General features: G+C 47.7%; 4 protein-coding genes across 4 annotated transcripts; all 4 read right to left on the minus strand.

Moving 5' to 3' along the window:
* Positions 1–37935: 37935 nt before the first annotated feature.
* On the minus strand, positions 37936–52191 carry LOC128941463 (serine/threonine-protein kinase PAK 3-like). The gene is made up of 12 exons (XM_054283239.1): positions 52161–52191; positions 51416–51479; positions 50734–50782; positions 50312–50424; positions 49936–50053; positions 49065–49164; positions 48587–48783; positions 48352–48489; positions 48102–48110; positions 40853–40926; positions 39733–39868; positions 37936–38001 (listed from the first exon to the last, which is right to left on the minus strand). The coding sequence occupies exons 1-12, from the start codon at positions 52183–52185 to the stop codon at positions 37936–37938; spliced, it is 1089 nt and encodes a 362-aa protein (XP_054139214.1). The 5' UTR covers positions 52186–52191.
* A 952-nt stretch (positions 52192–53143) lies between these two features.
* Positions 53144–62328, minus strand: LOC128941464 (serine/threonine-protein kinase PAK 3-like). Its single transcript, XM_054283240.1, has 12 exons — positions 62298–62328; positions 61553–61616; positions 60871–60919; positions 60449–60561; positions 60073–60190; positions 59202–59301; positions 58724–58920; positions 58489–58626; positions 58239–58247; positions 56897–56979; positions 54805–54992; positions 53144–53223 (listed from the first exon to the last, which is right to left on the minus strand). The coding sequence occupies exons 1-12, from the start codon at positions 62320–62322 to the stop codon at positions 53144–53146; spliced, it is 1164 nt and encodes a 387-aa protein (XP_054139215.1). The 5' UTR covers positions 62323–62328.
* Positions 62329–63280: 952 nt separating this feature from the next.
* Positions 63281–72465, minus strand: LOC128941465 (serine/threonine-protein kinase PAK 3-like). The gene is made up of 12 exons (XM_054283242.1): positions 72435–72465; positions 71690–71753; positions 71008–71056; positions 70586–70698; positions 70210–70327; positions 69339–69438; positions 68861–69057; positions 68626–68763; positions 68376–68384; positions 67034–67116; positions 64942–65129; positions 63281–63360 (listed from the first exon to the last, which is right to left on the minus strand). The coding sequence occupies exons 1-12, from the start codon at positions 72457–72459 to the stop codon at positions 63281–63283; spliced, it is 1164 nt and encodes a 387-aa protein (XP_054139217.1). The 5' UTR covers positions 72460–72465.
* A 952-nt stretch (positions 72466–73417) lies between these two features.
* LOC128941466 (serine/threonine-protein kinase PAK 3-like) lies at positions 73418–91296 on the minus strand. The gene is made up of 11 exons (XM_054283243.1): positions 91241–91296; positions 90559–90607; positions 90137–90249; positions 89761–89878; positions 88890–88989; positions 88412–88608; positions 88177–88314; positions 87924–87932; positions 77070–77149; positions 75079–75266; positions 73418–73497 (listed from the first exon to the last, which is right to left on the minus strand). Exons 3-11 carry the CDS (start codon positions 90232–90234, stop codon positions 73418–73420), a joined length of 1008 nt encoding a protein of 335 aa, XP_054139218.1. The 5' UTR covers positions 90235–90249; positions 90559–90607; positions 91241–91296.
* Between the last annotated feature and the right edge of the window lie 19909 nt (positions 91297–111205).

Here is a 111205-nt window from a genome sequence, read left to right on the forward strand (position 1 = left end):
GGTTTTGATGCCTGTTGCAGTTGAAATTCATCTTTTTGCAGTTGAAGTTGTTCTCGGAGCTGACTCCAGGATGTGCTTCCTTAATGCCAAATAAATCCCAGTGTCAGGTGCTGCCCTGACTTTCAAATCTTTTGTGACCCTCTCTGGATTTTTAGCTTAGCACTGATCAGTTCAATTGTACTCAGGCACTTGATTTCAAGGGAAGCCTGTGCCTATAAATTCCAGCAATTGGGACAGGATGACTTGCTACTGGAGGGCTTGGCTGCATTAGAGGCTAATTGAGGGTTGCTCTCTCAGGGCACTTTTGTAGCCGGCTGCTTTCAGAGGGAGAACTGTGTCAAAGCAGATCTTTTTGGTGATGTGACAGCAAACCTTTGCAAATACAGCTCTTGTTTAAAATGGATGGCCTAGTTAATCAGCAGAAATGGAGATTAGGCTGAAGATTTTACAGAAAATTTCTTTCTCATTTTAGTCAAATACCAGCAAGGCGTCGCACAATGGAAGTGTGCAGGCTGTCAAATTGTATAACTCACTTGGAGGTATGGTTGCCTTTCATAGTTTGCTCAATGTCCGTAAGATTTTCAACTTGGTCATTCATTTTTGCAGCATATTCATTGGAAAGGGGATCTCTTGTGTTCAGAGATCTCAACCTGGAGGTGGTTTCCCCTCAGGTCAGCCTTGCAGTCTCTAGTCACTGCATTCAGCCACTGGCTTGTTTTCCCCTGAGAAAGCCTGCCAGTCCTTCCTTGTTCCCATACTGCTTGATGGGTTGGAATTTGGAGCATGGAGGTCAAGGTTTGGACCACCTTATGTGCTTAAATTCATAGTCTTGGTAGCTAAGATTTTGGTTTTGGAACAACTAGGCACTGTCATTATCCATTAAATTTAATAGGAAATTGAATGGAAATTACCTTGAGGAAGTCACATAGAGAATTTCATAAGGTCAAAATGGAAAACCATGCTTGATTTGTTTTTTGTCTTGGTCATTAATAAGTTTGACAAAATTCTGCATTAATTTCTTTTCAAGGATATTGAAAGGAAGATATTGATGTCATCTTGCCACCAATACCAGCATTTCCCACAAAGCTCAGTGTGCTTAGGAGGTGCCATTTGTATTAATCTGTTCTGAGTGCTGTTTCCCCAAGGAGCCTGGCTCCAGGCAGACGCCAGGTGCACATTCCCCTTCCAGGCACTCAGTGGTGCTGCCTGCAGCAGTGAGCTGAGCCAGGCCCAGCCAGCTGCCCTGAGCAAAACAGGCTCTGACCTGGCTGTGGCTGCAGTCACCTGCCTGCAGGGACATCCCTGCCCCTGCAAGTGCAGCTCTTGCTCTGCCTTAGCCTAGTGCAGAGCATTTTTGGGCAGCATCATGGTGGCTTTTTGGAGAGACAAAACTCAACTTCTGAGGTTCTCATTGGGGAGGTTCTGTTTCACATGTGAGTGATGATTTGTGCGATTCTTGATGGTGGTCTGCATAGATCCTAAGGGAATATTCAACTTTGAATACCAGGCATGTGAGGACTGGCATTAGAGAGTCAATTGTGGAACTTGGTGCCACATCTGCTTTGGGCTGGCACAGAGAAATTCAGGTGAGACAGGTCTTGTTGCTGGTAGGGTACAGGGTGCCTTTGCAATATGATCCATACAGGACCAGTTAGGGACTAGGTTTCTTCACAGAATCAGAGAATATGTGAGTTCAAAGGAATTCCACAAGGATACTCAAAATCAGCTCTGTCCCCAAGATATGCATCATCATTTTAAATCAACTCTTTTGCCTTCTGTCAACTTCCCATTTGACAATCTTTTTCTGCTTTCCTTTCCTTTGGGAAAACAAGCAGATGTGAGGACAGCCAAACCAAACACTTCATGTCCTGCCCCTGAAGACAAAAGAACAAAGCCCACGAAGCCTGCAGAGAATGAACAGAATCCTTGCAGTGCTGTTTATCGGCGACCCTACAGGGACAGGGTGATTCATTTACTTGCTCTGAGGACTTACAAGAAGCCAGAGTTACTTGCTCACTTGCAGAGAGATGGAGTCATGCAAAAGGACAAGGGCACCCTTGCAAAGATCCTTCAGCAGGTGAGATTGTGGAGTTTGTGCCAGCATTATTTCAACCACACTATTCTTTTGTTCCTAATTGTCACTTGTTCCTCCACTCATTAAATTAGATACTAGTGAACAAGGTAGGAGATGCTCCCTGTTAAAGTTTTTCCATCAGCTTCATCCTGTGGTCATGTACTGTAAGCCCATGTGACAAAAAGAGAAAAAAACTTCAAAACTATTGGGGCATTGCTGTTTGTCTAGAATGGCTGGCAGTGAGTAACACTTTGTAATGTTGTTGTTTCTCATGCCTTATTCCATTCTCTTTCTCTTCCATGCGCTGTTTAACTGCTTCCCTATGGGAGTAACTTCCCAGGGGTTCCTTGATTGTGTGAAATGGTTTGTTGTGGCACTTAAAATTTCCTGGGAGAAGTTCCAGAGCAGAGGAGTTCAGGAACTGCAGAGGCCAGTATTTCATTTGAACACAGTTAGTGGCCTCTCTATAGTACTTGGCTTCTCTGGGATCTGTGGGGATTTTCTTCCAGGGGTGTTCCAGGCACATCCTCCATGATAAAGATGGTAGCCAAATTTTGAGAAGAGGGTTTCTTTGTTGTCATGTGAATTAAATCTCCATCTTCCTTGGAACTATTTTATCCATTAAATTCTGAGTGCTCCTCTGAATTCCATGGTTATTTTGATATTACCGCCAACAATAGGATGCACAAGCATTGAAAGATACAGTGTTTTTTTCCTTACTTTTTCAATATGCGCTGCTTTCCTAGGCTCTTACTGAATTATGCCAGCATTATTATATCAAGTATGAACATTTTTTCTTCAGCTAGGGAACCAGTTTCTTGGAACCTAGTCAAGGGACGAAAATTCAATACAGTTTCAGTTGATCCCACAGTGACTTTTAAGAACTCATTCCCTGAACCTGTGAAGTGTGTTGCTGGGTTTGCCCAGGGCAGTGGAAGGGCTTTTTTACCTTGAAGACATTCACAATATAATAGAGCCATGTTCTACTGTCCCAACTCTATTAGCCCATTTAGATTTCAAGTTGATTATGAATTTTCAAAGCTCAGCTCCTTAGAAGGTAAAGGATGAACAGATTTTTTCCTGTTCCATTGCAATGTTTGAGGAGATTTCCCTGGAGTGTGTGTACTGTATGAGGTGTGAACTGCCACAGGGTCCAGGTTTGCATTCTGAAAGTTCTGCATGAGCAGCCCTGCAGCCTGAAATTCCTTGCTCAGGCTTTTGTAGATATAAGAGCAAGTTGGGGTTTATTTTGTGTAAATCTCAACTGGGCATTGTGAGCTTGCTGAGATGTGGTACACACACACTTGCTTCCCTTCCAACACAACCTGAGTTCTGCTTCTAAGGAGTCAATCCCTGATTCTGGGTGTCTTTGCTACTTCGAGTATTTTTTCAGGTGTGTAAAAATTGACATCAACACACATGTAAATTATCTACGTTTATGATGTTTTCCAGGACAAAACAAATGTCAAAGTTGTGACAGATGTTGGTGGTGTGTTAGATGAGTTATTCAGTGTGTTTCAGGGGTCAAATTGATGGAGACTTTCCCAATGGGCTTTTCTGTGGAACTCTGAGCAGGTGTCAGGTGATGAAGTCTAAACCTGAACTTTTGGTATCAGTTGTCCTGAAGTTTTACTACCTAGTTTTACCTTTTTGAGTATACATTGTGTTTGTTCTTGAGGAAGGTATGATCCTCAATTGGTTTCAAAGGAATACAGCAAAGCATGTGCACGGCCTTCTCATGGCAGAACTTTGCTGGAGTGAACCCTGTCTCTGCCACATGAAGAGGGACTCTGGGCCTGAACCCCTCTCCTTACACATTGTAGCTCTCAATGTTGTTTTCAAAGGAACACTTGCTAGATATGAATGGAGATATTGGGTTGTTTCCAATTGGTGAAACATTAATGTGGCTGTACACTCATGTGATAGAGGAATAATCAAGCTCTGAACAAAAAGATATAATTGGTTGAGACTGGGTTCTCACAATCCGCTGTTCAGGACCAATCATATTTCTCTAGTTTGCATGCAGCAAGCATAATAAAGATTTGTTTCCTACATGTCTGCCTGTAGGTAGCCAAGTGGAATGCAAAGGATAATTCCTTCAGTCTGAAGGAACATCTGTTTCAAACCCTTCAGACTGATTGGCCTGGCTACACTGAAGTAGACAGACAGAAGTTGAAGTTAATACTCTCTAGGTAAGTTCAGTCTCTCAGAGAAAGGAAAAACCAAAATATTCCTGGTTAATGAAGCTTAGATTGTTAGAACATGGTGAAGGTGGCAGGGACCTGCCAGGATCCTGGCCCTGCACAGGACACCATGAGAAGCACAGCAGGTGCCCAAGAGTGTTGTCCAAAGACTTCTTGAAGCTTCCTGCAGTGGCCACTGGCCTGGGGAGATTGTTGCAGGGCTCAAGCACCCTCTGGGCCATGAATGGTTTCCTGATATCCTGCCTGAAGCTCTCTCAACTCAGCTTCATGCTGTTTCCTTGAGTCATGACACTGAAGGACTCTGTTTTCCCTGCAAGGAAAGAACTACGGCAGTTGATATTTAGGCCTTATAACACGAAATATTGGACCATCCATACAGAAAATCAGCTCCATCTCTGAACCTCACCAGCAGCAGCCAAGTGACATCTCCAGGGCCTTCTGAGAGAGATGCTGCAGCAAGACCTGCTCAGGTATTTTGTGCATTTTTAACATTCTGGACTGTATGGTAAATTTTAGCAGACTTGCTAGTGGCATAAAATTGTCATGTGAATGTACAGGACCTTCCCATTTGGGGAAGCCTTTGATGGAGCTCCTGGAGGGAGTGTCTTTCTCCCCAAGTATTTTAGCTACAGACTTGAAGTAGGACTTGCTGAGTGCTAAGATGGGAAAGTGGGAATGAGATAGTGTCTGTATTTACCTGCAGTACTTCTGGTTTGAATTCTCTTTTTAGTGAAGAAAAATGAGTGTTCAAGCTAGCCCAGTTCAGAAAAACTACTTTTTCAGATTGGGAGCAAAATCTGATCCTGATCATAAGTTAATGGATGAATTTTTTTGTTATTGATGCAGAAACGGCCTCTGGCTTCTGACTGTACCAGTCCTGTGATGAGCAAGAAGAGGAGAATTGCCCACCAGCCCAGTCATGTCCGGCCAGCAGCTGGTGGCCACTTCTCTTCCTTCCTTCTGCCCTCCACATCTCTGTTCTCTTTGGACATGTCTCCAAGTGCCGGCTCTGTTTCCCCGTGCACCCATGTGGTGCAGCAAACAGAGAAATTTCAGAGTTCCAGCATCCCAGCACCTGCCACGGAGCAGGAGGAGATGCCCAGTTCAAGTGGGGGGAAAAATGAATTTGGGAGGCTGAAGAAGTGGCATCACTTGGATTTCGATGAAGGTATTGATGTGCTGGTTTTCCTGTCTTCTGTGTAGATAACTGTGGTGTAAAGATTTGGTAATTCAGAGAAGCTTCTGTCCAAATTAAGGTGCAAGCATGACTCTTTTTCACAGTCAATAGTAAAAATGTTATTGAACAGTAAATGCAAACTAGGGAGATAGAAAGAAATGAGAGAAGAGAGGCAGGGTTAGGGGAAGAGAGAGACATTAGGTGGGGAGATATCATCACCACATCGTGTCTCTGTTGTCCAGCCCGTCCTTCCTCACCCTTGGTGTTCTCTGTGGCGGGGGTCCCCAAATCTCTCTGGAGGTACCATCTTTATGCTATCCAAGATTCTAGTATCCACAGGGTGGTCACAGCTGTCCCCACATCTTGGGCTAGAATACATGTAAGCACTGATTTTCCTTACCCACAGTCTCTACAGTGGAGGTTTTGGTCTGGTGTCCTAATTCCAAACCTTCACCTCTGTTAGGCCAAGGCTTCATGCTTTTCTTCTTGCCAATTGTGCTTCTCTCAAATTCCTCTTGTGGTGGCTTATCTTACGGGAACATCCTTCTTTGACTGCATTCTGAAATAGTTAATTTTGTCCTTGCACCTTATGAAAAGAGAGCTCTGAAAGTGGGCACTGGATACATGGAGGCACTGCTCTACATGACTGCTCTGCCATTTTCCCCGCTGTCTGGTCATGAAAAATCAAAATATTTTTTTTCTGCCATCACATAAGATTTTGACTCTTGGTTTAAAAGACAATAACAGCAAAGCCCAGAACCTGTGCTGCTGGATCCTTGTGGAAAACTACAACAAAACTACAATTTCTAAACTCATTTTTTAAAATCTTTTTCTTTAAGTAGTGCAAAACCAATGAAGAACAATGAAATCTAAATTAGATTTTTGTTGTGAGAAGGTGGTTAAAAGGAAGAGCCAGGCACTAGAAAGCCAATGGGAATGGATTCTTTTCTTTCCATCTGATTTCTACTCAACTGAAAGTAAACTGAGAAAGCACTTTCTCCATTAGAAGATTTTCAAGACTGCATGCTGAAGGCAGAAACCTGTCAAACATGTAATGCAAACTGGTTGACTGAAACATGTCGATCAAATCTCAGTGATTCCATGGTTGTTCATTAAACTCAGCCTTTTCATGGAAACTGCAAAAGCTGCAAAACCTAGGCTGTGGTTTCCTGGAGTTCTACTTTTAACTGGGCTGGGAGTTTACTCTCCATCCCTGCTGCAGAATTTCATTTTTCAAAAGCTCTGGAAGTGGTACAGATTGAAAACAACATTGAAAAGTTGAACAGAAATGCATAAAGAACGCTTGATTTCTGATGACAGGGACACACCCAGCAGGGCAGAGTTCAGTTTCTTTGTTAAATCTGGGGGTTGTCCCTTTTGTTGTCCCTTTTGGAGGTTGACCTTGCAAATTCCAAGTTGGGTTCAGCCTGGAGGCAGGTTTGGAGTGTGTAGATGCCTCTTGCAAGTGGTGGTGTGCTTGTAGAGACAGGAGCTTTGAGATGGTCTTCCCACATTTCTTCTGGACATACACACGGTACCTGCAAACCCTGGGATACCTTTGGAAGGATTTTTGCTTGAATCTATAAACATGTGAGCAGCTTTCTTCAGGAGTCCGTTCCCTAATTCTGCCCAGCTGGTGGAGGAAATTCTGTTCTGTGTTTCAAGTTGGGGCGGAGGCTGAAGCTTTCACATGGACCGAGGCATGAGTGCAAATGCACTTTTGGAAATGAAATGCTCACAGCAAAGCTGTTCTTCCAAGTTGTATTGAACATACAGTGACTATTGGTATTTCTGTCCAGTTGTATTGGCACTTTTACACTTCTTTTTATACTTCTGCTATGCAACTAAAATCAACAAAAGCGAGTGGAACATCCTACAACAGCTCTTTCCTCAAGAATTGAAGCTCAGGGAGTTTAAACATTGTCAGGAGTGGCTGAGTTTTAACAAGACTACTTTGTGTAAACAATGACAAGGGAAACTCATAAGGAATGTAATGAATCGCATGGGATTTTTCTGCTTGGCACAAGACCTGAAATGGAAAGCAGAGAGAGCTTACCAAGGTCCTGAGTATTCCTTCCTGTTTCAGCAGACTTTTCCTTATGGCGATTCTTTTTAATATCATCATAATTACTGAATATTTCTTTGGAAAGAGGGCTTGAGGTTATATGTGCAATGCTTCCCAAATGCCTTTACCAATAGGCAAAGTGAAATTCACAAGTGCAGGTTTTTTTCCAACTCTGTCTTGGCGCGTTAATGAGGAGCACTGAGTTTTGGCTGCAGGGTGTTAGAGGCTTAGTGCCAGTAAGCCCTATAAAATGGAATTGGCTTTCCTGCTGACAAGAGTGCAGGCACTCATTGGAACTTTGCCCCTCTGGAATTGGCAGGGAAGTGGGGATAAAAGCATGGCACTAGAAGAACTTTACCTTTCTTCTTAATTTTTTGTTAGAACCTCCATGTTGATCTCTCTCTAGTTGTCTTTTGAAGCTGCATCTTTTGCTGCATGACTTGAATGGCTGTGCAGATGCCACCTCATGCCTTCAAATAAGAAAAGCTGAGCTGGGGCTAACACTGTGGGAATGCACAACCTGTAGAAAAAAGTGGCCATTCCATCTTTCTAATTTCCAGGAATGGGTTTTTTGGAGGTTGTGTCTGTTGTATTATTAAATGCTGTTGCTTCTTGTGAATAATTAGCTGTGAGACGAACACTCTGAAGGACTTTTTCAAGACTGTCCAATGGGGATCTTTTGACTTTTTGAAGATATCCTGAGGAAGGGTGTCAAAATTCTGCTTCTCTGCAGGAGCAAGAAAAGATACTTCCATTGCCACCACATGCTCTGCAACAGTCAACCAACCAGACTACCTGAAGTGAGTAAAGTAGCCATTAACTCTTGCCACTTTCAGTTGGGTGTAGTGTCCAGCTCTTTCCTGTGCTGCAAGGATGAGTTTGAGCAGGTTTACTTGTGCCTGGAAGGCTCAGAGCAGAGATGAACACGGAAGTGTGTTAGGCCCGGACGGGCCCTCCCTTCCTGCAGTGCAGTTGCACAGGCTCAGCTGCAGCAGTGGTGCTGCATCCCCTCATCAAATTTGCAGTGCAGGGGAGGAGGGAGAAGTGTGTGAGTGCATGTGTGTGTGTCTCTGTGTGTGTGTGTGTGTCTGTGTGTGTGTGTGGTATAAAGGACTGGACGTTGCTGCCAGCTTGTGTGAGAGCAGGGATGTTGTCAAGGGCAGTCAGGCCTCCTGCAGCTCTGGGGCTCTGGGGCAGCTGCGGCCTTTGGAGCAGGTGTGGCAGGGCCCTGGCTCACATTGCTCCGGTGCCTCCCAAAATGTTGCAAGGCATCTGTAGTTTTCTTTTCAAACTCATCCTGCACACTCATCAGGTGTGTCTGGCCTGGGATGCATCCTTGGCACAAACTGTTGTCTGTCTTGGGACTGAACTTCAACTTGTTGAGGATTTACTGCTTGTAAATATTAATCTCAGGATGGTTTGAATTGTTTATTCCCATGTGAATGGTGTTAATGTCATCCAAAAAGAACCAGGTCTTCAGGCCCAGAGGAGGAGAAGCATTGGTGTGAGAGTGTTGGAAAATGGCATCTATTGTTCTCATTACCACTTCATCCAGATTTTTCTCATGAGCTTGACAAATGTCATGGCTGTTGATTTGAGGGAGAAGGGAATAAAGAAGGTTTGCCCTCATCAGTGGCTTTAGGCATTAATGAATTTTTCCCTCCTTAGGAGCAGATGCTGTTTGGGTAGTAGTTTTAGTTTCAGGCTGATACAGAGACTGTTTTTGTGGATATATTACGAATGCCTCAGTTCCATGGTCAGTGATGTAACTGCTTTCCGCTTGAATAATCAGATATTATTATTAACTCTGCCATTAGACAGACAAGAATGTAGCTCAAAAGTCCAACTCTGTGCACTCAACTCCATAAATTTAGTCCCTGACAAATATGTTTTACAGATGTATTGTCACAGGTAAATATAACTAAACTAAGCTTCTCCTACATAAGAAGAGATTATAATTTAGTAATGTATCTCCTCTCCCTGAAGCTGCTGGGTTTGTTTGTACTTTGATATTTGAAATGCGGGCGTATGTTTTCTAAGTGAGCTCCACTTGCTAATGAAGAAAACCTCCACAATGTAAACTATTAGTAACTAAGTGTCATTGAAATGTGACAGATTCCTAGAGTTACCTGACTGCATTCTCTTGAAGCACATGAGCTTGAAAGTAGAAACTGTCAGCCCCAGAGCATCAGACTCAAAGCTTGGGTGTCTGTGTTTGGCATTACCCTGTGCTTGGTGTAATATTACACATGTGTTTTGTGGACTAGAAACATACTGGAATGTTCTCTTAGAGTTCACTCATAGAAAAATGGCCTCATTTTTGCCCATTAGAAAATACGTAGCCATTATCTCCTTGGAGCAACGCCAGCGCTACAAGGATGAATTCAATGCAGAGTATGAGGAATACCGGAATTTAGATTCTCTGATTGACAAGACCACAAAGAAGTTCAGACAGTTTCAGGAGCAATGGAAGTCTCTGACTCCAGGCTCTGAAGCCTATCAGGTAAAGAAGGACAAAACCATGAAGGCTGTGCTTCATCATCACAGCACAGCAGTGTTTTTGATTCCCTGCAACTGCTCAGAGAAACAATGGGAACCTGCAGAATTGGCATATATGCTCAGACACTGCTTGGGCTGGGTCTGATTTTTGCAAGACTTGCCCCAAAATGCCTATTTTGAGCTGTCTATGAAGAAACAGTAAGGGGAGAGGTGTCCCAAGCAGAGTCTTAGAGCATGGGCTCCTTCTGTTGGCTATTGAGAGGCTTAATTGCAGATCTTGGGTGATGCTGGTTGAGGGAGATTTGTTCTTGCAAATGTCCCAGAAGAGGAGTGACTGGCAGAGAAGAAAATGTCTAGAGTCAGACTGAATGAACTTTTAGTGTTTTACCAAAGTTTGCATTTCATGCTGGTGGTGAAACAATCTTCATCTTTTTCTCTTGTAGAGGCTGCATCATCAAATCCTAGCAGATTATCAGCAGTTACAACAGGTACGTGTGACACCAGAGCTGCAGGGCCATGGTAACTGCTGAGTCTGCCTCAAGGCTTTTTTAAAGCAAAGGACATCAGACTCTAGACTCTGCGGAAGTGTTTGCATGCCCTAATTTTGCTTTCTCCTTCACAGGGTAGCCCCAGCTACTCTGAAATGAAGAGCAGGTGCCTGTACCTCCACAAAAAGCTGGCCCATATTCAGAGCCGCATTTCTGAATTTGACCAGCTGTAAGTGGAGTACTGGCACCAGGCATCTGCTTCAGCCTGATGAAATCCGTGATCCCTGGATTTTTTATTTCAACTAGAAGATTAGGTTTTAGGATTATTTAAGTTAGTATTGAACAGTAGGTTCTGTTAGCACTGACCCGCAGAATATTTCTTAAAAGTGTAGGATTAGTTCAAAGAAGTTTAGTAAGTTTAAGAAGTCGAAAGATGAATGTATTGAAATTTGACAATAAAAAAATCTCACTATTTGTAATTCTTTCTCTCATTGTTGCTTCTATGATATTTGGAGTGGGTTTCTTCTGGTCAATTCTGTTCTTCAAGTCTTAAGTTTGTCCACTGAAATAAATTTATCAGTAGAGGGTGGGAGCCCCACTACCTGTACTATGAAGCTGTGCTCCGTGTAAGAATAGATTGTGGCCAATGGAAATTGTTTAGAATAAGTAGAGGGGTGTGTTTTGCCCTTTCCTGTAAGGCAAACACTTTGCCTGAGTGGTCAAAGGCTTAGAAGTTTGTATAACCCCCTCCCCAAATGACTTTGTTTAGGAGGGTTACAGACGAGCGCACATAGGCTGCTCTAAGGTGTCAGCTGGAGCAGCTCTCAGGACTGCTTGTAAATCATGGCCTTACCTTTTCAGGGAGCCAAGGACTATCCAGATCTTTGCAAGAGTTTTGTAAAACATGTGGAAGAAGTGTTGGAGGCAAGGTACTTCATTGGGTTTTAAAGAGAAGTTGGGTTCAAGTGTCCCGAAAGGAATATCTAGTTTTCTCGAAACTAGTCTGTCACAACCCATCTTTCTAGAGATACACAAATGTTAATTCCTGTACAGACCTATGGGGTCTTTGAAGTCTAGACCCTTTCCTAAGTTTCTTATCAGGAAAAATATTCAGCTTACAGGCTAGAGGTGTGGCCAGCATTGCCAGAACCTTCTTTTGGGAGAGATATGAAATTGACTGCGGGAGGATAATGTTTGGGAACACTCAGTAGAGCCTTCTTCCTTGGAGAGTATTCTACAAATTCCTGAATAATCTCTCTGCCAACGATGTTGAGTCCCCATTGCTGAGAATTCTTGGGCATTTTGAGATTGAACACCTGAGCCATTGTTGCCCTTCTGTTCTCCTTCAAGTGAAGTTCATTAAAATGTCACCTCTTACACCCTGAGACTTGGGTGCTTTTTTGCCAGGGTCAGGGGCTGCTGCTGCAGCTCTGCAGTGCAGCAGCCCCAGGAACGCTGCTGTGGGGGACATGGGGTGAATTGTGCTGGGGAGCCTCCCCTTGGCCTGGTGGCTGCTGCTGGTTGAAAGAGCTTGCAAGAGTGCTGCTGGCCAAAGTGTGGGCTGTGAGTGAGGATTTTTCATAGTTACCTCTCCATGACTTATCTTGTATTTTATAGAATTTCTTCTAACTAATTGAACACAGCAAGAAACAAGTATTATTTCCAAGCTTTACAAATCTAAGTTTCAAATTCTCGTCTATATTTTCCTCTCCAGATCCTTGTGAGTTGGGGCAGACTTTCCTTGGGGGAAGGTGTATCAATATACTGGTCCAATTCCCTTTTATTGAGGCAGGACTGCCTAGCAGTACTTCAAATGGTTCTTCCAACTTTTCTTTAGGTGCCTTGTTGCTGTGATTTCTGATATAGACAGTGTCCCCAGGTTGATGAGGATGTACCTGATTATCTCAAGACATCAGGGATGGTAATACCCGAAATTTCTGCAGAGATGAGAACACTTTGCCAAAAGATCATAAAAAGGGACTTAAATTATTATTTCCTATCATATGAACTTCTCTAGATTAGGATTGTGACTTGCTAAGGTCTTCCATAGAGCATTTCCTGTGGGGTCAGGTTTTCTTTAGAAGCCACTGGAATTCTGATTCTCACTAGTGCAAGGGGAACTTCTTGTGGCCTGCTGTGTGATTTCCTGGCAAATTTTAGTCATTTCTGTCTTTGTAGGCTCTGATTTGTTCTCTCAATCTCGCTGCTGCATGTAAGACTTCCATGTGCTAAGTAGGTCTCTCTTAACCGGGAGTGTTTCACATAAAGTTTGTACAGTTTCAACTATGAAATGCCACTCCAATTCTGATGACATACCAAAAGGGATCCCTAAACTTGGTAGCATTTCTTTTATTATTACTTGAGGTATGTCTCTAGTTTTGTTTGGTGTGACAAGGAAAAGTCTCTGGCCATGCAGATAATGAGCCTACCTATACCCTATACCCTTCTTGCTGAGGGAAGTCAGAAAATAGTCTTTGGCATTAATCTCCTGCACTACTTCCCTTTTATTGGATCCCTACGGGCAGTCTTTTGTAAAGCTGTGCATTGATCTGTAAGCAGATTTTTCATTTCACTTTTCACAGTCTCTGTCAGCCAAATACCAAGTAGCTGCCTTTCCAATATTGTCTACTGTACCTTCAATACCCCAATGGGTTTCTTTATGTTTGTCTTCTCAAGTTTAAGTCATTATTGCTTGAGGAACTCTAACATGTTGATTTGTTGCTGCCCACCATCCTTCAGGACCAAATTAGAAAATTAAGGCATTTGAAGAATGATTGTTTTCACCACGGTGTTCTGGGATGGATTTGGAAAGGTTCACAATTTGGAAAGAATTGCCAGCAAGACGCTTTGTTCTGCCACCTCTCTAGCAGTTTGCTTTGCTTATCAGTCTCCTGGGTTTGCCTGAACTGGTGAGCTTTGCAGTGCATTATTGCTACTTCAGCAGGAAACGGTATGGTCCCCAACTGTATGGTCCTCTGCTGTCTATATTTGATTGGAGATGCTGATTCCTTGCAGAAGGATTGAGGAACACAGCAGAGTTCAAGGCAGTAGCAGTCCTTAGCACCACGTCTTTTGTTCCAGGAGTACCCCCTGTTACTTTAGGAAAACCAGTGAGCTCCTTTTTGCTCTACACCAGACATAAACATGTGCAGGACATTAATTGCTTTTTTCCCCCCCATTTATTTTCCAGCTTATTCTATCAAAAGAATAGCCTCATCTCTGGTGGCTCCTGCTCTGAGGTGCACTGGCCATCCCTCAAGTACAATGTTTAGTTCTTTTTTATGAAATACACTCTTTTGAACTGGCTTCTTTCATAGATTCCCAGACCTTGATCTAACTGCGAGGAAAGGCACTCATGTATGAACAGCACAAAAGGATCAGTCAAATCTGGTAACTCCAGGGCAGCAGCTGTCATCAATGTCTTTTTAAAATATGGAAAGACTGTCTGACATTCCAGAGTCCAGAGTCCCCTTTGATTCCTTTCATGGTTCGTACAAAGGCTTTCCCAATAGTTCATAAATGGGGATGCCTAATAAACACAACTCATTCCCAAAAAGCGACACAGTTCTTTTATAGATGTTGGTTCTGGTGTTGTCAAATTTGCTTCCTTCCTTTCCATCCCCAGACTACACTGACCTTGTGAGTGTGGAAGCCAGGAAATCAGACTTGGGCAGATATGGACATGGTCTTGAAGACAAAGACTATATTTTATGACATGAGAAATGAGCTTTGGATGGTAATATTCAGGGCATTATCAAGGAAATGCTTTTATTCCCTCTCCCAGTAATGATTGGACAAGGGTTTTTTTGGTGCCAGTGGAGTGAAATCAGAAATTAGATTGGGTATGGGGAAAATGGAAGTCAAATGATCATAAACTGAGTATAAAATATTTCTCCAGATGTGTCAGTAATTTCAATGGCCACCTGCAGTCAGCACAACTGTCAGCCTGGAATTGTGCTCATGGTCCTCCCTGGCCTTTCCATGTCAGCTCCTCCTGCAGAGCACCTGGGGGCCTGGGCATGCTGCTGGTTTGTTTCCTTTGAGGAGACTGGAGTGAAGAAATGTCGGGGGGTTGTGTCAAAGAGATGATATTTGAGTGACCATGTACGTGCTGGAAGCCTCACAGACTGATGGGCCCATGACAGGATGGCCCAGAGCTGGCAGGGCAGGCCTTGCTGGCCTGGTTAGAGGTGTTGAGCTGCTCCTTTGCCTCAGAGAGAGCCAAGTGCAGCACTTCTGTGCAGAAACACTTCATTAGCCCTGCTTTGCACAGCTGCAGCTACTGGGGTTGGTGGGGTGCCGCTTTCTGCACTTGGAAATGAGCAGAGTCAGTGATGGGACAGGGCGGGGCATTCCCTACCTGTGCCCATTGGGAAATCTTCCTGTCCCCACTGTGTCACGTCCCGCTCCTCAGTGACATCCCGGCCAGCCTGGCACATGGAACTCCCCGTTTCCAAGGACACGTAGCCATTGTCACTGGCACAGGGCAGGACAGCTCAGAGCCTTTGGCGGCTGCAGCAAGAGCGGGGGTGTCAGAGCCACAGCGAGTGTTGTTCCAACTTGGCTGGTTCCTGCACCCGTTGTTCAAGAGCCCAATCCACCCACTGAGTGGAGGTAATTATTTACAGTTCTGTGCAGAAAGGGGGGCTCAGGGACAAATTTACAAAGGCAGCAGCAGGAGAACCCAGAATAACTTACTATTTATGCATTTGAGCAAAGAAAGGAATTAGTGTTCATTGACTGCAAGTTTCCTAGTTGTCTTCATAATGAGTATTCTGTCTGCTGTTGGGTAACGATCCTCTCACTTCTCATGCTCATTAGTCTGCATGCTCAGTCTCTCCCTTCTTCTTAGTGAGATGTTTCTTGAGTGGGTGGCCATGGTCTGCCCCTGCTGGAACGGCCTTTTTTCCCTGACGGAGCTGATTCAGCACAGTTGTTGCATTGCCTTTATCAGTTTGTTCCTTTTCTCGAGATTTCTACCAAATGTCCTTGTGTCCATAAATTCTGCATTCTTTGTGTCACGCATCGGTGGTGCATCCTTGTTCCCAAGCCTTGCTGACCTGCCCTGTGTCTGAGCTCACTGAAGCCCGTGAAGTCCTGCACCTCAACAAGGCAATTCAGGCAAGGAGTCACCTGCCTTTCCAAGGCCTGGCCATCGCTTCCAGCTTGTTGGCTACTTCTTGTTTCATGGCAATCATCTCCCTTCTTCTTGATGAGCCTTGGAAGCCACAAAGGCAAGCATCCAGGAGCAGATTTTCCTAAGAAATATTTTGCATTGTGCAGATTTTTAGCAGGATCAGTGTGTGTGTGGGAGCTGGAGCAGCGGAGGCAGAGCGGGATGGCAGAGCTGCGGGCCTGGGCAGGATCCAGTGAGTTCCGCAGGGCCCCAGTCCGCACTGCGTCCCACAGGGTCCCCACCAGCACTGCCATGCCCGTCAGGGTGAGCCAGAGGTGCCAGGAGCAAGAGGTGAGGGGCAGGTGTGGGGCTCTGCGGGTTGGCAGCGGGTGGGGGCTTGGCCATGGTGTTGGTGTCAGGTGCTGCTGTGCCCGCGGGACCTGTTGGGCAGGGCTGGGGCCCCACTGGTGCTCCAAGGGCCCCTTTGAGGCAGCTGCCCGGGGCGGAAACGACTCACAGCGATGACATGGGGGAGGTGTTTGTGGAAGTCAGATATTCTACATGCTGTGACACTCAGGAAATTCATGCTCTGGGCATGGTTTGCTTATGGCCAAAATGCATGGATTTCTCATGGTTGCATGTTTGTTCTGCACTCATGGAACAGGTTCGGATAAAGAATACTCTCTAATAGTATTTCCTACAATTGAGAGGACCTGTAACTCTAGTTCTTGCTGGGATGCATAGTAGAGAACTCCAGCCACATGAACACCACATTCAAATCTTTTCCACCTATTGATACATTTTCACCTAACAAAGGAATTAATTCTCATTGATTCTTAATTACAGTTCCCTTAAACAATATTCTATCTTCTATTGGGTGTTGATGTCTCCCTTCTCCTGGTAATTAGTCCACATTTATCTGTCCATTTATCATAGCCTTTTAGATTTTATCTCAGTCAGATTTGCCTCCAGAATTAAGCTGTTGGATGGCAATAGTTGTTCTGTTAAAAAATGTACTTAGGCTGATAAATATTTTAGTGATTTTTTGAGTTCCGATGGAATGTGACATGTTCTGTACTAAATGACGAGTTCAGTCAAGCAACCCAAATTGTGTTACATCTGACAAACTGTTTCCATTTCACATCTATGGAAATAATTGCTTCTAGAGCTGAGGAAAAGAGAAAGGGTTTTCATGTGTGTTGTGACTTGAAATTCAGATTGTGCAGATGAAATTCTTCTCTGAGCTGACCCTGTGATGTGCTTCCATATTGTCAAATGTACCCCAGTGCTGGGTCCTGCCCTGACTTCTTGATCATTTTGTGAACCACTCTCACCAGGATTGTTAGCTGAGGCAAGCCAGTCAGGTCCTTTGTACTTAGGCACTTCGTTTCACGGGAAGCCTGTGCCTATAAATTCCAGCAATTGGGACAGGATGACTTGCTACTTGAAGGTTTGGCTGCATTAGAGGCTAATTGAGGGTTGCTCTCTCAGGGCACTTTTGTAGCCGGCTGCTTTCAGAGGGAGAACTGTGTCAAAGCAGATCTTTTTGGTGATGTGACAGCAAACCTTTGCAAATACAGCTCTTGTTTAAAATGGATGGCCTAGTTAATCAGCAGAAATGGAGATTAGGCTGAAGATTTTACAGAAAATTTCTTTCTCATTTTGCTTTTTAGCCAAATGACAGTGAAGCATGGCAAAATGGAAGTGTAGAGGATGTCAAATTGTATAACCCACTTGGAGGTATGGTTGCCTTTCATAGTTTGCTCAATGTTTGTAAAATTTTCAACTTGGTAATTCATTTTTGCAGCATATTCATGGGATGGGGGATCTCTTGTATACAGAGCTGTCAGCTGGAGGTGGTTTGCCCTCAGGTCAGCCTTGCAGTCTCTAGTCACAGCATTTAGCCACTGGTTTGTTTGCCCCAGGGAAAGTCTGCCAGTCCTTCCTTGTTCCCATACTGCTTGATGGGTTGGAATTTGGAGCATGGAGGTCAAGGTTTGGACCACCCCATGAACGTAAATTCACATTCTTGGTAGCTAAGGTTTTGATTTTGGAGTACCTAGGCTCTGCCATTATCTTTTAAATTTAATGGAAATTGGAAGACAGTGACCTTGAGGAAGTCGCATAGAGAATTTCATAAGGTCAAAATGGAAAACCATGCTTGTTTTATTTTTTTTTTTTTTGTTTCAGTCATGAATAAGTTTGCCAAAATCCTGCATTAGGTTCTTTTCAAGGAAAGTGAAAGGAAGATATTGATGTCATCTTGCCCACCAATACCAGCATTTCCCACAAAGCTCAGTGTGCTTAGGAGGTGCCATTTGTATTAATCTGTTCTGAGTGCTGTTTCCCCAAGGAGCCTGGCTCCAGGCAGACGCCAGGTGCACATTCCCCTTCCAGGCACTCAGTGGTGCTGCCTGCAGCAGTGAGCTGAGCCAGGCCCAGCCAGCTGCCCTGAGCAAAACAGGCTCTGACCTGGCTGTGGCTGCAGTCACCTGCCTGCAGGGACATCCCTGCCCCTGCAAGTGCAGCTCTTGCTCTGCCTTAGCCTAGTGCAGAGCATTTTTGGGCAGCATCATGGTGGCTTTTTGGAGAGACAAAACTCAACTTCTGAGGTTCTCATTGGGGAGGTTCTGTTTCACATGTGAGTGATGATTTGTGTGATTCTTGATGGTGGTCTACATAGATGCTATGGGAATATTTTACACTGAATAACTGGGGTGTGAGGACAGGCAGTAGTGAGCTAGTTGTGGAACTTGGTGGCAATTTTGCATTGGGCTGACACAGAGAACTCAGGTAAGACAGGTCTGTTTGCTGGTACGGTACAGGATGCTGTTGCAATATGCTCCATAACGGACCAGTTAGGACTGGGCTTTGTCACAGAATCAGAGAATATGTGAGTTCAAAGGGATCCACAAGGATATGCAAGTGCTACTCTGTCCCCAGGAATCTTACCAGGTGCCTGTGGGCCTTGTCCAAATGCTTCCTGAGCTCTGCTGGACTTGGTGCCATGAGCCCACAAAGTTGTGCGGAGCCTTTCCCAATGCCTGACCACCCTCTGGCTGAAGAACTCTTATCTAATGTTCATCTTCATGTTTGGTTATGGTTTCGGGTAATTTTTTGTTGACGTCATTCAGGGGTATGATTTTAGGAGGTGTTTTTCTTGAATGCTGTGGGAAGTTTCTCTATCTACTTTGTATTGAACTTCTCAAAACATTAGTAGTGCCTTCACTCTAGAACTGGCACGTTTCTATTGTTCTATGTAATTAAAGTGTGTGATACTTGTGCAATTAGGTTTGCAGGCAAATATCAGAGAGGCATGGTCCAAGGAACAGCAAGGGGAGAAAGGCATTAAAAGTTGTACCTACATTGACAGATTGAATGAGTGTGTAAAGAAAGGTCAGTCTGTGTGTGTGGGATGGAAGAGACAAAGCTCCTGGATTTCTCCCCAGTACTCATGAAGTCTCCATCAGCCATCAAGCACGCATTCCTGGTTTCAGAACAGTGTCTGGTGTGTCATATCCCCTCCCTTGACCTGCTGGCCACGCTTCCCCTGATGCAGCCCAGGACACAGTTGCCTTTCTGGGCTGCCAGCACACGTTGCCAGCTCGTGCCCAGCCTCTCATCCAGCAGCACCTCCAAGTCCTCCCCACCTTCATCCCCAGGCATGCCTGGGTGCCAGATCATGTCCCAGCCCCAAAGATGCAGCACTTTGCTCTTGCCCTGGTTGAATCTGATGAGGTTCCCAGGGTTCGCCACGGTTCTCCCTCTGTCCCTCTGGATGGCATCCCAGGCCTCTGGTGCTGGGAAATTTGCTGAGGGTGCATTTAATCCCACTGTCCATATCATTCTTAACATAGCCAATGCTTGGGCTTACAAACTGGGGAAATCATATGAAAGCACCATGCATAAAAGTAATTTTTCATTAATACTACCCTTCCTTTACCAGGTACTTTTAATGACTGTTTCTTCCTAATGCTTTACTGTTTGGATCCTTACTGATCTATAAATGCTGAACAAATAGAGTTTCAACAGTCTCGTTACACCCTTTTGAATCAACTTCCTTGCCTTCTCCCAACCCCCATTTGACAATTATTTTTCTGTTTTTCCTTTACTGAAGTGAAAATACCTGATCTCAGGAGAGCCCCACAGAGCTCTCCGGATCTTGTGCCTGAGAGGAAGAGAACGATGCCCACCAACCCTGCCAAATTCTTCCAGAGACCTTTCAGGACTGTTTCTCAACGACCCATCAGAGACAGGGTGATTCATTTACTGGCTCTGAAGAATTACAAGAAGGAGAGCTGCTTTCCCACTTAGACAGAGAGGGAATTGTGGAAAAGGACAAGGAATCCCTTGGAAAGATCCTTCACGAGGTGAGATCCTGGAGTTGCTGCTGGCAATGCTAACTTTTAGACGTCTTACTTCAGGGTTTCAATTAGAAATAATGAGAATCTTGGGACGTGCTCCTTGTTTACAATTTTCCATCAGCTTTACCCAGTTTCCCCCAACGGCAAGTCCATGTGAAAAAAGAAGAAACCTTCCAAACTTTGGAGGCATTGTTGTTTTTCTAGAATGGCTGGCAATGATAAATTCTTTGTAATGTTGTTGCTTCTCATGACTTTTTTTAATCCTCACTCTTCTCCTTGCAATGTTTAACTGCTTCATGGAGTAACTTCACAGGGTGAAACTCTCAACTGGGTGAAGCACTTAGCTGAGGTCCTTGAAATATCCTGGGAAGGTTTCAGAGGAGAGAAGTTTGGTAGCGGCATAGGGCACCATTTCACTTGAACGGAGCTGGTGGCCTCTCAGTGGTACCTGGCTTCTTCTGGGATCTGTGGGGATTGCCTTCCAGGGAAGGGTATTCCAGGAAAATCCCCCATGAGAGAGGGGTGGCCAAACTTTGAGCACAGGGGTTCTTTGCTGTCGTGTGGATCGAGTCTTCAGCTTCCTTGGCCCCTATTATTATTCAGTGACTTTTCCAGCTGTCCTTTTACTTCCACTGGCATATCTTTATCACTTTATGTCTTTATTTCTTTATCATCCATACAATTCACATTGATTGCAGGATGCAGTGGCTGTTTCCTTCCTGTTTCAATAATTTCCATCCATGTAGGCTGTTGCTGAATTATGCAAGCATTAAGTAGCCTCTCAAATACTAATATTTCCTTTTTAGCTATGAAAGAAGGGATTCTAGGATTTCATGCTCAGCTCCTTAGAGGGAAAGAGGTAAAAAAACCGGTTACCTTTCCCTTTCCTGTTGTCAATGTTTAAGGAGATTTTGAAGGAGTAATTTCTTGTTTGCAGTGTGAACTGCCTCAAGGTACTGGTTTGCATTCTGAAAGGCCTGTGTGAACAGCACTTCATCCTGAAAACTGTTATTCACCTTTTCCTGAACTTCATAGGGAGGTGGTGTTGATTTTGGGTATAGATGAAAAACCAGTTGTGTGAACTTGCTGAGCTCTTATACTCACAGCCTTCCTTCTTCCAACACAGCCCCTTAGTTCTGCTTTTAAGAAGTGAATTCCTAAATCTGGCTATCTTGGTTATTTTTAAACCCTCGAAGAGTATCTCTAGGCAGATTATCTCATACAAGTGTTCCATAGGAAGCTGTAGTTTTCTCTGAGAGGCACTTGAGAAAGAAAAGCAGTTCTGTTTGCCGAGACAAATGCCAGCATCCTGTGGTGCGACATGGGATGGTGAAAACATGCCCTGCTAGAGGCCCAGGCTGTGCTCTGCCATGGCAGTGCAGCTGGGGGAAGGAAGAGGGCAGCTGGTGTCCTCCTGAGGGGGAAAAAATATGGAATTGCCCACAGAGATGATGTTCTTCAGGTCCTACTCAAAAGAAAATGAAATAGAAGGGAAATACCTGGCCTCTCCATGTATTTCAAATGCTGAAGAATAAGAGTTTTGGCATAGTGTACTTTGACTCTCAAAGCTGTGTTAAAGACCAAAAAACCTGGATCCCTGGTGCAGGGAGAGGTTTTTGTCATGTCCCATCCAAATTTCACAGCCCCAGTGGATAAAACCTGTTTAATCTTGTTGCCTCTTCCATGTCAGCTGCTTTGTTCTTCACATTGAACAAAAGTCCTGGAAAACTGCTGCTTGAATTTCTTTCCAGCTTTGCTTGAGGTTTTCAGTACCAGTTTTACATCTGTAGTTTGATTTCAGGTGTAATGAACATGTATGTTTGAAATGTCTGTCCTTAGGTAGCCAACCTGGATGCAAATGAGGATTCTTTCAGCCTGAAGGAACATTTCTTTAAAGACATTCAGGAAGAATGGCCTGGCTACAGTGAAAGGGATAGACAGACATTGGAGGTGACCCTTTCTCAGTAAGTTCAGGACAACAAGCATTTCAGAAAATTCTCTGGGAAATGAAGGTCTGTTTTCCCTGTGAGGAAAGAGCCATGACTGTTGATATTTTTGCCTTATAACCTGAAATGTTGGACCATGCTTACAGAAAAGCAGCTGCATCTCAGAATGCCACCAGTACCAGCCTGTCACCATCTCTGGGACCTTCTGAAAGAGATACTCCACCCAGAACTGCTCAGGTATTTTGTGATTTTTTTAAATATTCTCCACCATGTCTGATGTTTTATCCCACATGCTCTTGATGTCCAAGCTGTGATATGAACCCACCTTCAGGCCCAAGCCTGTCTTGATGCCAGGGCATGTTACAAAGACAAAGATGCAGCACTTTGCTCTTGACCTTGTTAAATCTGATGAGGTACCCAGGGCCATAGCTCTCAAGCTTGTCCTGGTCCCTGTGGATAGCATCCCAGGCCTCTGGTGTTTGCAAACTGCTGAGAGTGCACCTAATCCCACTGTCCATGTCATTCTTGACATAGCTCAGTGCTTGAGCTTACAAACTGGGGAAATCATTTCAAAGCACCACGCATAAACTGAATTTTTGACGAAAACTTCCCATCCAATATCACTTCTTTATCAGCTTTTAATGATGGTTTCTTTTTAATGCTTTACAATTTGGATTGTTATAGATCTGTGAATGCCGAACAAATAGAAGTTCAACAACCTTGGTTCATCCTTTTGCATCAACTTCCTTGGCTTCTCCATACCTCCAGTTTGAACTGTTTGTTTCTGGTTTTCCCTCACTTTAGGAGAAAAAGCAGAGGTCAGAGGAGCCCAAGAAAACAATTCAGGGCCTGTGCCTGAGAAGAAGAGGATGATGCCTGTGAGACTTGCAGACATCGACTGGAGCGGCTGCGCTGCTGTTTACGGCCGACCCTACAGGGACAGGGTGATTCATTTACTTGCCCTGAGGGATTACAAGGAGCCAGAGTTGCGTGCTCGGCTGCAGAGAGATGGGGTCAGGCCAAAGGACAAGGATTCCCTTGGAAAGATCCTTCAGCAGGTGAGATCATGGAGCCTGTGCCAGCAATTCTTCCATCATGCTGTTCTGCTGTTAATAACTTTACTACTTCCTCACCTGTTCAAATTAGAGTCTTTTCCAATTCTCCTTTGAGTTAAGTTCCACAGCTATTTCTTTCTGATTGGCTTTCATAAGATGAACACCCATGGAAAGATGCAGTAGCTCTTTCTTTCCTTTTTAAATATTCCCCATCTACATAGGCTGTTGATGAATTAGGTAATCAGTATTATATCAACTAGGAATATTTCTTCTTTAGCCAGGAAAAAGCATTTTGGAACCTAGTCAAATGACTCAAATTCAATGTGGACACAGTTTCAGTTGATCCCACAGTGACTTTTGAGAACTCATTCCCTGAACCTGGGAAGTGTGTTGCTGGGTTTGCCCAGGGCAGTGGCAGGGATTTTTCACCCTGAAGACATTCACAATATAATGAGAGCCGTGTTCTGCCATGCCAGCTGAAGTGGCTCATTTAGATTTCTGTAATTTGCATATAGGTGTAATGAACATTTGTTTTCCTGAATGTCTGCCAGTAGGTAGCCAAGTGGAATGCAAAGGATAATTCCTTCAGTCTGAATGAACATCTCTTTCAAACCCTTCAGACTGATTGGCCTGGCTACAGTAAAATGGATAGAGAGAATTGGAAGTTGATACTTTCTAGGTAAGTTCAGTCTTTTGGGGAAGGAAAAGAGCCTTTTCTGAAGAAAGCCCTAGGAAATGAGGTCTGGATTCTTAGAATATGCTGTCCCAGCAGAGGCCCATCTGGGTCATTGAATCTACCTCCTGGCCCTGCACAGGACTCCACAAGAGTCACAGCCTATGCCCAAGAGTGTTGTTCCAACTCCTCTAGAGCTCTTGGTGCAGTGACCACTGGCCTGGGGAGCCTGTTGCAGGGCGCAAGCACCCTCTGGGCCATGAATGTTTTCCTGATATCCTGCCTGAAGCTCCCTCATCTCAGCTTCATGGGGTTTCCTTGAGTCCTGACACTGAAGGACTCTGTTTTCCCTGCAAGGAAAGAACTATAGCAGTTGATATTTAGGCCTTATAACATGAAATATTGGCCCATCCATACAGAAAATCAGCTCCATCTCTGAACCTCACCAGCAGCAGCCAAGTGACATCTCCAGGGCCTTCTGAGAGAGATGCTGCAGCAAGACCTGCTCAGGTATTTTGTGCATTTTTAACATTCTGGAATGTTTAGTAAATTTTAACAGACTTGCTGGTGGTGTAAAAGCTGTGATGGGAATGTGCAGGAGCAGGCCTAAGCATGTTTTGCCTCTGACATTCTGAGTGCTGTGACAGGAAGGGTGTTACAAGAAGAGAGGATCCTGTGGGGTTGGAGCAGCATTGTCCTGAGGCAACTTTCTGTTCTGCCTGGAGACTTGAGCTCAGCCCGCAGACTCAACTCATTCCCTGCAGAAGGGCTCCAAGGGCTGGCTCTGCATGTGTGACAGAACTGCATGAACAATCTCCTGTGCATTGGAGGCTGCATGAGGATGGGGCAGATGGGGCCCTCTTGCTCTCTTCTCCCTCTGTCTCTCTGTCCCTCTCATTGTTGACCCCAGCTCTACACTATCCACGTGGCTGGACAAAACACAGGACCTACAGAATGGTGATATTCCCTCATTCCCTCCTCTGCCTTACTTTCTCTCCTCCCTCCCTGTGCCTGGGCACAGCATGACTGTCCTGTTCTGCTCCATCCTTGGCCCTGAGCTTTGCTGTGCTTGTGGGGAGCTTGTGGCCGTGTGCTGTGGCTTGTGAGGCAGCACCTTTGAGAAGCTCCTTGGGAGGAGATGAGTAAAGGGCACTGAGCAACAGTAAGGGCTTTTGGTAACCTCTTGTGAAACTCTCTTGTACAAATTTAAGGGCTTGTTAGCCAACAGCTTTTGAGTCTGCAGAGTGGGGAGCCTGCTGGATTGAAGACAGCTGTACCTAAATGAACAAGAGTTTCTTGTCATGCGGCAGCTGTCTGTGCTCATCCTGATGATAATTCACAGCCAACCATCAAAGCCTTTACTTCTGGGTTTTAATCTTGTTTTTAACTTATAAAACTCCAAAACAGGCTTGTTTCTCTTAAGTAAATCATGTGGGTGTGTAACAGCAAAAGCTGAGTTTTTTCCTGGGGTGTGCGAGCAGTAATTGGACGTAGACAAATCTTACTGGGCATCCCCATTTTGTCGTGGCTATGCTGGAGCTGCTGAAGGGAGTGTCTACTTCCCAAAGCCTTTTTGCAGTAGACTTGGAGAAGGACTTGCTAAGTCCTAAGATGAGAAAGTAGGATTGCAGCAGAGCAGATATTTACCTGCAGGTCTTCCATGTTAGACAGCTAGTTTGAATTAAACAAGATTTGTTTTGAACCTTTGCCAATTGCTGCTTTTTTAGAATATGAGCAAAAGCTGATCCTGATCATAGTATAATGAATTATTTTACTGTTGCAGAAACGGCCTCAGGCTTCTGGCTTGACCAGTCCTGTCAAGAGCAAGAAGCAGAGGACTGAACCGTAGCTCAGTTACACCCAGGCAGCAGCTGGTGGCCTCTCTTCTTCCTGAGTGCTGCCTTTGACAGCCCATTCTACTTCCCACCTGTCTCCAAGTCTGGGCTCCATTTCTCCTGCACCCTTTAGGCTTTAAGAGAAAGTCAAATTTGGAGTTTTAGAATGCCAGCCCTTGTGTGCAGATGACTACCATGTCCAAAGAGATGTGAAGAGAACTGAGGAGGTTGAAGCAGTAGTGTCCCTTGGATTTCAATGAAGGTATTAATGTGTTTCTTTTCCTAACTCCAGTGTGGATAATGCTGGAGTAAAATTTGATTATTCAGAGAAGCCACTGTATGAATTAAGGTGCAAGCAAGACCATATTTCAGAGTTAATACTACAGTTATACAGTTTATACATATTAAAATTACTATGATGTTATTTACAAGTAAATGTGAACTAGGGAGATAGAACAAAGAAAGAAGGAGAAGGGCCAGGTGGGGAGGGGAAATGCTGAGATGAACACCAAGGTGGGTGAGGCCCGGACGGGCCCTCCCTTCCTGCAGTGCAGTTGCACAGGCTCAGCTGCAGCAGTGGTGCTGCATCCCCTCATTGAATTTGCAGTGCAGGAGGGGAGGGAGAAGTGTGTGTGTGTGTGTGTGTCTGTGGTATAAAAGAGTGGGAATTGCTGCCGGCTTGTGTGAGAGCAGGGATGTTGTCAAGGGCAGTCAGGCCTCCTGCAGCTCTGGGGCTCTGGGGCAGCTGCGGCCTTTGGAGCAGGCATGGCAGGGCCCTGGCTCACGTTGCTCCGGTGCCTCCCAAAATGTAGCCAGGCATCTGTAGTTTTCTTTTCAAAATTATCCTGCACGCCAGTCATGTGCATCTGGCCTGGGATGCACCCTCAGCCCAAGTTGTTTTCAGTCCTGGTACTGAACTTCATCTTGTTGAGGATTTACTGCTTGTAAGTATTAATCTCAGTACAGTTTGAATTGTTTATTCCCATGTGGAAGGAGTTTTTGCCATCCAAAAAGAGCCAGGTCTTCAGGCCCAGAGGAGCAGAAGTATTAGTGTGAGAGTGTTGAGAAGTATCGAAGGAAGGAGACCAGGACACCAGATGGTTCATCACAGGTCCAATTTATTGATTAATTCAGCAACTTAAATACAGTGTCTAATGAGTCGCATACATATTGCAAAAGCTGAGCTCAGGATTGGCTATTCAGCTACATGTCAGCCTCATCTAATCTAGCCTTTTAGTTACATTCCTGTGGTTAGCAAGCACAGCAGCTTCTATATTCTTCTTATCCACAAGGACACCCTAGCCTTGAAGGGGCCTCTGCTCTAGCTAAGACTTCTTTACTAAATTGATTAGGCTGTGTCCCCTTTCCTCAAGCCACTCTTCGACAAAACTCTCCACAGAGAAGTGGCATCTATTATTCTCATTGCCACGTCACCTTGGATTTCTATCAACAGCTGGAAAAACCTCGCATCTGTTGATTTGAGGGAGAAGGGAATGAAGAAGGTTTGACTCCCATCAGTGGCTTTAGGCATTAATGAGTTTTAGTCTCCTTAGGAGCTGATGTGCTTTAGGTTGTTGTGGTGGTGGTTTCAGATATGTCTAGAGTTTGGTTTTAGGTCTGTATTAAAACAGCCTCAGTTTGCAAAGTTCCCAGAAGGGTGGTGGCTGACAGAGAAAAATAGCTCAAAAGTCAAACTGAGAGTATTTTTTCTGTTTTACACGAAGAAAACAAACTGGCCAGGCTTGGTAACCTCTGAGTGTGCCTCAAGTGTCTTTTAAAGCAAAGGTCATGAAATTCTAAACTCTGCAGAAATGTTGGTATGCCCTAATTGTCTTTTGATTTCTCCTTCACAGGGTAGTCCCAGCTACTCTGAGATGAAGAGCAGGTGCCAGTACCTCCACAAAAAGCAGTTCCACATTCAGCAATGAGTATCTGAAATTGGCCAGCAGCAAGTGGAGTCCTGGCACCAGTCGTCTGCATCAGCAAGGGAACATCTATGAACTCCAGCTTTTTTATTTTAAGAGAAGATTAGCTGTTTTAGGATTCTTCAAGTTAGCAATGAGGAGATGATTATTTGTTTAAAACGTAGGATTAGTTCTTCTAGGATTATAAAAGTTAGTATTGAACTTTAGTAATAAAGAATTTTCATGATTGTTAACTCCTTCTCTTATTGTCACTTATATCATATTGGGAGTGTCTTCCTTCTGGTCAATTCTTCTCTTCAAGACTGAGTTTTATCAGTAGAGAGTGGATGCCCACTACCTCTACTGTGAAGTTGTGCACATTTTAAGAAAAGATTGCAGCAAATGGAAATTCTTTATGATTAGAATAAGCCTGTTTTCCAACCTTTCTTGTTAATTTGAACCTTTGCCTTAAGTGATGGAAGGCATAGAGGTTTGGTCAACACTGTCCCCAAATGACCTCGTTCTGGAGGGTTACAGAGGAGTGCACATGGGCAGCTCTAAGGTGTCAGCTGAAGCAGCTCTCAGGACTGCTTGTAAATCATGGCCTCATCTTGTCAGTGAGCCAAGGAATATCCAGATCTTTTACAAGAGTTCTGTAAAGCAGATGGAGAAGTGTTGGAGACAAGGTACTTCAATGGGTTTTAAAGAGAAATTGGGTTCAAGTGACCCTATGGAAATGCTGTCCATTTCTTTGCATATTTTAAACTACTCTGTCACAACCAGCCTATCTAGAGAGGGACAGATGTTGATTCATGCACAGAGCTGTGGGGGCCTGGAATAAAGTCCTATTCCTAAGATTCCTGCCATTTATTTATTTACCTGACACAGTAGAGCTGTTACCATCAATGCCAAAACCTTTTTAGGGGAAGAATATGAAATTGACTGAAGGAGGATAACATTTGGGAACACTCAGTAGGGCTGAGAATGCCTCTTTCTTCATGGACAGTATTCTATAAATTCCTGAGTTGCTTCCATGCTGTGATTGTGAGCCCCCAAAACCTGAGAGCTCTTGAGGTGTTTTTGTGATTGAACAGCTGAGACATCATTGCTCTTCTGTTCTCCTTCAAGTGAAGTTCAACAAAATGTCACCTCTTACACCCTGAGACTTGGATGCTTTTTTGCCAGGGTCAGGGGTTGCTGCTGCAGCTCTGCAGTGCAGTAGCCCCAGGAACGCTGCTGTGGGGCACATGGGGTGAATTGTGCTGGGGAGCCTCCTCTTGGCCTGGTGGCTGCTGCTGGTTGACAGAGCATGCAGGAGTGCTGTTGGTGAGAGTGGGCTGTGAGTGAGGATTTTTCATAGTTACCCCTTCATGATTCATCTTTCCTTTTATGACATTTCTTCTAATTGTTTGTACACATTAAAAAAAGTATATTTTTATGCTTTTATAAGTCCAATCTTCAAATCCGTGTCTGACTCTATTTTCCCCTCCACTTCCTCATGATTTGGGGCAGGTTTTCCTTGGGGGCAGGTGTATGAACGCACTGGTCCCATCCCCTTTTACTGCTGCAGGAGTGCTTGGGAACACTTGAAATGGTCCTTTCCACTTTTCTTTAAGTGCCTTGTTACTGTGCTTTCTGATATAAGACACAGTCCCCAGGTTAATGAGAATGTACCTTAGCATCCAGAGTCATCAGTGATGCTCATACACAAAATTTCTGCAGAGATGAGAGCACTTTTCACAAAGATGGTAAAAAGGGACTTAAATTTTCATTTCCTATCACATGATCCTAGCAGGGACAGGATCGTGGTAAGATCTTTCATGGAGCATTTCATGTGGGATGATTTTTTCTTTAAAAGCCACTGGAATTCTGATCCTCATTAGTGGCAGGGGAAGCAGTGTCAATTATGAAATGAGAATCACTATCTGCTGGCAACCCAAAAGGAATCCTTAAACTTAGTAGTATTTTTATTTTTAACTGGAGGTATTTCTCTAGCTTTGTTGGTGTGACAAGGAAAAGCCTCTGGCCATGCAGAAAATGTGTCCATTAAACCCAATAAGTATTTATATTTACTTCTTCTTAACTCAGAAAAATGTCCTTGTCATTAATATCTGGTACTACTTCCCTGTTTTGGGATCCAAAAAGGCAGTCTTTTGTAAAACTGTGCATTGATCTGTAAGCAGATTTTACATTTCAGTTGTCACAGTCCCTGTCAACCTAACACTAAGTAGCTGCCTTACCAAATTGTCTACTGTACCTTCAATACCCCAATGGGTTTCTTTGTCTTCTCCAGTTTGGTTCATTATTGCTTGAGGCACCCTAACGTGTTGATTTCTTGATACCTACCACCCTTCAGGACCAAATTAGACATTTAAGGATTTTGTGGAATGTTTTCATCATGGTGTTCTGTGTGTGATTTGGAAAGGTTCACAACTTTGGAAAGAATTGTCAACAAGATGCTTTGTTCTGCCACCTCTCTAGCAGTTTGGTCTGCTCGTCCGTCTCCTGGGCTTTTATGAACCTGTGAGCTTTGCAGTGCATTATTGCTACTTCAGCAGGAAACTGGATGCTCCCCAAGCTGTCCCAATTTGATTTGAGATGCTGATTCCTTACAGAAGGATTGAGGAAGACAGCAGTGTTCAAGGCAGTAGCTGTCCTTAGCACCATGTCTTTTTTCCAGGAGTGCCAACTGGTTACTTAAGGAAAACCAGAGTGCTCCCTCAGGCCTTGATTTACATAGCTGCAGCTACTGGGGTTGGTGGGGTGCTCCTATCTGCACTTGGAAATGAGCAGAATCAGTGATGGGACAGGGCAGGGCATTCCCTACCTGTGTCCATTTTGAAATCCCTCCGTGTCCTGCTCCTCAGTGACATCCCGGCCAGCCTGGCACACGGAACTCCCCATTTCCAAGGACACGTGGCCATTGTCAGCAGCCTTTGGTTCTGCTGGCCTTGAGGTTCAGCTCTTGTGGACCATTTTGTCAGCTGATATCCTTCCTTACAGCAGAGGCCCCGCAATGGCATTTGGCAAGTGAGAACAGCCAGACCTGACGTGCTTCATGTTGTGGGGTTAAAAATCCCCAAGGCTGGTGTTAAAACTTCTCACTGGTGTCAGCGGTGACTCTGCTTTCACCACTCAATGATGACATGTATACTGAGAGTGGGAGGTGCCTGTGGCTGCTTGAGTAGTTTGGAACAATTATTTTAGAGTAAACAGGAGTCTTGTTTCTCCATCTGTTTTCCTGTGATATATAAGTGTACAGATATTGCAAGCTACTATTTTAGGATAACTTTTGTAAGTAATTGCTGTTTTGTTATGATGCCATGCTCCCAGTGTAGCTTATGCTTCCATAATACACCTCTCAGCTGGCTTCTATATGTAAATATCTCTGGAGAGGAATCACAGGTGGTTGCTGTCACTGTAGACAAGGTGGATGCAGCATGGGCTCCTGTGGACAGGATGTGCTTTTTCTTCCCGTGACCAGAAGTGAGAAAGTTGAAGAAGGGGGCTCAAGAGCAAGATTCTGCAAGGAAGCTGCTGTACTAGATCTTTTTGCCTTAATCTGACAGAAAAGCTGCCTTTTGCTAGCTGGTGTGATCTCACAAAGCAGTGACAAGCTCTTGCTGTAGCCTGTTAAAAGGGAGAGGGAGTCCCTCTTCTCTCACAGCGGGAGTGTTGCTTCTGGCTCACGTGTTCTGAATACGTGATCTGTGTTTGGATTGTGTCCTAGCAAGCCATACCATTACTCCCTGAATGTGTTTGCTTTTTTCCTTTCCGTCTCCATTTCTTCCTCCAGCTTTTTTTAAAACATGCATTAAAAAAAGATACTTTTTTTTTAAACTTTGATTTGATTGAAGCATCATCTGTGGGTGTTTGCCTCAAGCACTTTCCTAGAAATCATTTGAGTCTTTTCACAAGAAATGAGAACATTTCAAAGATTTCTAGTCAGATCAGAACTACTGTGTTGGGCTATAGTTGAATAATATTTTGGTTTTGTTCCAGTTGTCCAGTTTGTATGCACTTGATTTCTACTTCATTCAGTGTTTTGAAAACAGTCATGCTTCTGAGAGAAGAAGAGTAGATCTTAACTCAAAGGCAGCTGTTACTCTGACAGCACAAACATCTTGTTTGTTGCCTTGAAAAAACCCAAGCAAATTGACACTGCCTCAGTTTTTGCTTGATTAGCTGTGTTTTGTTCTACCTACTCCAGAAAGAGTGCTTAGATCTTCAGAAGACATTTCAATTCCTGACTCAGGTCTGCAGAGATCCTCCTAAAGACGGTTTGTGCGCGCAAAGTACTGTTAGTCCTTTCTAAGATGAAACATTTTTCCACTGTCAGCTGAGAATACAAAGTATTCCAGGTGCATTTAGTTTGCTTTGCATTCATTATTCCTGTAGTCTGTTGCTTTGGAAGCACAGCTAATAAGCTTGTCCAATCAGTAAGTAAGTAGTGATGGTTTTTGTTCTTCCTCCCCTAGAAATCCAAGCACTTAATTACACTGCACTGCCTTCTTGTGGGCACTGATCTTCTCCAGAATACTATTCAGGATGCCACCACATGTAGGTAACTTAAAATAATAACCTTAGACTTTAAAAAGATGGAAAACTAAATGAGGCTTTAAGTTTAGGGCAAGATAATTGTCAGGTTAAATAACTTTGTGGTTATGACATGCACAGTAGTGATTCTCTTCAGATTTATGTTTGCATTGCTTTCTGTTTTTCTTTAGGATAGCACTGGTTGTAGTGATCTTTAGTTCTACTACCTGGCTGTCTTAGCATGGAGAAAGTTCCCTTCTGAGAATACTTGCTCATTCTGTTTTGAGTATAATATCCTCACTGAAATTTTTACAATGATTCCTGTCTGTCTCAGGTCACTGGTAATGCTTAACACAGTCAGTGCTTCCAAAGCTTACCATTGTATTTTAGCAGTCTCATCAGTAAGGTGTCCTTTAGCAGGTGTAACAATATTTTGGTCAATTAAAATACAGTCAGACACAATGTAAGCAGAGAACACGAGAATATTTATTCCAGTTTCAATTCCAACCAATCTGACCTCAAGGCAGGTGATTCAAGGACTCAGCAAATATTTTTAGGAGCTTGCTTTGACATTTTCAAACTACCATAATGAACAGGAATCAAAATTCAGCTCTGTTTTGACAGGTGTTGCATTAATGCTGGACCACACTTTTGCTTTCTGCTAAAAGAGAGAATGGATCTGAATTAATTATTTATCAACAGATTCTGCAGCTTGATGTCATTTTCATGAAGACACTATGGTTAGTTAATTGAACTATTAGAAACAAAATCAGGAATTCAAAAACTGTGCCATTTTATTTCAGAGATCTTTGCTTATATTTGTACAATATATTGAATAGCTCTCCATTTTCTGCAAAACCTAATATATCTTTCATGACTTTTTTCTATAAACTTATATACGGTCACATTCTCTTGAAGCCTTCTAGAAGCTCAAAATAGGCATCACAAATGAAATATTTGTTGTTTTCACAGGAAAACAGTTACAAGAAAATACATAAATATACCTGTTTAATCCATTATGAAAAAATACTTCAAGCAGATTGAATGCAATCTTCATACATCAGTACTTAATACTGATACTTAATTTTTTAGCTGTTTTCTTTTTTTTTTATAATGTATTTAAACAAAATTTAAAAATACATTTAAGTATGGCAAAGTACTGCAGTTTTATCCCAATTAATGGGTTCTCAAAACCCAGGGTAACTTTTTAAAATCTAATTCAAACCTATAAACATTAGTCAGTATTTGGTTTGGGTGGTTGGTTGGTTTTGTGTGCTTCTTTTAATGGATCCTCATATTTTGTTTTCAGTACTGATTAAAAAGAGTGGCCTGCAGCAGCCATTAAGTGCAAAGGGATTTGGCAATTCCTCCTGTCACCTGCATTCCCCTGGCATTCCATTTGGTGAAGAACTTGATGTGGCAGCAGCCCCTGCACAGGAAGAAGAAAACACAGGTTATAAGGATTAATAAGCAGTTAAAATGTTTTTCCTTCAGTAAGCACTGGTGTATTGTCATGATTTAGGAATGTTACTCCTCAGTTCAGTGCCCCACTGAGGCTCTCCCAAACTGTGCACAGTTTTTTGACCATGCCAGAGGCTGATGCACAGTAAGAAATATGACACCTACTCAATTCTACAGTGCTCTCTGGCCCAGGGGTCTATGACACTACTTTTGAAATTAATCCCACTGTCTTGTCTGACTCAGCTTTTTCTGGGGCTCCACATCACCACAGGCCTTGCTTTTCAGGGCCCAAGATGGTGTTTGGGCACAGGGTACATCTCCAGTCACCCCATGGTGGATTCCACCCCTGTCAGCACATAGCGCTTGCCTTCACTGGTTTGTGGAAGTGTAGTCTAACTAGCCAGGGCTTCCCATATGTGTATTTTGGGCATTGTTCCCCATACCACAGAGGCTTTACTAGGCCTGCTTGATTGCAGTACATGTTTCACAGCTAAGGGTAATCTGGAAGATAGTGTCCGTGGTTAAGTCCACCCCTCAGTCCCGAGCCCGTCTGTATTGTTACATCTCTTCTCTGATGACCTGAAGCATCATGGGCCCAGTGAGCCAGAAATAATTCACCCTTATGTTCCCAGTTCAGATCCACCTGAGACACTTTGATCTTGGCAACCCAATCCACCTGTCCATTGTTGTGATGTTCTTCAGTAGCCCAGCTCACAGCTGCATGTAAAAGCACATCTATGTGATGTGCTTTTACAGCCAGCTTTTCTCTCCAAGCAGTGATGTCTTGTCAATCTTCGGCAGCCCAGACAGGTTAACCTCTGTTCTACTAAAGTTTCTATTTTTCCATTGATCCACCCACCCCTACATAGTGTTCAGTGGTCAGTGTAGAGGAAGGGCACTGACCATTTCTCTTGTTTAGTGATATCTAAAGCCATCTGGATGGCTTTCAGGTCTGCAAATTTACTTGATCCACCTTGTTGTGTAGTAGCTTCTGCAACTTGCCATGTAGTACTCCATATAGCAGCTTCCTATTTTTGATTTATCCCCAAGATATGGTATTGGAATAATAATACCAATATAACCAAATGGGACCTGCCTGACCTTGTCTGGCCCCTGCTGCTTGACCAAAAGGCAGCAACTGTGGTGCTTTCACCTCACAGACACCTTTGGCTAGCTGGATGCTGCAGCTGGGCACTTGAAGCCAAGTCCAGGCTTGCAGGAGCTCAGGTTTACCTTTGGCAGAGAAGCTTCAAGGCAATGGTGAAGGAAAAGGAGGCGGGTTCTGCTGGAGGGTTTTGATCCAGAGCTTTATTCCTGGCCCACAGGCCTCTGAACCCAGCAGCAGCTCCAACAGAACTCCCTGAACTGTGTTGCTGCTGTTCCTTTTAACCCCGGGGAGAAGGGGTGGGAAGGGGTAGGGATCCCACCAACCAGGTAGGGGGGGGGAAGTCTTAAGGGACAAATGGCACCTGGATGGCCCAATGTCCTCCAGAGGTGGAGGCATCTTTTGAACTCTGCCGATCACTGGACGTCCCTTCTGGAATGCCAAGATTGACAGACAGCACTCAGCAGGGGTCAGGGTGTGGAAAGGATGGATGATTGACACACCTGGCAGAGAATTATCAGGGAGGAACCTGGGGTATCTGAGGCAAACCATGACATCACACTGCAACAATATGGCAGGAGCTGTCAATGGTGAGGCCGTTTTCCTTTTTCTGGTAGCTGATTATACAATGGAGCCTCCTCAGTACATCACCTTTTCGTCCTCCTCTGATGATGATAGTCCAAAATGTTTGGCTTCCTTGATTTCCAACATTCCTAGGTGACTGGTATTTCCTATTGAGCTTGCTGAGTGATCATCACAACTCACTTACTCCATGTAGCATCACTGCCATGATATGTGGCAGTGGCAGGGACTTTCTTTTAAACATCCAGCCCAGCACTGGCAGTCAGGGTGCCAGGAGGAGCTGTGCTTGGGTGCCAATCACTTCCAAAGCACCTCAAAACCCTTCATAAGCTGCCAGGATCTCTTTTTCATGTGGGGTATAACACACCATACATCTCTTGTATCTCTGAGTCCAGAACCCCGCTGGTCATCCTGAAGTCTCCCTGGCTACTTTTTGCCAGAGACTCCAGGAAAGACTATTCTCCCTATCTGCAGTGTAGAGCAAATTTTTCACATGTGCTCCTATCCTGACTGGCCCAAAGGTTACTGCATGAAGAATCTCCTGTTTAGATCATTCAAAAGCCTGTTATTTTTCAGGACCCCCCTTTAAATTATTCTTCTTCCATGTCACATAATATTGAGACGGCTTACAATCTGACTGTAATCTATAACATGCATCCTCCACAAACCTGTAGGGGCTAGGAAAACCTGCGCTTGCTTTCTGCTGGTTGGTGGGTACATAGCTGCTTGTTTGTTTACCACATCCATTGTAATCTGATGACATCCCTCTTGCCATTTTACTTCTAAAAGCTGAATTTCCTGGGCAGATCCATTGAGTTTTCTTTGCTTTGTGGCAAAACCAGCCTTCAGGAGGATCTGGATTTTCTTCTCCCCTTTCTCAAGAACCTCCTTTGCTGTGTTGCCCCATATAATATCATTGATGTACTGAAAGTGTTCTGGAGCCTTGCCTTTTTCTAGTACAGCCTGGATCAGCCCATGGCAAATAGCGGGGCTGTGTTTCCACCCCTGTGGCAACAGTCTATTGTCAGTCTCCACTCTCCATTGAGCTTACACATTGGCCTTATAGGACTAGTAAAGGGCCAGCGGATCTTGCTGACCACTCCCTGGCTCTCCATCTCTCAAATCATCTCCTGCATGGGGGTCACAGAGTCCTGGTTGGTGTGGTATTGCCAACAATGCACTGTTGTAGTAGCCCTCAGTACCTGTTGTTCTTCAACCCTCAGCAATCCCACAGCAAAGGGTCCTCTGAGAGACCAGGTAAGATCATCCTTGAGAGAATACCTTTCCCTCACACTTGACACAAACTGTCTCCAGTGGCTGAGAGTTTCTGTGCTCTTCCCAATCATCTTGTCAATGCCCATATTCCAGGACAGAGATCCCAGGATCCCAGCTTCTTGGCTTCACCGCCATCCAGTTTCATATCAAGGGCCATGGCATTCCAGAATTAGACCAGCCAGACCACCAGGGGCTCTCCTGACTAGAGGCTGAAATCTATTTGTATATCTCATAGCTCACCTGAGGACTGGGATTGGGTGATTATCTCTGGCCCTGCCTCTTCCTCTTGTTTTGAGGGCTCTGCTTCCTCTTCATCCCTCATGCAGTCAACTGATTATATGTTGGATTTCTTTTTCTGTATAGGGTCGACTGCTACTGGTTGTTCCTCTGGTTCAGCAGCAGTTTGTGTGGCCATGGTGCCTGCTGGTCTGCTTCCTTTCTCCACCCCTGGGAATGATGTCTGCTGTTGAGCAGTGTCCAGTAAACAGTAGCCAGGACAGAATGCATTGTGTAAGTTCGTGCCTCTCTGGAGCTTTGACATATTTCACCACTTTATCAGGTTGTTAAAGTGATAACCTAAACTACCCATGTAGTTGTTCATGGGTGAACTGCTAAACTATTGGAGAAGTCCTCCCAACACTGGCTCGTGTCCTTCTACATTCTATGCCCCTCATTACTATCCTACTTCAGGGCAGATCTCTGAATAAGCTCCCTAGAAATCTTTCTTGGCTCTAAATATGGTGTGCACTGCACTGAGCAGACCTAGCAGACCTAGCAATAAGAACATACTTTCCTTAACATCCAAAGGGAATTCAGAATTCTTAAAAGCTGTTGTAATAGGCATGAAGGGGTAAACGGAGGCAAAAGGTTGGGGAAAATCATCCTCCTCTTTCCTCTCTCTGGATGCTTTTAATAATTGGCTCCCAAGGGTAGCACCTTAGGTAAGGGTAGGAGAGCAACACTGAATTCAGATCCCAAATGACCCTTGATATTATCATGTTATGAGCTAATATCAGAGAGTGCAACGGAGCAATCCTGATCCCTCTCCATGCTTTGAAAAAGAAACACAATGGGCACACAGTACATATATGGAAACGTATTTAGTTTCTATTTTGGTACTGGGAGGGATACAGGGATGGCTTCTGTAAGAGGCTGCTGGAACCTTCCTTGCTGTCTGGCAGAGACAATGCCAGCTAGATCCAGGACAGGTGTGTCACTAGACAAGGCTGGGCCAATCAGAACTCACGGTAATGACTCTGCAAAAACATATTCAAGAAGAAGGGAAAAAAAAACCTTTTTGCACAGATGCAACTGTGGCCAGAGAAGAGCAGAAGAATATTTGAGAGGAACAACTCTGCAGACACCAAGGTAAGCGGGGAAGGAGGTGGGGAGTTGTGATCCACCTGCAGTCTGCAGAGGAGTGCCAGGCTCAGGTGAATGCCAAGAAGAGGCTGTGAATTCATGGGAGGCCTGTGCTGAAGCAGGTTCCTGGCAGGGACCTACAGACCCACGGAGAGAGGAACCCGTGCTGGAGCAGATTTCCTGGCAGGACGTGTGACCCTTTGGAGGATCCATGCTAGAGCAGCCTGTTCTTGAAGTACACAGTGGAAGAGTAATCCCTGTTGCAGCAGTTTGTGAAGAACTGTTGTTGACGGGATAGACTCACATTGGAGGAGTTCATGGAGAACTGTCTCCAGTGGGAGGGACCTCATGCTGGAGCAGAAGAAGGATGCCTCTCCCTGAGCAGCAGCAGAAACACACAATGAACTAACTGAACTGTCCATTCCCTGTCTCCCTGTGATGCTGAAGGGAAGGACATAGAGCTGGGAAGGTGGAAGAGGTGGGAGGAAGGTGTTTTTGTTTTTTTTCTTATTATCCTTCTCTGATTTTGTTAGTAATAAATTCCATTAATATCCCTAATTCTAGCTGGTTTTGCCTGTGACAGTATTTGGTGAGTGATCTCTCCTGGTCCTCAGCTCATGAACCTTTTGTTATATTTTCTCTCTCCTGTCTAGCTGCAGAGGGGATGATAGAGAGGCTTTGGTGGCACCCAGTCATGCTCCACCCACCATGGAGTTAGGTAGCACACGCACATGAGTAGACCCAGCAGCATTGTGACCACTGGCTCTGTACCTAATACAACTAATGCTTAGATCAAATCGTTTCCAGCTCACACTGGCCAGATCTGTTATTATCTCAACCCTTCAAGCCCTACACTGGGACACAAATAAGGCTTTTGTGGTTTAGGAATGATACTCTCTAGTTCAGTGCCCCCACTGAGACTTTACCAAACTACACACTGTTCTCTCTTGCTCCCCCATGCTGCTGCAGCATGCTGGAGAGGAGTATTGGAGACATGAAAGGCAATGGTCACTGGTTAAGATAAGAACAACTTACTTGAAACAGCAATGAGATACAAAACCAAATGGTAACAGCAACAATACTAATGTCAGAGGGTATATGAAAAGAAGCAATTCCATGGGAAAAAAACCCAACCTGGATAATAAACAATATTAGACAGCTCCCTTTGCCACATTTTCTTGACTGGACAAACTCCTTCTCTCCAGAATAGAGTCCCTTTTCCTTGCTCTTGGTGTAAAATACAAAGCTGTGTTTCGTGTCAGGTACAAACAGGCAACGTGTGTATTTGTGAATGCGAAATGTGTGGGCCCTGACAATGGGAGAGCTGTGAATTCTAATAATAACTGAGGGAAATAAAGCATGGAAAAAGAACCTATCTTTTGAATCTATCTCTTGTTTGCAATTAACCCTGGTTGATTTAGGAGCATTGGAACTAAAGTGTTAAGGATGTTGCTTTTTGCTTGCATTTAATCCATAAAAAGCTCTGCAATAATAACCTTGTGAAGTATAATTTTAGAATATTACTTGTATCCTTGAAACTATAGCTTTGGAATATATATAAAGGAAACGTGCTTATCTCACACCTTATTGAAGCAGAGAAAAACAGCTTGAGAAAGGAAGATGAAAATCCTAAGTGCCTAAGCACACAGGCAATGCTACAGGAAATGTATCTCACTTGACAAAAAATAAAAAGTTATTAAAACCCATTCTTTCTTTGCTGCTTAGAAAAGGTTTTTTATTTTTTTTCTGTATATTGTTTCCTGTATAAAATAGTTCTGCCTTAACAGAAATAACTAGAATGACTGCCTTGTTCATGTTTCTCCCCTTACATCATCATTGGGTATCTGATCTGGACCTTCTAAAGGTCATAAATAACTGTATCCACTGTTTTCAGAAGAACAGTAAGCATAAACATACTAACAGCAGTAATCTCCCTAAAGATTACCCAACTCTTGTAAAAACCTTAGTAAGATGACATGCAAGTTAGCTCTCTAAAGATGTATTTTAGTACCCAGCACTTACTTTCCACCTCTTTTTTTTTCTTTAAACGCTTTGTCCGGTCAATGGCAGCCAACTCAGCTTTCAGCAGCCGGTAGCGTTTCTGGATTTCCTGCATTTTTGCTTGGAGAACTGTTATGCGCTCGGTGCTACTCAAATTTTGCAAGTCAGCTGCAAGTTAAACAATTTCTGTTAATTATTGCATTGCAGTAGTTCCCAAGCCTTCTGAGGCTTCTGTGAACGGGAAGGTACTCAAATCTTAGTGATGTACTTTGAGGTAGCAGGCAGCAAAGCTGAGAAACAGCAACTACTGTTTATTATCGCTATCTTGCCCGACACAAACACACTGAAACTTCTTCTTACAAGAAATACTAAACAAGCCTTGGTTCATTACGGCAAAATGGAAGGGGAAGATTTAAAAATTTAAAATCTTAGAGGCTGAGCAAGAAACAGAGAACAAGGAGTAAAACAGCAAGAAAGGAAAACTATCAGGATGTATGGCAAAATTAGGCAAACTGGGGATGGAGTGATTTTAGAATTAAAAAACGCTCAAAACCAGAAAATTCCAAAAGCCTTCTTATAGTATGCCACAAGACCACAAGAGGCATGTTTCAAAAAAGATACCTACACACTTGAAAACTCCATTTGCAACCTTTGGGCAAATGACTATCATGTTCTTTTAGATCAGACTCCCTCTCTCCACTTTGCCCACATTTTCCTGTGGGAAGGTAGATTGTTACAAAACAAAGCAACTTTCCCACCCAACCCAAAGCTTACCAGGACCTGTCTTACTCTAACATGACAGAATCCATCCTGGTGTAGCAGCTTGGCACACAGCTCTCTACACCATGGGTGCCCAGGGACAGGACCTCAAACCAGGTCCTGTCTGTAATGGGAGCCCACTAATTCTGGCATGCTGGGAAAGGGAACCCTTGCACTGGAAACACCAGCCAGTTAGTTGTTGTGCACGTAGACTCAGATCTGTTCTGTGGATTTATGGGAACCATAGTCCTACAGACCTAGAAGGCTGATAAAAGTAGGAGACTGTGGCTCCACAATCCATCCCAAAAACTGGCCGGTGTTTAACTGAATGTGTGTGTGGGTGAACATAGGGAGGTAGGGTAGGGACACACTTCCTGGAAGGAGATTCTTGAATACGATCCAGCTGCTCAAGGTTCGTATAGCCATAGTCCACTCTACTCTCCAACTGGATCACGACAGCAGTGCACTTATTGCTTTAGAATCACAGCCATAAATAAATTGCCTGCATCAGAAAATAAGGCAAAGAGGCACTGTAATGTGTTCATGTAGGTGCCAAAATTATCCACATGTTTCTATTTATGGAGCTATATAGTCTTTAAAAAACTTTGCAAGACTGATTATTACGTCCTAGCTCCTATTCACCTTTTTTAATATTCATTTCAAACAAATGGTACTTTCACACATTTTATTTCACACTGAGCTGCTGTACTTACTACTTTTATTCTTCTTTTTGATGTTCACAGATCTTTTGAGGTTTGTTTTCTGCTTTTTGGAGGAGCTGTCTCTTCCCTGAGCATTTTGAAGGGTTTTTTGTCCTCTAAACACTATAAAGGAGGAAAAAGACCCCAAAAAGTAGAAAGAAATGGAAATAACAACAACAACAATTAAAAAAAAGCCTGCATTTCTCTGCATTTTTCTCCAAGTATATACATCTGCAATTAACAAATCGATAGAGATATGTTTTTTGATGGCTGCCTATTGACCTCGTTCAAACTCTTGCCTTTGTTGAACGAAACACATTTTATTGCATTCTTTTAGAACAACGTTTCCAGATGAATTATAGTAACACACCTTCAGGGCATTTTGAGGAAATTCAGCTAATTGTTAACTGAAGTCTGTTGCAATGAAAAAAACAAGGAGTATAGTCAGGCAAGCATTTTCTTCCTCAGTGTTTTTCAGGCACTACAGCACAGTGAACGCATCTGTATTTTTGATGAACAGCAAAAGAGCCAGTCACTTTCACAAAAAAGCTTTTGAATCCAGCCTTGCCAGCAGTTAAAATGCAGGCAGCAATACACTGACATCATGTGCACAAGTGTTGGTTGTGTTTATTGTCCTCTTCTCTCTGGTGGTCTCAGGATGAATCTCAAAATCACATGAATGTGAAACCCAGCTAAGAAGGTCAATGTTTGATATCAGCTTGACTTCCATTTTTCAAAACATTAACTTCACAAGGAGCAATGGTTTCCCAAACATGCAATAACGGCACTTTCTCCCACAAATTAAATAGCTTACAGAGAATCAGGTTTTGTGCAAGAAACAGCATCTTCTACTTATAAGCAGGGCACTCAAAATGCTTTCATCTTGCTACAAGAAATATTCCTTACACTCTGTATTACAGATTGTTCTGGGCCTTTCTTTTCAAGTCCAGTATAAAACATCATTCTTATATACTTTTTTCCTCATTGAAACCATCACAATTCCTAACAAAAGGCCAAGAAACTTCCTGGCAGTTGTATTTTTTTTCACTAGATGATTGCACCTTTTCCACACATTTGAAGTAGACAGTAGGCTACTATTTCCTGCAAAAATTCACTTCCCAGCAGCAAAACTATAACAGAATGAAGATACATGCGCAATGGTAAAATGAAAGTAGCTTAGGTTGAAGACAGTTCTTTTTACCCTTTCCTTTACCATTTTCAGCATGCTCTGGCTCTGATTGATTACCACTACTGGAGCTGACCCTGGCATCAAAATCTTTTGAAGAAATATTTTGGTGAGACTGGAGATCTTGCATCTGCCCTGCAGTACTCTGTGCCTCTGCCATGCCATGCATTTCATTTGTGGTGCTTTGTTTCCCTTCTTGATTTGGTGGCAGACTCCCAGAGACAATGACAGTGGATTGATGGTTACTGCGCTCTGCTACAGCTACAATGGAAGGTGACTCAAGAGTTGGAGCACTGTTTTGCACTAAAAACTCCTCTTCTTTTCTCCATCATTTTTATTCTAGGTGAAAGAAGAAATGAAAAACATTTCTCATTTGAGCAATTACAAGATTGCCATCTTAAAATTATGCAGTGCTTGCATTTGTTAAACATTCGATGTGTAGAGGAAAGCTCTCCTCTTTACTTAAAAGTATACAAGTACCTTCCTATGGTCCATGCTGAGACCTTTCTGTTGGAGACACAAACTTTGTCAACACCCAGAGAGATGTGAGAACAAACACAGCCCTAGAGTGCTGTAGGAGCAGTGGGGCCACAGGGTGACAGGCGCAGCGCTGCAGCCGTTGGGCAGTTGGGCAGTTTGTGGCCGTTGGGCAGTTGGGCTGTTCCTTGGCACAGTGGTTCCAGAGGTTCCACCATGCTGCAGGGAAAGGAGAGGGGGAAGGTGAGGCAGCAGGAACACTGACTTCTGTGGCAGAAGGAAATTCTTCCTTGTAGCCCACCACCCGAGGAACCTAACCTATGCCTAAATATGAGTTAAAAAAAAAAGAAATAATTTTGAAGAAAAGGCTCTGAAATAAAATTATATGGATACACATGAGTCCTGTTTGCTCTCCAGAATCAGCCAAGGGAACTCCCAGATTTCACCCCATCAAGTTGGCTTCCAACACTGATGAAATGGATTCTTCTCATTGGTTTTCCATTAAGTCCTGCATAACGAAAAGAAAAGAAAAATAAAATAAAATTAAAAAGAAAAAGAGAAGTAAAAGAAAAAGAGAAAGAAAAAGAAAAAGAGAAAGAAAAAGAAAAAGAAAAAGAAAAAGAAAAAGAAAAAGAAAAAGAAAAAGAAAAAGAAAAAGAAAAAGAAGTGAACATCCCAAAATCTTTATGGGAAAAGTTTTTATTTCTAAAAGGCTGGGAAACCACTTTTCTTGCCATGTATTTATACACCAATCAAAAAGAAGCAGAATGGGGTATACTTAAGAATGTATGGAGCCAATATTGTTAGCAACAAGGGCATAAAAGGGAGTGAAACTATCTTGATATTCTTTTGTTCTAATATTTGGTACATTCCTTTGGTCTGCCTTTATCATTCATCATACCTAAATGCAAAACTAAATTGTACATATTCATGGTTTATAGCAGCAATTATGACATTTGTAAGAGAACTTACTAGGAAAAAAAAAAAAGAAAATCAGGAGTCATATAAAATGGAATTTGGATTTGAATAAAGCAATCATTTGTGTACTTTTCACTCTGCTAAGTTTCAGCTAGGATTCAATTCTCCATGTGTTGGGACACAAAGGATGAAGGCTTTATTACACTGACAGGTAAGAGGAAAAGGTGTGTTTTTTCCAGTTATCACGACACAGTAGAGTCACACGTAAAACACACCACCAAATGAAAATTCAGATGGATTGTGGATCTCTAGCAGAGAGATACATAGTATATAGTATACATACTATATACTATATATACTATAGATAGAGTGTATATATATATATATAGGGTATATATACTTCATATATATACCTTAAAAATTAAACAAAAAGATAAATCCTTACAACTAGATAAAGTGTGGCCAGGTAATAAAAATAAACACTTTTGAGCCTGAATGTCTGCAAAGTGGGTATTTGGGATGGCAAGCAGTGACTCCACTTGAAGTCACTAACTTTCAAGTCACTGACTTTGCACTAAGACTTTTAAATTCTTTTTCAGTTCAAGGCTTCCATTTTAGATCAGAATGATACAAAACAAACACTGCTCCCTGTCACAGACATCTTTTATTAAAAATCCTTTTCTTAGTATTTGTCCATCTGAGAAGCTGAGAGGCCTCAGGAACAACATGCAAACAATAGTTATCTGCTTCTGTGGAATGCAACAGGTGGATCTTTGATGGGCCCATGTTGGTTGTTTCTAATTAAGGGCCAATCACAGTCAGCTGGCTTGGACTTTCTATCCGAGACACAAGCCATTGTTATGATTCCTTCTTTTTCTATTCTTAGCTAGCCTTCTGATGAAATCCTTTATTCTACTCTTTTAGTATAGTTTTAATATAATATGTATCATAAAATAATAAATCAAGCCTTCTGAAACATGGAGTCAGATCCTCATCTCTTACCTCTTCCTCGGACCCCTGTGAACACGGTCACAACTCCCTAATACCAAGAAATTAACAGTAGGCATCTTATGACCCAAGGCTGGGCCTGCTGAATCCAAAACTAAAGAGGATTCTCAGAGATTGGCTTGTAGATCCTCCAAAGAATTCCTAGAAGGAAAACAAGGAAGAAAGAGAATTTTTCCAGCTGCTATATTTATACTCAAAAAGGTGCCACATTCTCAGGAAGACAAGGAACCTCAAGGAAATAGCAAGCCTTGGCAAATTCACGGATAAGTTCCAGAAATCCTCATAACATGAAAGAAACAAATTTTTTTTTGGCTGTGATCAAAGAAAGGAGGAGAGTTAGTTTCATATCCAAATACTGGAATATTAGATGAGGGCCTCATTTTAAAATTTAGTTTACTTTTAAATTATTTCCCTTCTTCCCTCTCTCCCCATCCCAACATACACTACCCTTCAGATCTTGAAATTACATGATAGGTGTTAATTTTTGATTTCAGAGGCGGACTCTAAAGCAAAAAACTTGTATATTGGTAAATGCGGGAAATGGAAGACAGTTCTCAGGGCCTGACAGAAGGCCTACACAGTATGCACCTACAAATGAGTACCTTGAGACAAGAAATGCTGAATTAGAAATGCCACTGAATAGGATATATATTGTTGGGAGAGAAATGGAGTTAGAAAAAAGTTTCAAAAGATACCCTTGCAAATAGGAGTAGATAATTTAGAGAAATACAACTATGAAGTATGCACTGTATACAGAACCATGAGGACGAGTTCTAGATGATTGGTTTGCAGGCACCTATAGCATGGAAAAAGAAAAAGCAAAATAGGACAAGAAAAGCTTATATTATATTATAACTGAGAAAGAGTAAGATTCTAGTTGTGATAGCGTGAATTATAACGTCTGCATGGTCTAACCCTTCTCATAAGACTAAAAAAAATTCAATGTGTCAAATGCCTCACAATTACCTCATCTCTGGGTCAAGAAACAAGTCTTGTCTGACTGGTAACTTTTCAACAAGCTGAGAAAGAAATTAGTACCTGGACATGCAGATTTCTGAAGGGAGGAAAGAAAAGTGTTGACAAGAATAAAGCTAAGTTTTAAATGCCTGAAGCACTCAAAAATGACATGTTGTGGGATAGTGTACCATATGTTAGACAGAGGCAAAACAAACCACAACTCATTAGTATCTGGACTTCATTGCCCACTATGCTTAGAAATGTTGCTTGAAGGCACTTTGTGTCAAGGATCCAGTTCCTTGACCTAGATCAAAATCTTACCAACAAATCAGTGTCAAAACCAGCAAGAGGGAGACTTTTGTCCTTGGCAGTAGCTTCCAGGTGCTGCTGGAAGTCACCAGGCCTAGACACAAAGATGTGTATTCAACGGAGGCAGAGAAGCATCATGCTTAGCTCTAAATGTGACCTTTGCTAGCAGATCATACTAGCAGCTACTTAATTACATTTCTTCTGCTCTTAGCCAGAGCCAAGATGGGAATCAAAGTCTAGATCACAGGAGAAGATCACACGAGCCTCAGCTTTTCCAGAAGAGGAAAACTACAAAGGATAGTAAATTTGCGTCACGTTTACAGGCTATTTTTGCAGATCGATAGACAAGGGATGAAGCTTAAAAGATGAGAGCAAAGGAAAATCAACAGATGTGCTGAAAGGGAGTGAAGAGGAAGGAGACCTCAAATTAACTGAAAAGCTGCACAGAAAGCTTCTCTACTTTGTGCACTTGCCTCAAGTTTTAAATGGCAAAATCTAGGAGTATTTCCAACTTAGTTTTATTAATTCTAGAAGAAAGACAATCAAAACGGTGTGCTTCTGCTTACAGTATGAAGTAAAGCACAGGAAGCCATTAGAGTAAGAAAACTTGTGCTCAGAAGGCTGAGGCAGCCTTAGGGGTAGGAGGCATGGGGAGGCGTGGAACTCAGGCCTGTGGGCAACCTTCAAGGAGCACCCAGGCCCTGAGCAGTCCCTAACAGTGCGTATGCCAGCAGATGGAGGCGAAGTGGAGCCCCAGCTCGGTGGGAAAAGGGCCGGGGTGGGGAGCCGTGCTCAGCAGGGGCTCCTGCATCAAATTGCTCAAAGACAGGCGTGCTATGGTGTGCGCATGTTTCCAACACCTGGCAGCAGCAGGCTGGCCCAGATGTGGGAAAAGGCCAAGGAGGCAGCAGAGTGGGAATGGGGCTCTGCAGGAGGCCCGGGCGGTTGCACACCCCTGTGGGGGATGAGGCTGGCCCAGAGGGTCCCTGGGGGTCTGGGGTGAAAAGGGGGGAGAAGAGAAGCAGGGAGGAAATGCCAGATGCCGCTGTGAGAATGCCATTCCATCCCACAGGTGACATAGTGAGAGGAGGGTGGCAACAAAATGGTGATTGCTGCTGATCAGCCTGACATCTTCAAGACAAGAGGCCCAGAAAGGACTGCACATCTGCCTCCTAGTGTTGTCCTGAATGGGAGCTCATTACCCGGTGTTCATTACCTGTAGGTCTCTCAGCTTCCCGCAGGCATGCCACACTTGCGGTTAGCAAAGCTGCTTACCTCCCTATGTTCTTTGGGCCTCTGAAAGGGACTGTCCACTTAGCTACAGCCTGGCAAGGAAGGGAGTCTTACAACACTCGGGATATTTTCGACTTTTATTGACACTCGGGCGCAAACAAAGTATCCCCTCGCTGCTTCTCCATCTTCAGCATTCTGTCCTGCAGGTGGCCTGCTCAGGCTGACAGCTTGGAGCGCCTGCAGGCTCCAGTTCTGCTGCAGCCCAGCTTTTCCTCTCACTGCCTAATTCTTATTATGACAATTCTTTCATTTCTACTTCAAAGCTTCCCTAAATTAACAACACTCTATCCTAAGCTAAACAATCCTCTACTATCCAAGCTCTCTACGTTCTATAGTCCTTAAAAGTTGATCCCTACATCTCCTAATTTTTTTAAACTTTCATCTTTTGCAGAAAGAAAAACAACAGAGCTTTAAATTGAACCTAACAACATCTCTAACCCAACCTAACCTAACCTAACCCAACCTAACCTAACCTAACCTAACCTAACCTAACCTAACAGCTAACCTAACAGCTAACCTAACAGCTAACCAAAGATCTAAACTGAGCAAATATTTACACTATCATGTTTCCTATCTACAGCACAGCTCCTCTTCAAACTCGGGGGATGGCTGAAGCTCGGCCTAAAGATGACGCATCCCCTTTTCCCTCCTCTCGGCTGGCGGGGCATCAGGGCCTCCTCAGGCGCAGGTGTCTCCTCTCCAGTCTTCCTGCACTCGCTTGGCTGAGATGATCAGAGCAGCCAGGCTGGAGGCAGGATCGCCTGAGGTCACAAAGGGATGCTGCCCAGAGGAAAAAGAACAAAGAAAGGAACTCTTACTTTCCAGGATCACATCCTCGCGGGCTCAAGCAGGATTCCCTGGCTACCAGCAAGACACACATCGAGCACCGAGGGCAGCATGTCACCCTGCGCCTTCCTGTCCTGGCAGCTTTCTGTGCCACGTGGCCCACACTCCTCCTCCTCATCCCTTCATGCAGGTGTCCTCAGCTGCCAGGCCTTTTTGCCCCTTTGCTTTTCCTTACCTGTAGGAGCTCCTGGGCAGACCAGCGCCTGTCCTCATCTGCCTGCAGGCAGCAGCGGAGGAAGTCGCGCAGGAGAGCCGAGTGGTGCCTGGGGTTCTGCAGTTTTGGGGGCCCGTTCCTTTCTAGCAGTTCAAAAACCTACAGCACATGGATGCAAGAGGACACTCCACCTGCTCCTTTGCTAGCCACACACAGCTCTCTCCACACAGAGCCCTCTTGCTAAGCTGCACCTTACCCGGAGACGGGCTTCCCGCTGGTAAGGAGCTTCCCCTTCCACCATTTCCAGCCCCATGATCCCCAGGGACCAGATGTCCACTTTGGGGCCGTAGGCTTCTCCTCTCACCACCTCCGGTGCCATCCAGCTGGGAGTGCCGACGCTGGAGCTGCGCTTGCTGTGCTCAGGGCTGAGCTGAGCACAGAGGCCAAAGTCACCTGAGGACAAAAACAAAGCCTGTCAAAGCCAGCTACCACTGGCAAAGCGGCCAAAACCATTGCCCACTCCAAGCCTGACCAGGCCATGCTGAATCTAGCTGAAAAAGCAGCTGAGCTCTCCTTCCACGTGCCTGGAGCCAGGCAAATAAGGCATCGGCCGCTTCAAAAACACCCTGACGATTCACGCACTGGCCAAGCCGCGCTTCTGCCCCAGTGGCCGTCACCAAAATGCAAGCGCACGGCATATGCTGGACATGCTGCAGCCCAGCAGGGACACCCACCCAACTTGACGGATCCGTCCGTGCTCACAAGGACGTTGCAACTTTTGATGTCTCTGTGGATGACTTGGCGGCAATGAAGGAAATGCAGTCCTTGCAGGCACTGAGAGAGAAGAAGGAGGGAGGGAAAGTTAACGTGCAGGATCTGATTTCATCCCACCCGCAAGGAAAGAGCTCAACGGGATTGGCGGCTTTCTCAGGGAATTGTGAGCCAGGGCGAAACATCACGCTGCTGTCATCATGAAGAGCTTGCTGCTTCAACCCTCTTGGAAGTTTTTTCTAGATTTCCAAGCAAAGGCACCTGGGCTCCCAAAAGTTCCACCGGCCTTGGGTAGGAAGCGCGTCACCTTTGGCTGGGAGGCGGCACGGTAAAGAATTTTGGGGAAGCCTAGTGGCAGCAGAAGAGGAAGCTGCTGGTGACAGCAGCACCTTCGAGCTGTTCCAGAATGCATCGCCATCCAGGCTGCAATGCTATCCTTTGAAGCTGAGGACAGCTCTTTGCCCTTAGCTTGAAATTCTGCCACCCGCATGCTGCCTTCCAGTGGCAAGCAATGTAGGACAGACAGACAGGCTCCAGGCAAACATTCCCAGGCAAAGCTGAGAAGAGGAAGAAAGAGAAATTGAGCCAGTGAGCGAGCACCAAGGCCAGACAACAGACAGGATGGAAGAGTGCAAGAACAGAGCCTGAGGAGTGCGAGGGCACCGGCAGGCAGTACACTTCCCATGCTCTTTCTTCTCCTGTGTGGCATGAGAGCAGCAACAGCAGCAGCAGCAGCAAAAGAAGGGTGAGAGCAAGAAATCTCGGCTCTCCTTAAGCTCCAGCTGGCAAGCAGCATCCGGGCAGGCTTGGGCAAGCACAAGCGGGATCCCTCACCTCCCGACAGACAGCGCCTATCTGTCCTTCCTCCAGGTACACTGCCCTCAGCACATCAAACAAGGTGCCGCCGTCCATGAACTCCATGGCCAGCCAGAGCTCCGCATCCACCAGGTAGCTGAAAGAAGAAAACTACGGCATGGAGAAACAGAATGGGCACAGCCTCAGTCACCCCAGGGCCTGAGCCAGGTTTTTGCAGCTGCTCTCCAAGCTACGTGGGCCACAAGAGACTATTGAACAGCAGCTCCACCTCCTCCCACGCTCTGGAGACCAGCAGAGAAATCATCCCCAGCTCTGTTCTCTGCCAGTGACCAAAGGGCATCGTCTCTTTGCGCTTGCACCAGCTAAAGCTACATTGACACCAGAATATGCCAACCTGTCTAAGTAGGTAACGATATTGGGACTCCTGTTGTCCCTCATGGCCAGGATTTCATTGGCAGCCAGCTCCTCGGACATCTCCTCCTCGAGTGACATGATCTTGATTGCCACCTGCAATGACATTGGCCACCGGTACCTTGAGAAGACGCACCCTGCTCGAGATCACAAGGAGCACGGAGCGAGTGTTGGTGCAATGAGGCAGCACGCTGGGCCAAAGCGCCTTGTCACTAGACAGCAGAGCTTAGCAGAAGCACCAAAGGCCAGCCCAAATGCATTCTGCGCCCTGAGCCTAGACTGCATTTCAGAGGAACAGCCTCTGCTGCAGACATGGAGCTGCCACCCAAACCTCCAAGCAGAGCTCACAGCAGTGGGCAAAGCGCTCCAGAGCTGCAAAATGGCATGGGGCTGTTGGCACTTTACCTGTTGTCCGCTGCTGGTGTCAAGGGCTTTATAAACAGCTCCAAACCCCCTAGAAAGACAAAAGCAGCAGAAAGACGCCTTTATCCCTTTGGCAGTGAAAGCAAGCCCAGGCAGCAGATCTCCCCAGGCTGCCTGGACGCCTTCCTCAGAAAAAATGCCTGGCTGCAGCATCTCTTCGGCCAACGGCACCTCAGCCCGTCAGCCCTCTGCCATGCGGCGCAGGCTGTCCGAGGGAACACTAAGGTGCAGCATGAAGACCAAGGGCCGCTGGAAATCTCCAAGGCGCACGCCCTGCCAGGTCATTTCACAACCTAAGGGGAACTCTCTCCTTGTGCGGGTGTGCATGCATGTGTGTGTCAAAAAAGGGAGAACAATTTGAGTCAGAAGACCGTCCTTGACAATCTGACCTTTCTTGGATGGCAAGGTGCTCTTTCAGGCCCGAAAGCTGCAGGGGCAGGGGTTTTCCCAGCTCCTGCTCCTCACTGCTGCAAGCAAGACACTGCCAGCATCAACTTGTCTTTGATGAGGCCTTTGGATTGCTCTGACCGAGCAGTCCAGGCAGGCCACACGAGGTCAAGCCAGAGCCTGACCATGATTGGGGCTTGCCTGACTTCACGCTTGATATTGCACCAGCCAAAGACCTGGCCCACACTTTTGTAAAATGAGCTGACGTCACGCTTACCCTCGCCCGAGTTCCTCAAATGCCGTGTATTTGCCTGTTGGCCGGCCCGGACTCACGATGCTCCCTGAAAGACAAAAGCAGTGCAGGGCGCTCACTGGCACACAGAGACGCCGCTGCCCAGAGCGTCCCAAAGGCAGCCCCACTGCCCGCAGCTCTGGGCCCTTTGCGGTCCCTCGGCTTCCAGCTGCTGAGACCAGCAAGTGGGAGGGCCATCTTCTCCACCTTTCATCAGGTGGCCTTTCCAAGAAGGCCTTGATTTCTTTCAAGAGCAGCATCCCACGCGATAAGCCAAAATGATGAGCCCTTAAGAAGGGGGCCCTAAGAGGTAACCAAGGGCCTTTGCAGCCTCCTCACTCACACCCACCATCACTGGCAGGTCCACTGCCAGGGGCACAAAGTGTCTGGGCCGGAGGAGGAGTAAGAACCAGAGCCAGAAAACAGCTGGCGCCAGACAGCTGCCTGGGCAATAGTCACTTGCTAGGTGCCAGCCTTCTGCTCAAGCAGAAACAATCTCTGCTTTTGTCTTTGGCCCACAAGGCAGCCCAGGCAGGGCCAAGGCAGGCCCAGCCGCCCTCACAGGCAGCAGGGACTCCCTGAGCGCTGCCGCGCTGCCTCAGAGCACAACAACACCTTCTGCAGAGAGGCCTAAGTGCCTCTGAGACCGAGGGGCAGCATCTGGCGCAGCCTACACCCAGACACGCGCACAACACCCTGCTCTGGCAGACAAGAAATGCACCGGACGTACTCAGTCTCTTCAGGCCCTCCCTCATCTCGGGCTGCTGGGCTGCGCTGCTGCAGGAAGTGCCGGCAGCGGGGGTTGAGCTGGCTGCTGCAGGCCACGCTGCTCCGGCGGCACCAGGCTGAATGGCAGAGCCTGTCTTGCGCTGGGACAAGAAAGGATTGCCCGTCAGAAGGGTGGCTGGCACACATGCCCCCCCTAAGCGCACGGCAAAAGCAAGGCCTTGGGAAGGTGCTGCCAGCCACGGCCAGGCCTCTCCAGCTGGGGCAGTTCCCATGTCCCCTTCTCAAAGGCACCTTCGGGAGAAGCCCAAAGGCTACTGGCATCCAGCCCCTCCCGACCACCTCCATGCTCCACGTCTTCAGCTGTTCTGCAAGACATTGGCAACAAGGTATCGATGGGGCTGCCAAGATCCACAAAGAGATCAGAGCAAGGCCCCAGAGCCTTGCTGCTTTCCTCCTCCTGTCTTTTCCTGGGCAATGAAATCAGCCCGGAGTTGGCACGCAACAGTCTGCTCAGAAGCCCGCAGCGTGTCCCTTCTCTGATCTGTTTCACGGATTTCCCTTCTCTATGGCAGCCTTTAGGGAGCGGCCCTTGGGAGCCGCCTTCCAGCCCTGCCCAGACCCACCGGCCCTTTTACAGTGCAGGCCTGCCGAGGATTCTCCTCTCCAAACTCTGCTCTGACCGGCTGGAAGGGAAGCACAGCCTGAAGCTAATTAGTCCACGGAGAGGGCAGGTCCCTTCCAGGGCCCAGTGTCTCCCAGGTACCCTGCAAGGCTGTCAACTGCGAATTTGGGCCGCGCTGTCCGCTGACCAGTGGCAGCCTGCACTGACCACGGGCACAAGGGGCTGACTCCTACACTGAGAGTCACTGAATGCTGCCTCCTGTCTGATCCCAAGAGACACTCTGGCACCCTCTCAGCATCCCAGCTTAAATGTCAAACTTCAGAACCCATTGGCCAGGGCTCCGCGGCTTGCCTGAAGCCGCACTACGCCTCAGCAGGCACACGGCCGCCAGCATCTTCCGCCACGAGCAACAAGGGCTGCTCCAAAACGGGGAAGCCTGGCCCTGCACCAAAGGCAGTGCCAAGCTCAGCTGTCACTTACTGGCTCTGCAAGTTCAGGCTGTGAAGGGACAGTGGCTGAAGGCTTCATCTTCCTTTGCTCCTCTTCAGCCTCTTCCTCAATGACAGAGGCAGCCAGAGGAGCTGCTGACCCTGCTGTTGTGCCCTGCAGGCAGACAGAAGTGAGAGAGATGGGCAAAAGTCAGTGCCTTAGGAGCTGCTTTCTATTGAGCTGGGAAAGGACCCAGAAGAAGGGCAAATCATAGACTTGGATACAAGTGGGCCTCTGAGTCACGCAAACCCGAGGAAGTTGGCTGAATGAGCTGCTACTCCATCTTGCTGTGCATTTGAGCTTCCCTGCTGCCTAGAAGCAGCAAGATGCCTCGGAGCTGTCCCATTTGCCTTTCATCTCTTGAAAGGCTCTTCACTGGAAAATCAGCAAACAGCCAGTGCTCCCTTTGCTACTGCTGATGCCAGCGGGCAGCTGGCCTTTCCTTCAGCCTCCCACGCCGGCACTCCACACTGGGCTGCAACAGGCCAAGCTGGCAGAATTGCTGCACCATTCTCACACGCCAGCAACGGCACAGCTTCCTTTGCCACTCACCAAAGGACAGGCATGTCTCCATCCGCGTGTCAGGTGACCTGCAGCCAGCAAGGCAAAAGGAACCAGAGGCCCTTAGAAAAGTGCCTGTGCTGGCCACTCCCACAGCACAAGGCAGCCCCAACACAGAGCATTTCCCTTTCCCAACATGCCTCCAGGAGCAACAGCTCTTTCCCACAGCAAGCAAGAGAACAACAAGGACGCTAGAGGAGGCTCTGTCTGCATTTGGGCCTCTTTTGCAAGGAGAGAAATAGGAAGACGGTGCTGGAAATGCCCGCTGCTCTTCAAAACTTTGAGCTCCTCTTGTGCCCAACAGCTCAAGCTGCATTTCCCTCTTCTCTTTCCTGCATTTTCCTTATACATTCTTTTAAATGGCATGCCCTAATTCCCATCCCTTGGCTGAAGATGATAGCCCAGCAAAGCTTCCACAAAGGGTCCCTTCCCTGTGGCAGCTCCCTGCTGAAGCAGCCCAGGAACAGCTGCTGGGCTCAGTAGCAAACCCTCCCTGCACTGCAGTTTCTGCTGCATCGCCAAGGCAATCGCAGTCTTGGCACAGCATCAAAGGCTCAAGTCATGCAGCCAAGGCCTCTAAGGGGCAGAATATGGAGCAAAAGGTGCTTTCCTTCACTCTCACTGGAGAGAACCACTGAGTTGGTAGAAGTACTTCTGAGGATCTCCCCTCAGGGTCTGCAATTTGCAGCTTGTCTTGCTTGAAGCAGCAAGCCGAGGAAATGACGGACTCCGCTGCCACGCACTCTCCCGGGGAAGGAAGGCAACCGCTGCAGGTTGCATGGCAAATACTCTGCACGCGCCACCCAGTACAGATGCCCCCTTTGGAGCTGATGCTGCTGGCAGGACATTGACCAAAGCGGTGGCACCTTCAGGGCCATTTTGTTCCCACAGAAACTGGGCCACTGGTGCGGCATAAAGAGCAGAGCCAAGCAAAAGTCGGGTGATGCCAGCCCCAGGAGAAACCTTTACTTACGAGTCAGCTGGGTCAGGTAGTAGCCAGAATAGACAACAGAAAAGACGGTGCAAACGGCGGCACAGACTTGCCCGATCATTTTGGCAGCGCTGTGCGCGTTTGCACGCTGAGTGCCACCCAAGGGAAAGCCAAGACTCCTCTCGGGGTGCAGGCCGTCTGCTGAGAGCTCCTTGAGCACAAGGATCCTCCTGCAGGGAGCCAGCGGAAGAGCTGCTCTGGACGACCAGGCCTGGCGCGCACCGGGACAACGCTGTGCTGACAGCACTGTGACGTGGCACCTCTGGCTTGACCTCACAAAGGCAGCTGCTCTGGGGCTTTCTTGTGCCCAGCAAGACAACCTTCTGTACAGCTAATGCAAAAGAAAAGCCTGGGAAATTCTCCTCACTCACAAAGGCAGTGCTCAAGGCATCCCAGGGGAACTCAGAAAATGCGCCAATCCAAGCGGCATTCAAGCAATGCAAGCAAACATGACTTTTGGTCCCCAAAGCTTTGACTGAAAGCAAGTCTGCTTCTTCTAGGTGGCATCCTAGCTGGTTTGGAAAATGTCACTAACTTCTTCAGTGACATTTAGATGGCAAACAAAGCAAAGACAATAAATTTCCAGGACTATTGTAGGCTGCAGTTGCTCATTGAACATGCGGGCGCATGCTGACCTATGGAGGGGCTTGGCAGCTGGCCTGCAAGCACAGCCGAGTTCATGGAAGAAATAGCAGTTGATGGTTTTTGAGTGTATCCATAGCAAGGAAGAAGACAAGGCTGTCAGCATGGAAACCCAATTAGAAGAGATAATGGAAAACTTGCGTATGCTAGACTAGGTGCCTAAGTAGAGGTGCATACGTGCCTCATAAATTTCTGTAAAACTTTTGCCAGTTATATTGACGTTAATTGCTTTGCACCACTGGATAGAAGAAGTTATTGTGATGTAGTTAGTGACTTGAGATCACGCTTTGTTAAGAGTGTATAAGCTGGAGAACATGCAGAATGAAAAAAACAAACCTTTTTCTTCTTGGACCGTGATCACGTGTGTATGCCACGTCCGGCCTAACGGTGATGCTTGCCCCATCTCTGGGTCAAGAAACAAGTCTTGTCTGACTGGTAACTTTTCAACAAGCTGAGAAAGAAATTAGTACCTGGACATGCAGGTTTCTGAAGGGAGGAAAGAAAAGTGTTGACAAGAATAAAGCTAAGTTTTAAATGCCTGAAACACTCAAACATGACATGTTGTGGGATAGTGTACCATATGTTAGACAGAGGCAAAACAAACCACAACTCATTAGTATCTGGACTTCATTGCCCACTATGCTTAGAAATGTTGCTTGAAGGCACTTTGTGTCAAGGATCCAGTTCCTGTAGATGACTGTCGACATAGATCAAAATCCTACCAACAAATCAGTGTCAAAACCAGCAAGAGGGAGACTTTTGTCCTTGGCAGTAGCTTCCAGGTGCTGCTGGAAGTCACCAGGCCTAGACACAAAGATGTGTATTCAACGGAGGCAGAGAAGCATCATGCTTAGATCTAAATGTGACCTTTGCTAGCAGATCATACTAGCAGCTACTAAATTACATTTCTTCTGCTCTTCGCCAGAGCCAAGATGGGAATCAAAGTCTAGATCACAGGAGAAGATCACACGAGCCTCAGCTTTTCCAGAAGAGGAAAACTACAAAGGATAGTAAATTTGCGTCGCATTTACATGCTATTTTTGCAGATCGATAGACAAGGGATGAAGCTTAAAAGATGAGAGCAAAGGAAAACCAACAGATGTGCTGAAAGGGAGTGAAGAGGAAGGAGACCTCAAATTAACTGAAAAGCTGCACAGAAAGCTTCTCTACTTTGTGCACTTGCCTCAAGTTTTAAATGGCAAAATCTAGGAGTATTTCCAACTTAGTTTTATTAATTCTAGAAGAAAGACAATCAAAACGGTGTGCTTCTGCTTACAGTATGAAGTAAAGCACAGGAAGCCATTAGAGTAAGAAAACTTGTGTTCAGAAGGCTGAGGCAGCCTTAGGGGTAGGAGGCATGGGGAGGCGTGGAACTCAGGCCTGTGGGCAACCTTCAAGGAGCACCCAGGCCCTGAGCAGTCCCTAACAGTGCGTATGCCAGCAGATGGAGGTGAAGCGGAGCCCCAGCTCGGTGGGAAAAGGGCCGGGGTGGGGAGCCGTGCTCAGCAGGGGCTCCTGCATCAAATTGCTCAAAGACAGGCGTGCTATGGTGTGCGCATGTTTCCAACACCTGGCAACAGCAGGCTGGCCCAGATGTGGGAAAAGGCCAAGGAGGCAGCAGAGTGGGAATGGGGCTCTGCAGGAGGCCCGGGCGGTTGCACACCCCTGTGGGGGATGAGGCTGGCCCAGAGGGTCCCTGAGGGTCTGGGGTGAAAAGGGGGGAGAAGAGAAGCAGGGAGGAAATGCCAGATGCCGCTGTGAGAATGCCATTCCATCCCACAGGTGACATAGTGAGAGGAGGGTGGCAACAAAATGGTGATTGCTGCTGATCAGCCTGACATCTTCAAGACAAGAGGCCCAGAAAGGACTGCACATCTGCCTCCTAGTGTTGTCCTGAATGGGAGCTCAATACCCGGTGTTCATTACCTGTAGGTCTCTCAGTTTCCCGCAGGCATGCCACACTTGCGGTAAGCAAAGCTGCTTACCTCCCTATGTTCTTTGGGTCTCTGAAAGGGACTGTCCACTTAGCTACAGCCTGGCAAGGAAGGGAGTCTTACAACACTCGGGATATTTTCGACTTTTATTGACACTCGGGCGCAAACAAAGTATCCCCTCGCTGCTTCTCCATCTTCAGCATTCTGTCCTGCAGGCGGCCTGCTCAGGCTGACAGCTTGGAGCGCCTGCAGGCTCCAGTTCTGCTGCAGCCCAGCTTTTCCTCTCACTGCCTAATTCTTATTATGACAATTCTTTCATTTCTACTTCAAAGCTTCCCTAAATTAACAACACTCTATCCTAAGCTAAACAATCCTCTACTATCCAAGCTCTCTACGTTCTATAGTCCTTAAAAGTTGATCCCTACATCTCCTAATTTTTTTAAACTTTCATCTTTTGCAGAAAGAAAAACAACAGAGCTTTAAATTGAACCTAACAACATCTCTAACCCAACCTAACCTAACCTAACCCAACCTAACCTAACCTAACCTAACCTAACCTAACCTAACAGCTAACCTAACAGCTAACCTAACAGCTAACCAAAGATCTAAACTGAGCAAATATTTACACTATCATGTTTCCTATCTACAGCACAGCTCCTCTTCAAACTCGGGGGATGGCTGAAGCTCGGCCTAAAGATGACGCATCCCCTTTTCCCTCCTCTCGGCTGGCGGGGCATCAGGGCCTCCTCAGGCGCAGGTGTCTCCTCTCCAGTCTTCCTGCACTCGCTTGGCTGAGATGATCAGAGCAGCCAGGCTGGAGGCAGGATCGCCTGAGGTCACAAAGGGATGCTGCCCAGAGGAAAAAGAACAAAGAAAGGAACTCTTACTTTCCAGGATCACATCCTCGCGGGCTCAAGCAGGATTCCCTGGCTACCAGCAAGACACACATCGAGCACCGAGGGCAGCATGTCACCCTGCGCCTTCCTGTCCTGGCAGCTTTCTGTGCCACGTGGCCCACACTCCTCCTCCTCATCCCTTCATGCAGGTGTCCTCAGCTGCCAGGCCTTTTTGCCCCTTTGCTTTTCCTTACCTGTAGGAGCTCCTGGGCAGACCAGCGCCTGTCCTCATCTGCCTGCAGGCAGCAGCGGAGGAAGTCGCGCAGGAGAGCCGAGTGGTGCCTGGGGTTCTGCAGTTTTGGGGGCCCGTTCCTTTCTAGCAGTTCAAAAACCTACAGCACATGGATGCAAGAGGACACTCCACCTGCTCCTTTGCTAGCCACACACAGCTCTCTCCACACAGAGCCCTCTTGCTAAGCTGCACCTTACCCGGAGACGGGCTTCCCGCTGGTAAGGAGCTTCCCCTTCCACCATTTCCAGCCCCATGATCCCCAGGGACCAGATGTCCACTTTGGGGCCGTAGGCTTCTCCTCTCACCACCTCCGGTGCCATCCAGCTGGGAGTGCCGACGCTGGAGCTGCGCTTGCTGTGCTCAGGGCTGAGCTGAGCACAGAGGCCAAAGTCACCTGAGGACAAAAACAAAGCCTGTCAAAGCCAGCTACCACTGGCAAAGCGGCCAAAACCATTGCCCACTCCAAGCCTGACCAGGCCATGCTGAATCTAGCTGAAAAAGCAGCTGAGCTCTCCTTCCACGTGCCTGGAGCCAGGCAAATAAGGCATCGGCCGCTTCAAAAACACCCTGACGATTCACGCACTGGCCAAGCCGCGCTTCTGCCCCAGTGGCCGTCACCAAAATGCAAGCGCACGGCATATGCTGGACATGCTGCAGCCCAGCAGGGACACCCACCCAACTTGACGGATCCGTCCGTGCTCACAAGGACGTTGCAACTTTTGATGTCTCTGTGGATGACTTGGCGGCAATGAAGGAAATGCAGTCCTTGCAGGCACTGAGAGAGAAGAAGGAGGGAGGGAAAGTTAACGTGCAGGATCTGATTTCATCCCACCCGCAAGGAAAGAGCTCAACGGGATTGGCGGCTTTCTCAGGGAATTGTGAGCCAGGGCGAAACATCACGCTGCTGTCATCATGAAGAGCTTGCTGCTTCAACCCTCTTGGAAGTTTTTTCTAGATTTCCAAGCAAAGGCACCTGGGCTCCCAAAAGTTCCACCGGCCTTGGGTAGGAAGCGCGTCACCTTTGGCTGGGAGGCGGCACGGTAAAGAATTTTGGGGAAGCCTAGTGGCAGCAGAAGAGGAAGCTGCTGGTGACAGCAGCACCTTCGAGCTGTTCCAGAATGCATCGCCATCCAGGCTGCAATGCTATCCTTTGAAGCTGAGGACAGCTCTTTGCCCTTAGCTTGAAATTCTGCCACCCGCATGCTGCCTTCCAGTGGCAAGCAATGTAGGACAGACAGACAGGCTCCAGGCAAACATTCCCAGGCAAAGCTGAGAAGAGGAAGAAAGAGAAATTGAGCCAGTGAGCGAGCACCAAGGCCAGACAACAGACAGGATGGAAGAGTGCAAGAACAGAGCCTGAGGAGTGCGAGGGCACCGGCAGGCAGTACACTTCCCATGCTCTTTCTTCTCCTGTGTGGCATGAGAGCAGCAACAGCAGCAGCAGCAGCAAAAGAAGGGTGAGAGCAAGAAATCTCGGCTCTCCTTAAGCTCCAGCTGGCAAGCAGCATCCGGGCAGGCTTGGGCAAGCACAAGCGGGATCCCTCACCTCCCGACAGACAGCGCCTATCTGTCCTTCCTCCAGGTACACTGCCCTCAGCACATCAAACAAGGTGCCGCCGTCCATGAACTCCATGGCCAGCCAGAGCTCCGCATCCACCAGGTAGCTGAAAGAAGAAAACTACGGCATGGAGAAACAGAATGGGCACAGCCTCAGTCACCCCAGGGCCTGAGCCAGGTTTTTGCAGCTGCTCTCCAAGCTACGTGGGCCACAAGAGACTATTGAACAGCAGCTCCACCTCCTCCCACGCTCTGGAGACCAGCAGAGAAATCATCCCCAGCTCTGTTCTCTGCCAGTGACCAAAGGGCATCGTCTCTTTGCGCTTGCACCAGCTAAAGCTACATTGACACCAGAATATGCCAACCTGTCTAAGTAGGTAACGATATTGGGACTCCTGTTGTCCCTCATGGCCAGGATTTCATTGGCAGCCAGCTCCTCGGACATCTCCTCCTCGAGTGACATGATCTTGATTGCCACCTGCAATGACATTGGCCACCGGTACCTTGAGAAGACGCACCCTGCTCGAGATCACAAGGAGCACGGAGCGAGTGCTGGTGCAATGAGGCAGCACGCTGGGCCAAAGCGCCTTGTCACTAGACAGCAGAGCTTAGCAGAAGCACCAAAGGCCAGCCCAAATGCATTCTGCCCCCTGAGCCTAGACTGCATTTCAGAGGAACAGCCTCTGCTGCAGACATGGAGCTGCCACCCAAACCTCCAAGCAGAGCTCACAGCAGCGGGCAAAGCGCTCCAGAGCTGCAAAATGGCATGGGGCTGTTGGCACTTTACCTGTTGTCCGCTGCTGGTGTCAAGGGCTTTATAAACAGCTCCAAACCCCCTAGAAAGACAAAAGCAGCAGAAAGACGCCTTTATCCCTTTGGCAGTGAAAGCAAGCCCAGGCAGCAGATCTCCCCAGGCTGCCTGGACGCCTTCCTCAGAAAAAATGCCTGGCTGCAGCATCTCTTCGGCCAACGGCACCTCAGCCCGTCAGCCCTCTGCCATGCGGCGCAGGCTGTCCGAGGGAACACTAAGGTGCAGCATGAAGACCAAGGGCCGCTGGAAATCTCCAAGGCGCACGCCCTGCCAGGTCATTTCACAACCTAAGGGGAACTCTCTCCTTGTGCGGGTGTGCATGCATGTGTGTGTCAAAAAAGGGAGAACAATTTGAGTCAGAAGACCGTCCTTGACAATCTGACCTTTCTTGGATGGCAAGGTGCTCTTTCAGGCCCGAAAGCTGCAGGGGCAGGGGTTTTCCCAGCTCCTGCTCCTCACTGCTGCAAGCAAGACACTGCCAGCATCAACTTGTCTTTGATGAGGCCTTTGGATTGCTCTGACCGAGCAGTCCAGGCAGGCCACACGAGGTCAAGCCAGAGCCTGACCATGATTGGGGCTTGCCTGACTTCACGCTTGATATTGCACCAGCCAAAGACCTGGCCCACACTTTTGTAAAATGAGCTGACGTCACGCTTACCCTCGCCCGAGTTCCTCAAATGCCGTGTATTTGCCTGTTGGCCGGCCCGGACTCACGATGCTCCCTGAAAGACAAAAGCAGTGCAGGGCGCTCACTGGCCCACAGAGACGCCGCTGCCCAGAGCGTCCCAAAGGCAGCCCCACTGCCCGCAGCTCTGGGCCCTTTGCGGTCCCTCGGCTTCCAGCTGCTGAGACCAGCAAGTGGGAGGGCCATCTTCTCCACCTTTCATCAGGTGGCCTTTCCAAGAAGGCCTTGATTTCTTTCAAGAGCAGCATCCCACGCGATAAGCCAAAATGATGAGCCCTTAAGAAGGGGGCCCTAAGAGGTAACCAAGGGCCTTTGCAGCCTCCTCACTCACACCCACCATCACTGGCAGGTCCACTGCCAGGGGCACAAAGTGTCTGGGCCGGAGGAGGAGTAAGAACCAGAGCCAGAAAACAGCTGGCGCCAGACAGCTGCCTGGGCAATAGTCACTTGCTAGGTGCCAGCCTTCTGCTCAAGCAGAAACAATCTCTGCTTTTGTCTTTGGCCCACAAGGCAGCCCAGGCAGGGCCAAGGCAGGCCCAGCCGCCCTCACAGGCAGCAGGGACTCCCTGAGCGCTGCCGCGCTGCCTCAGAGCACAACAACACCTTCTGCAGAGAGGCCTAAGTGCCTCTGAGACCGAGGGGCAGCATCTGGCGCAGCCTACACCCAGACACGCGCACAACACCCTGCTCTGGCAGACAAGAAATGCACCGGACGTACTCAGTCTCTTCAGGCCCTCCCTCATCTCGGGCTGCTGGGCTGCGCTGCTGCAGGAAGTGCCGGCAGCGGGGGTTGAGCTGGCTGCTGCAGGCCACGCTGCTCCGGCGGCACCAGGCTGAATGGCAGAGCCTGTCTTGCGCTGGGACAAGAAAGGATTGCCCGTCAGAAGGGTGGCTGGCACACATGCCCCCCCTAAGCGCACGGCAAAAGCAAGGCCTTGGGAAGGTGCTGCCAGCCACGGCCAGGCCTCTCCAGCTGGGGCAGTTCCCATGTCCCCTTCTCAAAGGCACCTTCGGGAGAAGCCCAAAGGCTACTGGCATCCAGCCCCTCCCGACCACCTCCATGCTCCACGTCTTCAGCTGTTCTGCAAGACACTGGCAACAAGGTATCGATGGGGCTGCCAAGATCCACAAAGAGATCAGAGCAAGGCCCCAGAGCCTTGCTGCTTTCCTCCTCCTGTCTTTTCCTGGGCAATGAAATCAGCCCGGAGTTGGCACGCAACAGTCTGCTCAGAAGCCCGCAGCGTGTCCCTTCTCTGATCTGTTTCACGGATTTCCCTTCTCTATGGCAGCCTTTAGGGAGCGGCCCTTGGGAGCCGCCTTCCAGCCCTGCCCAGACCCACCGGCCCTTTTACAGTGCAGGCCTGCCGAGGATTCTCCTCTCCAAACTCTGCTCTGACCGGCTGGAAGGGAAGCACAGCCTGAAGCTAATTAGTCCACGGAGAGGGCAGGTCCCTTCCAGGGCCCAGTGTCTCCCAGGTACCCTGCAAGGCTGTCAACTGCGAATTTGGGCCGCGCTGTCCGCTGACCACTGGCAGCCTGCACTGACCACGGGCACAAGGGGCTGACTCCTACACTGAGAGTCACTGAATGCTGCCTCCTGTCTGATCCCAAGAGACACTCTGGCACCCTCTCAGCATCCCAGCTTAAATGTCAAACTTCAGAACCCATTGGCCAGGGCTCCGCGGCTTGCCTGAAGCCGCACTACGCCTCAGCAGGCACACGGCCGCCAGCATCTTCCGCCACGAGCAACAAGGGCTGCTCCAAAACGGGGAAGCCTGGCCCTGCACCAAAGGCAGTGCCAAGCTCAGCTGTCACTTACTGGCTCTGCAAGTTCAGGCTGTGAAGGGACAGTGGCTGAAGGCTTCATCTTCCTTTGCTCCTCTTCAGCCTCTTCCTCAATGACAGAGGCAGCCAGAGGAGCTGCTGACCCTGCTGTTGTGCCCTGCAGGCAGACAGAAGTGAGAGAGATGGGCAAAAGTCAGTGCCTTAGGAGCTGCTTTCTATTGAGCTGGGAAAGGACCCAGAAGAAGGGCAAATCATAGACTTGGATACAAGTGGGCCTCTGAGTCACGCAAACCCGAGGAAGTTGGCTGAATGAGCTGCTACTCCATCTTGCTGTGCATTTGAGCTTCCCTGCTGCCTAGAAGCAGCAAGATGCCTCGGAGCTGTCCCATTTGCCTTTCATCTCTTGAAAGGCTCTTCACTGGAAAATCAGCAAACAGCCAGTGCTCCCTTTGCTACTGCTGATGCCAGCGGGCAGCTGGCCTTTCCTTCAGCCTCCCACGCCGGCACTCCACACTGGGCTGCAACAGGCCAAGCTGGCAGAATTGCTGCACCATTCTCACACGCCAGCAACGGCACAGCTTCCTTTGCCACTCACCAAAGGACAGGCATGTCTCCATCCGCGTGTCAGGTGACCTGCAGCCAGCAAGGCAAAAGGAACCAGAGGCCCTTAGAAAAGTGCCTGTGCTGGCCACTCCCACAGCACAAGGCAGCCCCAACACAGAGCATTTCCCTTTCCCAACATGCCTCCAGGAGCAACAGCTCTTTCCCACAGCAAGCAAGAGAACAACAAGGACGCTAGAGGAGGCTCTGTCTGCATTTGGGCCTCTTTTGCAAGGAGAGAAATAGGAAGACGGTGCTGGAAATGCCCGCTGCTCTTCAAAACTTTGAGCTCCTCTTGTGCCCAACAGCTCAAGCTGCATTTCCCTCTTCTCTTTCCTGCATTTTCCTTATACATTCTTTTAAATGGCATGCCCTAATTCCCATCCCTTGGCTGAAGATGATAGCCCAGCAAAGCTTCCACAAAGGGTCCCTTCCCTGTGGCAGCTCCCTGCTGAAGCAGCCCAGGAACAGCTGCTGGGCTCAGTAGCAAACCCTCCCTGCACTGCAGTTTCTGCTGCATCGCCAAGGCAATCGCAGTCTTGGCACAGCATCAAAGGCTCAAGTCATGCAGCCAAGGCCTCTAAGGGGCAGAATATGGAGCAAAAGGTGCTTTCCTTCACTCTCACTGGAGAGAACCACTGAGTTGGTAGAAGTACTTCTGAGGATCTCCCCTCAGGGTCTGCAATTTGCAGCTTGTCTTGCTTGAAGCAGCAAGCCGAGGAAATGACGGACTCCGCTGCCACGCACTCTCCCGGGGAAGGAAGGCAACCGCTGCAGGTTGCATGGCAAATACTCTGCACGCGCCACCCAGTACAGATGCCCCCTTTGGAGCTGATGCTGCTGGCAGGACATTGACCAAAGCGGTGGCACCTTCAGGGCCATTTTGTTCCCACAGAAACTGGGCCACTGGTGCGGCATAAAGAGCAGAGCCAAGCAAAAGTCGGGTGATGCCAGCCCCAGGAGAAACCTTTACTTACGAGTCAGCTGGGTCAGGTAGTAGCCAGAATAGACAACAGAAAAGACGGTGCAAACGGCGGCACAGACTTGCCCGATCATTTTGGCAGCGCTGTGCGCGTTTGCACGCTGAGTGCCACCCAAGGGAAAGCCAAGACTCCTCTCGGGGTGCAGGCCGTCTGCTGAGAGCTCCTTGAGCACAAGGATCCTCCTGCAGGGAGCCAGCGGAAGAGCTGCTCTGGACGACCAGGCCTGGCGCGCACCGGGACAACGCTGTGCTGACAGCACTGTGACGTGGCACCTCTGGCTTGACCTCACAAAGGCAGCTGCTCTGGGGCTTTCTTGTGCCCAGCAAGACAACCTTCTGTACAGCTAATGCAAAAGAAAAGCCTGGGAAATTCTCCTCACTCACAAAGGCAGTGCTCAAGGCATCCCAGGGGAACTCAGAAAATGCGCCAATCCAAGCGGCATTCAAGCAATGCAAGCAAACATGACTTTTGGTCCCCAAAGCTTTGACTGAAAGCAAGTCTGCTTCTTCTAGGTGGCATCCTAGCTGGTTTGGAAAATGTCACTAACTTCTTCAGTGACATTTAGATGGCAAACAAAGCAAAGACAATAAATTTCCAGGACTATTGTAGGCTGCAGTTGCTCATTGAACATGCGGGCGCATGCTGACCTATGGAGGGGCTTGGCAGCTGGCCTGCAAGCACAGCCGAGTTCATGGAAGAAATAGCAGTTGATGGTTTTTGAGTGTATCCATAGCAAGGAAGAAGACAAGGCTGTCAGCATGGAAACCCAATTAGAAGAGATAATGGAAAACTTGCGTATGCTAGACTAGGTGCCTAAGTAGAGGTGCATACGTGCCTCATAAATTTCTGTAAAACTTTTGCCAGTTATATTGACGTTAATTGCTTTGCACCACTGGATAGAAGAAGTTATTGTGATGTAGTTAGTGACTTGAGATCACGCTTTGTTAAGAGTGTATAAGCTGGAGAACATGCAGAATGAAAAAAACAAACCTTTTTCTTCTTGGACCGTGATCACGTGTGTATGCCACGTCCGGCCTAACGGTGATGCTTGCCCCATCTCTGGGTCAAGAAACAAGTCTTGTCTGACTGGTAACTTTTCAACAAGCTGAGAAAGAAATTAGTACCTGGACATGCAGGTTTCTGAAGGGAGGAAAGAAAAGTGTTGACAAGAATAAAGCTAAGTTTTAAATGCCTGAAACACTCAAACATGACATGTTGTGGGATAGTGTACCATATGTTAGACAGAGGCAAAACAAACCACAACTCATTAGTATCTGGACTTCATTGCCCACTATGCTTAGAAATGTTGCTTGAAGGCACTTTGTGTCAAGGATCCAGTTCCTGTAGATGACTGTCGACATAGATCAAAATCCTACCAACAAATCAGTGTCAAAACCAGCAAGAGGGAGACTTTTGTCCTTGGCAGTAGCTTCCAGGTGCTGCTGGAAGTCACCAGGCCTAGACACAAAGATGTGTATTCAACGGAGGCAGAGAAGCATCATGCTTAGATCTAAATGTGACCTTTGCTAGCAGATCATACTAGCAGCTACTAAATTACATTTCTTCTGCTCTTCGCCAGAGCCAAGATGGGAATCAAAGTCTAGATCACAGGAGAAGATCACACGAGCCTCAGCTTTTCCAGAAGAGGAAAACTACAAAGGATAGTAAATTTGCGTTGCGTTTACAGGCTATTTTTGCAGATCGATAGACAAGGGATGAAGCTTAAAAGATGAGAGCAAAGGAAAACCAACAGATGTGCTGAAAGGGAGTGAAGAGGAAGGAGACCTCAAATTAACTGAAAAGCTGCACAGAAAGCTTCTCTACTTTGTGCACTTGCCTCAAGTTTTAAATGGCAAAATCTAGGAGTATTTCCAACTTAGTTTTATTAATTCTAGAAGAAAGACAATCAAAACGGTGTGCTTCTGCTTACAGTATGAAGTAAAGCACAGGAAGCCATTAGAGTAAGAAAACTTGTGTTCAGAAGGCTGAGGCAGCCTTAGGGGTAGGAGGCATGGGGAGGCGTGGAACTCAGGCCTGTGGGCAACCTTCAAGGAGCACCCAGGCCCTGAGCAGTCCCTAACAGTGCGTATGCCAGCAGATGGAGGTGAAGCGGAGCCCCAGCTCGGTGGGAAAAGGGCCGGGGTGGGGAGCCGTGCTCAGCAGGGGCTCCTGCATCAAATTGCTCAAAGACAGGCGTGCTATGGTGTGCGCATGTTTCCAACACCTGGCAACAGCAGGCTGGCCCAGATGTGGGAAAAGGCCAAGGAGGCAGCAGAGTGGGAATGGGGCTCTGCAGGAGGCCCGGGCGGTTGCACACCCCTGTGGGGGATGAGGCTGGCCCAGAGGGTCCCTGAGGGTCTGGGGTGAAAAGGGGGGAGAAGAGAAGCAGGGAGGAAATGCCAGATGCCGCTGTGAGAATGCCATTCCATCCCACAGGTGACATAGTGAGAGGAGGGTGGCAACAAAATGGTGATTGCTGCTGATCAGCCTGACATCTTCAAGACAAGAGGCCCAGAAAGGACTGCACATCTGCCTCCTAGTGTTGTCCTGAATGGGAGCTCAATACCCGGTGTTCATTACCTGTAGGTCTCTCAGTTTCCCGCAGGCATGCCACACTTGCGGTAAGCAAAGCTGCTTACCTCCCTATGTTCTTTGGGTCTCTGAAAGGGACTGTCCACTTAGCTACAGCCTGGCAAGGAAGGGAGTCTTACAACACTCGGGATATTTTCGACTTTTATTGACACTCGGGCGCAAACAAAGTATCCCCTCGCTGCTTCTCCATCTTCAGCATTCTGTCCTGCAGGCGGCCTGCTCAGGCTGACAGCTTGGAGCGCCTGCAGGCTCCAGTTCTGCTGCAGCCCAGCTTTTCCTCTCACTGCCTAATTCTTATTATGACAATTCTTTCATTTCTACTTCAAAGCTTCCCTAAATTAACAACACTCTATCCTAAGCTAAACAATCCTCTACTATCCAAGCTCTCTACGTTCTATAGTCCTTAAAAGTTGATCCCTACATCTCCTAATTTTTTTAAACTTTCATCTTTTGCAGAAAGAAAAACAACAGAGCTTTAAATTGAACCTAACAACATCTCTAACCCAACCTAACCTAACCTAACCCAACCTAACCTAACCTAACCTAACCTAACCTAACCTAACAGCTAACCTAACAGCTAACCTAACAGCTAACCAAAGATCTAAACTGAGCAAATATTTACACTATCATGTTTCCTATCTACAGCACAGCTCCTCTTCAAACTCGGGGGATGGCTGAAGCTCGGCCTAAAGATGACGCATCCCCTTTTCCCTCCTCTCGGCTGGCGGGGCATCAGGGCCTCCTCAGGCGCAGGTGTCTCCTCTCCAGTCTTCCTGCACTCGCTTGGCTGAGATGATCAGAGCAGCCAGGCTGGAGGCAGGATCGCCTGAGGTCACAAAGGGATGCTGCCCAGAGGAAAAAGAACAAAGAAAGGAACTCTTACTTTCCAGGATCACATCCTCGCGGGCTCAAGCAGGATTCCCTGGCTACCAGCAAGACACACATCGAGCACCGAGGGCAGCATGTCACCCTGCGCCTTCCTGTCCTGGCAGCTTTCTGTGCCACGTGGCCCACACTCCTCCTCCTCATCCCTTCATGCAGGTGTCCTCAGCTGCCAGGCCTTTTTGCCCCTTTGCTTTTCCTTACCTGTAGGAGCTCCTGGGCAGACCAGCGCCTGTCCTCATCTGCCTGCAGGCAGCAGCGGAGGAAGTCGCGCAGGAGAGCCGAGTGGTGCCTGGGGTTCTGCAGTTTTGGGGGCCCGTTCCTTTCTAGCAGTTCAAAAACCTACAGCACATGGATGCAAGAGGACACTCCACCTGCTCCTTTGCTAGCCACACACAGCTCTCTCCACACAGAGCCCTCTTGCTAAGCTGCACCTTACCCGGAGACGGGCTTCCCGCTGGTAAGGAGCTTCCCCTTCCACCATTTCCAGCCCCATGATCCCCAGGGACCAGATGTCCACTTTGGGGCCGTAGGCTTCTCCTCTCACCACCTCCGGTGCCATCCAGCTGGGAGTGCCGACGCTGGAGCTGCGCTTGCTGTGCTCAGGGCTGAGCTGAGCACAGAGGCCAAAGTCACCTGAGGACAAAAACAAAGCCTGTCAAAGCCAGCTACCACTGGCAAAGCGGCCAAAACCATTGCCCACTCCAAGCCTGACCAGGCCATGCTGAATCTAGCTGAAAAAGCAGCTGAGCTCTCCTTCCACGTGCCTGGAGCCAGGCAAATAAGGCATCGGCCGCTTCAAAAACACCCTGACGATTCACGCACTGGCCAAGCCGCGCTTCTGCCCCAGTGGCCGTCACCAAAATGCAAGCGCACGGCATATGCTGGACATGCTGCAGCCCAGCAGGGACACCCACCCAACTTGACGGATCCGTCCGTGCTCACAAGGACGTTGCAACTTTTGATGTCTCTGTGGATGACTTGGCGGCAATGAAGGAAATGCAGTCCTTGCAGGCACTGAGAGAGAAGAAGGAGGGAGGGAAAGTTAACGTGCAGGATCTGATTTCATCCCACCCGCAAGGAAAGAGCTCAACGGGATTGGCGGCTTTCTCAGGGAATTGTGAGCCAGGGCGAAACATCACGCTGCTGTCATCATGAAGAGCTTGCTGCTTCAACCCTCTTGGAAGTTTTTTCTAGATTTCCAAGCAAAGGCACCTGGGCTCCCAAAAGTTCCACCGGCCTTGGGTAGGAAGCGCGTCACCTTTGGCTGGGAGGCGGCACGGTAAAGAATTTTGGGGAAGCCTAGTGGCAGCAGAAGAGGAAGCTGCTGGTGACAGCAGCACCTTCGAGCTGTTCCAGAATGCATCGCCATCCAGGCTGCAATGCTATCCTTTGAAGCTGAGGACAGCTCTTTGCCCTTAGCTTGAAATTCTGCCACCCGCATGCTGCCTTCCAGTGGCAAGCAATGTAGGACAGACAGACAGGCTCCAGGCAAACATTCCCAGGCAAAGCTGAGAAGAGGAAGAAAGAGAAATTGAGCCAGTGAGCGAGCACCAAGGCCAGACAACAGACAGGATGGAAGAGTGCAAGAACAGAGCCTGAGGAGTGCGAGGGCACCGGCAGGCAGTACACTTCCCATGCTCTTTCTTCTCCTGTGTGGCATGAGAGCAGCAACAGCAGCAGCAGCAGCAAAAGAAGGGTGAGAGCAAGAAATCTCGGCTCTCCTTAAGCTCCAGCTGGCAAGCAGCATCCGGGCAGGCTTGGGCAAGCACAAGCGGGATCCCTCACCTCCCGACAGACAGCGCCTATCTGTCCTTCCTCCAGGTACACTGCCCTCAGCACATCAAACAAGGTGCCGCCGTCCATGAACTCCATGGCCAGCCAGAGCTCCGCATCCACCAGGTAGCTGAAAGAAGAAAACTACGGCATGGAGAAACAGAATGGGCACAGCCTCAGTCACCCCAGGGCCTGAGCCAGGTTTTTGCAGCTGCTCTCCAAGCTACGTGGGCCACAAGAGACTATTGAACAGCAGCTCCACCTCCTCCCACGCTCTGGAGACCAGCAGAGAAATCATCCCCAGCTCTGTTCTCTGCCAGTGACCAAAGGGCATCGTCTCTTTGCGCTTGCACCAGCTAAAGCTACATTGACACCAGAATATGCCAACCTGTCTAAGTAGGTAACGATATTGGGACTCCTGTTGTCCCTCATGGCCAGGATTTCATTGGCAGCCAGCTCCTCGGACATCTCCTCCTCGAGTGACATGATCTTGATTGCCACCTGCAATGACATTGGCCACCGGTACCTTGAGAAGACGCACCCTGCTCGAGATCACAAGGAGCACGGAGCGAGTGCTGGTGCAATGAGGCAGCACGCTGGGCCAAAGCGCCTTGTCACTAGACAGCAGAGCTTAGCAGAAGCACCAAAGGCCAGCCCAAATGCATTCTGCCCCCTGAGCCTAGACTGCATTTCAGAGGAACAGCCTCTGCTGCAGACATGGAGCTGCCACCCAAACCTCCAAGCAGAGCTCACAGCAGCGGGCAAAGCGCTCCAGAGCTGCAAAATGGCATGGGGCTGTTGGCACTTTACCTGTTGTCCGCTGCTGGTGTCAAGGGCTTTATAAACAGCTCCAAACCCCCTAGAAAGACAAAAGCAGCAGAAAGACGCCTTTATCCCTTTGGCAGTGAAAGCAAGCCCAGGCAGCAGATCTCCCCAGGCTGCCTGGACGCCTTCCTCAGAAAAAATGCCTGGCTGCAGCATCTCTTCGGCCAACGGCACCTCAGCCCGTCAGCCCTCTGCCATGCGGCGCAGGCTGTCCGAGGGAACACTAAGGTGCAGCATGAAGACCAAGGGCCGCTGGAAATCTCCAAGGCGCACGCCCTGCCAGGTCATTTCACAACCTAAGGGGAACTCTCTCCTTGTGCGGGTGTGCATGCATGTGTGTGTCAAAAAAGGGAGAACAATTTGAGTCAGAAGACCGTCCTTGACAATCTGACCTTTCTTGGATGGCAAGGTGCTCTTTCAGGCCCGAAAGCTGCAGGGGCAGGGGTTTTCCCAGCTCCTGCTCCTCACTGCTGCAAGCAAGACACTGCCAGCATCAACTTGTCTTTGATGAGGCCTTTGGATTGCTCTGACCGAGCAGTCCAGGCAGGCCACACGAGGTCAAGCCAGAGCCTGACCATGATTGGGGCTTGCCTGACTTCACGCTTGATATTGCACCAGCCAAAGACCTGGCCCACACTTTTGTAAAATGAGCTGACGTCACGCTTACCCTCGCCCGAGTTCCTCAAATGCCGTGTATTTGCCTGTTGGCCGGCCCGGACTCACGATGCTCCCTGAAAGACAAAAGCAGTGCAGGGCGCTCACTGGCCCACAGAGACGCCGCTGCCCAGAGCGTCCCAAAGGCAGCCCCACTGCCCGCAGCTCTGGGCCCTTTGCGGTCCCTCGGCTTCCAGCTGCTGAGACCAGCAAGTGGGAGGGCCATCTTCTCCACCTTTCATCAGGTGGCCTTTCCAAGAAGGCCTTGATTTCTTTCAAGAGCAGCATCCCACGCGATAAGCCAAAATGATGAGCCCTTAAGAAGGGGGCCCTAAGAGGTAACCAAGGGCCTTTGCAGCCTCCTCACTCACACCCACCATCACTGGCAGGTCCACTGCCAGGGGCACAAAGTGTCTGGGCCGGAGGAGGAGTAAGAACCAGAGCCAGAAAACAGCTGGCGCCAGACAGCTGCCTGGGCAATAGTCACTTGCTAGGTGCCAGCCTTCTGCTCAAGCAGAAACAATCTCTGCTTTTGTCTTTGGCCCACAAGGCAGCCCAGGCAGGGCCAAGGCAGGCCCAGCCGCCCTCACAGGCAGCAGGGACTCCCTGAGCGCTGCCGCGCTGCCTCAGAGCACAACAACACCTTCTGCAGAGAGGCCTAAGTGCCTCTGAGACCGAGGGGCAGCATCTGGCGCAGCCTACACCCAGACACGCGCACAACACCCTGCTCTGGCAGACAAGAAATGCACCGGACGTACTCAGTCTCTTCAGGCCCTCCCTCATCTCGGGCTGCTGGGCTGCGCTGCTGCAGGAAGTGCCGGCAGCGGGGGTTGAGCTGGCTGCTGCAGGCCACGCTGCTCCGGCGGCACCAGGCTGAATGGCAGAGCCTGTCTTGCGCTGGGACAAGAAAGGATTGCCCGTCAGAAGGGTGGCTGGCACACATGCCCCCCCTAAGCGCACGGCAAAAGCAAGGCCTTGGGAAGGTGCTGCCAGCCACGGCCAGGCCTCTCCAGCTGGGGCAGTTCCCATGTCCCCTTCTCAAAGGCACCTTCGGGAGAAGCCCAAAGGCTACTGGCATCCAGCCCCTCCCGACCACCTCCATGCTCCACGTCTTCAGCTGTTCTGCAAGACATTGGCAACAAGGTATCGATGGGGCTGCCAAGATCCACAAAGAGATCAGAGCAAGGCCCCAGAGCCTTGCTGCTTTCCTCCTCCTGTCTTTTCCTGGGCAATGAAATCAGCCCGGAGTTGGCACGCAACAGTCTGCTCAGAAGCCCGCAGCGTGTCCCTTCTCTGATCTGTTTCACGGATTTCCCTTCTCTATGGCAGCCTTTAGGGAGCGGCCCTTGGGAGCCGCCTTCCAGCCCTGCCCAGACCCACCGGCCCTTTTACAGTGCAGGCCTGCCGAGGATTCTCCTCTCCAAACTCTGCTCTGACCGGCTGGAAGGGAAGCACAGCCTGAAGCTAATTAGTCCACGGAGAGGGCAGGTCCCTTCCAGGGCCCAGTGTCTCCCAGGTACCCTGCAAGGCTGTCAACTGCGAATTTGGGCCGCGCTGTCCGCTGACCAGTGGCAGCCTGCACTGACCACGGGCACAAGGGGCTGACTCCTACACTGAGAGTCACTGAATGCTGCCTCCTGTCTGATCCCAAGAGACACTCTGGCACCCTCTCAGCATCCCAGCTTAAATGTCAAACTTCAGAACCCATTGGCCAGGGCTCCGCGGCTTGCCTGAAGCCGCACTACGCCTCAGCAGGCACACGGCCGCCAGCATCTTCCGCCACGAGCAACAAGGGCTGCTCCAAAACGGGGAAGCCTGGCCCTGCACCAAAGGCAGTGCCAAGCTCAGCTGTCACTTACTGGCTCTGCAAGTTCAGGCTGTGAAGGGACAGTGGCTGAAGGCTTCATCTTCCTTTGCTCCTCTTCAGCCTCTTCCTCAATGACAGAGGCAGCCAGAGGAGCTGCTGACCCTGCTGTTGTGCCCTGCAGGCAGACAGAAGTGAGAGAGATGGGCAAAAGTCAGTGCCTTAGGAGCTGCTTTCTATTGAGCTGGGAAAGGACCCAGAAGAAGGGCAAATCATAGACTTGGATACAAGTGGGCCTCTGAGTCACGCAAACCCGAGGAAGTTGGCTGAATGAGCTGCTACTCCATCTTGCTGTGCATTTGAGCTTCCCTGCTGCCTAGAAGCAGCAAGATGCCTCGGAGCTGTCCCATTTGCCTTTCATCTCTTGAAAGGCTCTTCACTGGAAAATCAGCAAACAGCCAGTGCTCCCTTTGCTACTGCTGATGCCAGCGGGCAGCTGGCCTTTCCTTCAGCCTCCCACGCCGGCACTCCACACTGGGCTGCAACAGGCCAAGCTGGCAGAATTGCTGCACCATTCTCACACGCCAGCAACGGCACAGCTTCCTTTGCCACTCACCAAAGGACAGGCATGTCTCCATCCGCGTGTCAGGTGACCTGCAGCCAGCAAGGCAAAAGGAACCAGAGGCCCTTAGAAAAGTGCCTGTGCTGGCCACTCCCACAGCACAAGGCAGCCCCAACACAGAGCATTTCCCTTTCCCAACATGCCTCCAGGAGCAACAGCTCTTTCCCACAGCAAGCAAGAGAACAACAAGGACGCTAGAGGAGGCTCTGTCTGCATTTGGGCCTCTTTTGCAAGGAGAGAAATAGGAAGACGGTGCTGGAAATGCCCGCTGCTCTTCAAAACTTTGAGCTCCTCTTGTGCCCAACAGCTCAAGCTGCATTTCCCTCTTCTCTTTCCTGCATTTTCCTTATACATTCTTTTAAATGGCATGCCCTAATTCCCATCCCTTGGCTGAAGATGATAGCCCAGCAAAGCTTCCACAAAGGGTCCCTTCCCTGTGGCAGCTCCCTGCTGAAGCAGCCCAGGAACAGCTGCTGGGCTCAGTAGCAAACCCTCCCTGCACTGCAGTTTCTGCTGCATCGCCAAGGCAATCGCAGTCTTGGCACAGCATCAAAGGCTCAAGTCATGCAGCCAAGGCCTCTAAGGGGCAGAATATGGAGCAAAAGGTGCTTTCCTTCACTCTCACTGGAGAGAACCACTGAGTTGGTAGAAGTACTTCTGAGGATCTCCCCTCAGGGTCTGCAATTTGCAGCTTGTCTTGCTTGAAGCAGCAAGCCGAGGAAATGACGGACTCCGCTGCCACGCACTCTCCCGGGGAAGGAAGGCAACCGCTGCAGGTTGCATGGCAAATACTCTGCACGCGCCACCCAGTACAGATGCCCCCTTTGGAGCTGATGCTGCTGGCAGGACATTGACCAAAGCGGTGGCACCTTCAGGGCCATTTTGTTCCCACAGAAACTGGGCCACTGGTGCGGCATAAAGAGCAGAGCCAAGCAAAAGTCGGGTGATGCCAGCCCCAGGAGAAACCTTTACTTACGAGTCAGCTGGGTCAGGTAGTAGCCAGAATAGACAACAGAAAAGACGGTGCAAACGGCGGCACAGACTTGCCCGATCATTTTGGCAGCGCTGTGCGCGTTTGCACGCTGAGTGCCACCCAAGGGAAAGCCAAGACTCCTCTCGGGGTGCAGGCCGTCTGCTGAGAGCTCCTTGAGCACAAGGATCCTCCTGCAGGGAGCCAGCGGAAGAGCTGCTCTGGACGACCAGGCCTGGCGCGCACCGGGACAACGCTGTGCTGACAGCACTGTGACGTGGCACCTCTGGCTTGACCTCACAAAGGCAGCTGCTCTGGGGCTTTCTTGTGCCCAGCAAGACAACCTTCTGTACAGCTAATGCAAAAGAAAAGCCTGGGAAATTCTCCTCACTCACAAAGGCAGTGCTCAAGGCATCCCAGGGGAACTCAGAAAATGCGCCAATCCAAGCGGCATTCAAGCAATGCAAGCAAACATGACTTTTGGTCCCCAAAGCTTTGACTGAAAGCAAGTCTGCTTCTTCTAGGTGGCATCCTAGCTGGTTTGGAAAATGTCACTAACTTCTTCAGTGACATTTAGATGGCAAACAAAGCAAAGACAATAAATTTCCAGGACTATTGTAGGCTGCAGTTGCTCATTGAACATGCGGGCGCATGCTGACCTATGGAGGGGCTTGGCAGCTGGCCTGCAAGCACAGCCGAGTTCATGGAAGAAATAGCAGTTGATGGTTTTTGAGTGTATCCATAGCAAGGAAGAAGACAAGGCTGTCAGCATGGAAACCCAATTAGAAGAGATAATGGAAAACTTGCGTATGCTAGACTAGGTGCCTAAGTAGATGTGCATACGTGCCTCATAAATTTCTGTAAAACTTTTGCCAGTTATATTGACGCTAATTGCTTTGCACCACTGGATAGAAAAAGCTATTGTGATGTAGTTAGTGACTTGAGATCACGCTTTGTTAAGAGTGTATAAGCTGGAGAACATGCAGAATGAAAAAAACAAACCCTTTTCTTCTTGTACCCTGATCACGTGTGTATACCATGTTATAGGTGAAAGTTAAGTTAATTTAAAATAGGATAGAGTTCAATTATATTGTAATTATTATGTTCTATTATTTGTATTATGTTAAATGGGAGAGGCTTATTAGAATGTGCTAGAAGGGTCCAGGGTTTGGTGAAACCGGAGTCTGATGGGGTAAGGCAAGGTCGAAGAGAGATTGGATGAAACATCTGACCAATCATTTGAAGCCCTGCAGAAACAATTGGTCCAGAATGAATGGCGGTAAAGACCAATGAGAAGCCTGGAAATGGACCAATCATCATGAGGATCCAAAATGCACCAATCCTGGACCCGGGGGGGCCTATAAACGTGGGGAGTTCATTTGGGTCGGGGTTCTTCTTATTTTGGGGCACCTGTTGTTTGGGAGAACCCAGTGCACTTGGGGTGAGCGCACTGTTTTCGTTTTTGGCTCGCTGTGTGGGTGCCTGGGCTTATCCTGGGCACTCCGTTCCTTGTAGCTATTTTAATAAACGAGAACCTCTTTCTCTGGAGAAATTTTGGCCTCGTTCATATCCATAACATCTTTTTTGGGGGCTCGTTCCGGGGTAGGCCATGCCCCGAAACAGTCCGGGGTACCCCAGGACCTGGGAGACGCGTCTAGCCACCTTTTTGGCTGCCAGAGACTGGACTACGTCGGACTGCAGAAGCGTTTCCTCGCCTATACCTGAGGCTGCAAGGAATACAGCGACCCAAAAGGTGAGAGCCCTCCGAGAGGGAGTGGGGCCTACGTTGCCTCAGAGCAACGTGAGTGGGGTTGAAGGCAATAGGGGGTGCGAAGTGCGTGTGAGTGAATGAGACGGGGGCTGTGAGTACAGACCCCCGAAATGAGTGCCGTCCTCCCAGTAACGGAGGGAAGCGAGTGTTGTTGTGGAGTGTGTGTACCCCTATGGACCCCCAGGAGTAGGGGAGACGGGGAGTACCCACCTATAGCCGCCCTTACCCGCTCAGGCTCCCGTTCCTCCAGTGATTGGAGGCTCCTAGGGGTGGTTTGAGCCATTGGCCCGAGTTGTACCCCTCGAACTAGGATCCCATTGGGGAGGGTCATAGAGGGGGACACACTCGGTACCCTGAACTAGGATCCCATTGGGGGGTCATAGGGGTACCCGAGGGGGGTTAGTGGGGCGGACTTGCCCAGTGAGGGGTAGAGCTCCGACCACTAGCTCAAACCACCTGGAGGGCTGTTCCTCAGGGATAGACCGGGGGAGTCTACTCTCTGAGGAACTAGGACCTTGGGTGTGGGAGAAAATACTCCTATACAGACACCACTGAATAAAGTGGCCACCGTGTAGGGGAGTGCCCCTTTTCTGAGGCCGGGGAAGGGGAGGGTGCCCAACCCAAGGGGAGTAGGGTCCCCTCAAACTAGGACCCCAGTGGAAAGGGGGTCATAGAGGGGAAGTAGGCTCACCCTGAGCTAGGATCCCAGCTAAAGGGGGTCGTAGGGGTGGCTGAAAAATACTTCACAGGGACGGTGACCCACAGGGGAGAGGTGGGCCACCGGCTGTGGAAGGGCCCTTTCAGTCACTAGGGCTGAGGGGGAGGTTAGAACCGGCTCATGTTAGGGAGAATTTTTTTCTTTTTTTTTTGTTTGTATTTTAAGAGTCGGGGCCCCTAAGGAATGAGGTTCGGAGGTGAGGGCAGGCCAAAAGTCCTTCGACCATTCCTTAGGAATTTTTGAGTTTGCTGTGAGGTGGGCCGAGAAGCGGCCATTTTGAGTTTGTTGTGAGGCAGGCCGAGAAGCGGCCATTTTGAGTTTGTTGTGAGGCGGGCCAAGAAGCAGCCATTTTGAGTTTTCTATACAGTGGGCCGAGAAGTGGCCATTTTGGTTTTTGTGTGTGGTGTGAAGTGGCATTTTGAGTTTTGAGTAAGCGGCTCATTGAAGCCAATTTGTACGTGGTTGAGTGTGGTGTGCAGAGGCCATTTGTGTAGAGTAAGTAGCTTGCTGCATCTATTTTATATTTAGTTGAGCAGGTGGTTGTAAGTTGTTTAATTTCTTGAAATAGCCATCACTATTGTTTAGTTTTCCCACTAAAATGATAGATATTATATTTCTTCTTAGGTTATAAGTGTTCATTTGAATTAACATTATTATTCTGAAATCCTTGTTAAACCATATTTATTTTGTTTCCCACACTAAATATTTCTTTGGGCCACCTTTTTGTTTTGTTTCCCACCAAAGCCACCATATTTATTTCATTTCCCGCATCAAATATTTCTTTAAAGTGTCTTGTCTCTTATGATAAGGAACTTTTTTTTAAGTAACCATTATTATTACATTTTTCACAATAATTAATATTTATTTTCTCTTCCTCATTTGTAACTAATACAAATCCCTTATTGAAAAAAAAAAAAATTATATTTGGATACCAATTGCTAGTTAAAGATGGGACAGTGTGCTGGGAAAAGTGCCAGCAGGAAGAGAAAAGGGAAGGATGTTTTTAAGAAAATACCTCCTAGTAGTCCTTTAGGTGAACTTTTAATAAATTGGGATACTAATGAGGGAATGAAGGATCTAGATAAGAGAAAAATGATAAGATACTGTACAGAAATATGGCCTAAAGAGAGTATTGCTGAAGGACCTATTTATTGGCCCTGGTACGGGACAAAAGAAAGATGGCTATGTATAGCATTAATTAGATATGTCAATACCAGAATAGAACCTTGTGATGAAGAGATTAGATATGCTAAATGTTGGTTAGAAAGGGACAAACAGGAAGAGGAAATAAAATTATATAAAATATCCAGAGAAAAAGAAAAAGAAGAAACTAAGCTACCAGAACGGAGGTGGGATCCTTTAGACCATCTTCCTCCACCTCCCCCTTCTGATCCCTTAGATGACCTCCCGTTACCTCCTCAACCAACTGCTCCTATAGACCACCTTCCTCCTCCCCCTCCAACCTTGTACCCCTCAGTACCATCTCACGAGTGGATGCAATTTCAGTATCTACTCGCACAGGAGTTTTAAAATCACCTCAACCTTCTAATTCAAGTTGTCCTGCTCCCAGCATCCCCTCTTCTGTATCATCTCCTTTCCCAAATATACCAGAACCTGCCCATTCTAGTACTCCTTCAGTTTTGCAGATTCCCTCCAGTTCCTCAAGTACCCAGACACTGGTCTCTAGTACCACTCAGAGTGTCCATACCCCAATCTTGGCTCCCAAAACTTTCCAAAATACTCCTTTTTATTTTTCCCCCATATTTCAGCCCATAACCCAAAGTACCTCTTCCCCTATTCTTATTGCTGGAACATCACAAAACATTCCTTTTTATTTATCCCCTGTACCCCAACATACTGAGAGTCACAAGCAGGAGGAAAGTTTGCAAACAAAAGGTCAGGGAGTGAAAAAGGCCTGTTGTTGTAAAGATATAGAGGAAAAGAAATTAATTGAACCAGATGAGCTTGTAGCAAGCCATCAGTATAATACAAGATTCCAAGCAAAGAAAATTCAAGGTGAATGTGGGAGAACTGAAAAGTTGTTTCCTCTGACAGAAGTGCCTATGGGGGGGGGGGGGCAGAGGTGGTATTGGTTTTGTGAATGCCCCATTAACCGCCTCTGAAGTTAGAAATTTTAAGAAAGAAATTAAGACTTTATTAGAAGACCCAATAGGCATCTCCCAACAATTAGACCAATTTTTAGGGCCTAACATCTTTACGTGGGAGGAATTAAATTCTATCCTAGATATACTGTTCTCTTCCGAAGAAATACAAATGATTCGTACTGCAGGTACGAGGATTTGGGAAAGAGAAAATAGAGGAGGTCCTAGAGGAGAAGATAAAATGCCTGTTAACCCACCTAATTGGGATCCAAACCAGGAAGAGGGAAGAGCGAGCATGAGACAATATAGGACACTAATTGTAAGAGGGATAAGAGAGGCAGTCCCAAGAACAAATAATGCAAGATTGGCATTTGATAGTCACCAGGAGCGAGATGAATCACCAAGCGCCTGGTTAGAAAGATTAAAACGAAACTTTCAGTTGTACTCAAGTGTGGATCCAGATAGTCCAGAAGGACAAGCTTTAGTTAAAATTCAATTTGTAACTAAGGCCTGAGTGGATATACGAAGGAAATTGGACAAGTTAGATGATTGGCATGAAAGAGGAATGAACGAGTTATTAAGAGAGGCGCAAAAAGTATATCTAAGGAGGGATGAGGAGAAGAACAAAACAAAAGCAAAAATTATGGTAGCAGTGGCTAGAGAGAGTGCTAGATTTGGGAATAGAGAGTCACCAGATGATGGAAAAAGCAAGTACACAGGTCCAAGAATAAGTGGGTTTAAAGATCAGCCAAGTAGAAGGTATGAGCCAGACAGAGATAATAAGTCCCCTTTGCCCGAAAAAAGACCACCTTGGGCAGAAGTCATGTGCTTTTATTGTGGTAAGAAAGGACATACCAGAAATTTCTGTAGAAAAAGAAAGATGGATGAGGCTATTTCTCAGGAACAAGACACCTTAGGGAGAAGGCTGGAAGGAGAGGACTGGGGGTGTCAGGGGCTCTACGCTCTGAGGGATGATATTGGACATCAAAAGGAGCCCCTGGTAAACCTAGAAGTAGGCCCTCAGAGCGAGGAAATGGAATTTTTAGTGGATACTGGAGCAGATCGTTCAAGTATTTCAAAGATTCCCAAGGGATGCAAATTAAGTAACCAAACCTGTAAAGTTAAAGGTGCTGAGAATAACCCTTTTGAAGTACCCATGATTGAAGAAGTACCTATAAAAGGAAGTTTCAGGGAAGGCTGTGCTGACCTGCTGTATATGCCTGAATTAGACTCTAACCTCTTAGGCCGGGATTTACAATTGCAGTTAAGAATAGGGGTAGTCCCTGAAGGTAAACGTATGGTAGTGAAAATGATGGTTTTAAAAGAAGAAGATGAGAGAGAGATAGATCCGAGAGTGTGGGCAGAAGGAGGGGGTCATGGACTGTTGGAAATTCCACCCATAGAAATCAAAATGAAACCTGACATTCCCCCAATAAGAGTTAAACAATATCCAATTTCTGTAGAAGGGAAATGGGGATTAACACCTGTGATTAAAGACTTAATTAAAGAAGGAATTTTAGAACCATGCATGTCTCCACATAACACCCCAATATTACCCATAAAGAAACCCGATGGTACATATCGATTAGTCCAAGATTTACGAGAAGTAAATAAGCAAACTGTTACTCGATATCCAGTAGTAGCCAACCCCTATAATTTATTGAGCAAAGTACCATCAAGACATGCATGGTTTAGTGTTATAGATTTAAAAGATGCTTTTTGGTCCTGTCCACTTGAGAAAGAAAGTAGAAAATGGTTTGCGTTTGAATGGGAAGATGAGGAAACCGGGAGAAAACAACAATTACAATGGACACGGTTGCCTCAGGGATTCACAGAGTCACCAAACCTATTTGGCCAAACTCTAGAAGAACTAATGAAACAGTTTATACCTGAAGAAGGATCTCAAATCCTACAGTATGTAGATGATCTATTAATTTCTGGGGAACAGAAAGAAGAGGTACAAACAACAACTGTTAATTTACTGAACTTCCTAGGGGGAAAGGGGTTAAAAGTATCTAAAAGAAAGTTACAATTTGTAGAACCAGAAGTAAAGTATCTAGGCCATATAATTGGGAAAGGATATAAGAGATTAGATGCCGACCGAATTCAGGGAACACTATCATTGCCAGCACCAAAACCAAAAACAGATGTGAGAAAATTACTAGGATTAATTGGGTATTGTAAATTATGGATAGATGGACACACAAAATTAGTTAAGTTTCTATATGATAAATTAGTTGAAAATGAGCCCATAAGTTGGGATGAAAATGATGAGAAAAAGTTAGAAGACCTAAAAGAAAAATTGGCAAATGCTCCAGTGCTAAGTTTGCCAGATTTAAATAGACTGTTTGAACTATTCGTCAATGTAGAAGAAGGAATAGCTTATGGAGTTATTGTACAAGAATTGTGTGGGGTGCGAAAACCCATTGCTTATCTCTCCAAGTTGCTTTATCCGGTAGTTAGAGGCTGGCCCACTTGTCTCCAGGCAGTGGCTGGAACTGTGACTCTTGTGGAAGAAGGTTACAAGTTAACACTAGGAAACAAGATCAAGGTGTATACTCCCCATGATATAAAAAGTATACTAAGTAAGAAAGCCTGCCAACGGATTTCAGATAGCAGACTTTTAAAATATGAATTAATATTAAGCAAAAGTGAAAATATAGAATTGACAACAACAAGGATCCAAAATCCTGCACAATTTTTATATGGAGAACCAAAAGAAGAATTGGAACATCACTGCCTTGAAACCATAGATTTGCAGCTAAAAGTTAGAGAAGATTTATTAGAACTACCTTTGCCTGAAGGAGATATACTGTTTATAGATGGTTCATCACGGGTAGTAGATGGTAAGCGAGTATCAGGGTATGCTATTGTAAATGGACATACGATGACAGTCATAGAAAAAGGAAAGCTTCCCAATAGTTGGTCTGCACAATGCTGTGAACTATATGCATTATTAAAAGGGCTAAAATGGCTTGATCAAAGAAGTGGTACCATATTCACTGACTCTAAATATGCCTATGGGGTAGTACATACTTTTGGGAAGATCTGGGCAGAGAGAGGATTTGTCAACTCAAAGGGAAAAACCCTAATTCATGAAGGCCTCATAAAGGCAGTGTTAGAAGCCTTGAAAAGACCAAAAGAAATTGCAGTGGTACATATAAAGGGACATCAAAAAGGCGATACTAGAGAAATAAAAGGGAACAACTTGGCAGACGTAACTGCAAAAAGGACCGCTCTAGAAGATTCTGAAAAGATCTTCAGGTTAAATGAAGTAGGAGATGGGAATGAGAAAGATCAAGAAAAGGAGGAGATCCCTATATTGAATGAAAAAGAACAAGAGGAATTACTAAAACATGGTGCAGTCCAAAATGGAAAAGGAGAATGGAGGATGCCAGACGGTAGACAAGTATTAAACAAGGCATTAACCAGAAAGATATTAGAGGACCTACATGCCTCAACCCATTGGGGTACTCAAGCTTTACACGATCACTTTATGAGAACTTATGTGTGTACTGGGGTGTGGGAAATTGCCAAGATAATAACTCGAGAATGCATAGTATGTCAGAAGATAAATAGAAAAGTAATGAGAAAATTACCTCAAGGAGGTAGAGAATTAGCAAAAAGGCCATTTCAATGTGTACAGATAGACTTTACAGAATTACCACAAGTACAGAGATATAAGTATTTACTGGTGATAATAGATCATCTAACTCATTGGGTGGAAGCGTACCCAACCACAAGAGCAACGGCCGAGACTGTAAGTAAAACTTTATTAGAACAAATCATACCCCGATATGGAATGATTAATACTATTGACTCTGATAGAGGTCCTCATTTTACCGCCAAGATATTACAACAAATAACAGAGGCCTTGAATATCATCTGGAGATTTCATACCCCATGGAGACCTCAAAGTTCCGGAAGAGTAGAGAGAATGAACCAGACTCTTAAGATAACTCTCACAAAATTAACAGAAGAAACAAAAATGAATTGGTTAAGATGTCTCCCTCTGGCATTATTGAGAATAAGGACAAAACCAAGGGCAGATATAGGAATTTCCCCATATGAGATGATGTTTGGTTTACCTTTCTTAACTACTGCAGGTAATATGGGAACCTATGAAGAACGAGAATTAGGTGTGAGAAAATATATAAAGACCATAACCTGCGCTTTAGAGGAATTAAGGAGCAAGGGATACCTTCCTCAAACTACTCCTATTGATTTTAAAATTCACAAATTCCAGCCTGGTGACTGGGTGTTAATTAAGACCTGCAAAGAACAACCACTAACTCCAAAATGGGAAGGTCCATTTCAAGTTTTACTCATCACGGAAACAGCCATTAGGACGCAAGAACGAGGATGGACACATGTCACCAGAGTAAAAGGGCCGGTTTCTGCTCCTGAGGGATGATCATTACATTTATTTCCATTACAGATAAATTAAAGAAGACATCAGGAATTCCATAAGAGCCACATAAGTTATAAGTTATAATAAGAACTCTGTTAGATTTATTATAAGATATTCAATTGAAGTTTTTAACATTCTTTTAACTCAAGGAGATGGTATTTATACATGAAGTGATATTATATGAATTATCAAAACCATGTTTTAATATTCCCTGCTACTGATCCAGTGATCTGAGAAGCGATAGAGCATTCTCCCACGCACCTAGCAATCTGGCTCTAAAAGAAAGAACACGTTGATACAAAAGGGGAAGTAGACTCCTGCAACAGTAACTGGTAAGAACAGCACTAGTAAGGAAAGAGAAGAGAAAGGGGGGGCAAGACCGGATCACGATATCCTCTTACCAACAAGAATCGCTGATCCTCTACGGAGAAGAGACATTGAAAGGGAGAGTAGCCTGTACCGGACCCCCAGTTCTATTGATCCTCCTACTTATCAGCATGAATAAGGGGAGATAACAACCGTGTGAAAAGTGCTATCATCCTCTGTATGCAGGAGAGTCTCGGACAGCCGTCCTCAGAACACACTCGAATCCGAGCCCCAATTGTATCAACTTTTTATCGTTAACCACATGTATAGAGGGCGGCAGAGTGTATTGGCAATTCAAAAATATAGGGAATTTTTAAACAGAACTTGTTGGGGGAATGCCCTATGAAAGAAAAATGGATCAGAAAGGAAATCAATTAAGGGAGAAGTAATTCATGTGGCTTATGAAACAGATTTACCAGACATTGAGACAACTATACATGATGAAGAGGAAACATGTTAACAAACTGATTAAAAGACTGGTCAAGAGAGTAATTGAATAACTGTCAAGAGATTGATGCGGGCTAAAGCCCGATCAAAGTTTTAGAGGGGGGAGTTGTTATAGGTAAAAGTTAAGTTAATTTAAAATAGGATAGAGTTCAATTATATTGTAATTATTATGTTATATTATTTGTATTATGTTAAAGGGGAGGGGCTTATTGGAATGGGCTAGAAGGGTCCAGGGTTTGGTGAAACAGGAGTCTGATGGGGCAAGGCAAGGTCGAAGAGAGATTGGATGAAATATCTGACCAATCATTCGAAGCCCTGCAGAAACGATTGGTCCAGAATGAATGGCGGTAAAGACCAATGAGAAGCCTGGAAATGGACCAATCATCATGAGGATCCAAAATGCGCCAATCCTGGACCCGGGGGGGCCTATAAACGTGGGGAGATCGTTTGGGTCGGGGTTCTTCTTATTTTGGGGCACCTGTTGTTTGGGAGAACCCAGTGCACTTGGGGTGAGCGCACTGTTTTCGTTTTTAGTTCGCTGTGTGGGTGCCTGGGCTTATCCTGGGCACTCCGTTCCTTGTAGCTATTTTAATAAACGAGAACCTCTTTCTCTGGAGAAAGTTTGGCCTCGTTCATATCCGTAACATGCCACGTCCGGCCTAACGGTGACGCTTGCCCCATCTCTGGGTCAAGAAACAAGTCTTGTCTAACTGGTAACTTTTCAACAGCTGAGAAAGAAATTAGTACCTGGACATGCAGGTTTCTGAAGGGAGGAAAGAAAAGTGTTGACAAGAATAAAGCTAAGTTTTAAATGCCTGAAACACTCAAACATGACATGTTGTGGGATAGTGTACCATATGTTAGACAGAGGCAAAACAAACCACAACTCATTAGTATCTGGACTTCATTGCCCACTATGCTTAGAAATGTTGCTTGAAGGCACTTTGTGTCAAGGATCCAGTTCCTGTAGATGACTGTCGACATAGATCAAAATCCTACCAACAAATCAGTGTCAAAACCAGCAAGAGGGAGACTTTTGTCCTTGGCAGTAGCTTCCAGGTGCTGCTGGAAGTCACCAGGCCTAGACACAAAGATGTGTATTCAACGGAGGCAGAGAAGCATCATGCTTAGATCTAAATGTGACCTTTGCTAGCAGATCATACTAGCAGCTACTAAATTACATTTCTTCTGCTCTTAGCCAGAGCCAAGATGGGAATCAAAGTCTAGATCACAGGAGAAGATCACACGAGCCTCAGCTTTTCCAGAAGAGGAAAACAACAAAGGATAGTAAATTTGCGTCGCGTTTACAGGCTATTTTTGCAGATCGATAGACAAGGGATGAAGCTTAAAAGATGAGAGCAAAGGAAAACCAACAGATGTGCTGAAAGGGAGTGAAGAGGAAGGAGACCTCAAATTAACTGAAAAGCTGCACAGAAAGCTTCTCTACTTTGTGCACTTGCCTCAAGTTTTAAATGGCAAAATCTAGGAGTATTTCCAACTTAGTTTTATTAATTCTAGAAGAAAGACAATCAAAACGGTGTGCTTCTGCTTACAGTATGAAGTAAAGCACAGGAAGCCATTAGAGTAAGAAAACTTGTGTTCAGAAGGCTGAGGCAGCCTTAGGGGTAGGAGGCATGGGGAGGCATGGAACTCAGGCCTGTGGGCAACCTTCAAGGAGCACCCAGGCCCTGAGCAGTCCCTAACAGTGCGTATGCCAGCAGATGGAGGCGAAGCGGAGCCCCAGCTCGGTGGGAAAAGGGCCGGGGTGGGGAGCCGTGCTCAGCAGGGGCTCCTGCATCAAATTGCTCAAAGACAGGCGTGCTATGGTGTGCGCATGTTTCCAACACCTGGCAACAGCAGGCTGGCCCAGATGTGGGAAAAGGCCAAGGAGGCAGCAGAGTGGGAATGGGGCTCTGCAGGAGGCCCGGGCGGTTGCACACCCCTGTGGGGGATGAGGCTGGCCCAGAGGGTCCCTGGGGGTCTGGGGTCAAAAGGGGGGAGAAGAGAAGCAGGGAGGAAATGCCAGATGCCGCTGTGAGAATGCCATTCCATCCCACAGGTGACATAGTGAGAGGAGGGTGGCAACAAAATGGTGATTGCTGCTGATCAGCCTGACATCTTCAAGACAAGAGGCCCAGAAAGGACTGCACATCTGCCTCCTAGTGTTGTCCTGAATGGGAGCTCAATACCCGGTGTTCATTACCTGTAGGTCTCTCAGTTTCCCGCAGGCATGCCACACTTGCGGTAAGCAAAGCTGCTTACCTCCCTATGTTCTTTGGGCCTCTGAAAGGGACTGTCCACTTAGCTACAGCCTGGCAAGGAAGGGAGTCTTACCACACTCTGGATATTTTCGACTTTTATTGACACTCGGGCTGAAACAAAGTATCCCCTTGCTGCTTCTCCATCTTCAGCATTCTGTCCTGCAGGTGGCCTGCTCAGGCTGACAGCTTGGAGCGCCTGCAGGCTCCAGTTCTGCTGCAGCCCAGCTTTTCCTCTCACTGCCTAATTCTTATTATGACAATTCTTTCATTTCTACTTCAAAGCTTCCCTAAATTAACAACACTCTATCCTAAGCTAAACAATCCTCTACTATCCAAGCTCTCTACGTTCTATAGTCCTTAAAAGTTGATCCCTACATCTCCTAATTTTTTTAAACTTTCATCTTTTGCAGAAAGAAAAACAACAGAGCTTTAAATTGAACCTAACAACATATCTAACCCAACCTAACCTAACCTAACCTAACCTAACCTAACCTAACCTAACAGCTAACCTAACAGCTAACCTAACAGCTAACCTAAGAGCTAAACTGAGCAAATATCTACACTATCATGTTTCCTCTCTACAGCACAGCTCCTCTTCAAACTCGGGGGATGGCTGAAGCTTGGCCTAAGGATGACACATCATCTTTTCCCCCCTCTTGGCTGTCGGGGCATCAGGGCCTCCTCAGGCGCAGGTGTCTCCTCTCCAGTCTTCCTGCACTCGCTTGGCTGAGATGATCAGAGCAGCCAGGCTGGAGGCAGGATCGCCTGAGGTCACAAAGGGATGCTGCCCAGAAGAAAAAGAACAAAGAAAGGAACTCTTACTTTCCAGGATCACATCCTCGCGGGCTCAAGCAGGATTCCCTGGCTACCAGCAAGACACACATCAAGAACCGAAGGCAGCATGTCCCCCTGTTGCGCCTTCCTGTCCAGGCAGCTTTCTGTGCCCCGTGGCCCACACTCCTCCTCCTCATCCCTTCATGCAGGTGTCCTCAGCTGCCAGGCCTTTTTGCCCCTTTGCTTTTCCTTACCTGTAGGAGCTCCTGGGCAGACCAGCGCCTGTCCTCATCTGCCTGCAGGCAGCAGCGGAGGAAGTCGCGCAGGAGAGCCGAGTGGTGCCTGGGGTTCTGCAGTTTTGGGGGCCCGTTCCTTTCTAGCAGTTCAAAAACCTACAGCACATGGATGCAAGAGGACACTCCACCTGCTCCTTTGCTAGCCACACACAGCTCTCTCCACACAGAGCCCTCTTGCTAAGCTGCACCTTACCCGGAGACGGGCTTCCCGCTGGTAAGGAGCTTCCCCTTCCACCATTTCCAGCCCCATGATCCCCAGGGACCAGATGTCCACTTTGGGGCCGTAGGCTTCTCCTCTCACCACCTCCGGTGCCATCCAGCTGGGAGTGCCGACGCTGGAGCTGCGCTTGCTGTGCTCAGGGCTGAGCTGAGCACAGAGGCCAAAGTCACCTGAGGACAAAAACAAAGCCTGTCAAAGCCAGCTACCACTGGCAAAGCGGCCAAAACCATTGCCCACTCCAAGCCTGACCAGGCCATGCTGAATCTAGCTGAAAAAGCAGCTGAGCTCTCCTTCCACGTGCCTGGAGCCAGGCAAATAAGGCATCGGCCGCTTCAAAAACACCCTGACGATTCACGCACTGGCCAAGCCGCGCTTCTGCCCCAGTGGCCGTCACCAAAATGCAAGCGCACGGCATATGCTGGACATGCTGCAGCCCAGCAGGGACACCCACCCAACTTGACGGATCCGTCCGTGCTCACAAGGACGTTGCAACTTTTGATGTCTCTGTGGATGACTTGGCGGCAATGAAGGAAATGCAGTCCTTGCAGGCACTGAGAGAGAAGAAGGAGGGAGGGAAAGTTAACGTGCAGGATCTGATTTCATCCCACCCGCAAGGAAAGAGCTCAACGGGATTGGCGGCTTTCTCAGGGAATTGTGAGCCAGGGCGAAACATCACGCTGCTGTCATCATGAAGAGCTTGCTGCTTCAACCCTCTTGGAAGTTTTTTCTAGATTTCCAAGCAAAGGCACCTGGGCTCCCAAAAGTTCCACCGGCCTTGGGTAGGAAGCGCGTCACCTTTGGCTGGGAGGCGGCACGGTAAAGAATTTTGGGGAAGCCTAGTGGCAGCAGAAGAGGAAGCTGCTGGTGACAGCAGCACCTTCGAGCTGTTCCAGAATGCATCGCCATCCAGGCTGCAATGCTATCCTTTGAAGCTGAGGACAGCTCTTTGCCCTTAGCTTGAAATTCTGCCACCCGCATGCTGCCTTCCAGTGGCAAGCAATGTAGGACAGACAGACAGGCTCCAGGCAAACATTCCCAGGCACAGCTGAGAAGAGGAAGAAAGAGAAATTGAGCCAGTGAGCGAGCACCAAGGCCAGACAACAGACAGGATGGAAGAGTGCAAGAACAGAGCCTGAGGAGTGCGAGGGCACCGGCAGGCAGTACACTTCCCATGCTCTTTCTTCTCCTGTGTGGCATGAGAGCAGCAACAGCAGCAGCAGCAGCAAAAGAAGGGTGAGAGCAAGAAATCTCGGCTCTCCTTAAGCTCCAGCTGGCAAGCAGCATCCGGGCAGGCTTGGGCAAGCACAAGCGGGATCCCTCACCTCCCGACAGACAGCGCCTATCTGTCCTTCCTCCAGGTACACTGCCCTCAGCACATCAAACAAGGTGCCGCCGTCCATGAACTCCATGGCCAGCCAGAGCTCCGCATCCACCAGGTAGCTGAAAGAAGAAAACTACGGCATGGAGAAACAGAATGGGCACAGCCTCAGTCACCCCAGGGCCTGAGCCAGGTTTTTGCAGCTGCTCTCCAAGCTACGTGGGCCACAAGAGACTATTGAACAGCAGCTCCACCTCCTCCCACGCTCTGGAGACCAGCAGAGAAATCATCCCCAGCTCTGTTCTCTGCCAGTGACCAAAGGGCATCGTCTCTTTGCGCTTGCACCAGCTAAAGCTACATTGACACCAGAATATGCCAACCTGTCTAAGTAGGTAACGATATTGGGACTCCTGTTGTCCCTCATGGCCAGGATTTCATTGGCAGCCAGCTCCTCGGACATCTCCTCCTCGAGTGACATGATCTTGATTGCCACCTGCAATGACATTGGCCACCGGTACCTTGAGAAGACGCACCCTGCTCGAGATCACAAGGAGCATGGAGCGAGTGCTGGTGCAATGAGGCAGCACGCTGGGCCAAAGCGCCTTGTCACTAGACAGCAGAGCTTAGCAGAAGCACCAAAGGCCAGCCCAAATGCATTCTGCCCCCTGAGCCTAGACTGCATTTCAGAGGAACAGCCTCTGCTGCAGACATGGAGCTGCCACCCAAACCTCCAAGCAGAGCTCACAGCAGCGGGCAAAGCGCTCCAGAGCTGCAAAATGGCATGGGGCTGTTGGCACTTTACCTGTTGTCCGCTGCTGGTGTCAAGGGCTTTATAAACAGCTCCAAACCCCCTAGAAAGACAAAAGCAGCAGAAAGACGCCTTTATCCCTTTGGCAGTGAAAGCAAGCCCAGGCAGCAGATCTCCCCAGGCTGCCTGGACGCCTTCCTCAGAAAAAATGCCTGGCTGCAGCATCTCTTCTGCCAACGGCACCTCAGCCCGTCAGCCCTCTGCCATGCGGCGCAGGCTGTCCGAGGGAACACTAAGGTGCAGCATGAAGACCAAGGGCCGCTGGAAATCTCCAAGGCGCACGCCCTGCCAGGTCATTTCACAACCTAAGGGGAACTCTCTCCTTGTGCGGGTGTGCATGCATGTGTGTGTCAAAAAAGGGAGAACAATTTGAGTCAGAAGACCGTCCTTGACAATCTGACCTTTCTAGGATGGCAAGGTGCTCTTTCAGGCCCGAAAGCTGCAGGGGCAGGGGTTTTCCCAGCTCCTGCTCCTCACTGCTGCAAGCAAGACACTGCCAGCATCAACTTGTCTTTGATGAGGCCTTTGGATTGCTCTGACCGAGCAGTCCGGGCAGGCCACACGAGGTCAAGCCAGAGCCTGACCATGATTGGGGCTTGCCTGACTTCACGCTTGATATTGCACCAGCCAAAGACCTGGCCCACACTTTTGTAAAATGAGCTGACGTCACGCTTACCCTCGCCCGAGTTCCTCAAATGCCGTGTATTTGCCTGTTGGCTGGCCCGGACTCACGATGCTCCCTGAAAGACAAAAGCAGTGCAGGGCGCTCACTGGCACACAGAGACGCCGCTGCCCAGAGTGTCCCAAAGGCAGCCCCACTGCCCGCAGCTCTGGGCCCTTTGCGGTCCCTTGGCTTCCAGCTGCTGAGACCAGCAAGTGGGAGGGCCATCTTCTCCACCTTTCATCAGGTGGCCTTTCCAAGAAGGCCTTGATTTCTTTCAAGAGCAGCATCCCACGCGATAAGCCAAAATGATGAGCCCTTAAGAAGGGGGCCCTAAGAGGTAAACCAGGGCCTTTGCAGCCTCCGCAGTCACACCCACCATCACTGGCGGGTCCACTGCCAGGGGCACAAAGTGTCTGGGCCGGAGGAGGAGTAAGAACCAGAGCCAGAAAACAGCTGGGGCCAGACAGCTGCCTGGGCAATAGTCACTTGCTAGGTGCCAGCCTTCTGCTCAAGCAGAAACAATCTCTGCTTTTGTCTTTGGCGCCGAGGGCAGCCGAGGCAGGGCCAAGGCAGGCCCAGCCGCCCTCACAGGCAGCAGGGACTCCCTGAGCGCTGCCGCGCTGCCTCAGAGCACAACAACACCTTCTGCAGAGAGGCCTAAGTGCCTCTGAGACCGAGGGGCAGCATCTGGCGCAGCCTATACCCAGACACGCGCACAACACCCTGCTCTGGCAGACAAGAAATGCACCGGACGTACTCAGTGTCTTCAGGCCCTCCCTCATCTCGGGCTGCTGGGCTGCGCTGCTGCAGGAAGTGCCGGCAGCGGGGGTTGAGCTGGCTGCTGCAGGCTACGCTGCTCCGGCGGCACCAGGCTGAATGGCAGAGCCTGTCTTGCGCTGGGACAAGAAAGGATTGCCCGTCAGAAGGGTGGCTGGCACACATGCCCCCCCTAAGCGCACGGCAAAAGCAAGGCCTTGGGAAGGTGCTGCCAGCCACGGCCAGGCCTCTCCAGCTGGGGCAGTTCCCATGTCCCCTTCTCAAAGGCACCTTCGGGAGAAGCCCAAAGGCTACTGGCATCCAGCCCCTCCCGACCACCTCCATGCTCCACGTCTTCAGCTGTTCTGCAAGACACTGGCAACAAGGTATCGATGGGGCTGCCAAGATCCACAACCAAAACACCCAATCCATAGAGCCCTATGCTACAAGGTCCCCTTAGCCAAAATGCAAAGCCCCTTCCTTGTACAAATCATCTAACCGTGACCCACCATCTTCTTTAATTCTAGCTGTCAAATCTTTCAGCTCTTGTATGCTTTTGTGGGTGGATTCAGAGTGATCAGACAGGTTCATACAACACAATCCTTCTAATTCCTCACAACCGTGTCCTTGTGCCAGTAAAAGAAAATCAATTTCTGCTCTGTTCTGTATGGTTGCATGTCTGACACCGCTAACATCAGTCATCATGTCACTAATTGCAATGGACGTAGCTCTTTCTTCTTTCTTCAGCCAACAGCCCAATCGCTATAATGGTTTCAATGCCTCACCCGAGGTAAGTGGATGCAGAAATAAATTTGATATAACTCATTTTGCAGGGCCCTAGGGTCTCAAATTGGTATTACATTTTTCTTTGTAATGATGGGCAAATCTTTTTTCTCTGTTTTTTCTCTTGATGGCTTTTTTAATGATAAATTCTGTCACAGTGAGTTGTCTGATGCTACATGGGCCACCTTTAATCTTTGAGGAATTCCCTGCCACACTCTATCTCCACAAATGAGCCAATATTCTGTTACTAATTGTCGTGGGGACTCATCTGGGTCATCTACTTGTCAGCAGCTTCATCCTTAGGGCACACTGGGGTAGTACAATTGCACCACAAACTTGAGTATCTGTCCACAGGATGATGGGGAGTAACATTTAACTGTGGATCTCCCTGGTACTGAAACACAGTAGAAAATTCCATTAGAAATGAACCAAGAATTCCAATTCTTGAGGTTCAGAAGATTCTCTAAGAAGATCAGGGGCCCAATGATGCCAGCTGGTTATGGGATTGGTCTCGTTGGAAGCCTCACACCAATATTTGTCACGACTGGGTATTGGCCATTCCTTGGCTGGCACTGGCACACTAACCAAACAGGTCACAAAGGGTTTGTCTGGGCTCGAATTGGTCAAACATGTGTTGTCTTAGCCTGCTGACTACGCTAAAGCAAGGTAAACATTCATTTTTGGTTGATCTACAGGCATATATGCACTACAAAAGCAAGCAAGCAAAACCAACAAGCGCCAGGATATCATTTGATCAAGCTCCAAGTTCCTGTTCAGCTGCTTTTTGGCAAAAGCTTCCCCATCTATTTCAGTTCTCAAGCAAATCTTGTAGCACTTGTTAAGGGACTGGCCAATTATAGAGCACTGAACTGTACCTCTAACCTTCAATTTTTACAAATTTGGATATCTTAAAATTCTTTTGAACGCAATGGACACCACGCTTTTGCTGAAAGAGCTCTATGATACAAACCCTTTTCACAGTCCAAAAATCAACAATCAAACTCAAGATTTGTAGCTTTCACAGGTTGAACAGGGAATGTCTGGCATGAACCGTAGTTTCTTTGTGCGGCTCATGTCTGCGTGCTCATTTCCCTGCTGGTGGAAATGTCGGTGCGCTCTTGTGTATGAGACGGTTTCACGTCCTTCGCGGGGACCCACTTAGGTCTGGCACCTGTGCAAATAAATACAAGCATACCGTTTGCCCCAAGTGATTAGTGCAAATGGTCCTTCAATTTGTCCTAACTCAAGGTTTCTGATCAAAATTGAAGAAGTCTCTTTCAATTTTGCCTGTGTGCTGTTGGAAAAGTGCCTAAAAATTGGAGGATTAGGTCCTGCAAATGAGCTATTCAAAACATAAAGACATCTAAAGCTTTGCTCAACCTCATCTGGGGTGTTGCTTGGGCCACTCCCCATTTTGTTGATCTAGAATGTGTTTTAGAGTGTGGTGTGTCCTTTCAACAACTGCCTGACCTGGGTAGGAATGGGGAATTCCAAAAGTGTGGCAAACAACCCAGTCCATCAAAAACGTGGCCAATTTTTGAGCTGTGTATGTGGGGCCATTTGTTGGTTTTTACCTCGTGGGGGATCAGTCTGGCGAGCTCTGGACCACAGTGACACTGTCAAGGACAAAAGCAAAAGACGAGAGGTGCTCTTTCTTCTCGGGACCAAAGTCCCACTGCTTTAATGAAGAACGACTCCAGAAGAGAAAGAGAGCATCCAGGAGAGGAAAGAGGATGTCCTGGAGAGGAAACAGAGCATCCACCTCATGGCAGGAGATTTTAAATCCTGGTGGAGGGGGAGCAGTAGAAAGGAACTACCATAGCTCAACATGTTAAATCACCACACTGTAGTTTTCTGCATAAATTGGTGCACTTGATGCAAACAAAATCCTAAAATCTCCCCAAACACAACCGTACAGTCCAAAATGACCACAATGAGGGAGAAAAACTACTCAACCCCCCTGTATACCCAAGCACCAGGTGTCACAGGGAGTACTAACCCCTGCAATTACAAAGTCCACACACACAAGCTCACCAGGAAAGGAGTATCTCTATGAGGGGACAGAGTGCTCGCTTTTCTCAACACAACACACACCATAAATCACAACAGCATCCACTCACATTATCTTCCTCAAACATTCACACACTGAAAACACAACCACAATTACAGCACACAGGAAAAATTACAGCAATAAACCAGGATTTGCTCAATTCACCCCTAGAATTGCTAGCAGGTCCTTATTGACACAGCAAATCCTTTCTGCCAGCAGCCAGACCCAAACCCAAACTGTACAGGCGTACGTTGTGCACAGGACATCTCTGTGTGACTTATGAACCACCCTTCCCCTGCGTACACCTTACAGGTTACTTTATACAGAGTTAAACATTCCCTTTCTCCACAGTCCCAGCAGTCTTGTCTGTCCCCCACGAGGAACAGCCGAGAGAGGAGGTGCCTCCAGGAAAGGAATGTCCTGGCAGCGCCCAGAGACATCCACAGCACGGTTGTTCTCGCTGGAGCAGAGAAGCCTTCCTGCCACGGTCACCAAATGAAGTGTGGAATAGAACTCACCACATTTAAAGTTAGAAGGTGGTGTGTTTATTACAGCAACAGGCACACGAGGAGTTGTCTCCTAAAGACGTGTGAAGAATCGCTGTCTCTCTGCTTTTCTAAAATGTCTTACATATCCATATAATTCCCAAAAAACTAACACACATTCATTAGGTAACACTGCCTACCCCCCTTTGTATTAAAATGTATTATAATTGAGTCCAAAGTTCCTTTGCTTTCTGCAGTCTTTCACTTCAAATGGGTTGGTGGGTTTTAAAGTGGGGAATGGTCTCCTTCTGATGAAGACCAAGACGTCTTCCTCAATTTGACCTCTTTACTTATGACCTGTTGGCAGGCTTTCGCACCCTTTGGCTATAGCTGAAGTTTCGGGGCCCAGGTACAGGCTACCTGCCCAGGTGCAGGTCCTCTTCTTTGTCACAAAGAAATCTGCATCCCATCCTGCTTCTTTAAACATAGTAAAGACAGGCAAGTGATATATTACCCTTGCCTTAACTACGTTACCTGCAAAACATTAATTATCCCCTTTTGTTTCTACTCTTCTTGCTATATTCTTTCCCCCTAACTAAATCTTGCTAAAATTTTAACTCTCCCAGTTCTTTTAAATCCTTGATTCATTGGCCTCATCTCAACCGCCAGCCATGTGTGAGCCAATGCAGTAACTGGGAAATTCCACTCCTGAGCAGGAGACATAAGGCCTGGTTCTGAGCTGGAAGGGTGAGAAGGATGAGATGCACAGCGTTTTCATCCAGGGGATGTCCTGAAAGTGCACTGCCTACCTGCCCCTGCTGCAGACAACCACGCTCCACCTCCTTCTACTGCTCAGTGTTTTTTGAGGAATCCAGGGGTTGGTATGTATTATTTGCTACTGCAACTAATAGAATGAATTTGCTTTGCAAGTTCTGTTTTGTCCTGGGTTATTTTGTGCAGGGGTCTTCTTCTGAGCCTTGACAAAAACCAGAATGGACCTACAGGACACTCCTATTCTCATGTCAGTAAATTCAGAGAAGTGATTTCAGTATCAATAATTCAATAAGTATCAGCCAGTAAATCAAACAATTTGGGGGTATATTTAGCCTGTGAGTCTCAGCAAAGTATTGAATACGTCTTAGAACCATGGATACAAACTAGTAAGTGAGATTGCTGGGTGTGCAAGTATTAGGGAAGTGATTCCCCATACACCCTGTGCTGAAATCAAGTATTGCCTCTCTTCTAACCCTGAGCTGGCAGCAGGGATTGGGCCCTGCTTGGTAACATTCATTTGGAAGACTTCTGTTGAGCAGGTAAGAATGGTCCAAATGAAATCTTTTCTAGCTTTTTCCCTCTGGCTTACCTGTTTGAGGGTTAAAATTCAGTGCTGCAGGTGTCCTGGGTGTGTGCAGAGCAGAGCAGCCCCAGAAACCCCTTGGGCTGCCCACAAGTTGCCATGCCTTGTTCCCAGGTGTGCCCAGCTCTGGCAGGAGAAGGAGCCCGCAGCGCAGTGGGCACCGTGCCCTGCCCAGCCGGGGCTCTCTGGCACAGAGCAGCAGCAGCGCCAGCACCGTTCAACCCGCTCCTGCCTTGGCTTCCCCTGGGACACAGAAGCCTCTGGAAATCAGCACTGCCAGTGGCATTCCCAGCTTGGAGCAGCTGCTGCTGGCGGGCAGATGCTGCCAGTTGGACTGCTCCCAAAGGGGAAGAAAGGCAGAGATGTACATGCCCCGGAGCCCTGGGCATGTCTAATAAAGGTGCAAATATGTGGACAGATTTGTTAGGAAGCATTTCAGCTGTGATGCCAACAGTGCCTTCGCTCCTTTTTCTGTGTGTTCTAGACAAGTAATGCAATGGTTGGCTCTGACAATTAAGTAGTAGATGTTATGTGGATGTTCAAATGTGTACTGATGAATTTATAATAGATCCTCCCACAGTTGTCTTTCTAGTCCCCCTTGTAATCGCCTTGGTAGTCAGGGCATTTGGGGAGGGCTGGCTTGTGACCAGCAGGCAGTGTGTAACAACACCTGACCTCCAGTCAAGATGCAAGAAAGTAATCTCCACTAATGGACTGCAGAGAAAGAGTTGACTGGCAAAACTTTTGGAGGGGCTAAGGGTATAATAGGCAGAGCATCCTTTTTGTAGATGAGCACATGGCTGATAGTCATGGAGACTCTCAATGCTGCAATTTTTCCTTATTCATTCCTTTGTTATTGTGTAATATACCTTTAAAATGTTAAAAACGAGAGCAATTTCTCACATGTGCAATGCTGTGGGCCATTCTCTTGATCTGGGTTCCTTTGCTTGTGTCCCAACTGAGTACTCAGTGCTTGGAATTCCTGTTGGACCCCCTGAACAACAGGGTTTGGCCCATGAGGGGAATTTGTGCTGCTTTGTGACAGAGGAGAACTTCCCAGGCTATTTTGTGTTTGATGTAGGAAAGGTTGGGTATTGCTTTGCATAAACTCACAGACAACACAGAGCTGTCCCTTTGTGATGTCAAGGCGTGATTGCCACATTGTCGTAGTGACATCAGAAGGCTGCCTTGGTGCAGGGAAGGCCTGAGTGTCAGAGCAGCCCTAACGTTTGCTGAGATCAGGAGATCCCTCCTGGTCGTAGCATTTGTCAGTAGGCAGCTGCCCACTGACAAGAGGCTTGAATTTTTAGTTTTTAAAGAAATTGCAGAAATGCCAATAATTAACCATCTGGCCACTGCAGCTTTTGCTGCATATGGCGTTACATATTCCATCTATTATTTTATGAATTTCGCACGTAAGTAGAGGTTTCTCTTCTGCTTAGGTTAGGGTGTATCCTAACCTGGCTTTTGTATGTCTTCCTGCTCGCTCTTAGTGACTGAGTGTCTGATTTTGAAAGAGAAAGAGCATTAGGATGCCACTGGTTTGGTAAAGCTCCTGTCAAGTCGTTCAGCTAAAAAGGGGGTGTCTGTAGCCACAGGGGCAGCATTTGCTAGGGAACATGCAGGGCTTCAATTGCCTCGAGGTGGGGAGTTTGTGGCAGCAGAGTCTGTCATTTCCTCAGTTTGCTGGGACAAGCAGGACACCTTTGAAAATGTAGACTGACAGACCATCTTGGAAGGCCTTCTTGAAACTCTGCAATTGTTCCCAGAATTCAGGGAAAGCTTCTTTCTTTCAACAGTTTGTCTTGAAAGGATCTGACTGTCTAACTTGACCCTTTACTGAGTGCTAAGATCTTTCCTTTGCAATGAAATGCAAACTCCAAAGCAGTGAAAGTCTGCTCCAGAACCCTGGAGCTGCTGCTCTGCTGTTTCACAACAGAACTGCCAGAGCTCAGGGGGATTTTGGGGGAGCTTTACTGGGCAAGCATTTCCAGCAAGTAAATGAGAATTGGTGCATTCAACTGATTTTTTTAAGAAGTACCTCAAGGAGAGGATTTTAGAAGCTATTTATGTATTTAGTAGAACAGGAACATTGAGTTTTAAAGAAAAATCTGCATTTTCTTGGTCATGTTTATAGTCATTTACTGGAAAAACAGGCCAAAGTGCAGGGACAACCAAGAATATTGACCTGACCTCTTGCTGGCTATGTGAATAAAATATGTCTCCTGGAGGGATGCTGCAAAATGGGAAATCATCTCTGTTTGGGTTGACTTGTTCTGTGGAATTCAGCAGCCCAGGATGTTTTCTAAATGTATCTGGTTCATTTTCCCTGCCCACTGCAGGTCACCTGAGGCATGTGTTCAGCGGTGCTGATCATGAGGTGAGTGAGAAAGGCACATTTCATGTTCCTGGTGTTTAAGCACTGTAGAGGAAGCTGTGAGCTGGGACAGAGACAGTAGAATATAGAAGGTGAGCTAGGAAGGCTGAAAGAAAATCCATTTTAGTACCGGCAGGAAAAAAATAAAAGGCATAAGTGGTAATTTATTATTTCCATCTCAGAGCTTTAAGGAACTACAAATCCAGTTTTGCAGAGAGAAGGCTGAGTCCTACAGCATAAAGGGTGGAGTGTTTAACTAGGAGAAAATTCCTGTGCAGTTGAAGTTCACCATTGAAATTCAGTCAGAGTACCTCAGGAATGTATTCCTACAAAATCTTATAATATCTACATATCTATCTACATATAAAAGATGTGGATACAGAAGAGAAAGGCCATCTTGCAATGGTGCCTGCTGTATCTGAAGGGAAATGGGCACCTTTGTGGCTGGGGAGCAGCGTGGGCCAAAAGGACGCAGGGCTGGCGGCCTTGAGCAGCTGAAGATGAGGCTGCGTGTGGCCAGGGGGCCAAGAAGGCCAAGGGCATGGTGGCCTGTGTCAGCAGCAGCGGGGCAGCAGGAGCGGGGCAGTGAGTGTGGCCCTGTGCTGGGCAGCGCCGCGGCCACAGCTGGAGTGCTGTGTGCTCTTGTGGGCCCTGGGAAGCAGAGAGTCATGGAGGGGCTGCAGCGTGTGCACAGAAGGACAGGGGAGCTGGGCAAGGGGGTGCAGCACAAGGCCAGGGAGGAGGTGCTGAGGGAGCTTTAGCCTGGACAATGGGAGGCACTTGAGGCACCTTCAGGCAGACTTCCATCAATCCCTGCATGACGGTGCTCAGCACAAGGGCTGTTTCAGTGCCAAACATCTCCTCACTGCATCCAAGGGCTTTAGACACTGGAGCGGGTGACACTTCCATCTTGTGGTTGGTTGGCTCCTTGACTTGCTAGGAGGAGAAGGCCTGTTCCTTTTCTTGTTTTTCCAGCAAGCAAAGATGCTTCTGCACAGCATTTCCTGCTTTTCCCAGCCCTGGATGGGATTCTGATCCTGTTTTGGTTTTCCACATCTGCAGCAGCAGTAGCAAAGGCGTTGCTGTGGCATTCCTACGTTTCCACGTCAGCGCTTTCAAGTGCTAAAAGCTCCGTTTTGCCGAGACAACCTTGCTTGCTGATAGCAGCCAGGCAGGAGAAACCACTTCATATCCGTCAAGAGTTCTGTTGAATTGGCCCATTTAAATTTGGTGGCTGTGACTTAGAAGCCCTCTGTCGCTATGAAATGTTATGACTTTTCCTTAGAAGATATGGTGGTAGATGTAAAAAGAAATGAGGTTCTACATGATAGGAAATGGCCTCTCCCTCGTGCTTGTCTCCTGCCACAGATGACAGAACCAAGAGCCGTCTCTCCCCTGGCTCCCGCTGCTCCTGGAGAAGAAGCCAAAGAGGAGAAAACTGAGGTGGATGACCGCCAGCCTCCATCAGTGCTCACACCGGAGCCTGGATATTCTGATGCTGTAAGTGCCAGTTGTGTGGTGCTGTCTTTAGTGCAAGGCAGAGCTGCAAGTTTTGGAGCAGCCAGCACTTTGCTGTTGCAGGCTGAGGATGCTGGGTGCTGGAGTCCTGCCAGGAACTCGAGATTTCCTCCAGGCAGCGACCACAGAACTTGGCCTCTGACCTGTCCCATTGAGGCAGCAAAGGGCTGGTGCCTCTGGGAGAGCATCTGGCTGCTTGGCTCAGGGAAGCTCTATCTCTTGGCTTCTGTGCTGCTATGGCCAAGGGCAAAGGAGGGAGTGCTGGAGGTGCCAGGCCTTGGTTTGTTTGTTTTCCCTTTTTGGAAAGGTGTGTTTGGCTTGTGCAAGCGGTCTGCACTTTCTTGGAGTGGTTCTTCACTTGTACAGTCTAATGTGAGCCAGCTGTCTTTTGGCTTTTGAAAAGCTGCAACAGGAGGATTGTGTGGTCCATGCAGCTGTGGCAGGCCATCCCAGTCCCGCGCGGCCAAAGAAACAAAGTGCGGAGTTGTGAAGCCTTCTAGTGAGGCCAAAAGGAGAAGACGCCAGTTTCTGTTGGTGCATATTTTGGTGCAGTCTGAAGGTTTGGCAAGTGCCTGGCAGCCTAGAGTGGGGGTGAGGCTGTAAGTCCTCAACTGCTGTCTTGTGTTCCTCGGAAGAGGAAGCCCATCTTGCAAAGGTGCCTGCTGTATCTGAGGTTAAAATGGCACCTTTTTGGCTGGGGAGCTGCGTGGGCCAAAAGGACGCAGGGCTGGCGGCCTTGAGCAGCTGAAGATGAGGCAGCGTGTGGCCAGGGGGCCAAGAAGGCCAAGGGCATGGTGGCCTGTGTCAGCAGCAGCGGGGCAGCAGGAGCGGGGCAGTGAGCGTGGCCCTGTGCTGGGCAGCGCCGCGGCCACAGCTGGAGTGCTGTGTGCACTTGTGGGCCCTGGGAAGCAGAGAGTCATGGAGGGGCTGCAGCGTGTGCACAGAAGGACAGGGGAGCTGGGCAAGGGGGTGCAGCACAAGGCCAGGGAGGAGGTGCTGAGGGAGCTTTAGCCTGGACAATGGGAGGCACTTGAGACACCTTCAGGCAGACTTCCATCAATCCCTGCATGATGGTGCTCAGCACAAGGGCTGTTTCAGTGCCAAACATCTCCTCACTGCATCCAAGGGCTTTAGACACTGGAGCAGGTGACACTTCCATCTTATGTTTTGTAGCTTTCTAAGGAGGACAAGTCCTGTTCCTTTTCTTTTTTTCCAGCAAGATAGTAGGCTTCTGCAGAACTGTTTTCTGAGCCTTGAAATACTGAAAATCATTCTGAACCCTTTCTGGGTTTCTATGTCGTGTGGAGCAGGAGCAAAGAGTCATGCTGGCTCTTTCCTAGTTTTCCCTTTCAGAGCTTTCAAGAACTGAAAGCTCCCTTTTGCAGAGAGAAGATTGCTTACAAATAGCATCCAAGGAGTTATATTGAATTGATAGCCTTATACTGTTCTGTTGAAAGTTCCCATTTCAATCTGGTTGGAGTGACTTCGAATGAGATTGTTACAAAGTTTATGAGTTGTCTTTAGAAGTTTTGTCAGGGGATTTTAGGAGAAATGAGGTTATAAGCATTAGGTAACAGCCTGTCCCTATGATTCTCTCTTGCTACAGGTGGCAAGAGGAAGAGCCATTTTTCCCCTGGCTCTCTCTGCTATTGCTGAAGAAGCCAGAGAGGAGGAAAATGAGGAAGACGACCACCAACTCTGTCCAGCCGTAGTCACACCACAGCCTGCTCATATTTTTAAGAGAGTAAGTTCCTGTTGTGGGGGGTGCTGTCTTTAGTGCAAGGCAGAGGTGCAAGTTTCTGAGAAGCCAGCACTTGCTGTGTCTGGCCAAGGATGCTGAGTGCTGGAGTCCTGCAGGACGTGGCCTTTTCCTGCAGGCAGTGACAGCTAGAAATTGGTCTTTGACCTGTCTTGTTGGGGCAGTTCAGAGCTGGGGGCTCCAGTGGAGCTTCTGGCTTCTTGGCTCAGGGAAGCTCCATCTCTGGGCGTGCGCAGAGTTAGGGCCAAGGGCACATGTGGTACTGCTGGAGGACAAAAGTCTTTGTTGGTTTGTTTTCCCTTTTGGAAAGGTGTCTTTGGCTTGTGGAAATCTTCTGCAGTTTTCTTGAGTTGTTCTTTACTTGTTGAGTTACTGTTGGCCCAACGGCCTTTTGGCTTTTGAGAAGGTGCAAACAAAAGAAAGGGCAAGTTTCTCCTGATCTGTTTTGTGCCTAAGTCTGCGACTTGGGCAAGTGCCTTGGATCCTAGAGTGGGGCTGAAGCTGCAAGTCCTTGAGTGCTGTCTTGTGTTGCTTGGAAGAGGGAGACCATCTTGCAATGGTACTTGCTGTATCAGAGGATAAAATGGCACCTTTGTGGCTGGGGAGCAGCGTGGGCCAAAAGGACGCAGGGCTGGCGGCCTTGAGCAGCTGAAGATGAGGCCGTGTGTGGCCAGGGGGCCAAGAAGGCCAAGGGCATGGTGGCCTGTGTCAGCAGCAGGGGGGCAGCAGGAGCAGGGCAGTGAGCATGGCCCTGTGCTGGGCAGCGCCGCGGCCACAGCTGGAGTGCTGTGTGCACTTGTGGGCCCTGGGAAGCAGAGAGTCATGGAGGGGCTGCAGCGTGTGCACAGAAGGACAGGGGAGCTGGGCAAGGGGGTGCAGCACAAGGCTAGGGAGGAGTTGCTGAGGGAGCTTTAGCTTGGACCATGGGAGCCTCTTGCATGACCTTCAAGGAGAATTCCATCGATCCCTACATTACAGTGCTCAGCACAAGGGCTGTTTCAGTGCCAAACATCTCCTCACTGCATCCAAGGGCTTTAGACACTGGAGCGGGTGACACTTCCATCTTACGTTTTGTAGCTTTCTAAGGAGGACAAGTCCTGTTCCTTTTCTTTTTTTCCAGCAAGATAGTAGGCTTCTGCAGAACTGTTTTCTGAGCCTTGAAATACTGAAAATCATTCTGAACCCTTTCTGGGTTTCTATGTCGTGTGGAGCAGGAGCAAAGAGTCATGCTGGCTCTTTCCTAGTTTTCCCTTTCAGAGCTTTCAAGAACTGAAAGCTCCCTTTTGCAGAGAGAAGATTGCTTCCAAATAGCAGCCAAGGAGTTATATTGAATTGATAGCCTTATACTGTTCTGTTGAAAGTTCCCATTTCAATCTGGTTGGAGTGACTTCGAATGAGATTGTTACAAAGTTTATGAGTTGTCTCTAGAAGATTTGCCAGGGGATTTTAGCCGGTATGAGGTTATAAGCGTTAGGTAACAGCCTGTCCCTATGATTCTCTCTTGCTACAGGTGGCAAGAGGAAGAGCCATTTTTCCCCTGGCTCTCTCTGCTATTGCTGAAGAAGCCAGAGAGGAGGAAAATGAGGAAGACGACCACCAACTCTGTCCAGCCGTAGTCACACCACAGCCTGCTCATATTTTTAAGAGAGTAAGTTCCTGTTGTGGGGGGTGCTGTCTTTAGTGCAAGGCAGAGGTGCAAGTTTCTGAGAAGCCAGCACTTGCTGTGTCTGGCCAAGGATGCTGAGTGCTGGAGTCCTGCAGGACGTGGCCTTTTCCTGCAGGCAGTGACAGCTAGAAATTGGTCTTTGACCTGTCTTGTTGGGGCAGTTCAGAGCTGGGGGCTCCAGCGGAGCTTCTGGCTTCTTGGCTCAGGGAAGCTCCATCTCTGGGCGTGCGCAGAGTTAGGGCCAAGGGCACATGTGGTACTGCTGGAGGACAAAAGTCTTTGTTGGTTTGTTTTCCCTTTTGGAAAGGTGTCTTTGGCTTGTGGAAATCTTCTGCAGTTTTCTTGAGTTGTTCTTTACTTGTTGAGTTACTGTTGGCCCAACGGCCTTTTGGCTTTTGAGAAGGTGCAAACAAAAGAAAGGGCAAGTTTCTCCTGATCTGTTTTGTGCCTAAGTCTGCGACTTGGGCAAGTGCCTTGGATCCTAGAGTGGGGCTGAAGCTGCAAGTCCTTGAGTGCTGTCTTGTGTTGCTCGGAAGAGGGAGACCATCTTGCAATGGTGCCTGCTGTATCAGAGGATAAAATGGCACCTTTGTGGCTGGGGAGCAGCGTGGGCCAAAAGGACGCAGGGCTGGCGGCCTTGAGCAGCTGAAGATGAGGCCGCGTGTGGCCACGGGGCCAAGAAGGCCAAGGGCATGGTGGCCTGTGTCAGCAGCAGCGGGGCAGCAGGAGCGGGGCAGTGAGCGTGGCCCTGTGCTGGGCAGCGCCGCGGCCACTGCTGGAGTGCTGTGTGCACTTGTGGGCCCTGGGAAGCAGAGAGTCATGGAGGGGCTGCAGCGTGTGCACAGAAGGACAGGGGAGCTGGGCAAGGGGGTGCAGCACAAGGCCAGGGAGGAGGTGCTGAGGGAGCTTTAGCCTGGACCATGGGAGCCTTGTGCATGACCTTCAAGGAGACTTCCATCGATCCCTACATTACAGTGCTCAGCACAAGGGCTGTTTCCCTGCAAAATATGCCCTCTTTTATCCCTGTGCTTTGGACACTGGAGTGGCTGACAATTCTGTCTTGTAGTTTACAGTTTTCCAAGGAGGACAAGTCCTGTTCCTTTTCTTGTTTTTCCAGCAAGCCAGGTTGCTTCTGCACAATCCTTTCTGCTCTTATCAAGGCATTCCACACCCTTTTTGTATATTGATTGAGATGGATCTTTTGTGTTTCCTGACCTTCTTTCTTGGCCTTAATGATCACTTTTAGTTTAATAATGCCTATGACTTTCTACAGCCCCAGGAATCACCGTGTGTTATGTTTGGGAATTGAGCAGGAGATCAATGCCCTTGCATTCCAGCTGCCCCTTAGAGATCACAGGAGCTGGGAGGGGCTGAGCTGGACTTCTAATTCCAGCTACCTTGGCACCATCTTTGTGGTCATGTCCAAGAGAAGTTGCCCAAGCAGAGATGCACAAAGAGAGAAGCTCCCAATGCAATGATCTGGGGCGGGGGGGGGGGGGGTCTGATCCCTTTCCATAAGAACCTGCACACTCCAGATTTCCCAAGAGTGTGGGTTTTTGAGCAACAGGAGAGAAATCCCAGAATTGCTGCTGGTCGGGACACTGGCTACCAAGTTTTGATGTGTGTAGCAACAGAGAGAACAGTAAAGGGAGATTCTAGTAGTGAGATCTATCTGTCTATCTTCCTACCTATCTATCTATGTAACATTTACATAATTGAATCTTCCTGGCTCTGGTCCAAGGCAGTTGGATGTGCAAAGGTTGCCTAAAGCATTTCTCTCAGGAGAGGATTAGAGACATGTTTCCTTAACTGATTTTGAGCAGGCAGCGATGCTTCCCTCTCCAGATATGGTGGTTTTTTCCCCTCAGAGTTGTTTTCCTCCTCTGGCCTCTAATGCCCTGAAGTCCTCAGTTAATTCTTTAAATTTCTGCCTGTCCTAGAGAGGTGGAACAATTCAATGTTTAGGTAGTGTTTGGTGACTCTGGTCATACATGCCATGCATTACATGACACATGGTTTCCCTCACTGGCATCCCCAGGGCTGTGTAAGTGCATTCATTAAAGGGGCCTTAGGAGAGTCTCTGTTACTGCTGGTCAGAATTCTCAGTTGACAAAAGAGCGAGAAGAAACACCTTGGTCCTCCTCCATATACTGAGGTGGCCATAGATGCTCTGTGACCTCCATCAGAGATCTCTGCACACATCCTCATTTCCTGAATGACCAGGTTTTCTAACAAGAGTGTGAATGTCAAAAAGGCAAGAATGCTGCTGCAGGCCTGAAGAGAACTCCAGAAGGGCTGAGCTCACCCAGGAAGCCACCTGCAGAGCCAGGCAGGAGCTGTGGGACAGGAGTCAGTCACTATTGAAAGACAAACAGGACATGGCAGAAGCAGAGGGAGGCCCTCACCAGACCCTTGAGAAATGCCACACCTTCCCTGTCAGCTGCCTGAGAGGCTGGAGCTTAATTTCTAGATGGCCCCTGATTGTAGGGCTAGGTCCACTTTGGAATCTGTGCCTCCATTCAAACAGAGAATGACCCAGCAGAGCAGCAGCACAGTGCTTTGGGAACGTATGAGCCCAGCAGTCTTTGAGTCTTGGCCCACAAATGTCATATGGAAAGTTGAAAGCCATCTTCTCCTGCTTTCTGTGCAGGTGCTTCTAGAGGGAGAGCAGGAGCAGACTGCTTCATCAGAGATGCCATGCCAGACTCAGGGAGAGCTGTTCCCAGCCCGAGAGCAGGAAGAGCAGCTCAGGCAGCAGATGGAAGAGGCACAGGAGAATGGCCAGGTAAGCCTGACTGGCCAGGTGACAGAAGAAAGGGCAGGAAGAGGGGCATAAACCAGAGCTCTTGGGACTGAGGAGGCCAGGAGTCCCACAGGCACTGGAAGCACAGAGCCTTGGAATCTGCAGAGATCAGCCCTGGGACAGGAGGGTTACATTGGAAGCAGATGTGGGGAGGGAAGCAGAAAGAAGTGGCTGCATAAATGTGATTTTGAGGCTGCAAGAGGAAAAAGCTGAGCCTGATGGCAGCTCCCAGTCACTTGCTCTGCATTTGTGTGCACAGAACATCAAGGCAGAGCCACAAGCAGAGCTGCCCCAAGCTCAGAGTGCCATCATGACAGTGAAGAGGAGGAACAAGGAAGACATGGGAAGAATTCAAGAGGAGAATCTCCATCAGCAGAGGGGCGATCAACAAAACCAGGTGAATGAAAGAGTGGCAGCCACTCCACTCATGAAATGCCCTCTCCCTTCTTGTTTCCAGTCTATCAAGGGACACGTGCAGGCAGAGCTGCAGGACTCTGAGGCTACCAACAAGGCAAGAGAGAAGAGGCTGGAGGAAGAAATGAAAAGCGTCAGAGAGAAACTTAATTGCCTCCCTCAGGCTCTAGAAGACCAAGTGAGTAAAAGAGGGATGCAGTCACTGCAGTCACCAAACTGGTGGTTTCTGCCCTTCTTGCCTTTGACACTGCAGAGCAGCAGGGAGTGGGGCCATGCCTCTGAGTGCCATCCTGCTGTAGTGGGTATCACAGTCACTCTGAAGGACATTTCCTGTTGTGCGGAGTCTTAACTGCTGCCCTGGACAATGAAACTCGTCCTTTGGCCTTTTGGCCAGCAGTCATCCAAATTGATTCCTGCTGGCCTGTTCCTGCTCTCTCCTTCTTTCTTGAGGTGTTTTTACAGTAGAACGTGGTGATCCAGATGGAGGATTGAAACAAGCTGTCTGTATCCCTTGTCAATCTGTTCTCTGCCTTTCCTCACAGTCAATGACTCCTGGCTGACAGGGACAAGCTGTAGTGTCTGACTGCTTTGTTCTGTTTCATTTGAGGTGCAAGTGCTGACATCTCACCAGGCAGCCTGTGAAGACTTCCAGCGAATATCTGGCAATGAAGGACCCCAAGTCAGGAGTGAGGCACAGGAACAGTGTCCACCAGAAGTGCTCCAGGTCCAGCACATCATGGGCTCTGAACCTGCTGTCGCAGCAGCATCACCTCGAGGAAGCTCTTCTCTCAAACCAGGGAACTCGAGCTCGGGCAGTTCCTTAAACTCTCCAAAACAGCAGACCGAGGAGAAGTACCTGGAGATGCTGGGTATGTCTGGGGTGTTGCTTGTCTGAGGGACAGTGTGTTGTGTGCAGGTGTCAGCAGAGCTGTACCAAATGCTCCTCCTGAGTTGAGTGTCACGGGGCCATTTCGGACTCCCCAGAGGAAGTGCTGGCATTGCTCCGAGGCAGCAAGAGAGCGCTCTGGGTGTTCCTGCTGCCTCTGAGGGCACCTTGGACTGGCTTGGGTTTGCCTGAGCTTCCCTCTCTGCTAAAGGCTGAAGCAGGGATTGTTCTTGGATCAGCAGAAGCCTGTGATCTTGCAAATGATCTAGGCGAGTCCTGTGTGCTCATGGCCAAACTGCACAGAATTTTCAGCTTCCTAAATTCTCCTTAGACTCCTGACTTCCAACCAGTCATCAGAGCAAAACAACTTCACAGAAATGGATTGGCTTTGGAGTTTTGTCTTTTTGGTTGGGGATTTTTTTTGTGGTGGGGGGGGTGTTTTTGTGTTTAATTTTTGTAGGGGCCTTTTGTTTTTTGTTTCTGTGGGGTTTATTTGTTGTGTTTTACGTTTTTTTTGTTTTGATGGTTTATGGGGCTTTTTTGGTGGAGTTGGTTTTTCTCCAGCCTGAAAGAGCCCTTCTGTCCCCAATCTTACTGATGGCATTTTTATGACTGTTACTGTTACCACTGATTTTGTGTTGCTGCAGTTTATTTTCATGAGAATGCTATCTTTTTGTCAATATGATCTACTTTGAAAGAACATTAGGTTACATGACAAATTGAGAGCAGGAAGTGTTTTCCATGTGCCCCCAAAGAAAAACTCAACACTTTTCTAACAACTTTTATTTAATCTTCTAGTTTTATGCTTATCAAGATGTGTCCAAGAGACACATCCAAGTGGCATGATCAGATAAAACTGTACTGCAGGCACTTGTCAGGAGAGAGCCTCCAGCCCAGCCATGGTATATTCCTCAGATCCATGGCACTTTTCCATACCTGATTCCCACTCTTTCCCATGACTGTTAGAATCCTAGCCATTGGCCCAAGCCCTGCTCAGATCAGTCTCTAGGAAAACACATCAAGCCCTTTGTGATTCTGCAGCACAACCCAATGAATCTGCCTCTTGCCCGTAACAGCTGCCAGTGCTGTGCTCTCAGATAAGACCTGGTGGGGCTGAGACCAGAGCCCAGGGGATTCTGTGTCTACCATCACCTGTTGGGACAAAAAGGGCACTGATCCGCACCTTGGTGTGGCTGATCTCAAGGCCCATCCTCTTGTGTCCTGAATGGGGGCAACAGCTTGTACAGGGCTCAGGCTGGCTGTGGCTTCTTCCCACTGCTTGTCAGTGCTCATGCTTGGGCTTTGCCAGCCTTGTTGTGCTAGCTGCCCTGTCCCTGAGGGCTGGAGGGGACTGCAGAGGCTGGAGCCTTCCCTAGCTGGGAGAGGGGCATCTTGGAGCTCAGCCTGCTCATAAAGAGGTCAGAGTCCTGATGCTGAAAGCCCCATTGGGATTGGTTATAGTTTGAGCTGCCCTGGTTTGGCAAACTGCTGAAAGGTGGGGAAGATGTCTTTCTCTCCTGGAATTGCATCTCCCCGTGCTTTGTTTCCTGTCAAGAGAACTCTTCAAGGGACTGTACAAAATTAGTCTCTGTGCCAGCCATCTGCACTGCACGGCTGCCTGTCCTGTTGCTGTTCTGGTTGTTGTTACCGAGCTGACCACAAAGGGCTGAGAGCCCCAGACAGTGGGGCTGCCTTTTGTATCTCCTGGAAGCTGGGATCTCTGCTTTAAAGTCAGCTAATGCATTTTATTTCCCTCAGGGAGAATGGTGAACCAGATACATCCCATGATAAAATACACCGAACTGGGGCATATTGGCAGCGGGTGAGTCCAACCACAGTCACTTCTACTGAACCACAGGCCAGGTGTTTTGCTGGTGGAATATCTATCCAGTGTGAAGTCCGGCCAGCTGCAAAGATGTTCACACACTGGGGACAGATTGTCCCATCTATCAGTGGTGCTCAGAATTTCTGAGTGGGCTCAGAAGGCATCGTCAGAGATACTTCCATGCTGCCAAGGTCTTGCCTGCATCAAGGAACAGGACCTGGAAGATCTCCTTGTCTCTCAAGTGTGGGATAGCTCTGTGTTAATTTCTTTAGCATTTTTTGTATGTCTCAAAATCATACTGGCACACTAATGAAAAGAGAAGAATCTTGCTTGCCTGAAAGAGCAACCTACCCGATCAAAGCTTTAAGATAACAGTTCCCAGGAACATTTATTTCCCCTGGTTTGCAGAAGGAAATACTCTGTGGTCAGGATAGGAACCACACAGTTTAGAAAGTGAAACCCAAGACAAAAGAAGAATCTCTCTTTAGAAGTTGAACCCCAACGCTTCAGGAACAAGTCCAGTGCCCATGCACTTGAGAGGAAAATGCATCATCTGCTTTCTGGCAGAGCCCTCCTGCATCCTGCAGGCTTTAGGCATTTACAGCACACATCTCCTGTGTGGACTGGCTTTCACTGAAAGATCTAAATGGCTTCTCATTTCTCTTCTTCTTTTTTGTTTCTAGGGGTTTTGGAGATGTGGTCAGAGCACTCAACAATGCCACAGGGAGAGAGGTAAATGTCAACAGCCCCTGCAGACTCTGCTGCTCTTGAGGGGCTTTCCCCTCTGGTGCGGGCTGTGGCTGGAGCTTTGGGTAGAGTTGTGCTGAAAAGGGACAAGAAGCACAAACTGGTTCCTGCCTGCAAAATACATTTGGGACTTTGTCCTCCTCAGCTGCCAGAAGGAAGGCACGGAGGGCAGCGATTCCTTTCAGAGAAGGACGTGCTCACTCGCTCTCCATTGCTAAAACAGAGGTGGTGCCTTAGAGCACCTCACTGCTCTTTGCGGCTACAGCTTCAGAGTCCTGAATTCTCCTTTCTGACTGTCAGCAAATCCATCTGAAAGTTACTGGCAGTTCCTTAGCCACCTGCAGTGCTGCACTTGGGAACTGCACGTAGGGAGAGATCTGCAAGGTGCCCTAAAAGCCCTAAGCCCTGCCCATAGCCCAAGATGTATCCACACAGTAATAAGGCATGCATTACTTCTGAATCCCAAACAAAGCAGCAGAGAGTGTGGTTAGAGGTTTGTCGGTGGTAGCTGAGACATCACTGTTACCAAGTGGACAAGGCAAAATGCCAGC

Source organism: Melozone crissalis, unplaced genomic scaffold, assembly GCF_028551555.1.
Source record: "Melozone crissalis strain CALT ecotype California unplaced genomic scaffold, PUWL_Pcris_2 ptg000036l_1, whole genome shotgun sequence".
Lineage (NCBI taxonomy): Eukaryota > Metazoa > Chordata > Aves > Passeriformes > Passerellidae > Melozone > Melozone crissalis.

What these genes read in the sequence shown, in the direction of transcription:
- LOC128941466 (XM_054283243.1), bottom strand. Translation starts at nt 90,234, where the DNA reads ATGTCACTCGAGGAGGAGATGTCCGAGGAGCTGGCTGCCAATGAAATC. An exon ending in ATCGTTACCTACTTAGACAG is followed by an intron (nt 89,879 to 90,136) that starts GTTGGCATATTC and finishes TTCTTCTTTCAG; the next exon opens with CTACCTGGTGGATGCGGAGC. An exon ending in AGCGGGAAGCCCGTCTCCGG is followed by an intron (nt 88,315 to 88,411) that starts GTAAGGTGCAGC and finishes CATGTGCTGTAG; the next exon opens with GTTTTTGAACTGCTAGAAAG.
- LOC128941463 (XM_054283239.1), bottom strand. Translation starts at nt 52,185, where the DNA reads ATGAGGGAGGGCCTGAAGAGACTGA. An exon ending in ATCGTTACCTACTTAGACAG is followed by an intron (nt 50,054 to 50,311) that starts GTTGGCATATTC and finishes TTCTTCTTTCAG; the next exon opens with CTACCTGGTGGATGCGGAGC. An exon ending in GGACGGATCCGTCAAGTTGG is followed by an intron (nt 48,784 to 49,064) that starts GTGGGTGTCCCT and finishes TTTTGTCCTCAG; the next exon opens with GTGACTTTGGCCTCTGTGCT.
- LOC128941465 (XM_054283242.1), bottom strand. Translation starts at nt 72,459, where the DNA reads ATGAGGGAGGGCCTGAAGAGACTGA. An exon ending in GGACGGATCCGTCAAGTTGG is followed by an intron (nt 69,058 to 69,338) that starts GTGGGTGTCCCT and finishes TTTTGTCCTCAG; the next exon opens with GTGACTTTGGCCTCTGTGCT. An exon ending in ACCTCCATCTGCTGGCATAC is followed by an intron (nt 65,130 to 67,033) that starts GCACTGTTAGGG and finishes GGCTCCCTGCAG; the next exon opens with GAGGATCCTTGTGCTCAAGG.
- LOC128941464 (XM_054283240.1), bottom strand. Translation starts at nt 62,322, where the DNA reads ATGAGGGAGGGCCTGAAGAGACTGA. An exon ending in ATCGTTACCTACTTAGACAG is followed by an intron (nt 60,191 to 60,448) that starts GTTGGCATATTC and finishes TTCTTCTTTCAG; the next exon opens with CTACCTGGTGGATGCGGAGC. An exon ending in TAGGCGCTGTCTGTCGGGAG is followed by an intron (nt 59,302 to 60,072) that starts GTGAGGGATCCC and finishes CTTCTCTCTCAG; the next exon opens with TGCCTGCAAGGACTGCATTT.